The 144,179-nt window shown below is 39.5% G+C and overlaps 9 protein-coding genes and 1 pseudogene across 19 annotated transcripts in view; 4 read left to right on the top strand and 6 right to left on the bottom strand.

The window, feature by feature from the left end:
* LOC143856566 (cytochrome P450 71AU50-like) overlaps nucleotides 1-3,678 on the bottom strand; it is a 3,787-nt gene extending 109 nt beyond the window's left edge. Inside the window, exons 1-2 of the mRNA XM_077366822.1 lie at nucleotides 2,734-3,678; nucleotides 1-693 (exon numbers count right to left, since the gene is read on the bottom strand). The exon at nucleotides 1-693 is cut by the window's left edge and continues 109 nt beyond it. Coding sequence (XP_077222937.1) covers nucleotides 73-693; nucleotides 2,734-3,615 — 1,503 coding nt within the window. The 5' untranslated portion in view covers nucleotides 3,616-3,678 and the 3' untranslated portion in view covers nucleotides 1-72. The remainder of the gene's footprint in view (nucleotides 694-2,733) is intronic.
* Nucleotides 3,679-26,397: 22,719 nt separating this feature from the next.
* LOC143856154 (nonsense-mediated mRNA decay factor SMG7-like) lies at nucleotides 26,398-60,952 on the bottom strand. 5 transcript variants are annotated; one of them, XM_077366252.1, is made up of 10 exons: nucleotides 60,879-60,952; nucleotides 59,692-59,737; nucleotides 42,748-42,788; nucleotides 36,203-36,348; nucleotides 33,098-33,685; nucleotides 32,821-32,943; nucleotides 31,764-31,996; nucleotides 29,708-31,669; nucleotides 29,211-29,353; nucleotides 26,398-26,947 (listed from the first exon to the last, which is right to left on the bottom strand). In XM_077366252.1, the coding sequence occupies exons 4-8, from the start codon at nucleotides 36,272-36,274 to the stop codon at nucleotides 29,734-29,736; spliced, it is 2,952 nt and encodes a 983-aa protein (XP_077222367.1). In that variant the 5' UTR covers nucleotides 36,275-36,348; nucleotides 42,748-42,788; nucleotides 59,692-59,737; nucleotides 60,879-60,952; the 3' UTR covers nucleotides 26,398-26,947; nucleotides 29,211-29,353; nucleotides 29,708-29,733. The 5 variants fall into 5 exon arrangements, with proteins under 5 accessions (XP_077222367.1, XP_077222368.1, XP_077222365.1 ...); XM_077366253.1 differs by lacking the exons at nucleotides 59,692-59,737; nucleotides 60,879-60,952 and adding exons at nucleotides 42,440-42,520; nucleotides 43,458-43,681; XM_077366250.1 differs by lacking the exons at nucleotides 59,692-59,737; nucleotides 60,879-60,952 and adding an exon at nucleotides 43,458-43,681.
* LOC143855789 (E3 ubiquitin-protein ligase UPL3 pseudogene) lies at nucleotides 51,048-53,124 on the top strand (annotated as a pseudogene).
* Nucleotides 60,953-62,197: 1,245 nt separating the features above from the next.
* On the bottom strand, nucleotides 62,198-65,468 carry LOC143856156 (flowering time control protein FCA-like). Its single transcript, XM_077366255.1, has 8 exons — nucleotides 65,248-65,468; nucleotides 65,105-65,167; nucleotides 64,859-64,999; nucleotides 64,621-64,704; nucleotides 63,610-64,176; nucleotides 62,693-62,890; nucleotides 62,405-62,599; nucleotides 62,198-62,291 (listed from the first exon to the last, which is right to left on the bottom strand). Exons 4-7 carry the CDS (start codon nucleotides 64,651-64,653, stop codon nucleotides 62,492-62,494), a joined length of 906 nt encoding a protein of 301 aa, XP_077222370.1. The 5' UTR covers nucleotides 64,654-64,704; nucleotides 64,859-64,999; nucleotides 65,105-65,167; nucleotides 65,248-65,468; the 3' UTR covers nucleotides 62,198-62,291; nucleotides 62,405-62,491.
* Nucleotides 65,469-71,092: 5,624 nt separating this feature from the next.
* On the top strand, nucleotides 71,093-72,460 carry LOC143855787 (uncharacterized). The gene is made up of 2 exons (XM_077365853.1): nucleotides 71,093-71,385; nucleotides 72,070-72,460. The coding sequence occupies exons 1-2, from the start codon at nucleotides 71,093-71,095 to the stop codon at nucleotides 72,458-72,460; spliced, it is 684 nt and encodes a 227-aa protein (XP_077221968.1).
* Nucleotides 72,461-87,081: 14,621 nt separating this feature from the next.
* On the bottom strand, nucleotides 87,082-87,902 carry LOC143855786 (uncharacterized). The gene is made up of 2 exons (XM_077365852.1): nucleotides 87,448-87,902; nucleotides 87,082-87,232 (listed from the first exon to the last, which is right to left on the bottom strand). Exons 1-2 carry the CDS (start codon nucleotides 87,900-87,902, stop codon nucleotides 87,082-87,084), a joined length of 606 nt encoding a protein of 201 aa, XP_077221967.1.
* LOC143855785 (uncharacterized) lies at nucleotides 87,903-88,526 on the bottom strand. The gene has a single exon (XM_077365851.1). It carries the CDS (start codon nucleotides 88,524-88,526, stop codon nucleotides 87,903-87,905), a length of 624 nt encoding a protein of 207 aa, XP_077221966.1.
* A 14,852-nt stretch (nucleotides 88,527-103,378) lies between these two features.
* Nucleotides 103,379-104,606, top strand: LOC143855783 (uncharacterized). The gene is made up of 2 exons (XM_077365850.1): nucleotides 103,379-104,478; nucleotides 104,570-104,606. Exons 1-2 carry the CDS (start codon nucleotides 103,379-103,381, stop codon nucleotides 104,604-104,606), a joined length of 1,137 nt encoding a protein of 378 aa, XP_077221965.1.
* A 13,537-nt stretch (nucleotides 104,607-118,143) lies between these two features.
* On the top strand, nucleotides 118,144-141,484 carry LOC143856433 (nonsense-mediated mRNA decay factor SMG7-like). Of its 7 annotated transcripts, none has more exons than XM_077366646.1 (10): nucleotides 118,148-118,256; nucleotides 118,929-118,969; nucleotides 119,138-119,255; nucleotides 122,064-122,209; nucleotides 124,730-125,317; nucleotides 125,472-125,594; nucleotides 126,141-126,373; nucleotides 126,468-128,429; nucleotides 128,787-128,929; nucleotides 140,906-141,484. In XM_077366646.1, the coding sequence occupies exons 4-8, from the start codon at nucleotides 122,138-122,140 to the stop codon at nucleotides 128,401-128,403; spliced, it is 2,952 nt and encodes a 983-aa protein (XP_077222761.1). In that variant the 5' UTR covers nucleotides 118,148-118,256; nucleotides 118,929-118,969; nucleotides 119,138-119,255; nucleotides 122,064-122,137; the 3' UTR covers nucleotides 128,404-128,429; nucleotides 128,787-128,929; nucleotides 140,906-141,484. The 7 variants fall into 7 exon arrangements, with proteins under 7 accessions (XP_077222763.1, XP_077222757.1, XP_077222761.1 ...); XM_077366644.1 differs by having other exon boundaries at nucleotides 119,138-119,276; XM_077366647.1 differs by having other exon boundaries at nucleotides 118,153-118,256; nucleotides 119,196-119,255.
* LOC143855782 (uncharacterized) lies at nucleotides 134,579-135,592 on the bottom strand. Its single transcript, XM_077365849.1, has one exon. It carries the CDS (start codon nucleotides 135,590-135,592, stop codon nucleotides 134,579-134,581), a length of 1,014 nt encoding a protein of 337 aa, XP_077221964.1.
* Nucleotides 141,485-144,179: the final 2,695 nt, after the last annotated feature.

Below are 144,179 nucleotides of genomic sequence, written 5' to 3'. Positions count from 1 at the left end.
CCAGAGAAAGAGCAAACAGTAACAGAAAAAGGAGAACATCTATCACATTGTGGACACAAGGCTCTCCTTTTATCAAACATCCTTAAGTAGGCGATAAGAAGGAATTGCCTTAAGATGGTTCGCCCTGGGCACCACCAAACTGAACTTCTCGCTCATGTCAAGCTCATTTGGCTTCACCCCATCAGGAAGCTCCCAGCTAAAGCAATGCATCAGCTGTGACACAACCAGGCGCACCACCAACAGCCCGAGCGAGATGCCCGGGCAGCCCCGGCGGCCCGCCCCGAATGGCAGGAAAAGGCAATCACTCCCCCGCATGTCGGCATTGTTTCCGATGAACCTCTCGGGGTTAAATTCTTCAGGGTTAGGCCATGCGGTCGAGTCCCGGGAGATGGCCCACGCATTGATGATCACACGGCTCTTCTTCGGAATGTGGTAGCCCTCGATTGTGATGTTTTCCATGGATTCACGAGGCACGAGGAGTGGAGCAACGGGATGAAGTCTCATGCTTTCCTTGAGGGCCATGTCAAGGTAGTCTAGGTTTCCAAGGTCTGACTCTTCCACCATCCGGTCCATTCCCACCACTCTAGCTAACTCGTCCCGGACGTTCTTCATCACTCTTGGGTTACGGAGGAGCTCAGAAAGTACCCACTCGGTTGTCGCTGCGGCTGTATCTACAGCACCAATGAGCATGTCCTGCAAAGGAAGATAAAATTTATAAGTATCTTCTTCAATTTGCTTACCTAATTTCGGTAATTTTTTATTTGGAAATGATATATCCATCCCCTTTTCTTACATTTCATAGCATATGTTATGAGTAGGGGTGTAAATGGATTTTCGAAAATTCGATTACCGTCCGCATCCGAATCCGTTTAAAGCGAATATTATCCGGATCCGTTTCAAGCGAATATTATCCGAATCCGTTTATGAGATATCCGGCTCTTAGCGGATGCGAATCTGGTAAATAATATATCCGATCCGTTTAACATCCGAATCCGAGAAGTAAATCATTTTTATTTATTATTAATAATATCATTAATATTTATTTTAGTAATGACACACTATCTTTTTTTTCTAAAAGAAAAGTGAATTTTCTTTCTAGAAAAAAAACAAAAACAAAGTGTTTTGGGTAGAAAATGAAGTTATCTATCATTTTAAGGGCATTCTTGGAGTTTTACATGGCTTCTTTATGATTATGAAGCAACAAATGTGGGTTGTAGGATAAAAGAGACAAATGGAGAAAGAAGATGCCATAGTTTCTAGAGAATTCTAGAGCAAAAGGCCATAGTCATTTATGGTAAATGGATGGCTCCGATCAATTTTCCAACTTAGGGTTATATAAAAACCCAAAATGAAATTAAAAAGGGGATTTCTAACGTTTGCAAGGAGAAGCAAGAGAGAGGAGAAAAGAGGAGGCTGAGACACCATCTTCAGCATTCCTTGGTGCCTCCAACCCCACCAAAATCCGCCACCACCTCTCTCCACCTTCTCACAACCACCTCCATCACCGCCAATCACCTCCATCTCTAACCCAATCCCCATCTCCATCCCCATTTCTCTTCATGTTCCACAATCAGCACTGCCACTTCTCCTGTTGAAAATAGCCAAAACCCATTCCATCATATACATAAAAAAAAACCAAAGACCACTACCAGCACCATCATCCATCCCCACCACCTCTCTTTCTCTCTGCCTTCGTTTTAAAAGGAAGAAGAGAATCTCATATATTTTAGGGTTTGAGAGTTAATTTTGTGAAGAGAATGTAGAGGTCTGGTTTTAGGTTTTGGAAAATTTATTCGAGGAGTAAGAAGGAGAAGAAAGATAAAGTGATGCAATAAAATGTTCGAATTTACCGGATAAACGGATACGGATAATATCCGAATTCGAACAATATCCGACAGATTCGAATTCGATAATAGATATTAAATATCCGTCAAATTCGAATCCGAATCCAAATTCGGATAGTGTATACTGTAATCGAATTCGGATATAGCCATATCCGATTCAAATTCGATTTGTTTACACCCCTAGTTATGAGGAGCATGGGTTAAGACCCTATAGATTATTAGAGTAGGTTAGGATGGACCAGATAACTTATCTGGGATGTCTGCTAGAAACAGAGTGGGGCACATGTTGTTTGGGTGATGCAAACCATTCATTTGATGGGCCCTGGCATAGATAGAGCTTGCCCAAAAAATCAGCTCCATAAGATCACCCTAACCCCTCGATTTGTGAGGTTAAAATGGATGGGTATAAACCTCCACAAATCTGTAAGTTTTTAACTTCGAAAAATACAAATCTGTAAGTTTTTAACTTCCAAAAATCGAAGGGTTAGGATGATCCTATGGAGCTATTTTTTTGGGCTCACCCTATATCTATGCCAGGGCCTATCAAATGAACGGTTTGGATCACCCAAACAATGTGGGCCCATTGTGCTTCTTGCTGACGGACCAGATAACTTATCTGATCCGACGGACCAGATAAATACATCCCTATATATTATTTATTTAAAAATGGGTACATTTAGAGGAGAGGATGATTTAACACCTGTCCCGACCTTGGGTCGGTGGTACAGATGCATCTCAACCTGATCGAGGGCCGAAAAATTATTCATGATAATCGGATTTGATCGGATCCATCAGATTTCTTAACTCAAAGACCAAAGGCATTAGATCTGATGGTCCTCATGGTTGAATGAATCATACTAGAGATTTTGAGTTGAATGAGTTTCCTTACCAGAAGAATCCCTTTAATGCAGTTCCGATCAAATTGAAACTCCCTGTCCTTGGACTCCATGAAAGCCAACATAGCGTCAACAAAATCCCTTGGAGGGCCTTTCACCTTAGTTCTGAGGTGGTCATCTATGATCTTCTCGAAGAAATCATTATAAACCTTGCTAAGCTTCTTCATGCGCTTACCTAATCCTTGAAGATCTAATTGCCCCACAAATGGTATGTAATCTGCGACATTGAAAGCCCCTGCCAAGTTCATGGTTTCATCGACCACAGCTTTAAACCCCCTTTCATCCAAGCTCTCGTCCATATACTTCTGGCCAAATAGCATTCTGCATGACATATCTACTATCAGCTGTGCCACCTTCGCGCTAAGATCAGCGACATCGTGAGTCTCTTTAAGGGTTCTCACGAAGAGAGCCATCTCTTCTTTACGCATAGACTTAAAGGAGTCTATTTTGGTGTTGCTTAGGAGTTCGAATGTGCAGAACTTTCGAGCGTTGCGCCAGTAGGGTCCGTACTCGGAGAAACCGAGGCCCTTCCGGTCGTAAAAGAGGTATTTTCCAAACTCGGTAATGGGCCGAGTTGCGAAGACTGAGTCGTGCGTTCTGAGAAATTGTATCCCTGCTTGAGGGGTAGAGACAACAACGGTGGGGACTAAGCCGAGGTTCATGTACATGATGGGACCATATTTTTGGGCTAGTTTTTGAAGATTTCGGTGAGGGAGGTCACCCAACATGTGGAGATTGCCTAAGATGGGCAGTCCACGAGGGCCAGGAGGAAGAAGAGCCTTTCCTCGCCTTCTAAGGGCATTAAGGAGGAAGGTGAAGGAGAAGACTCCTAATGCTATGAGGAGAAGAGAGGGCCATTGGAGTAGAGACTCCATGGTTTCTGGTGCCCAGCAAAGGAATGCTACACAGGAAGGGTGGAAGTGGTATACTTAAAAGGGCAGTATTCACTCTCCCCAAATGATTTGCCAGATTGCAACAATGTAAAAAAGGAAAGGTGATTTGTCAGATTGCAAAGGAAGCGTGCCTTCATTTTTATTCCTTATTCGACAATGCTTTTAATGTTTGTAACCACCGTCAAATGAATCTGGCTGTGTTAAAAAGGCCAGAGTACAGGTGTGGCTCTTTGCCTCTTTGGCTTAAAGTCTTGGGTATGCTCCAAGAGACGAGAGTTCAAATCCCCCATGGGCTTACCCGATGCGCGTGGTTTATGGGTGATTGCGCACATCTCGAGGGAATTAGTCCCACTCTACAAAGTGGGGTGGGGACACCCTATGTCATAAAAAAAAAAAAAAAAAAAAAAAGAAGCAACCAGAGATTGAGATTTAGTGGCACGTGAAGCACTTGCTAAAGGGTACACAGGATTTCGGCTGAAATTTCAATTTCTGTGAGGCCAGATACACAGTGGGACCTCGTTGTTTGGTGATCCAAACCATACATTTGATGGGCCCTCACATAGATAGGGTGTGCCCAAAAAATAGGTCCATAGGATTATCTTAACCCTTCATTTGTGGAGGTTAAAAATAGACAGATTTGTGGAGGTTTATACCCGTCCATTTTAACCTCACAAATCGAAGGGTTACCGTGATCCTATGGAGCTAATTTTTTGGGCACGCTCTATCTATGCCAGAGCCCATCAAATGAATGGTTTGCATCACCTAAACAAGGTGGGCCACACTCTATATCTGGTAGATGGACCATATAAGTTATCTGGGCGATCCTAACCTACTCTAATACTCTACAAGCTACTGTAATACTCTATAGGGTCTTAACCTACGCTCCTCATTAGCCAAGTGACATGTTTATTGGTCTGGCTGTGACATGCTTCATTAGCCAAAGCATTTGCAACCTGATTGCCCTCTCGAAATACATGAGTGATAGTGAGAGTGAGCTCTTACAAAAGGCAGCAAGTAGTATTGGATGAACCAAGGAGATCTGGATTTATTTAGGACCATGTGTACTAGCACCTTGCTATCAGATTCAATCTGAAGTAGTTTTATATTCAGAGACTTACCAAGTCTTAAATCTTTAATCTCAACCTAAATTTGTGATGGAACACAAATACGGCGTCGTTCTTAAATATCGCCACGTGTCGCCCATGCACAAGGAGAACCTAGTCATCATGAAGAAAGATGTTGGAAAATGATAAAGACCATGCAAACATGACACGCGTCACCGTCCAGACCTCATCATCACTAACCATGGAAGAAGATGGCCGGCGAAGCCACGCGCGCCGGCAAGGCAGGGGACGGCCCAATCCTGCAAAGGAAGGCTTTCTCTCCATAATGATGAAAGGGGCCGCGCGCCTCCCTTTAAAAGGGAGGGAAAGGAAGAAGAGAAGGGACCACATATTTTTGAGAAAGGACTTCCCCCATTCTCAGCTTCACAGAAAAGCAACCGAAAAAAGAGGCGAGGCAACAACAGAGGAGACTAGGAACGCAGTCCTACTCTCCCTATTAGTCCCCTTCGACCTACTCATTTACACACCCAGAAAAGAGCCGGCGCGTTGGCCCTGGTAACCCTGACCAAAACCCCTTCCCCTTCTCGCTGTCCTTTATATTGATTGGTCGAAGGATCTGACTTGGGTGTCGAAGTGGTCGTCCGGGACCCACCCCGGACCCCCTGACCCCCTTTGTTTGTGATTGCAGACCCCGCGGAGGCCCTCTACCGACCGCGCGATCACCGACCCGGATTCAAACGCCATCAATTTGTGTACTACTAGGAACAAACTGTTATAGTTATTTTCTTCTATGCTTTGGTTTTTCACGGTGATTCGTCGTTCTTTATGACCTGGGATGATGTTGTGCAATTTCTTATTCAGCAGAGCAAAGCAAGATACTCACCTTGAGGTTAGTAGCCATTTGTGAAAAGCTGTGACAATGGAAGTTAAAATACTACTAGGCCAAGGTGTGGCAACACAAGAGGCGAGAGGGGGGGAGGGTTGAATTGGGTTTATAAAAATTTCGCCCTTATTAAAAATTAATTAACTAATTTAAGACCTAAGAACAAATTTTACAATAAAACCAAGAAAGATAAAAATTTAAGTGCAAATGAAAGGATAGAGAATGAGACAAAGATTGCACCAGAGATTTTTATAGTGGTTCGGTCTAAACCCGGACCTACATCCACTTCACCAAGAACCGTTGGTGGCTTTACTAAAACCGATCTTCTTAACCAGGTAAAGATAGAATCACTCTAAACTTGACAAAAACTTCTTCAGTTCTTCACTTCAAGTCTTCAATCTTCCACGTCCAACTCCATGGATCTTCTTCACATTTGGAATCTCCACTCTGATCCATTCTCCATGGTTTCAAGCTCTAAGCCTTAATGCTTTTAAGTTTTAACATCTTCAACTTCAATTTTCGTCCTTTGAAGAGCAATGAAAAGCATTCTTAAACAACAAACTCATATTAATAAATCACGTAACATAGAATGTCATATTATGTTTCAGTCATCAAAACATGACTAGGGAAGGGGTCCAAGGTTAATTTGAACCCTTGGGCTAAGAAAAACAATAGAGGGATTTGCTAGAGACTGTAGCATAAAAGCATTTCGCGGCTGGCTGTCGTATGTGAGAGGAGCACACAGGTTCACTTTTAGCAGATTTTGTCTTATTATTCATTTAATTCATTGAGGTGGCTGCTCTCACATGCAACAGCTAGCCGCGAAATGCCTTTACGTGATGGTCCCAAGCGAAAACCGACTGTTTATCTTTTCTTGGAGAAGGAACCTAAATGTGGTTTAATCAAAGATGGATGCATCAAGGCCTAGAAAATAAAGGTAGTCTCAACACCATTTGACTGGCCTAATTGTTGCTGTTCCTATCAACAGAAGTGATCACATATGTGAAGAAGAAGTTGGCTCAATAAACCTCTTCTAAGGAGCATAAAAGTGACTTTCTTTTTTAGCTTGTTTCATAGAAAAAACAAAAACAACACGGGGTGGAAAGTGGAATAGCACAAGCGAATCGTCGCTCTAGTGCGTACTATTGTACCCCTTAGCCGGTGCTATTAGCCAGATTCATTTGAGGTGCATGCAAACATTAAAAACAAGATGAAAAAGAAAAAAAATGAAGGGCCCTTTCCTTTTAAATATACCACTTCCACCCTTCCTTTGCTGGACAGAATAAACCATGGAGGCTCTATTCCAATGGCCTTCTCTTCTCCTCATAGCAGCAGGATTCTTATCCTTCATCAATCTCTTTCTTGGCATGAGAAGGAGAGGCAAGGCCCCTCTTCCTCTCGGCCCTCGTAGACTACCCATCTTAGGTAATCTCCACATGTTGGGTAACCTCCCTTATCTTCATAAGCGAGCCTAAAAACACGGACCCATCATGTATATGAACCTTGGCTTTGTCCCTACCGTCGTTATCTCAACCTCTAAAGCTAGCATCTAGTTCCTAAAACTCACAACCCAGTCTTTGCAACTCGACCCATAACCGAGTTTGGGAAAAATCCTCTTTTTCTAGAGCCCAACTTTCTCCGAATATGGACCCTATTGGCGCAGTGCTCGTAAATTCTGCGCAATCAAGCTCCTAAGTAACACCAAGATCGCCTCGTTCATGTCTATGAGGAAGGAAGAGATGGTTCTCTTGGTGCGATCACTGAAAGAGATGCGAAATGTCGTGGATCTAAGCGCCAAGGTGGTAGAGTCTACCCAATTGTAGGCCCCACCCATATTTTTCAAAATGAAGTATGTGGTCCACACTATAGGATGATCCAAGCCGTTCATTTGATGGGTAACTACGTAAATATCATTTGCCCATCCTAGCCCTCCGATCTAAAGAGAAACTGCATATTATGGAAACATCCGTAGATCGGACCATGGAAATGATTTTGTGGGCAAAACCTATTTACGTTGTCGCCCATCAAATGGACGGCTTGGATCATCCCATGGTGCGGCCCTTACAGTTCATGTTGAAAAACATGGGTGGGGCCTACCTTGCTCAAAGATTTAAACAAATTAATTATTGGGCCCACCAACTGTTCGTGTTTGGGAACGGGGAAGCATCCAGACAACTTTTTGGCATCTCCATAGAACTTCGAAAAGGTAGGGAACTGGTATCACCACTACCTTATTTTGATGATCACACTCCTCATTTTATTCAAAAGTACCGTATGGCCCGCACTATAAGATGATCCACACCATCCATTGGATGGGCCACAGCCTAAATAGGTTGTGCCCCAAAAATCATTTCCATAGGTTGATCCTAACCCTCCGATCTATAGAGGATACCTGTTAGGCTGTAGCCATCAAATGGACAGTTTGGATCATCCTATGGTGCGGGCGGGCCATACTGTACTTTTTAATAAAGTGGTGATATCATTTCCCAAAAGGGCAAAAGGTATAGCCATTTGTGATGAGAATAAAGAGCAACAGAAAGTGTTACTATGATACTAATACTATCCACGGTAACACAAGTGCGTCTTCATATTGTTATTATGATCGTCTGAATGGCCTGAGCACGAGAAGCACGAGTGGTGGCAGACTGGCAGCGCTGAAGACGAGATAATGATAAAGGTAACCAAATACCAGTTGGACCCACTGGAATTCTTAGGTAATTTAATTCATGATTATTTCTCTTTTGTAAGGGTAGTTGCTTGGGAATTTCGCCCCAAGGCATTTTCCCGGGTGAGTTTTGCATGAGTGAACAGCAACACAGCACCCTTTTCAGCAGATTTTGTCTTATTGATTTAATTCATGTGGCTATGTCTTGTTAGTAGGAGGGGTGCTGTCCGTCACTATCTCCTACGTGCAATCAGAGAGAAAGAGAAGGGGAGGTTTCCTCCGGGCCCTCCATGGCTCCCCATCGTGGGGAACGTCCATATGTTAGGGGACCTCTCCTATCGGACCCTCCATGGGTTAGCCAAGAAATATGGTCCCATCATGTCCATACGTCTCAACCATAGTAAATGTTAGTTAGAGACCAGCGTTTATTAACAATTTATAGTTCATCCCCCATTTTCCCACATTAGATGATGACTCTTTCATCTTTCTTTCTTTTTTAACGGCAGCAAGAGTTTATTAAGGAAAAGAAGGGCGACAAAGGGAGTCAACCCAAAGGATACAAAGAGAGGAAAAACAAAACCAACAAGGAAAAGGAGAAAATGCAGAGCATGCCCAAGTCAAGGTGGGAGATAATCAAACCACTCCAAGGCCAATCTATCTACTACATCCTTTGCCAAGCGATCGGCCACACTGTTAGCCGATCTCCTTACATGATTAAAAGTGATGGAGGACCCCTCAATCTTGTCAAAGATCTCATCAAAATATTGAGCAAACCTCCAAGAGGAAACCAAAGATCCCCTTAACCATCAAATGGTATTTAGGGAGTCACCTTCTGTTATTACCTTGTCAAGAGTTTCACTTGCCAACTGAAGGATTCCATGGTGAATAGCTCTTACCTCCGCTTCACTAGCGTCTGCTACTTTGATTGGCCCAGAAAACACCCAAAATTACTTCACCATTTTGGTTCTTTAGTACCCCTCCAATACCTCCTGGCCTGGATGCCCTATATTGGAACCGTCAAAATTGAGTTTCAACAACTCTCGAGGGTTTCTCGGTTTCTCCCTCCTTGGGGGGTTCTTTTCTTGTTTTGATTTTTTTTTTAATGGCTGAGAATTTTGTATAAGAAGAAACAGAGGGAGATCGAGTTGGTCCCAACTCCCAACCAATACAAACAGATCAAGGATCAACAAAAGCAGAAAAAGAGAAATGCACCGACATAAGAGGAATACAGAAAACAGAAAAGCTCAGGTAGGGGGGAAATCATAAAGTTCGAGCTCCTTCCTAGCCACCTCTTCTCTCGCTAACCAATTGGCTTCCCATTGGTAGACCTCCTGATATGTTCAAAGTGACTATTAGCTCTTCGGGTAAGATCAAGGTCTCATCGAAGAACAGTGCAAATCTCCAAGCAAAAGTGTTGGACCCTTTAAGCCATCTAATCACGTTCAAAGCATACCCTTCCACCAACACATTAGATAATGAGTCTCGATCAAGGAGTTTGATGCCTTGATGGACCGCCCACACCTTTGCCTCACTAGAATCGGATACTCCTATGGGGCAAGAGAAAGCCCAACAAACCGACCCCTTCTCATCCTTAAGCAGACCATCAATCCCAGCCGGCCCCGGGTTCCCCAAACTAGATCCATCAAAGTTCAACTTAACTTGACCGGGCAAAGGCGGAGACCAATCCTAATTAGGGATGCTTCGAGTTTCCGAACTAGAACAAACCTTCCCCAACCATGCCAAAGTTCGAAGGCAGATACGAACTTGAATGACGGAATAACCTTAACCTAAGAAATTGTTAGGGTGATTACTTTAAGGAGCACAAAAGAGGGGCTCTTCAAAAAACCTTTGAATTTACACGTATTTCTTTCTTTCCAGGCAACCCACATCAATGCTAGCAAAGAGACATTCCACAAGATCTTACATTGTTTTGATATCTTTTTGTGTTAATTATATCTATGTATTGACCATCTTAGTCGTGGGGGTTTTCCCCAATTTCATTCATCAATATAATCCATCATCATTCAAAAAAAAAACATAGATTTCAAAATTGGATACATCTTATTGCATTAAGTGAGTTGCCCTTGACAATGAAAGGGCCTATAAATAGTGACTTGAGCAGCTTGATAGCTTGATTCAATGCCATAACTTTCACCTTAATTTCATCCTTGGTCATCACTTGTCTATAAAAAGAAAAGCCTAACTAGCCTCTTATATTATCTAATAGTGTTCCTACCTAATGTCTAATGTGCCCCAAAAATTCCCATTACTTGAGCACCCAAAATTTAGTTTGATTCTCTTAAAAGATGTGTGTGTGCAGGCGGGCGGTGGTGGGGATGGGGGTCTTCCATTGCAATCCTTTGTAGAAATTCGGTTTTTATTTGAATTTCTTCTTTTGTATTCTTTTTAGATTACCCAATTTGTAGCTAATATACTCATGTTCCATAGACCTTCCTCACTAGACAATGAGAAGAGGCCTATTTCTTAACCAAAACATTGAATGTCTACCAAAGTCCAACTGCAATTGAACTGAGAAAGTATAAAATCCTTCAAGTGATAGGACCGTGCATAAGAAGGTGGTCAGCTATTTCTTCCGCATTTTTTTTTAATGGTCTTGTTGTTAACTATTTCCTCAGCATTGTAACACAATATGCATCTATTGGGATTCTCCACTAGTGAATTAAGTGATCAGCTTAAAATCTTATCAAATCCAGCTGTCAAACAAAAGGACCTTATTATGCTAAGCATTGAAGTGCCATTGTCCTATGCTAGATCAAATTGAAATAAAAGGAACGATAGAGAACTTACAGTTCGTGCTCCATTTTCAAATCCTATTTTTATCTTGCCTCCAGATGTATGTTCCCTCCAACAACATCATTGATGCCATTGGATCAGTCATGCCTTATGATGTTCCAGCGAAATGAAGGTATCCATGATACCTACTCGTCACATATATGAGTCGAAAGTTCTAAAGAGCATGGTGGGCATACCTTTGTGGGAAGGTAGTTACCTGCTCTTCATTTGAGAAACATATTGTGTGGCCTTCGGATAGTGGATCGATAACCTTGAGTGGGACCTCAAGAAGAGTGGAGTAGGTCTCTTTTGTGGACCAAACCACTATAAATCGTGGTGTTATTGTGGTGTTCCTTCTACTCTTTCTTGTCTTACATTCTTGCAATCACATTGGTAACACCTCTAACCCTATTTGCATTACAAATACTTGATTGGATAAGTGTTTCATTATTTACTAAGAACAAAGGTTTTAAAAACAAGGGTTTTCTAAACTATAATTTTTATAAACCTAATTCACCCCCCTTAGGTGGCCTAGCTCATTTTCATTTGGTATCAGAGCTTTGGACTCTTAAAATAGGATTTTGAACTTAAACAATGAAACAAATGACATATCCAATAAACTAGAATAAGTTCATTTTGAGAATGAAGAACAACTTGAAAAAGAAGATGATGATGAAGAAATCCTAAATAACAAAGGAAAATGAATCATAAAAATCACCCGGATTCACAAATCTTAGGCGATCCATCACAATGAATCAAAACTAGAGCACAATATAGAACCATTTGTGGAGAATTTGCCTTTATATTCTATATTGAACCTAAAAGCATCACCGAAGCCGAACAAGATAAATTTTGGATGATTGCTATGTAAGAGAAACTCACCCAATTCGAAAAAATAAGGTTTGGAAGTTGGTTCATAGGCCTAACAATCAATCCGTCATTGGCACTAGGTAGGTGTATAGAAATAAACTTGATGAACGTGGAAATATCTCAAGGAACAAAGCTAAACTTGTTGCTCAAAGCTACAACCAAGAAGAGGGCATCGATTATGATGAAACCTTTGCTCTGGTTGCTAGACTTGAAGCTATTAGAATGCTCCTAGCTTTTGCATGTCATAAAGGTTTTAAATTATATCAAATGGATGTTAAAAGTGCATTTTTTAATAGTTATATCATGGAAGAAGTTTATGTTGAACAACCCCCTGGTTTTGAAAACTTCAAATTTTCAGATCATGTTTACAAGTTGGATAAAGCTCTATATGGTTTAAAGCAAGCTCCTAGAGCTTGGTATGAAATATTGACATCCTCTTTTGTTGAACAATGATTTTGAAACCAGAGAAGTTGATAAAACCTTGTTTATCAAAAGAAAGAAAAATGATATCTTGATTATGCAAATTTATGTTGATGATACTATCTTTGGTGCTACAAATGAAAGCATGTGTGATGAATTTGCTCGATGCATGAAAAATAAATTTGAAATGAGTATGATGGGAGAGCTTAAGTTCTTTCTTGGTCTTCAAATTCATCAATTAACTAATGGTATCATCATTAACCAATAAAAATATACTCATGAGCTTTTGAAAAGGTTTGGCATGGACACATCACGGTTGAAGCCCACTCCTATGAGCACATCCTCAAAACTATCTAAAGAAGATAGTAGTTCCAAAGTCGACCAAAAGAAATACAGAGGTATGATTGGAAGTCTCTTATATTTAACTGCTAATAAACCTGACATCATGTTTAGTGTTTGCTTATGTGCACATTTTCAATCGGACCCAAGAGAGTTACATTTGTTTGCAGTTAAAAGATTTTTCAAATATTTGAGAGGTACTCCTTCATTTGGTCTATGGTATAGTAAATATGATTCATTTGGCCTAGAAGGCTACTCCTATGCCGACTTTGCCGGTTGTCGGGTAGATAGGAAGAGCACAAGTGGAACATGTCAGTTTCTTGGGAGATCACTTATCTCTTAGTTTAGTAAGAAACAGAATTCTGTTGCTCCATCTACTACTGAGGCCGAGTATATTGCGGCCGGTGCTTGTTGTGCTCAAATTCTATGGATGAAAAATACTTTATTGGATTTTGGTTTGAACTTGAAATGTGTACCCATTCATTGTGATAACACTAGTGCTATAAATCTCACCAAAAATCCTATCCAACATTCAAGAACCAAGCACATTGAGATTAGACATCATTTCTTAAGAGACCACTCTAAAAAAGGAGATATTTCAATTGATTATATTCATACCAATGATCAATTAGCGGACATTTTCACAAAACCTCTTAAAGAAGATCGCTTTTGTGATATCCGTAGTGGCTTGAACATTTGGAGTATGTCTCATGTTCTAGAACTTGATAATTGTCACTGAAAGATAGATTACTTGATGTGTGGGCAAGTCTCCTTAGCTATTATGTGTGTAAATTATATGATTTTTATGATTTAATGATTTCACACATTTTTTCTTATATTGGTACACTTAAAACACATAAAGATTCACTCAGAACTGAACAGTTGAGATCAAATCTTAAAAATTCAATTTTTCAGGGCGGACGGTCGACCGCCGTCACCCGGTCGTCCGGGCGACAGCTCTGAAGCGCAGACGTTTGGGTTAAAAACCCATTTCATCTTTTACTTTTCATCTTTCTATCTCTTCTCCTCGTTTCACTCTTTTTACTCTTTTCACTTCGTCCGTGTTTCTCCTTCTTCCGGCACCACCTCATCCGGGATTTCGCTTCCACCAGCGTAATCACTTCGTCCGGTGAGCATTTCTTCGCATATTTTATCTCTTTCCTTTCTCCATTCTCGTTCATCATGCCAAAATCTCGCACGACTCAAGATGAGGGTTCTTCACGAGGACGAAACAAGGGAAAGCGTGTTCGCGACCAAGATCGATCACCTTCGCCTCCACCGCCACCTCCTCAAACCTATTCGGAGCTTATGCTTCAGCAAATTCCAAAGAGGAAGATTCTAAGCAGAAGGCGCGTCGATACTGAGACCTACGAGCGATTTACCCTTATCAAAGACTTTACCGCTCTTGGTTGGGAAGGTATTCTCTCTTACAGTCCGTGGTCCATATATCCTACTCTCATTTATGAATTTTATACAAATCTTAAGATTTCGCTTGAAACCTTGACCCTCACAACCAAAGTTCGTCATAAAAAGGTAACACTTACCCTTGAGGAGTTTGCTAACGTGCTTGAACTTTCAAATGATGGCGCTCAAGTCTATTTTTGGCCCAATGACGACATTGATTCTACCGGTATCCCATCTCTCACCGTGTTCTCATGCATTTGTAAAACCTATGATCCATCCACTCAGGTAAAAACTCATGACCTTTCTGAGACTGCCCGTATTTACCATCTGATCATTTACAATAACATCACTCCACGGGCCGGGTGTAAGGCTGAGGTAAGCCCTCTAGAGGCATTTCTCACATTTGCTCTTCTTACGAACACCCATGTTAGTCTCGCCTATGTCATTTTTTGACATATGGCAAAGGTCCCTACCAAAGCACATACTCATCTTCGCTATGGTCTGTTGTTGAACCGGTTATTTCAATTCCTTGACATTCGTCTTGAAAATGTCAAATCATCTCCTCCCACTATAGACATTGACAAGACTACACTCCGTAGGATGCGCACTCCTCAGTTCTTAGAGAACATTCCTGCACATGGCGATTTTGATGTTCCTGAGGATAGTGCCGATGAAGCTGATGCTCTCGTTGTTCCACCTATTGTTCCCGCATCTTCTCAGTCATTCCCATACACTGGTAGTCCCGCTCCTCCTACCTTCACGGGCACAGCACGTGATTTTGATATCCTATATCATGGTCTCCAGGGCTTCTTCGTTCATCACTATGATAGGCTCCAACACTCCGTGGAGCAATCTCGTTTGGAGAACAAGACTCAGTACGAGGCCCTTGCCGGTGCTATCACATACCTGTCACTAGATGTGACACATCTTCACGAGGAATTCACCACCTTCTCGGAGCGCTACGATGTTTATTCGCCTGCTCCCTCACCACCTCAGGATTAGGACTTGGAGTCCTTTTTGCATACCTGCTTACTGTTTTTCACTTTCATAATTCTTGCATGTATTATTTAGGTTTCACAAACTACTTTAACACCTTCTGCACTGCACATGATACTACCTTTAGGGCTCTGTTGCTCCATGTTTTGGTTTGGTTTGTTGATTACTATGGGTTTGATGACACCATAACTTGAACTTGATATGCTCTGACACAGAGCTATTTTATGGTTGTCGATTTTGTGAATGCCATGATATCCTAAATTTTCACTAAGTGTTCACTTGGTTGCACAACCGTCATGTGTACTTTGACCATTGGTAGTTTCATTGTCGATTAAATGAGATGCTTAAATATCTCTAGTATTACAACTGGATGGATGATGTGCATTCTATACTGTAACTGGTATCCTTAAATGTCTAACTCATGATCTTTTACGCTTCTCTGTTTATACGGTGTCCCCTTTTTGCTTATGTCAAAGGGGGAGAAGATGTTGATATTGAGTTGATTGCTTTAATGATTGCTTGCACTTATAGTCATACAAATTGAATTGAAGTCTCCCAACTATTTAACTGTTGCTAATATTAAGGGGGTGCTTCTGTTGAGGGGGAGCAAGCTTTACATGTTACTTATCCTTAGCTCCTACCTCGCAATCAATCTGGATTTTTGCCATCAATAAAAAAGGGGAAGATTGTAAGCCGAATTGCTATCGATCACTCATGTTTGATTGAACCTAACCCATATTGATTGAGTATGTCAAGTTGCTTGTATATGAGATGAACAGGTTTGATTCACAGCAAGCAAGTAAGTCATCGCGACAAGACATCTTGGATATGACAAGCAATCTATAGAACTATAGTTAACACAAATTGAAGATCCAAGACTGATTGATTGAAGCCAACAAGAAGATTGAAGAATCAAGCAACCCATAGATTAGCCGCTCTCATGAAAGATTACGTTGTATGCTCTCTCTTGGTTGATTGTGTTTTTGGCACTTAAAGAGTCCTAAAATTAACATTAGGCATCTATAGGAATCACACTCCCTTTAGTCATTTCAAGTCCGTAGTAAATTTCCTCAGAAATCACAAGTTAAAGTATCCAAAGGAATTACGGACGTCCGGAATATTAGCGGACGTCCGTCTACACCTTAGAAAAATAACCGAGGAAAATACGGTCGTCCGGAAAACTGGCGGACGTCTGTCTGAACCTTGTGATTTCAAATGAAATAACCGAGGAAAATACCGTCGTCCGGAAAACTGGCGGATGTCCGTCTGAACCTTGTGATTTCAAATGAAATAACTGAGAAAAATGCAGTCGTCCAGGAATTTGGCGGACGTCCGTCTGCAACCTAAAAGGGTGAGTAAAAATAACCGAGAAAACAGCAGTCGTCCGGGATATTGTGGACGTCCTTTGGCTCGCGCCTAGAATTCAAACGGCCATATTTTGCGGTCGTCCGGGACTTCGTTCGTGATGCGTTTGAAAGCCAAAAATTAGGGTTTTCTTTATGTCTTGCTATTTAAACATCTTTTTGAGAAACCCTAACAGAAGCTCTTGCAATCAAGAACCCTGGGTACCTTCTTCCAAAGGCTTAACTCTCACCTACCAAAAATCCTCTACTTGAATGTGAGATCATTATACATTGATTTCTCTAGTGTGCTATACACTTAATCATCCAAGAGAGATATTTTTAGGGTTGTTATTATTGAGTGAAGAGCAAGAGGGTTATTGAGCTTATATCTTTGTATATGCCTATTGAAGAGGCTTGAGAGTTTTTATTTCTTTCATCTACCATTGTAAAGAGAGAGGGTTGTTACCCTTGGTGAGTTTAAAGACTAGTGAGTTTAAAGACTCGGTGAGTTTAAAGACTCGGATTTGTAAGGAGCCTTGAAGCTGGGCGTTGTGTGGCCTTCGGATAGTGGATAACCTTGAGTGCGACCTCAAGAAGAGTGGAGTAGGTCTCTTTTTTGGACTGAACCACTATAAATCGTGGTGTTTTTGTGGTGTGCCTTCTAATCTCTCTTGTCCTACATTCTTGCAATCACATTGGTAACACTCTAACCCTATTTGCATTATAAATACTTGATTAGATAAGTGTTTCATTATTTACTAAGAACAAGGTTTTAAAAACAAGGGTTTTCCAAACTATAATTTTTATAAACCTAATTCACCCCCCCCCCTCTTAGGTTGCCTAGCTCATTTTCAGTAGTGTTGTTATTGCTTATTGTAGCAAATTTGCTGTTAGTATGAGCGATGTTGAGGGTGAGGAGGCGAGCAGATTGCCTCCGGTCGGGTAGGTAGTATCATTTACTCCTAATGTGCAGGCATAGTTTTTGGTGACGTATTGTTGCACGATTGAAGGTATTAGTAGGAAGAGGGGGTGGGGAAGTAGTAGTAGAATCTGTACGGCTCCTTATAAGGTTACTGTTCCCACTTCTCTGTAGCGAGTAATCAGTAACGTTATAAGTAGCTGTACACTCTCTACTATTGCTTCCCCATCCCTTCTTCCGACTAATTCCTTCAACCGTTCAACTTTAGGTCAACCAAAAACTACGCTTGCACCGTAACAGTAAATGATACTACCTCCCCTCCCGGAGACAATCTCCTCGCCTCCTCACCCTCAACATCGCTCATACTAACATCAATACATTCGTGGGAATGTCAATGTAAATGTGTGGAAAATATCAGTGACAAATGAGATTGTATGACGTAATGCTTGATAATTTAGCCGACTGAATATATTATAATTTGCGTTCGTGCAAAATAGTGTACCGCGTACTCCTGTTTCCCCACCCCTTTCTTTTGACGAATTCATTTAAATCATATTATATGGTACAAATCCATAGACGGAAAAAGTCCCACAGTATAAGTGGGGTAATTTCCGAACAAATTACATTGATAGGTTGTTGGTGGATTTTTTCAAGGAGGTGATGGAAAATTACATTCCCCCTTTAGCTTGGTGCATGGCAATAGGGTAAAGAGCGAATGCAATCAGGATTACATACTGGTACGCCGTCGGTACAAACTGGTACGCCGCCGGTATTACATGAAAGCCACTACAAATTTTGGTACGCCGGAGTAAACGCCACATGAAACGCCACCGAAAACGACAACGCTCTTGCTTTTACCCAGCTAATGGGCAAAGAAACTTCATGCGGAGCTTAAACATGCGCTACCTAGAAGTTCAATGCGCCGCTGGACTCGTAGTGGTATGCCACCGGTATGCCTCCGGTACGCCGCCGATACGAACTGGTACGCCAAAAACCAATGCAAATTTTGGTACGCTGGAGTAAACGCCACATAAACGCCACCGGAAATGACAACGCTATTGCTTTTACCCAGTTGATGGGCAAAGAAACTTCATGCAGAGCTTAACCAGGTGCAACGTGGAAGTTCAATTGGCACATTAGAAGAAATATATTGGTTAAATATACGCTTTTTCCAGGTGGGAAACAATTAGCACATTAGTAGAAAGATATTGGTTAACAGAACCCATTGCCAATGAAACTAAAAACAGAGTCATTGGTTAACAAAATTAACTACCAACAACAATCACAAAATACCATTACAGGTCAAGAGTGTTCTCATGCTCGTACCGATGAAAGAAATTAAAAACTATTGTTAAAATACAACTTTAGTTCATAAAGAAGGTGATCAATTTAACATCCACCCTCTCACGGCCCACAATTAAAAGTTCCTCAGTGCCACAACCAAACCTCCTTCTGTTTTCAACGATGGCATACCTTCTGTTGGTTGCAATTGGTTAGATAATGTCCTTTGTAATGAGCTCATTCCCATAGTGCCTTCTAAGGTAAGGTATATCTTGCTGATAGGAAGGAAATATACTGTAAGATACATGATATAATAAATATAACCTCCTGCTGAAGAGATGGAAAAATATGGACAATAATTTTACCTGCCCGAAGTCCATACCCTTGAAAATTGAAAGACGGTCAATGTAGCGCATCACAAAAATACCGCAATCGGTCCTGCACCGATTGTTAAATCATAAACTAATCATCATATCATAAACTATACTCACAACTTTATTGAACAATGAGAGTGCTATGTAAACTTATTATCTTGTTGTGGACAGTCGGATACCTCTGTGATAGGCCAACGATCAGCTTCATGACCGCCCAAAACTATCAACCGTCTGACAACATCCAACTCCAGACATAACATAATAAAATCAAATTACATTACAACACATAAATAATTGTAGGCTATGACAGATACTTACAGTTTTACGAGCCGGTGCTTCTTCTGCCCACTGTCTATCTTTGTTATACAATGAGTTGTATATAGTGAACACCTTTCCATCGATATCGCCAAGCAAAAGTATGTAATCTCCTGAATGCAGAATTGGGATAAAAATTCTGCGAGCCAGTCGTATTTCTTCCAGCGGAATAGACGATTCCATGAACAAAGCAAAGTCTTTATCTGGATTCGTCACGGGCGGCACATAGCTTTCTTCTTACCCGCTTTGGGCGGGTTCGTCGGGACCTCAGGGTTGATCAATTGATGCATAGTCATACAATCAGAAGAGTGATGAGAGGTTCAATTTGTCAATGCCTATTGTGCATTAAAAGTATCTTGGTAGAACATGTGCTTACATGAAACGAGACAGGTAGGACATGAACCCTTCCCCCGGTTGAGCCACCAGGCTGCGATTCAATTTCCGAACATATGCATCGACTGCCAAGACAAGCAAACATATAGCACCACTTATACAAACGATTATTTAAGTAAACAGAAATCAGTAGTTTTGTCTCATTAACACTGGTAAGAACAAGATTTCTATTCACATCGTTGATAACCTCATCCCCCGTTTCGATGACGGTGCTAAGGTCGTGCTTCTTCTTGTCCCCAGAATGTTGTCTCTGGAACTCTTCAACGACCTTCTCATCGTGAGGCTCCAACATTTGAGAAAGCGGAGGGGGGGTTTCCACACATGGGACATGGACAGATTCTATGCTTTGTTTCTCAGTCACGTCCTTCTCCTTCCCATCTTCCACCGAGGTTGGAGGCTTCGACAACTGACTTGCCTTCTGCTTCTTTTTCCCTTTTTCCTTCCCCTCATGGGCAACAAATGTGCCTTGTTTGCTTGCCGCCTCCGACTCCTCCGCATCTTCCGACAACGTCGGAAGCTTCGGCATATCACATGTTTTCTGCTTCTTGACCCCTTTATCCTGCTTCCTCAAAACTTTCTCCTTATCCTGGGGAGGGAGCCGCTGTCTTTGGTTCTTCGGCTTCCGGCCGTGATCGTTTATTACTAAGCACCTCTCTCCTTCCAATAATAGAACCCTTGAAAGGGTATTCATTCTCAACTGTCTTTGGAGCCACATCCACATCCTCCCCCTTCTTTGCAGCCTTGCCATCTTTCAGCTGCCCTTTCTTCGATCTCTTCTTCTCCTCAACTAAGAAGCCTGAAGCATTCTGCTTCCGTAATTTCAAATTCAACGCAGATAATTCACTGCGGAGACGATTGTTTCCGGCCTGCAATTCCTCCACCCCCTTAAGGTTAGCCTCCAACTTCCTCAAGTTAGCTTCTTTTCTTTCGAATTCCTCGGCCTTCTAATTAAGAAGTGATTCTTTGCTACTTACTTCTCTCTCTCTCAGAGTCAAAGCAACATCCCTGTTCTGAAAATCAACCTCTCTAGAAGCTACCTCATGTGCAGGAGCTTTCGGCTACCTTGAGAAACAAAGCATGGCACAGAAGTGATTACATGTAAAAGAATATGGAAGCAACTAGTATTGAGAACATCTACTATACCTCATTAGTGGGTTCCTAGTGTTCAAAACCCTAGTTTCCATCTGCCTCTACATCCTTCTTGCACACCACCATGCCCTATCCCTTCTGCTACAGCCTAATTACAGAACATGTTCACGTACATAAAAAACAGTGTAACGTTAAACATTATGTGGTAATCTATATCACTCACTGCGGGTTGGATGGTTAACAACTCCTTATTTGACAATTGTAGCTCAACAATGAACTGCAAAATTTCAAACGACTCACATATATGTCAAAGCTCTATAAACAACTCCGTATCCACCAATTAACACTGCGTCCAACAATGATATTTTCTTACCTTCTGACCCTCTTCAAATCTAAAATACTTTTTTGTACAGTTCCCGGTCCGTCGACTTCCTGGCTTTGCATCCCTCCCATCTAAAATATCGTGGCACGGCATTCGGATTGGAGGGATATACGTAGCCGATGTGCTCATAAAACCAGACCTGTGATTTCACGAGCAAGAAGATTATACACTTAATCAAATGTAACATATTGATCATTGAAACTTCGGAGTGTGGAATACTAAGTATGCAATCCTAACCTGGTACGCAACTACCGAACCGTGGAAATATGTAGTCTTGCGCCTCCGACTTTCCCTTGTTATCCACTAGCATATCATACAACTTATTTCCCCCCGAATATTTAGAGATCTCTCCAACATCATCAAGATAATCACAAAAGAGAGAATCGACATTGTGCTTCGATGTAACGAATAAGAAAGTCGAAAACAAAAGCAAAATAAGTAGCCGTACACTCTCGTTCACTTTGAGAGGATCGAGTACACATTGTTTCAGTCTATCAAATATTATAGCACTATCAATGGAACTAAATGTGGCAAATGTCTGCCTAAATGGGGTACTTTCAGTCTTACCAGATTTACTTGGCTCCCCCTCTAAGGGCAACCCAAATATGGTACCAACATCAAGGGCAGTAAATGGTACCGACTGCCCACCAAGTTTATAGGACTTACCCCCTGTCTCCCAAGTAGGAATCAACTCTTCCAGAAGGGCTTTGTTTATAGGCATGTCATCTATTCTCCGTACTAACGTGGCGAATGGAGTCGTCCCCACAATGCTAGATGATCCTTCGTTAAGGTTAATTGTTTGTAGTAGTATTTAAATTTCTTAGCACTGCACCTCGAATCATACGGAACCTGCAAACAAGACGACCGAATTAAGTTATTCAACTACAATGATAATCAAACCTAACTTAACGACCCAACCCATCTCAAGTAATGGTAGAATTACTCTTTCTCACTGTCGGGTCAGTGGAAAAGAGTTAAATTTTTATGTGGGAACGAAAACAACTGTAACCGAAGCTTTGCCTGAAATTTTTACATGGGTACGCCACCGGAAACTTTTATAGCACTATCGCCATGTAAAAAAACCAAAGTAGATTTAAATAACGCCAATGGGAAACTAGTACGCCACCGGAAACGTCAGCGCTATCATTTTTACCCGGAAATTGATGGAAGGTGAGATCGACACCGCTACCGGAAATGCCACCGAAAACGCCAGCGCTCTTAATTGAACCCTGTTGTTGCAGAAGGGTAGAATCGATAGCGCTGAATGAAACGACAGCGCTATCAAATGAACCATCTGACTGCAGAAGGGTCGAATCGATAGCGCTGCAGGTAAAAGGTAACGTCACCTAAAAAGCCAGCGCTATAGGATGTACCCTAACACAGCGACAAGACCGAATCGATATCGATTCCAGAAATGCCAACTAAAACGCCAACGTTATGAAAATTTACCCATAAATTAGAAAAGGTCGAGTAGATAGCGGTAAGGGAAACGCCACCGGTTAGGTAAGTGTTTTTTCACATGACCATTTAACCTAGAAAAGGACGTTACTCCGGTGTGATCCACGCCGTCTCTTTTCAAATATCATGTTACTTATAGTTACAGTGTAACAAATGCAAGAAAAAAATCATTCATACCTCTCTCTCTTCATCCTTCCAGGCTTCACTGGTGCATCCACAAGAGGAACCTGCGCCGTTGGTGCAGTTGTTGCGGCTTTCTTGGATTTCTTCTGGCCCATTTTGCCTTTAGATTGGGGGGGGGGGGGGGATTTGATGAACGGAGGGAGTTTGATGAACGAATTCAAGGGTTTGCCGGTACAAACTGTTGAAAGGAAAGGGTTCAAATGAAGAAGATGATGAATACAGAGAGATGGAAACGGTTGAAATGGCAGGGATGCGCCAATTGTGGGACGGTTTTGGTTTAAATTTTTTACTAACGCCGGCAGTATTAATAAAGGACGCCACCGTTCCATGTACATGTCCACATGTGGTTGATCCGACCGTCTATGCATATCGGCGACAAGCAAGATTAAAACGAACCCAAGGGACTTTGGTTCAAACACAAATTTTGAAACCAAACCAAACCAGCTGTCAACAAAGGCGCCACCATTCGGAAAAGTTTATTTAGGACGTGTCAAACATCTTTCCATCTGCACTTATTTCCAACGGGCAGGATCGAAACGAACCCACGCTTCTATCGGTTCAAATACGCATTGAGACGAACCCAACGAAACCTCGTGTAGTGTGCCAAACATAAATGGGGGTGAGATGCATTAAATAACCGCCGGGGACCTACTGGCTGGAGACGTTGGACAGTAAAACACTCCCCCACGCCTGGAATTCTAAGAACCTCCGAAGGTTCTATCAGTAAACAAAAGGAAGAGGAAGTCGGTGTAATGACCCGGCTGGTTTTCCCTACGAAGAAACTAGTAAAATAATGAAAAAATGAATGATGAGGACCAACATACGAGGAGTCCTCTTGGTGTCGGAAGGGTATTAGGGTCTTTTTCCCACCCAATTTTGAAGCTTAGCCCTTTTTTGGTTCTTGTTTTAAAAGGTGCCCGTGATCCATACTTTCACTAAACATCGGCCCACATTCTATACTTTTCTCTTTTTCAATCGTTCCTTATCAATCGAAAAGAGTGCCCATATGTTTCCTAGGAGCAAATACAAAAATGTGTTTTTTCCGTTTTGAAGGAATGGAAAGACAGAAGGTTCCTCGATTTTATTCAATTATGTATTAATAACCACTTTGATGGAAAATTATAGCATCATTCAAGTAAATACAGATTGAAATCATATAAACATGAGCGTGTGATATATCTACACCTAATTCCGGACCAGTTAATGCAAGAACTATAACTAAAGGATATGATCTCCTATAAAATAAAAAAGATCATTCATACATAGCATAGACGCATAGTCCAAGCGGACTCACTTAAAATCTTTACTGAACTATGACCGGATTCGGAAACATGGTTTTATTCCAAAGAAAGAAGGGAAATAATTTGACTAGTACATTATTTCTTTGGCTCATTTTGTTCTGTGATTAATTGGGCCCATTTCTTTGGCACAGACATCAGCCTTTGTGTGCATGTTACAAAACGGGTCCGATTGGACTATTACAAGAGGACGACGCATTGAGTGAGAAAGAGGTACACCCAAAGAAGAAAACATGGTGCTACATAAAAGTCTTGCCATGAATGTTGCGACTACCACAACATATTCCATTGAAGAACGTTACCTACATGCATCATGTATTATCCAAAGTATGTACTCTGAACAATATTAATATTCACGTGTATGTAGTTTACTCTAAACAACATTTCCTACGAAGTTACTCTTTTAGGCCCTATTCGTTTTAGATTGCCACAGCCGATAGCAAACCCAAAACCGATTCTTGGGCTCAAAATTACAGTTAATTTTGTGTCCAATAATAGGTTAGGGCCTTAGCCTTTTATATCACTTGATTTTTGCAATAAGAATAAGAAAATAGAAAGGCAACTAATATTGGCACTACCATGTTTTAATAATTGCACAAACTCATCTCATGTTCTCCTTTCTAAGGGCTCTTTTGGAATTGCAACAGCTATTTAAATAATAAAAGACAAGCAGAGTCTTTGTAATTATGAAAATATGGTAGTGCCAATATCAGTAGCCAATATAAATTATCACCATAGGAACCAAGCTGGTTCCTGCTTTACACAATAAGAAATAAAAGATAATAAATTTATGAGGAAAGTGTTCCTTATCTGAGCTATAGCTCAAAACCACATGTGGCCCCACATTTTTGGGGGGATCCAAAGCCATCGTTTGGAAGGCCCTTGCATGGATAGGGTGTGTACCAAAATCAGCCACTAGGATCATCCTAACCCTGCCATTTGTGGAGGGAAAAAATGGGCAAAATAGAGACTTTACAAATAAAGCTCGAGGATTGGTACTCCATTGCTGTCATTTCATATGTATATGGTTACAATTATCTACGTTCGCAGTGTGCTTATGATGTAGTAGCGTCTATTTTCCCAGTGTGCTTATGATATGTAGCACCGGGCGGGTTGTTAGCTAGTGTGTATCATCTTACGAGAATTCAATATGGGGTGGATCAATCCGAAGAGGTTTGCATAAAAGTATTTGCCCCAAAGAGGTATGCATAAAAGTATTTGCCCCAAGAGGAATCCTAGAATCCGTCTGTTTTCTGGATTTGGAAAAGTGGTGATTTTCAAGAATGGGAATCTTATGATATGTTGGGAATCTCTTATGAAAATCATCCACGCCTGAAACATATCTTGATGCCTGAAAATTGGATAGGCTGGTCCCTACATAAGGATTATCTTATCATACATGGCTGATTTTTGGTACACATCCTATCCATGGAAGGGCCTTCCAAATGAATGCTTTGGATCTCCAAAAATGTGGGGCCACATGTGTGTATTTGGGGATATGATGATTAGATGAGTTCAATTGTGAACAGGTATAATCTGGATCAAAGGATTACACAAAATGCATTTCAACTGTCACAACTCAAAGAGGTGCAATCTGGACAGGATCACCAACAGGATGCGTAAGCCAGACCATAGGTTGACGATAGATCGCAACTCAACAATCAAAAGACGAGTAAATCGTATCAATTATCAGTTTATATATCAGTTGAGAAGAAATGGAAACATAACCATCTTAGACTGTCCCAAGTGAATTGCATACTAAACCATGGCCCTAGTTCTATTTCCACATATTGCCTCCAACACCACCACTTTGGCCAAAAACACTGGTAGCAGGCCTATCCGAATGTCCTAGAAATCATAAGCTGATGAAAATAATATAGCCAACTAAGCCAAACATCAAACAAGCAAAAATAAGATCAATCAAGTTGCAAGTAGTAATTTCAGCTGATATTCATATCAAGAAGCCATTTTTTTGGTTATGTAACACCTGAGAGCACACAGAAAGTAACATCGAGGACGCCACTTGGTAGGGAGTAACACCCAATGTACGACCTGGTAGCAAATCTACATCTCCGATCACCATACCATGTACAGTGCCAAAGATGGGTCCAAACTTTTTTGGACCAGTTAGTATATATCTAGCCATGAGGAGCATTTTTTCTGTAGGATGATAAAGAAACTGTTTGGGAATGAGCCTCTAGCTCAATGGTCAAGGTTTTGGTATTTAACCTGGCGGTCTGAGGTCCAACCCCAGCTTACCTATCAAAACAAAGAGGACGATAAAGAGACAGGAAGTATTCCAAACAAAAGATGTTTTTTAATGACATTCAAAGCCTGATGTCCGTGGCAGCAATTCAACAGCGAAAGAAAACCATCCGTAGTGTTGTAAACTTGTAATATCTTAGTTGTAAAACAAGGAAAGCATAACAATACCACCTACTAAGGACCAAATCCACAACTTTTAACAGATATAGAGCCAGAAATTATATATGTTCTCTTGAAACTATATATACTTCCTCCACGTCCAACTTCAAGCTCGCCTGAAAGTTTTGGCTGCTCACCGACTCTCTAAAGATATCAGTTGCTACTGGTTCTGATGATGATGTTGAAAGCGAATATATCTCCAACAGATATATATATATAGACCAGAGTCATAACCCTTCTCAGAGTAGTGTAGATAGGATGTGTTTCCTCTGCCCGACTCAGGTTCACGTGACGCTCCAAAGACAGTTCCAGATAATGCTACTCACCTCTCAACCATCCAATCAAACAGGGCAATTACTTACTCTTCTTTGAAACATCCCACCGCTATCCCTTTCTGCCAGTCCGGGAAGTTCTGCACATGCTGACAAAAGCAAAAGGGATTAGAATTCCTTGTGCTGCATATGAAACATTTAGGGGCCATTTGGATACATGGATTCTATAATCCAGGATTGTAAAATCCTGGATTTTATGAGCTAAAACCTAGATTTTACAATCCTGTAAATGTACAATCCAGGTCTTAGATTGTAATCCTGGATTATAAAAACCAGGCATCCAAACTGCCCTTTAATTTTTTTTATCAAAACACCAGTAACAGTTTTGAAAATGTTAAAAAGTGAGAGAAAACTACATGTTTCTCATGTTCCCTAATTCGCTATATGGTGAAATAATACTACTCTTTTAGCCAATGATCAGAATCATAGTGAGATAGCACCCCTCAATTTAAATCCTCCTAAAATGCATTACAAGGTAACCTTAACAGAGAATTAAAATTGAGTTTGCCAAGCCAGGGAGTCTAACAAGGACAGTCATGCCAAGTATGGTTGCAACATCTCAACAGAGCCAAACATAGCCACCCTCTCTCTCTCTCTCTCTCTCTCTCTCTCTCTCTCTCTCTCTCTCTCTGTGCCTGTACGGGACTGATATCCGCACTACCATATTTTGATAATGGTACTACTCAGGTGAATGAATGTTGATAGCATCTTGAGTATTGCAACACCCGTGAAAAGCTAACATAAAAAATTGTAAAATAAACTGGGTAGAGGAATTATCAAAATATGGTCGTGTGGATATCAGTTCCCTATATGAATTCTGAGCTCCGATTGGGTTGCTACAGGCTACAGTCCAGCTTGATTTGTAGATTAACCCAAATTAGATATCATAAGTCCTAACTAAAAGCTCATTCAAGCTTTAAAAAATTATGAAATGAAATCTATTTAAAGTTAACCTGATAAAAAGAACATAACTGTTGGTGAAAGATAAAATAAAGCTAGTGGTGGTTGGCTATGGTTGCTCTTGCAGGCAACCAAATCAGTGTTGAGCCAACCAACTCAGTGAGTCAGTGTTGAGCCCAGTTATACTCCTTGAACAATGATATCCTATTGTCCACAAATTGTTTCAATATCCACTGAGAATAGAAAACTTCCATAAATTGATAATATATCCTTATTAAGGGGGCGAGGTTTCTGAGGTAAATTTGGCTTAAAATTATTATTCAATAAAAGGTAAGTGTATGTTAAATTTATAGTCATAAAAAGGTAGCATTTTAAGGGTCAAACATTAAACATAAATAAGGACCAAGTTTTGCAAGGGAAATATTTCTGTCCCATGGTGGGTTACTCTCTGTATTTTGATATTTTCCATTGGTGGTAGTGATGAGACCTCCTGGCATGACACAGGGTGCCTTTCAGTCATAGGTTCCGCCAAATCCCACAAAGGCACCAGAGAATCCGAATTTGAACTCTCGCAGAGCACCATAACAGGCTTCATTTTATGAATGGTTGAGAATCTGAGATCGATACCCTGTCATATTGACTAGAGCATTAATCGTTCATTTTTATGAAGACTTCAGTACACAGAAACATGAGAGAACTTGATAGTTAATGTTGATAATTAGCTATGTTGAAAATTAATAGTTCTACATCTAAACAATAGGAATAATATTTTGAGAAAAGGGTTTAGCAAGAAAATTTAAATCTATTTTAGTTTTTATCAAGTGACCATTTTTCTATTTGTCAGCGTTCAAATTATTGTATAGGCACCATCGTGTTGATGCATTGAAAAGCCGGACAATATCAGCCTATACAATATAACTGATGGTTAACTAACAAATTTTATCCATTAAACACTTCTTAGTATTTTAAGTTAAGTGGAAGGCGGTGAAAGAGCGAGGGGGGATGATGTCTTATAAGATCAATTCCATATTCTATTTGATGATTATATAGAGTTATGAGATTTTAAGGAATTTGTTCCTAGGATAGAAGTTTCATTCAAGCATGAAAATGATTTATATCTTACGAAATAACACTATTATTATATGATTCAGGGGCGGTATCCCCAATCTTGACAGCAGCAGTAAAAGTGGGCCCTTCGGGCCCGTTAATTGTATTAGGGCTAAACATGCGATAGAATTCAAGAAATAAACATGATACATTATTTTCTTATATTTTAATTACTTAATTTGTTTTAATATTTTAATTTAAAAATTCAGAAAATTTGTCAGGCTTATGCCTCCTGCCTCAAGAAGAAAAATGCCTTGCCTTATACATCGGAGTCTAAAAACACTGGTCACAACTGACAACATTTTCTTGGATGTTAACTATAGAGAGCTACATAGAGCGACATACCTATTTTAGGGGCAGGTGCCTGCAATGCTCCCAAGACCATCCATGCTCCGACAGGAATTTAACATTTAAAGGTCTGCTACGGTGTACTGCTTACTCAATAGCAGCAGGTGGCAGGCCAATAACCACAACAGATTCTTGACAACCTCAAATGCAAAGATATAAGAATCAGTCAAACTTCCCAGAACAGAAACTTATCAAAATTTTGTTATAAGCATCGTTTTAAATTTCATCTGAATTCCGAAATTTCGGATTTCGGTTGGCACTGAAACCGAAATTTTGCGATTGGATTTCCCAAATTTCGGACGATTTTTCAAAAAATTGATTTTTTTTTAAAATATTATATTATTCCGAAATTTGGGAATCAATAAAATAATACTTTTTTTACTACCGGATTTCACCCGAAATTTCGGTTTCATACCGAAATTTAAATCCATGGTTATAAGAACCCAAAAGTGCATGGAAAAATAATGATTCGGGTGTAGAAGCATGCGACTTACCATCTATACTCTGATGCAAAAAGGTTTCACACAATAAACCGGCCTGACCACAGAGACTGTGCTTGATTGTGCTCCGGCAGTGGAGCAGACTGTTGATTTCCTCGTTGGAGCTGCTGTTGCTGCTCCTTATAAAACTTCAGATGCTCAAGAAGCTGATAATTTGCCCAACCATTCGGGGTTTCCACCTGGGCCTGAACAGTAGGAACTTGTTTTCCAGGAAAAGGGAAGCTCACGATACCATTAGCTGAGCTATTGCCATTACCAGTCAGATTGGGGTAAATGGGTCCCATGTGATTGAGGGAATTGTCTAGGTCTGTGCCTTTGCTTGACGTGAATTGATATCCATCCAGCCAGCTATAATCATCAACTGGTGGATGGTCATTGTTCAAAGCCAAACCAGGAACGGAGTCATTTAATTGTTTAGCAGGAATGGGACTAAATCCAGGTGGAGGTCCAAAGTGTCTAACGGGCCTGCTCACTGGATTTCTTCTTGAATTTGTTGCCACACCTGCTGGTTTCATGGTTGGACCATCGGCATTTGCTCCTGCCGGCATTATGGAATCAAGTTTGGATGGTATCACAACTTCTGAAACTCCCATCTGACTAGATAACAAATTGCCTGTAATGGGGTTGGTATTTAGTGAAAAGGGTAGTGAAAATGCAGGAGCCTGGGAAACACCCAACCCTGGTTTTAACCCAGCATTGTCTACAAACCCATTTCCAGTAATGCTCAAGTTCTTCAATCCATCAAGCAAAAAGGCTTGATGCTCTGAAACCCACTTCGAAGTGCTAGGATTAATGTGTTGAAGAGGCTCGGAGATACCATTAGTGAATGGAGCAAGTGCTCGTGAACTGGTATTTATGGTAGCTGCTTGCAGCTGAGTAGTATTCAGAGGGGTGGAAAGAGCCGGAGTAAAACTTTCCCAATTACCTGTAGAATAATTCTCAACAGGCTCAAGGAGATCATGAGAAAGTGACTTAGGAGCACTCAAATCAGCATGTTTTTCAACAATCGTAGGCTTGAAAACAATCACCTCATCCTCTTCCTCTTCTTCTGTAGCCAACAACTGTGCTTTAGGTTGCAAAACTCCCAAATTTCTTGGTTTCTCAACTGGCATACCTTGTATTACACCGTTTGATTGGGAGATATCTACAGAGGCAGTAATAATAGGCAAGTCATCCTCTGATGTGTGACGCTCAACGCCTACAGAATATCTCTTCAGTTTCTGGTCAAAATATATAAGCTGCTGATCAACCCGAACCACACTCATAAGAACCTTCCCAGCAGCTAGAATCCTTTGGACACGAGCTCTTTTCTCCTTGTTGCTGCCATCAATTCCGAATGAAGGCTTCCCCGAAAAGTCCAAAATTAGTTGTGCGGGGAGAAGAGGTGAAAATCCCCTCAACTCGAAGTCTTCCCATAATGCAAGGCGGCCAGTTTCCCCTTCGTCATACCTACTCATGTCTGAGAAGCAGGTTTCATCTTCATCACCTTCAATGGACACAAATCCAGTCGAAATGAGCTTGTTCAAAAAAATTACGCACTGGTTCCAAAAGAACGATCTAGCAGTGGCTTGTTTCCCCTCAATATCGCTGCCCGCTGCAATATCTGGACGACAAGCTAACCACTCGGTGAAAACCAGAATAGTGGGTAACAGAGAGCTTGACAAGACATCCCGTAATTGTAAGCATCTTTTGAGGATATGGCCCACAAACTCAAAGGCAGAAGTAAATGCATTCTGAAGAAGAACTGAACGCTGCAAGATCTCAGCATATGACTGGCCTTCAGATTCTCGGTTCACATTATGGACCGTGAAAATGAGAATGGTGATGAGCCTAACAGTGAAAAGTCCATTTTCGGCAGCATCTGAACCAAAATTCAACTCTTCTTCAGGCCCAGAAGAAAGAAGATCTTGCAGATCACTTATGACCAAGGAAAAAATTTCTCCAAAGGTTTCCAAGCTGTGTTAGGACACAAGTGAGACAGGGTGTTAATTCTTAAAGGTTATTTATGAATGAAAAGCTAAAAACACATTCTAATGCTAAAAAGAAATACCTTGTCCGTGTGAAAAGAATGCCATTTAGTCGAACAAATCGAATACAGAAAGCTCTGTGAGTCTCAGGGACTGTGGATGCTCTTTCTTTAATGGAAGTGGCTTCTGCTTTAACATCTTTAGCTAAAAGCTTTGTTTCCCCCCTTCCTCTTCCTCTACCAGTCTTTCGCACAGGCGGTGTCTTGACTGGAGCAATTTTGGCATCCACAGGTAGCTGGGTGTAACTCTGACGATTCTGTATGACAGAAACAAATAAATACAGTTGTATCAGAGAATAGAAGAATTCCGGAGCAGATGTACGAGTCAGATGTAAGCAAAATATGAAGAAAAATATAACTTGTCCTCACACTTCCATAACATATATAAACAGATCAAGGGATTAAAGAAAATGATAGCAAAAGAAAATAACAGGACCAACAGACATTTAAAATTTAGATCAACCAACAAAAGCAGCCTCTAAGTTCCAGAATCAAATTAAGGAAAGAAAGCATGAAGGTAAGAAGAATCATTCAAAAAAAACATGGAGGTAAGAAGAAGAAGAAGAAGGAGAGAGAGAGAGAGAGAGAGAGAGAGAGAGAGAGAGAGAGACAAATGCAAAACTGCAACCAAACATGACTTAACAATTGCATCAATTCTAGAGAATCTAAAAGAAAGCTCTGAAATAGAATACAAGACCATGCAGAATGATTTCTTCTTTTTTACTACGTCAGCGCAATAGTATCAAAATGGTGTCATGACTCACGAGAGGAATTAGCACTTACGACAGGAAGAGACCAAGAAAAGCTTCAAAATGGTAGCCCTTAATTAGAAGAGTTCTCACAAATTTCCCCAAATAAATAGAGAACATGTAGAATCAGTAATTTATATTGGCATGTACAGTTCAATAACTTCTTCCTAATATTTTATATTTCAAAAACTAACTCGTATACTGGAAACTGAAAAGGTTCGACCAAAGTGAGTCCCAGCAATGCTAGTAATCTCAAAGATCACACATCATTAAAGTATAAAACATGGGCATTAGGCTACTATCAGAATAGTTTGAGAGGCATAATAAAATACCTTCTCAAATGCAATAATCAAGTTGTCCCTTGCTGTTGAGAAGGGGCTCTCTACTGCCAAACTCCGAAAATACCGGTAAACAGCAATTAAATCATCTCCTGAATAAGACGCCAGTATTGCAAGCTGAACAAAAGAAACATTTGTACATGTCAAAGATTAGTTCAAGAATAAAATATTGGCAAATGGAAAGCTCAGAGGAGAAAAAACATTTGTCCAAGAGTTGCAAGATAAAAAATTAAAATGACATCAACCGTGACATAGAGAGAGCGAGAGAGACCTGATGATGGGGATTCCCACTTGAAGGCCAAAGAGAAGCAGCTTGTATGTAGTAACTCGATGCAGCGGCATAATCACGAGCAACAGAGTCCCCCTCCCCATATAATCCTTTGTAACGAGAAAGGTCACCCAAGTATATCAGGCAGCGATGACAGGACACCAAGCCTTTTCTCATCTCAACAGATTTCTTCCCATCTTTGGACAGAGTAATTTGATTCTCAGGACCATCAGAAAAGTAACCCAGAGGCAGCCCATACTTCGAGCGAATTTTCTGAATCAAATCGTGATAAAAGCCAGTTGCTTCTGAAAGGAATGCTTTAAAAACAGAACGGATTTTTTTTATTCTATCAGGATGTGCAGCACCTTTCCCACCAGTAGATGCCGGAGTAGCATTGATGTGCGCTCTAAACTCCTCAATTCGCCTATAGTGTAGCTGCCACAGAGCATACTCTATTTCATGTAATTCAGAAAAATGATGATCCTCAAGTATAATGGCTTCATAGTTCTCTCGCATTTGTAACCATGTATTGGGATCTGAAGGAATTTTAGACTGGGCTGCCTTCCTAAGTCCATTTTCCAACTCAATATTCTGTAGGAAAGGAAAATAGTATGCAAGAGTTAGTCATAAGTTACTATTCAGAAAAAAAGGTAGTCATAAGTAAACACGTGAAATGGAATTGTAAAGGCAAATGCCTCATAATAATCTACACAAAAGGAGCATTGACCAACTCAAACATGGAGTATATCGTTCTTTTTTTATGACTGGTATGAAGTACATCCTTCTTATTGCTGAGATATCAACAGCAATTATTTCGAGTCTCCACTCCGCAGTTTTAATAGTCCAGTATCTAAATAAACATGGTTTATTATTTATTGGCAACCCTTGACCTCAACCCCAACCCAACATGAAATTCGTAATTGCAGCAAACTTCCCTATAACAGTATATTATCAATCTGAATGGGACTTTGAGCTGGAAGGTTCAGTTCCACAGACACTTCTTTGATCGTGTGTTGGATATGTTGATTCTTTCATGACTCGATTGCGTTTTGTTTTCATTAAAAGGGATAAGGATAGAAACATGCGGATTTAGAAGTCTGAGGGGGTTATTCATGGTACCCCCACCCCACCCACCCAAAAAAAAAAAAAAAACCCACCCACCCACACATTCACCCACACAGGGCTAAGGATAGAAACATGTGGAGGATACCGGCCCCACAAAGTCATTGCCTTAAGCTGGTCGAATTGCTTCGATAAAATTTATTTGTCGGCTATTTACGGGGTCATGAGAGGATCATTATCGATCATTGGGCCATGTGCCTTGCCATGGGTGAGAATGTGGGTCATTTGCTTCTTCAATCTATCTTCATGCAGGACATCAAAACCTTCATCTTCAGGTTGTTTTGGGTGACTTAGGTTCTTCCCGGTACATTGCTGACCTTTTTTATTATTGGTCCTCCTTTGGGTCGGGGCCTACCAGAGGTAGAACTCACTGATGGTTGTTCCTCCTTGCCTCAATGTGGCTAGTTTGGAAGGAAAGAAACATGAGGGCTTCAAACAGTGCCTCGAGAGGTTTCCATTTTCTTTTCTTTTTCTTTTCTTTTTTTAGGAATGGCAACGGGTTTGCTTTATTCAACAACATATTTTCTCTACTATGGTTCAGTGGGTGGTTTTTTTTTTCCAATCTTCCGGAAAGCTTTCGAGAACTCAATCTGTTGCTACTGAGACTTAATTAGGGCGAGCAAGCTTACGGTGGATCACCTTCCGTCAGCTTATCTCCTCTCCCCACGCCCCGGATGTTGAGCTTAGGAAGTATCTGTCTAGTTCCAATAGGTGGCCTCCTTTTCAATGCAGCGTAAGATTCAGTTGAGCTTAATCTGGCCCGAAGGGTGAGGCATATTATTATGATCCAGAGATCATGGCTCTACTCTGTGATCAAACTCATGGATCAATCCTAGTTGAATTCACCTCCGGGGTATGCATGTTTGGGGCATCCTTGCCAATTGAACACATTCGTTGGCTCCAAGCCAAGGATCCTCGCCTCTAGCCAAAGCATTGCGCATTCCGGCTCCTCAGTATGTGTGTTTGGTTGGATAGCCTTCCTCGACAAAATTCTCACAGTTGATCACCAACGCAATCGTCACACAAGAGTCAGTTGACCATATGCTCCTGCTTTGTTGGTTGGCTAGGGAGGTATGGTGCAAAGTTATTAGCAGATTCGGCATAATATGGGTCTTCTCGTCCAGTCTCATCGATCTTTTAGAGTGTTGGCTCTTCGCCTCAGGGCAGAAGAAGGGTAAGATCCTATAAAAAAGCGGTCCTCTTAGCCACTATCTGGGCATGGTAGGAAAGAAACTCACGGGTATTCAAGGGCTTCATAAAAGGATCGCAATTCATCTATACAAAAATGATAGCCTTAACCATAACGTTGGCTAAGACTTAAGATTCTTCTGAGCTTTAGGTTTGTCTCAGGCTCTCAGCCTACAACCTATGGCATGGATGGAGATAGATTTGAAATAGCAGCGAGCAGGTGGAGACTCCTTCCCCGAGGAATCACCCGGCCTGGTGATGAAAAAACTCAACTCTGATGGGTCTGGCTTGGGCAATCCTGCCCTGCTGGAGTAGGTGGGTCTCCTTAGAGATGATCTTGGGTCCATGAGGTGGGCATTTTTGAGACCTATGGGGATTATGGATTCTAACGAGAAAAGGGTTAGGTTACAATAACAGCATAGTTTGTGAGTGGGTTTTCATAGAAAATTTTAAGAGTCGGAGTCTACTAGTTTCCTTGAGCTTATTTTTTGAAAGGTTCATAATTTTAATTGATTTTGACACCTCTGTATTCTTTTTCTTTTACTATTTTGGGTTCTTATCGTAAGAGGAAAATGGTGTTTTTTTAGGCTCTTGCGTGTCTTATAGGTGGTTTTCACATTTGGACAGGTGGGTCTCAAGGTGCTTTTCATTGTGAAATCCTTCTTTCCATCCTTCATGGGAGTAGGAGAGGGCGGTTTCTGGAGGAGGATGTGGAACTCTGTCATCCCCTTTACAATTTATTGCTTTGTTTGGACAAAGGTTTAAAGTTTCGGTTTCTGTATAAGCAACACTTCATACCTTATTGAAAAGGTGTTGGACACGCTCCCGTGCTGAAGGAGCAGATATGTTATCCATCTGAACAGTCATCATCCATCAAATGTGTCATCAATGCTTCGTGAGAAACACAACTTCCGTGTTAAGCTTTTCTATTTGCAACTTCAAACCTGCAAAAAAATCATATGCATTAGGAAAGAGGCACAGAATGAGGCCCATAAAAAAAAATTTGAATGATATGGCCCAGAAAAAATGAAAAACAAAATTACACAAAAAATGGAACATAAGATCATAAGACAATAAGTGCAATAAGTGCACAGCATTAAGCCCAAACATAACTAATGTTGCATGCACGGAGAAAATGCTATCAATAAATCATAACATGATTGGAAAAATCAGCTCATTACAAGGAACTGATCCTTTTACAGTTTACCATGATTCTACAATCAACCTGCACCAAATTCAACCAATAACTGGCAAAAACTGGATCAGGCACACTCGTAATCTGTGACCTGATAGATTTTTTTTCTTTTAAAAAATAACGGTGAAAAATAATTATTTAGCCAATTAAATACTTTAAAAAGGGACTGACACGCTCGGACACATCTAAGCAAAGACCTGAGAATGATTTCGCAACGAGAATTTTCCCTATGGTTTCTTGTCAATTATAAGGATTGTATCAGATTTTGCTTGAAATGCTACACCAACACTGGCAAAAGCTACGAGATTTAGGAAGGATAAATGTAGAAGTAATTGTATGATCCAAAGTGTCTACGAACGGTGGGATTCTTCAAAGAGAACATCAGGCCCAAAGCTGAAAATTGGTGCAGCTGTCTATCAAACTCAGATTAAATCCAATATTTTGACAACAAAGCTTCCCAGAATCTCATATCAAACCAGTCAGAAGTGTGTAACACTTTAATTTTGATAATTAACGATTATTAATAAACAAAGATGCAAAATTACTTCAAGGAAAAACGATTGCTCCCCGACATCCCCTTTTTTAATGCGTATTGACTATATCTCATTGGAGAAGCACACCAACCCTCCAGTTGTGTAAAAATTTTGGCAAATAAACATATTCGCTGATAAACATTTTGTGTGTCAACAAAAAACGCATGTTTACTGAATAGTATGCAGCATTTTGGCACATATACTAATATAAATTATATTTTATAATTTTTTTTCTTTTTTGAGTGGTTTGGCGGGTGGGGGTAGCAGAAGGCTGAAAATGCCTATCACAAAATCATTCCCCTTGGTTATCTCGGGCATCTGTAAACCAATGTAATAGGTTAAGAAAGTAATGAAAAGAGAAGGTGGAGTTTCTTTAGGTAAATCAACACATGGCGGAACTAATATGCCCAGGGACCATTTGAAAGCAAGCAGATCTTAACATTCTTGGCAAGCTAAGCGTAGGCGAACACTCGAAGTATGCAGGCAATGGGGAACTTCTGCAGATTGTCTGACTATGGGGAACTTCTACAGATTGTCTGGAAACAGTTCTACTAGCCCAACATGGGCGCATCTGGACAGGCTCACACCGTTGAAGTTGAGATTATGAGAAAGAAATAGCATCAGGGTCCTATTGATCTTTTTGCACACAAGGAGTTGGATCGAAGAAAAATTTTCATCATAAAAAAGATGGATATAGAAGGAATGCCCTCCTCCACTGCTACTAAATTGTCCACTTTCGAGAAATTGAACATACATACATCGGCTAGTCTGAGATCAGCAGAGCATCTCATCAAATACATCAGTAAAACGATGAAGTTGGCACAATATATGCAATAATTGAGCAAGAAATCAGACCAACTGCTCGAAACATCAAAAGCATGTGGCGTTGCTAATAGAAACTAATGGTGCACTTTTCCTGTCCTATGCATGGAGAAGGTAAACATCAAACCCTTGCCACTGCATAAAACACCAGGCATTTATGATTATGTGAGAGAACTTTCAAGTTTCAACTCCAAGAACCTTCCAACCAATTACCCTAACAAATAGCAACCTATGGACTCCCATCATTAGCGAGAAGAAAAGGCGCAAATAAAGTAAAACCAACACAGATAGATATTCACCAAACAAAATAAACTAGCCTAAGAAAAAAAATTAATATTTTAAGAATAAAAGGGATCATAATCAACACAAACTTAGTGAACCAATTACCCTAACAAATAGCCAACCAATTACCTTAACAAATATCACCCTATGGACTCTCACCCTTAGTGATAAGAAAAGACGACAAATAGAGTGCAACCCGCAAAGATGGATATTCACCAGACAAAATAAACTACCCTAACAAACTTCGTCGGGATTTTACGAATAAAGGGATCATAATGAACACAACCTATCCCAACAAAACCTAGAGATCTAAGAGAAGGAAGGGCGAGCGGCAAACCATGACCTAAAAATCAGCATCGTTCCATGTTACAAGAATCAAGACAGTAGCGATCGGAAAGAAGTACAAAAACCAGTCTTTGATAAACATCAAACCCTTGTCACTGCATACAATTTATTAAAACAAACACTTAACAACCTTCAACTCCAAGAAGCTGCTAACAAATTAAACCCTAACAAAGAGCACCCTATGGACTCTCATACTTAGCGAGAAGAAAAAAGCACCAAATAGAGTAGAACCAACGGAGATAGATATCCACCAAACAAAATAAACTAACCTAACAAAGTTCTTTAGAATTTTAAGATTAAAAGGGAAGATAATCAACAAAACCTATCCCAACAGAACCTTGAGATCTAAGAGAAGCAAGGGCAAGTCACAAACCATGACCTAAAAATCAACATCAATCCCTGTAACAAGGAACGAGACAACAACAATCGGATAAAAGTACAAAAACCAGTCTTCGACACGAATTAATTAGTGACCCTTTTACCCTAAATCCCAAATATGTCAAACAACCGATCTACGTAATCGTCCAAGACAAAATACTCCATAACAAGAGCAAAAGTCAACCATACCAAGGGTTCCTTCGTTAGAAACCATAAATCCTCCATGACAAGACCAGATATCAACCATACCAAGGGTTCCTTCCTTAGAAACCCTAAATCCCCCATGATGAGACCATAAATCAACCATACCAAGGGCTCCTTCCCTAGAAACCCTAGATCCACCATGACAAGACCAGATATCAACCATACCAAGGGTTCCTTCCCAGAGAACCTAAATCCCCCATGATGAAACCATAAATCAACCATAACAACGATTCCTTAGTTAGAAACCCTAAATCCTACTTGATAAGACCAAAAATTAACCATACCTAATAAGACCATAAATCAACCATACTAAAGATTCCTTTGTTAGAAACCCTAAATCCTCCATGATAATACCAGAAATCAACGATACCAAAGGTTCCTCATTAAAAACCCTAAATCCCCCATGATAATACCAGAAATCAACCATACCAAAGATTTCTTCGTTAGAAACCCTAAATCCTCCGTGATAAGACTAGGAATCAACCATACCAAAGATTCCTTCATTAGAAACCCTAAATCCAATAATCAGAAAATCATCACCTTCTTCACAATCGCTATCCTCATCATCATCAAAATCAAAAACAAAAAACGATTTGCGCAAATCAAAACCATGCAACTAGACCAAAACCCTATCAGATTTCAACAAAATAAAACCCTAAAATCATGAAATAAAACCTAATTTTTATGGATTAAGAAAAATAAAGAGAAAAGAAAGCGATTAAACGCTTCTTCTTCCCTTGGGCTTCGCTCGCCTGCCGTCAAACAAGAAGATGATATAAAAGAACAAAAAAAAAGGACCCCCCTCTCTTTATATATACACCCCAATATAAGAATGCCTCATCGTGTCAGTCTCCTCTTTATATACAAACACTTAAAAAAAGGATTAAGATAAAAATAAGAGAGAGACTCTCTTTACGCGGTTCTTTAACGGATCACCGTTTACGTTAGTTTTCCGTTGACGAACTCCGTTTCTTTGTCTGCTCCGTTTAAACGGGTTCCATTTGTTTGAACGGTCCGATCCGGGTCAAACCCGGTGACTAGGTTCCGGGTCGGGTGTTCGATTGCGATGTCCGGAGAAAATGACATGAAAACCGGGTCGACGGACCAGCCCTATGGTTGACTACCAATTTTAAGGGTTGTTTAGAGGTATGTAAAAAAATTTCTATGAAAATTGAATTTTCCACAAAATTGTTTTTGAGGAAAATTGTAAACCTAATAGACCCTGGAATTATTTTCCATATAATTTGTTTCCATTATTCTTTTCCTACGGCTTTGTTCTGTTGCCCAACTTAAGCGGGAAAGGAAAAAGAAAATACCCCATTTTCCATGGAAAGCCTGTAAAATGGCCGTTCTTTTGTCCAAATCGTGGAATTGTAATCCACGCTATCCAACGTGTTAAGTTAAAATATGCGCCGAACTTTCCTCTTCTTACCAACGGGAAATCGTAAAATCCCGTGGAATTTGGTTCATCAAGCTCTTCATCCCTCAACTATCGTTCCTGAATATAAAAAAATATGTATCTTGTGACAATTCCTCCATCCAAACAAAAACAACCTTGCATGCCTACGTCCCCCACATCATCCCTCTGATCCTTTCTCAGGCCACGATAACCCTACTAGGTAAGCCCTTATCTCCTTCCCCTTTTTTCTGTGTCTCTCTCCCCCTTTGAAACTTTTTTTTCATTTTTTTTCTCTGTTTGCAAAATGAGCATGGGGTGTCTCTCTCCCCCTCTGAAGCTTTTATTTTCGTTTTTTTCTCTATCTGCAAGATGAGCATGGGGTTTTCGTCTATTGGATCTGTTAAGAGACGAAATGGGTATTGCAGACAAAGGAGGAAATGGATTTCTATATATTGGATCTGTTAAGAAAGCCTAGAAGATGATATTTGAATATGAGAGGAACCAGCTGCTGCTCTTTTCGCCAAAACCCTAAGCATGGCGATTTAGAAGCTTGGAAAAGGAGACTCTCTCTCTCTCTCTCTCTCTCTCTCTCTCTCTCTCTCTCTCTCTCTCTCTCTCTCTCTCTCTCTCTCTCCGCCCAGATTTTCCTTTGCTCTAGGAAGAAGACAGAACGCCCTTATTCTATTTGTTTTCTTTTTCGTTTTATTTTCTTTTTCTATTTTACCACGTCATTTCCGAGGGATTCTTACCCAAGGAATGCAACAGAACACACCCTACATCCAAACACCTCCTTAAAGAGAGGATTTGCTAGGCAATTTTGGCTCACTTTTTAGCAAATTTTGTCTTATTTATATAACGTATATTAGGTGGTTGTTCTCTCGTGCAAAAGTTACACGAGACCGTGCAAAAGTTGTAAACCTACCAGACCGTGGAATTATGTTCCACGAGATATTATTTTCCATATGATTTGTTTCCATAATTCTTTTCAGATATTCAAACACCTCGTTGGGAATGGATTTGCTAGGCAAATTTCGCGGGAAGGCATTTCACAGCTCATTTTTGCAGGAGAGAACAGGCACATAAACTTTTCTTATTTATTTAAGACGTACGAGGTGGTTGTTCTCTTCTACAAAAGTGAGTTGTGGAATGGCGAAATTGCCTAGCAAATGTCCTTAGGGCCCGTTTGGATGCCGAGAAGATTTTGATTTGGAATTCTCACATTTGCAGCCCTCATTTGGATCCCGAACAAATCCTTGAATTTCCAATTCAGCGACTAAGAGTGAAAAAATCAGATTTTCAAATAAGCTACGGAAATAAGAAATTGGAAATCCACAGATCTGGCAGTTTCCTTCACCCTCTTGGTTCCTCAACCTCTCCCACTCTATCTTCCCTCAACATGAGCCGGCAGATCTATTCATTTTGTACTGAAAACTCAATTCCAAATCCAAATACAAAATCTGAGGTATCCAAACGGGCCCTTAAGAGACGTAGAATTATGCTTGAATTAGGTAAAATTAAAACCCAAAACGAACCTCTTAACCTAACTAAATCTTTCCCAAATCAATCGGGCCTTTGTCGTTCGGATCTCAGCACGGATTTAGCCCCAATACGGGCAAGAGAGCTGATATCGGCACTCCCTTTCTTTATGCTCTATTCTCTCGTCGGGAAAGGAAAGGGAAGGGCAGGGAAGTGAAGGAAACTGACGTGGCAGAAAAGAAGCCTGACAGAAAACCTGTCAGATGAGCATTTCGTTGCACAGAAACCTGACAGAAAGTAACAAAAACTACAGAAATATGTGTTTCGTTGCAGGGAAAGTCAATAGAAACCTGTTAAACAGAAACTGTGACAAACTAACATGCAGTAGTTGCTGCACTCACTATTGTCGCAACAGCACTCACAATCAACTTCGCCCGCTTTGTGGGACGACCATCCTCGGTTCTAAGTCTCCGATCGTCCATCTAACAACAAGTGGTTAGTACTCAACAAGAAGAAGAACAAGCTTCAAATTTGCACCAACTGCTGACCGTAACAAGAAACAAATAAAAGAAACCCCAAACAAGACATGGAATGGGGATTACAACACATAACAACGAACAGCACATAACAAATAAAAGAAGCCCTAAACACGACATGTAATGGGGCTTACAACACATTAAACGCAATATCACGTAAAGTAAGAACAAACCTCAAGAAGGTTAGGAAGGAAATCGACAGTAGGATGGTTACCTGCAAAAGAATAAATCAAACAAATCATCATGACTTAATAAATTCTAAGTAACTAATACATTAAACTCAAATTCTGTCTTAAAAAAATCAGAAATGTGAATCTCATCACCATAACCCACTTAACCCCCAAAAACACCGAGTTGCACTAAAAAAGTAAGAAAAAATCATATAAAATTCCGGTCAGGTTGAGCTTTTGCTGAAAATTCATATCAAATAAGCAAAAAAAAACAAAAAATATGTAAAAAGAAAAAACCAACACATGGAGAGAAAGATAGAGGGAGAGAGAGAAAGTTTGAATAAAAAAATCCATAAAAACAACCAAAACGCCCAATAAAAAAATCCCTAAATCTTAAAAAAACCAACAAACCTAGAGCTTGGATTATCGGTTCTTAGTGTCGGAAAAAAGGGAGAAATGAAACTTTATTTCAATTTTATGAAACCCGAAATAGGGTTTCTGTAAATATTCTCAAATAGGGTTTCTAAAAACACGAAATAGGATTTCTCAAATCAATTTTACAGAGCTATTTATAGAAACCTATTTCAGATTTGCTAAATCAGGTTTATAGAAACCCTATTTCAGATTGGAGAAGATGAGCACAAGGGTTTCAAAAAAATGAAAGAATGGGGAAGAGAGACAAGAAACAGAGAAGAGAGAGTGAGAGGACGTACCGATCGCCCGATCAGGGAAACTTGAGAGAAAGTAGGGTTTTCCGATTGTTTGTATCGGAAATGGAAATGGAAATGGGATGGGAGAAAAGTCGCGGAAAAGTCTCTTCAACGTCATTTATTTAATTTTCCACGTTTGATAAAAAAATAGTTTCAGAGAAATTAAAAGAACACTAAAAATATCAGTTTCTGCGGAAAAAAACAGGGGTTTCCCCGGAAACCCAACGTGAAAGAAAACAACTCTGCCTTTTTTATAGGGGTGAAGAACACGGTCAACCCTAACCCAACCCGTTTTCAAATTCGATTCGGGTTGAGTGGGCTTGGGTTCGCGTTCATATGGGCCAAACATAAAAATACAATAAAAAAAAGAGTTACCAATTGGCTTTTCCCAACCCAACTCGAAAAAATGCCAACCCAGCTCGAGCCAATATCGGGTTGAACCTGTTGGATTCTAGTTGAGCCGGACCCAAGTTGCACCCCGGTCTTTTATGCTCTGTATGGTTGCCAGGTTTTTTTTGTTCCCGGGAGTTATGTGGGAGAAAAAAATACCCTGGGAGATAGGTGGGAAAAAAAAAGTCCTGGAAGTATCCTGGTAAAATAAAAATCCCATGTTTGGTTATGTGGGAGAAAAAATACCCTGGGAGATATGGTGGGAAAAAAAAAAACCTTTGTTTGGTTGCTTGAACTGTTGGGTAGAAAAAAAAATTCTCTCAAGCTTATTTTTGGTTCCTGAGTTTATTTTTGTTCCTGGGGTTATCTCTGGGATGGGATGAAAAGGCAATCATTACAAAAGTGGGATTAAAAAATTCACCCCACAAGTAATCATTACAAGAGTGGGATTAAAATAAACCTAGTGCTAAAAGGCAACCAAACATGGGATGGGACCAAAATTTAACTTACTCTCCCACAAAACTCCCAGGAACAAAAAAAACCCGGCAACCAAACAGAGCAATTAGGAGTTAAATGTTTCTGGCCCCTTTTTTACAGCTCTTGCCCACCTTTACACATCACTCATATATAAATTTAAGCTATTGATATTGGCACTACCTTGTTTTAATAATAGCATGAACTCAGCTTTTTTGTTTTTAATTGGCTTCTTAAGAGTTTTTTTAGAAGGCAAATGATATCCCCCCCTCAAATCAGTCCAAACGACCAAGAGGTGATTTCTCTTCCGAGAAATCCTCTTCCTCCTCCCAAGAGCTCTCCAGTAGGGGATCCACCTCATATTCGAGCAACTGCTCGTTAAGAGCGTGGACCTTCCTTTGTAGCTCCTCGTTCCTCCGCTTCAAGTCTTCAATCTCCTTCTCTATCTTCAAGACGCAGTCACACAGTTCCATCCCCTGCCGGTAGGCCCTGGCTAAAAAAGACCGTTTCTTAGCAACATAAGAACAAGACGGCTTGTTCTTGCGAGGCGAGAGAGAGAGAGAGAGAGAGAGAGAGAGAGAGAGAGAGAGGAAGAAAGCCCGAAGGGGGGCCCAGATCCCTCCTAGCCTTCTTTTGATGGGCCCAGAGGTCTTCCTCCGAGTCAGAATACAAGTCAAGGTCACTCGAAGACTCCTGAGAGAAGGGGCCCTACCCTTGACCCGTGAGGAAGAACCGACCAAAAATTTGGGCATGTTGTCAAACAGGAGCGGCAAAACGGAAGAAAGCTCGTGCAGATTAAGGCGGAAAGACCTTCCTTTATAGACCCAAAGGAAAACCCTTGGGTCAGAAATCGAAGCGACTCTCCCTATGAGTGTCCCCTGCCAATTGGATGGCCAACCAGCGCCGCATAATTGCGCTACAACCCATCGAGAAGGAACCACCGAACGAAACAGCGCGTCCCCTCGAATTACATGGCTATCATAAATGCCCTCCCCACAATATTCTTTGACCAGACAATAGACTTACTCTCTCGGTCCATTCAATGGACCAAAGGAGTAGGGGGTATTATGATGGGACATAAATACGGCGGGACCCTTGAATCTCACCACGTGTCGCCCATGCGGCGGAGGAATCTAATCATGATTAGGAAAGACATTAATACGCTGTAAAACCACGTGATCTTGTCACGTGTCACCTCTCCGCCTCCAAAAAACTTCATCATCACGATTATGGGCACGATTACACAACAAAACTACACGTGCCGTCGAACAAGGGGGCACCCCAATCCAACGAAAGAAGATTTTCTCTCTGAAATGATGAAAAAGTCCACGTGGCGCTCCATGAAGAGGATTTACATATGAGATCAAAGTATAAATACACCATCAAGTCCCAAAAGAAAGGACGGATCACATCCACTCCTCCTCAAATCCGGCCGAAGGGAAGAAGCTACTCTAAAAAATGAGGCACAATCAAAGGAAGTTCTCGGTTTGTTACTAAGATTTTCTGACCCTAAGTAAGAGAGGGGAAAGAGGTGTTGGACGCCTTATTCCCTCCCCCTCCTTTTTTTTCTTCTTACGCGCCGTCTCCGACCCGCCCACCCAGATATCAGAGAAAGAACCCGCATATTGGTCTCGGTAAACCTGATTATACCTCAGCCATTTCTTGTTGTTCATTATATTGTTGGTCCATAATCTGACTTGAGTGTCGAAGTGGTCGTCCGGGACCCACCCCGGACCTCCCTGACCCCTCTGTTTGTGATTACAGACCCCGGCGGAGGCCCTCTACCCACCGCGCGATCGCAGACCCGGATTCCGGGGCCATCACACAACGTTCCAATCTTGCCTGAACGGCGCCGGTTTCGAGACTCCGGGTTTCGACAAGGACTTCCTCACATCTTTGCAAGAGCTTTGTTCAGACTCAATTGTTAATAACACTACATTAGCAGAGCTCGATTTGGTAACACCAGCCACATTCGACAGCCAATACTACATCAATCTCCTTTCCTGAGAGGGTCTACTCACATCTGACCAAGCACTCGTAGTCGGAGTTGGTAGGACCCGCGATCTTGTACAATCTTATGTTGAAGACCCACTGAAATTTTTCGAGGAGTTCAAGGCATTAATGGTGAAGATGGGTAGCTTGAAGCCACTGACTGGAAATGGTGGCGAGATCCGGCGGAACTGCCGTAGTTTGAACTAGTCATATGATCATGTTTGTGTTTGATTAAGTCTTTATATGGTTCTGTTTGTGGTGGTGTGCTTTTATTTTTGTTGGGTGTGGTATTGTATGTTAAGAGTGGTGAATTTTCTTAGGTTTTCGTGGACTTTGCAATATTATTTTGGATGTGGGCTTTGCTATGTTTATGGAAGCTTTAACTTGGCAGATTGGTAATTAGAATTAATTGTTTGTGACGAGTACATTCTTCACTATATGGTTATACAAAAAAATATAATAAACATTACAAAAAATAAGAGGAAAACATAATATTGAATAGTTAAATATAAGAAACCAATGAGAGAGAGAGAGAGAGAGATAGAGAGAGAGAGCTATGAATCATTTTAGCTTACTAGGCTTGCTGGGAGCCTAAGTTTGAATGATATTTTGCCTACCTGATCTAGCCAGCCGAAGTCTAAACTTATGGGCTTAGCCCCTTAAATAAAAAAAGGGGACCAGATTGAAATTCAAAGAATGAAGGTTATGCACTTTGAATCCCAAATTGGAATTCATAGACTAAGGTGGCGTTTGGATACAAGGATTCCATATCCAGGATTATGAAATCCTTGATTTCTAAATTTAAAACTTAGGGCCCATTTGAGTACGCAGACTTTAGATTCATGGTTTTTAGTTTGACAACATTGTAGAAGAGAGTTCATGATTAAGCTGTCGTTTGCTGTCCTGACAGCTTTTCTTCGATTTTAAGTAAGAAATCAAGGTCTTAAAAATCTCTCCAGCATCCTGAGATCTATGAAACCTGGAAACATGGGACGATTGCCTGCTCCCTTGCTATCGGAAAGAATGGCGAGAAAACAGAAAACGACGGCTGGTTTGCTTCTTCTATCGTCTCCCAACTACAATATTGAGGAAATCCAAGATTCTAAAATTCGTGTATCCAAACGGCCCCTTAGATTTTATGAGCTAAAATCTGAATTTTATAAGCTAAAATGTTGGTTTTACAATCCTGAAAATGTGCAATCCAGGTTCTAGCTTAAAAAATCCAGGTTTTAACTTATAAGATTCAAGTTTTAGCATGGAGAATCCAGGATTTTAAAATCCTAAATTATAAAGCCCTTTTATCCAAATTTTTTTGGATCTTCCAACCTTCCTTTATGGCAGGAATAGAAAAACACCAGTGATGTATGAACAGGCAAGAGACGGCTTTACAATGATGTATGAACCGGCAAGAGACGACTTTATTTTATTATACTTTTTCCCTTTTATGCAGGACTATTAAAGTAAAATTTCTCAACATGAAATGGTAGAATTAGGCAACATTTGTGTTATATTTCCTTTAGTATTACTACTTGGGAGCAAGGAGAGGGCTCCCACATCTTCTCTCCGCTTGATTTCTGCTTGAAATCATTCCTGGTCATGCGTCGGCTCAAGTACATTCTCGGCCCGAGTCTACCTTCAGTGCGCCTTTTTTGGCATCAAGTCCGTGGAGATTCACAATACGAAAGCCTGATAAATGCAGTGTCTAAAAAAACAGTCTTGTTGCCTTAGAAACAGGCAACATGTTAAGGAAGCTGTGGAGGTATACTGTAAGGCTGTAGACACGCCATTTTGACCGGACCCTAAAAATCCCAAAAATCAAATAAAGTTCTCGAAACCGAGTCTCGAAACCAAATTCAAAGTCTCCAAGAATCAAGTTCCAGGTTCCCGAACCGATTTTGAAACCGAGTCCCGAAGTGGGAAATAAACCCGAAAAATCTGAAAAAATATTGTTGTTGTTAAGCCCGTTGATCGTTGATCATAACCCAAGAACCTCTTGAATTGGAAGCCTTTATCCCCACTCTCATTGTCCCAAATTTTGCAAAAATTGTGAAATGCTCGTGTTCTTGTATCGGCACCCCTTCACCTATACTCCTAAGTTCCAAGCGCTTACATACAACCTTGCTTTAATGATTTCGTTAACCCATCTTGTTTGCGAGAAAAGGGCAAAATGAGTGTATCAATATCAAAAGAAAGTTGTGCCAATATCATTTTCCAAAGGTGTGTATATGTCATTTAATGAAGGACAACAGGGGGTGAATTATCAAGGCATGGATATGCCAATACCAACCTCAAGTTCAATAAAGAATAACCAAAATGCTATTCCCATGTTCTACCCAAGCCACCCCCTGTAGTACAAAGAGAATAGTCATCAAGTGCATGTCAAGGGGCTGTCCAAGGCAAGAGAGAAAGGGGGGCTGAATATATCAAGAGAAGTAGGAGGGAGGTGAATTAGAAAATGTGATGTACTTATCGTTTGCAAGATAGAGGAAAGAAATGGGGAAAGGACAGCAAGGTGAGTGTCATGATCAACACAAGGTTGTGCCCATATCATTTCCCACAGCAATAAAGGTGGAAGAAAAGACAAGTTAAGTTGGTGCTGTTATTAAAATAGGATTGTGTAAGCATCATCCCCATTGTATTTGTCAATCAAAAGGAGCACGAGCAAGGTCGGGTTATGCCAACGTCAAAGCATAGTGGAGCCAATTTCATTTCCCTTCTAACAAATAATACAATAACAAAACATCCACCCTCTTTTCTTATTTGACCCACTCCTTTAATGTATTAAATACACTAAAAGGGTGCTGTCCAGATGTATAAAGGTGGGTGCGAAAATTTCATTTTCTTCGTTTGGGGTTGTTTTACCTGAGCTACCTCTCGTAGTGCAAAAGAGTAGTTATAAATACACCATGGAAGGGCTGTCCAGAGAGTATAATGGGAAGAATATATGAAATATATTCTTGGACCACCCTCTTGTGCTTAAGAGAAGAATGAAATATACTAGATGGGGCTGCTCAAGAAGATGCAGGAGGTATGCTTATTTATCAAGGTCGTGGGTTAGAGCACTACTACAAAAAGGAAAGATTAAAAAACATTCAAAGAAATGAACGGCTCAGATTGATCAAGGATAAAAGCAGCAATATGAGATAGGCCAAGGCTTTGGAGATAATGAACATCCCATCCCTAGTAGTAAAAACAGTAGTTATAATTCATTGGTTGGGGGGGCTGTATAGAAGGAAAAGGGGAGTGCATTATCGAGTCAAGGATATGCTTGCACCAATAGTAATCACAAATAATTTAAGAGGAAAAGACAGCTGGGTGGGTGTGATGATCAAATTAGAAGGGTACTGATTTAACACAAACCCCTTTTCTCTATAAAATGCTATCGATTAGAGAGGGCTCTTATGTTTTTTCCCCGCCCAAACACTTTGAGAGGGAGAGCTTTAGACCAAACCCTAACCCTTTTGTTTTTTTTTACCGCGGTTACCTACTCCGGCGAACTCGCCAGATTCTGGCCAATACTCCGGCTAAATTTTCTTTTTCCTTTGCCAGCCTTGTTGCCTCTTTTTACCTTTCTTTAGATCTTAGATCAGCTTTATCCCCAAGCTAGAAACCCTAGATCAAACTGATTTTCTTGATTTACTTCGAAAATTTTAGATCGAGTTTTGTTAGAATCTTGTAATTCCAGAGCAAGAGAGGGAGAGAGAGCCGAGAGATTTCAGAGGAGAGCTGATTGTTATCTTCTCCGGAATCAAAGAGCTGCTGTCCAATTCATTCATAAATTCTACTGAAACTTAACTTCTCCATCTTGATCCGAAATTGAGTAGAAGAAAAGGATAAGCTCGGATCTACATTTGAGGCTGTTTATTCAACGAATTTGATCTTGTGAACAGCAAGAACTGGATTTTTTTTTAGAATTTCAATAAGAGAACCAGAAATCCAAAACTCATCAACTTCAGTGGGATTCAGGTAATCTGCTTTTAGTTTCATATGTGGATTGAAATGATCAGGCATGCTTGATGTGGAATTTAATATTGATTTCATTTGCTAAATGTCTGGATATTTTATTTTATTGCATTATAAGGTGTTAGATCTGTTTATGGTCTTGTTGTGAGTTAATGGACAAATAAGGTAGGTCAAAATCATTATCAAAACAGGTTAGTGCCTGTAGCTATGCATTTTCAAGTTAAGAGTGACACTATCATGCTTTAATAGTGAGAAGAGATTGGGAGCTGTAACTAAAGAAACATGGTATGTCAATGCCATTTTCTCAGGGTATAGGAAGCCGTTATTCATATGATGTGTTGGGTGGACCCTGTTTCGACGAGGGCTCCAAATTCGTCTCATGCTACCCTTGTTTGGATAAGTGTACCAAGCCCACTTATTTTCTGTTGGAGTATCCATGATCCATTTGCCTTGTTTTGGATTCCATATATATGATCCTCGCTCGAATATCAGTCAATGAATTTCAATTTCTAGTGTCCCAAGACTTGTCATCTTCATTTATACTAGACATCTCAATATGTTTGTAAATGTTTTGAAAATGATAAGAGCATGATAGTAGTAGTTTAAAACATCAATGGAGTATGTCTGTATGATCCAAAATTAGTTCATCATGCTCTTCATTAGTCTGACCTCTAAAATGGCAACTATTATGGGCAAAGAACCTAGAGCCAGTACCCCATTGTCATCTCTGGTGTTTCCACTCGTTCTTGACAGAATTCTGCCTCAGCAACTGCCATGGATTCTACCACAGATTCATTCGTGTCCGCCTCCCGCTGCCAATCTCATCGGAGTAAGAATCAGGGTTCTGATAGGGAGAAGGAATCTGATAAAGGGAAAGAGAAAGAGCCTGAAATTAGGGTTAGGGATAGGAATGCTGAAAAAGAATTTGGGGCCGAGTATTGATGGCGGGGTTGGATGATCTGATGCCATCTTTAGCAGCAGCAGCTACAGCATCATCACACCAGAATGGGCGTCTCAAGAAGATCTTATCAGAGTTGAGAGCTGATGGGGAGGAAGGGTGTCAAATTGAGGCCCTGACAGAGCTCTCTGAGATGCTTTCAATTGGGATAGAGGATTCGTTGAGCGCGTTCTCCATTGACTCAATTATGCCTGTTCTTGTTGGGTTACTCAATCATGAGAGCATTGCCAATATCATGCTGCTAGCTGCTAGAGCACTCACTCACCTTTGTGATGTACTGTCGTCGTCCTGCTCAGCCGTCGCGCATATTGGTGCTGTCTCATGCTTCTGCGCCCATCTGCTTACCATCAAATACATGGACTTGGCAGAACAGTCTCTCCAAGCTCTGAAGAAGATATCTGAAGAACACCCAACTGCCTGTTTGCGTGCTGGTGCACTTACAACGGTGCTATCCTATCTTGATTTTTTTAACCGGAGTTCAGAGAGTGGCATTGTCCACTGCTGCAAATATGTACCATGCTTCCGTTTGCTTGACTCGTATAGCAGAGGCGTTTGCATCATCTCCTGAAAAATTAGATGAACTATGTAATCATGGTTTGATTGTGCAAGCTACCAGCCTTATTACCATTAGCAATTCAAGAGGCCAGGCATCCCTCAGCACACCTACGTACATGAGTTTATTATTTCTTTTATCGACATGTGCAAGTGGATCTCCTCTAGGAGCCAAGACCCTCTTCCTCGTTGGAATCAGTGGCATTCTCAAAGACATTCTATCAGGCTCTGGTCTAGTTGCAAACATCTCTGTTTCACCTGCTTTAACCAGACCCGCAGAGTAGATTTTTGAGATTGTGAACCTTGAGGGTGAGCTTCTTCCTCCATTGCCACAAGGAATCATTTTGCTTCCGACCTGATCTAATTTTTCTAGTGAAAGGGTTAGCTGTAAAGAAATATCTTGCCAGCAGCTTCAGTAACCAAGAGGATACTGATGGAATTATAGCCGAAGTCTCAGTCCGGGAGAAATTATTGTACGATCAACTTGAAATTCTACAGCAATTTGGAATGGACCTTCTTCTTGTTCTCATACAGATTTATGGATCCAAGTGAACGGCCCAGTTCGCCTTAAATGCCTCTCTGTTATTGGCAAGTTGATGTACTTTAGCACTACTGATATAATCCAGTCTTTACTTGCTGTAACCAACATATTAAGTTTCTTAGCAGGTGTCTTAGCATGGAAGGGCCCACAAGTCTTGATTCCCGCTATTCAGATTACATAGATTCTTATGGAGAAACTTCCTGGATCTTTCTCAAAGAAGTTTGTAAGAGAAGGCGTGGTTCATGCAGTAGATACACTTATATTGCCAAATTCTTCTGATACTGTTCCGGCTCAAGCATTATCCATAGAAAATGATAAAAAAATCTTATCCTGGAAAACATACTGTTTATTCAAGCATAGAAGGCAATTCTTTGGATGAATAAAAAAGCTCTACCCCTGGAAGTATTGGGTCGCCCCTGACTCCACTGGAAGAGCCAGCTGTTAATTCTAGTCTTCATCTTGCAATCAGTGCACGTGCCAAAACTTTCAAAGATAAATATTTCCCAGTTGATCGTGACGTTGGAGTGACAGATGATATTCTACACTTGAAAGATCTTATCTTGAAGCTGAATTCCAGTGTTGAGGATCTCAAGACTAAAGTGAAGGCCAAGTCCAAAGCCTCTGGACTTCACCTGACTAGTTCTTCTGCTAACAACGAGGAGCACTTGGTCAGAATTTTATCTGAGATGCTATCAGAGCTAGGCAAGGGGGATGAAGGCGTTAGCCCAAGCCCATCCTTAGGGAACTTGCACGGTCCAAGTTGTGATCCCCTCTTTATTTTAGATTTGTCCACTCTTTAGAAGCTATTAGAATTTGTCCTCTCATTGCCAGGGCAATGAAAGAGATATCTAGAGCCCTTCTTAGGAGACATGCCGTGTCTCCTTTATCCTAGTGGTTATCGTCCTTTTGGAGGAGACATGCTTTGTCTCTTTTGCTCTACTCATCACATCTTTTACGGAGACATGCTTTGTTACACTTCCCAAAAAGAGATTAGAGCCATCGAAAAGAATAAAACATGGGAGCTTGTTACACTTCCCAAAAATCATGAAGCTATTGGTGTCAAGTGGGTATATAAAATCAAGAACAATGCAAGTGGTGAAATTGAGAAGTGTAAAGCAAGGTTGGTAGCTAAAGGCTACAAGCAAAAGGCAAGGATTGATTATGATGAATTGTTTGCTCCCGTTGTTCGAATGGAGACCGTTTGAATGATCATTTCTATAGCCGCACAAAATTCATGGAAGATTTGCCAAATGGATGTCAAGTCGGCATTCTTGAATGGGCATCTTGAAGAAGAGGTTTATATAGAACAACCCATGGGGTATGTCAAAGAAGAAGAACAAGACAAAGTCTTGCGCTTAAAGAAGGCCTTGTATGGATTGAAGCAAGCACCACGAGCTTGGAATTCCCGAATTGATTCCTACTTCAAAGCAAATGGATATGCACAATGTCCAAATGAGCCGTCACTCTATATGAAAAAAGTTAATGGTGATATCTTGCTTATTTGCTTGTACGTTGACGATTTGATTTTTACAGGAAATAATCCTCTTATGTTTGAAGAATTCAAGCAAGCAATGGTTCGAAAATTTGAGATGACTGACAATGGCCTAATGTCCTATTTTCTCGGCATTGAAGTGAAGCAATCCAAGAAAGGGATATTCATTTCACAAGAAGGATATGCTAGAACTGTTCTCCAAAAATTCAAGATGGAAGATTGCAATGCGGTCAATACACCGATGGAGTGCGGGCTCTATCTATCCAAAAATGATGAAGGTGCAATGGTGGATCCAACTATGTTCAAAATTTTGGTTGGAAGTTTAAGGTATTTGACCGTCACTAGACCGGATATTTTGCATGGAGTTGGACTAGTCAGCCGCTACATGGAGAATCCTAGGTCGACACATCTCAAAGCCGCTAAAAGGATTCTTCGCTACATCAAAGGTACCATTACTCATGGTTTGAATTATGTGCCATCAAATGATTTTCAGCTCATTGGTTATGTTGATAGTGAGTGGGGTGGAGATATGGATGAACAGAAGAGCACCCCTAGTTTTGTTTTCTTTTTGGGTGATACCTGTAGACACCCCATTTTGACCGGACCCAAGTTCACTGTATTTGCGCGAAACCCCGTCCAAAGAGTGAATGGGTACCCCAAATTCTACCCTAAGATAGCTTAAGGTCTCACTAAGATCCCCATAAAATTTCATCACGATCCGAGTGCGTTTGCCTGGCGAACGAGCCAAGACAGGGGGCGCAATGCTGACCAAAAGGGGAGTGAATCATCTACAAGGGGGTTGTCCAGGGGTAAAATAGATGGGTCAAAATTTATCATTTCCTTTTGATAAAGCCATCGGACGGAGGTTTGGAGAAGAGGGGAAATCGATTTTCGTTTCAAAAATCTGAGAGAAAACATAAATTAAATAGGGTTTTTCTTCATTTTTCGGAAGAGGAGCTGAGGGGAGGAGGCGATTTCTGGAAAAAGTAGAGGGAGAGAGAAGAAGAAGAAAACCCTTCCCGCCGGCCGATTCCCCACCTCCTCCGGCCAACATTCTTCCATCGCCATCATCCACCACCATCCAACCTCCCTTTCCCTCATTTTTTTTATCCCAGCCATCCATCTCCGATCCTATCCCCACCACCGGAATCCGGCAGACCCCATTCCACAGCCACCTCTCACCTTCATTCCCACCTCCATTACCTCCATCATATCTAGTGATTGCTTACAGATTTCACCTATACCTTTCCCATTTTCATCTCCATCAAAGCCTCAAATCCCATATTCCATTCAAACCCTAGCTTCAACCATTAGAAAGCCTAACTTCTCATCTTCTCCAGTGAGATTTCTCCCGGAATCCGGCTTAACTCTGGCCATGCTCCGGTCGTTCCTCCGATTCGATCCTCTTCATCAAAGATCCGGGCCAGTGAAGAAAGGAAGGAGAAGAAGGAGATTGGCTGAGAGGGTGTTATTGCTTGCCACCCTTGTTTGCATTTGTCTTGGTTATGGTCGTATCATGGCAACTCAGATTCAGTTTGAGAATTCTTGTGAAGTTGGTGTCTTCTCAAAATTGACGAATGCCTACTGTTTGGTAGCAATTGGAGGGTCTGAGAATTTCTATAGCACATTTGAATCTGAGTTCGCAGACGTTATCCCAGTGGTTAAGACCTCCATAGCAGGCACTAGAATAATTGGAAGCCTATGTGCTGGAAACAAGAACGGGCTTCTTGTGCCACACAATACCACTGACCAAGAGTTTCAAGATTTGAAGAACAGTTTACCAGATCAAGTGACCTTGACGAACTTTCAACGCTGCTTCAAGTTCCTCTTGTGGCCGGAACTGTAAACAGAGGCAGCGAAGTCATCGCTGCTGGTATAATTGTCAATGACTGGACGGCTTTCTGTGGTTCAGACACTACTGCAACTGAGCTCTCCGTCATTGAGAGCATTTTCAAATTGAGGGAAGCTTAACCAAGCGCAATTGTTGATGAGGTAAGGAAATCTTTGACAGACAGCTATATGTGAGTGCTTTCTGTTGGCTTAACTTATATCTAATGGAATGATCAACACTTATAATTCTCATCTCTGTTTTCATTTTTGCCAAATCTTTCATATTTGACTCTTGTTGAATGCATTAATGCATGATTAAAGGCACTGGTATGGTATATTTGAACTTTGTGAGATCACATTATATTATCTCATAAGTCACCCTAAAATCATTCTGAGATCTTGTGGGTGTGTCAAGATTAAGAATTTAATTTTCAGAGCTTCTCATAATATGAAAAGGTTCCGTTCGAAATTAATGGGTTTGAAATCTTATCATAATCCTTACTTTTCCCTTTCCCTTTCACCCTAAAATCATTCTGAGATCTGAGATCTTATCAATTTTCAGAGATTGATAATAGAGATTATGTCTCGGGGAATTCGATGCTTTCTAGTTATGTGTAAAATGGGCTTGCAAATGAAGCCCTTGATTTGTTTTGTGATAAGTAAGAGGCTGGTATTGAACCTGATACAATAACCTTAGTGAGCGTCTTTTCAGCTATTGCCTCTTTATCTACCATGAGAAAAGGAAAAACAAGTTCATGGATTCCTAATTAGGAAGGGTCTGGTCATGGATGGCTCTTGTGGTAGTTCACTTGTGGTTATATATGCAAGATGTGGAAATGTGGATAACTCATGTAGAGTATTTGATACAATTAAATGTAGTGATTTGATGCCGGACCATGTTGCCTTCCTCGCATTGCTCTATGCTTGCAGTCATTGTGGGTTTGGGCGATGAAGGCGCTAGCCCAAGCCTATCCTTAGGGAACTTGCTCAGTCCGAGTAGAGCTCCCCTCCTTTGTATAGAGGAGACTTGCACAGTCTCATCAGAACCCTTGTTTACGTAATTTGTGTCTCTATAGAGCAAGCTCATCCTTAGGGGACTTGCTCAGTCCCAGTAGGGTTTCCCTTCTTTTATTTAGAGGCTTTTTCCTAATCTTTTAGATGGTTGCTTCTCCTTTTCATTGCTTGGGCAATGAAGGAGTTATCTGGCGCCCCATTAGGAGACACCCTCGGTCTCATTAAGGTGATTCTCCTTCGGAGACATGCCTTGTCAGTTTAGAATCTATCCCTTAGGGAGCTTTTTTTTTTTTTGTTTTATAGAAAATTAACCCATAGGAGACACACACTGTCTCATTAGAATTTAGTTGCATCTTTGAGGAGACAAGCTCTGTCTCGCTGGAAAGTCGTACATTCTTAGGGGGACAGGCTTTGTCTCGATAGTGAGTTTCTCTTTTAGGAGGCTTATTCAGCCTCATGTTAAAGGTCCCCCTTCGTTTGGAGCGAGTCTTTGACTCGTTCATCCTTTTAGTAGTTTCATTAGAGAGTCTTTGACTCGTTCGTCCTTTGGATGGCATTGTTAGAGAGTCTTTGTTTCACTCGTCCTTTGACAGCGTTATTAGAGAGTCTTTGACTCATTCGTTCTTTTGTTAGTATTTTTAGAGTCTTTGACTCATTTATCCTCGCTTTTGATACTGTTATTAGTTGGGAGTTTCTCCTTAGTTCTGTCGCCATTCTTCTTTGTTAGAGACTAGCACAGTCTCATTAGAGCTTTTCTTATTTGTGATCTTAGATCATTCACTCGTCTTTGGCTTTATTTTACCTGGTGTAGGGGTTTCCCCTGTTAGCCCTAGGGTTTGGCCCTAGGGTTTTGCTTTGTATTTTATTTTAAAACTCAAAAAATATTAGAAATTTAAAACATAAAAAACATTTGAAAAAACCTTAAAAAAAGCCTAAAGTGTTGAGTGTTTTAGAATTAGCAATTAGGGGAGTTCGTTTCGAACTACGTTGGCTTGATCCTCTTCCACGAGGTACGTAGTGCAGCTTGGGATCTTCATCCCAAGTCCAGCCAAACTTTGTAAATAAATGCTTTAACATTTTTTCTTCAAAACCTTGTTTTCAACAAAATCTTCCTCTAGAGTTAGGAGTTTGTCCTAGATAGAGAGTTTTAGAGTTAGGAGTTCGTCTTTGATGTGTTGTGCGCTTGTTTGTGTTTGTTTTAGAGTTAGGGGTTTGTCCTAGAGTTATAGGAGCGCCTCCGTCCGGTCAGTGGGTGATTCACAACGCCGACTGATGACTAGAATAGGATGCGTTAGTCAACCCTTTGTTTTCCTTAGGAAATACAGCCTAGTTACACATAGGTTGTAGGAACCACCTGCATTAGCTTAGGGCTAACCTGCATTTAGTTAGGGCATATAGGGTGTCCTAAAATCTACAATTCACTGGAATTGAACTAATCGTACAAGAAACTTTAATAACTAGTCCGGTCTTTTAGATCGAGTCTAGGATAGAGGTCTAGGTGTCTTAGGCATCCTAGCTTAGAATAGGCGCGAAGAACTACGTTGCCTTGATTCTCGTGGAGGCGGGGATACGTAGGCTTCTTTGGATGAATATCAGATCATCCGAGGACTCGGGCTAATCATTTAGAGTCTTAGGATTTGTTGTGTAGTCATTATATGCTTTGATGTGTTTTCTTACTTTCTCGTACTGATCCTATACCTTTAGCTATAGCTTGCATGTGTTTGCACATCAGAACTTAGACACCCATTAGGCATGTCACTCATAACCTAGCTATGCTTAGGTGACACATCTTTCATTTTATTCTATGAGTGTTTATTATTTGTATTCTCTGGAAATGCATGCTTAGATAGACGATTCCTGAGGATTGTTCCCATTTCACATGATTTTTACCCAAACTTCTTTGGAGTTAATAAAAATGGCATAAGAGACCAAGTGCTTGCACTCGGACGAATTGGGGGTGCTCTCGGACCTTCCCCATTCGTAACTAGGCACGAACCCATATATATTTCTGGTTATCCATTGCACAGAGGATTTAATTTTAGGGTTCCATGGCATATCCATGGATGGCGACTCTGAGTTTATTTTAGGTATGTCTCGGTTTCGAACCTCGGTTCCGGATCAAGACATATCTCTTTCTTTTTACATCGCCACTCGTGCTATGCTATGAGGGTGGCATCCGTTTCGAGAGTTCCCTGGTAGAGCTCTCCTTCACATTGTGGAGATCCAGAGGGTGTTAGGGACCAGTTCCCTCACTCGTCCTCGGATCGGGGTCCACAATACCCCTTTCACATGGGTATCCAAGAAGCAACCTATTTTATCTCTCTCTACTTGTGAGGCTGAGTATGTGACGGCATCATCATGTGTTTCTCATGCTATTTGGCTAAGATGGTTGCTCAAAGAAATTCATTTTCATCAAGTTACGGCTACAAAGATTTGCATTGACAATAGATCGGCAATTGAGTTAGCAAAAAATCCGGTTTATCATGAAAGAAGTAAGCATATAGATGTTCGATTTCATTCAATTCGAGATCATGTGAAGAGAAAAGAGGTTGAATTGGTTCATGTCAAGTCCGGAGATCAAGTCGCGGATATTCTTACCAAGCCGTTGAAAGCCGAGCTGTTTTACAAGTTCAAAACTTCTCTTGGAATAATTGATGGAAGGAATTTGGTTTAAGGGGGAGTGTTGGAAATATAAACTAATTAAATAATATGTATTGGAATGTAGTGGGAGTTGGAAAGTCTTTTTGAAAGTCTAAGAGAGTTATTGCTTGATTTGACTAGTCTAGAAGTACTCAATAGCTAGAATGTTCTCATGTCTTTTATTTTATATATAGATCCATGTATGGCAATCAAAAAGCAACAAGAAAAAGAAATATAATTTTAGTCTCCTCATTTCCTTCCTCTCTAGAAAAGTTTATCTTTCTTCATTTTTATCTCTAACAGGTAGGACTTTACGACCGTTAGGTTTGCCTCTGAAAGGACGAAGCTCAATCCAAACGAGAAAGAAAATCAACAAGTGATTGGGGAAAACCTGCAGGTTTGTTCTTCCAAATCCACTCCTTTGCAGCCTGAATCCCCTGCAATAATCACATGCAAGAGCTGAAATCAGGATATTGTAGATCAAGCTTGGAACATCTGATCTGTGGACATGAATTCATAGGTGAGTGACGACATGTATACGAGGTGTCCAAGATGGAAATCCCTAAAAATTTAGAAATTTAGAAACTGGGACACGCCCGTACAAGAATATACATATAAAAGTGCCGATCACTAATCATAATTTGCAACAATATAAATGTAGTATTCACTTTAGAAGCAAATAAACCTTAAGATTAGAAAATGCAAGTCTAATACAAACATGAGACAATCACATAACAGTGTCTTCAGTCCCCAATATGCAGAGAGAGAGAGAGAGAGAGAGAGAGAGAGAGAGAGAGAGAGAGAGAGACTAAAATGATACAATGAATAATATATTATGAGTTCATTTAAGGTTTTAAATTCAGTGTCTCTGTGAGGAGAGAGGGCGGTTAACAACAAATATTAATTAAAAATTTGTTAAAAGAAGGGTGGGTTTAAAAAAAAACAAAAGAAAACAAAGATCCAGACACAGTATGCATTAAGTCAAATTGCAGGCATTTATGACAGCGTGATCATATTTGAATATTAAATTACAAATAAGAAATTCAACACAGTAGTAATTGGTTAAAAGAGTTAATACTAAAATATGAGTTAAAAATAAAAGAGGAGGTAAACACAATATTCAATAGTAATAAGACGCCAAGGTACAAAACTGTGTCGACACACGCCCACATTAAGTATGAAACTTCTAGTAGTACATTCAAAATCCTTGAAAGGAGTGGCGTATGTGTCATACAATAATTCAGTGTCAGAATAATTATAGCTTGAACTTTGTTAACTAACCAACTTCTCTAAAAGCTTAAGCTGTTGGAGATAGGCGTTATTTATCTTTTATACTTTAACACTCCCCCGCACGTGTGGCCCACTTGGCTAACACGTGGCACATGTGGTCCCACTTTGGGCCGACCATCGCATGTGGATTTTTGCTATCCGGGAGGTTTGAACTTGAGACCTTTGGCTTTGATACCATGCTAACTAACCAACTTGTCTAAAAGCTTAAGCTGTTGGAGAAAAGCGTTATTTATCTTTTATACTTTAACAAACTTAAAATGAACATACGAATGGATTTGCATTGGATACCTGTTGAACACGAGCAGGATCAATGCCTGAAATGTTGGCTGCCTGTAGTTGCGCATAACCAAGCTCCTGTAAGGCTACAGAATACCGAAAGATAAGCCACTAACACCAACTGCCAACCACAGACAACCTACTCTCTAGTCCACAGCTCAAATAATTACTTTTTAAATAATAAAAAACACTTTGTAGCTCAAATAAGTACTAGAATAAATGAAAAAAAATTCCTCGTGACATGAGTTATATTACTCTCAATCATTCATGTTTTAAACACTGAATGTCGAATCATATTTGGCATAACCTAGAAAAAAATTGTTCCGGTTTTTAACCCAACATAATTCAACTACAGACTATATTTAGTGGCCACTGAGCTTGAAACTAAAGTCCTACACATTCTGTTTACAATTATGAATGAAGAAGCTCTACATGTCGGATTGAGTAACGTGTCCGTGCAACAATCTTTAAGAGATTAAACTATTTCAATGCATTTTAGGAACTCTTTAAAGCAAAAATGAGCACAGCCATATAATAAGCTCTTGAAATTTCAGAATCCCCTCTTAAAATTTGCCAGAAATGATGTTCATGAACACCACATGCATGTCATCACACTAAAATATACAAGCATCAAAGCTAACTACTCTTCACATTATGGCCAGCATTCCTAATCTGATAAAAATCATATGCATGAAAACTTAAGCTGAATTTTTTTTTAATGACGAGAAAACTTGAGCTGATAAACATATTTTGATGGGCTTGTGCAGAAATTTAATTGTAAAAAATGTTGGCATTGTGCCCTTAAGGAGTTGATACCAAACTTTTCGGAATACAGGACAAGAGAAAACTATTAAAAAGAATTTTAACCAAATACTAGTGGAACTATGATCATTGATAGCCTACATTATTATGTATATTGATTTTCATAGAACAAGCCAAATACAAATAATACAAATAAGCAAACCAGATCAAACAATCCAAAGATTGATACGCTAAACCAACCACAGCAGACCATTGAAAACGATTACTTATCCTCGTTAAAACATGGCGTGAAACCATCACAACCTCCAAGAGTAGAAACAACCAATTTAGATGGAATGTTGAATCACCATAAAGCAAACACTGCAATGCCCCAATCTAAACACCGTAAAGCAAATCCTTCATAAGCAAGTTCGTACACCCGTTCGTACGTACATTGTTCATATGCAAGTTCGTACGAAGTTCATACACACATTCGTACGCACGAAGCCATAAAGCTAATCCTTCATGACCCCCAAGGACCACATTTTTAACAGAAACCTAATGAACACAGCTAAAAATAAATAAAAGATTATCACAAAATTTCACGCCAATTTAGATCATGATTAGTTGGATAAAAAAAGAGGAAGCTACCTGAATGTTATGTTGACCAGTTACACTGGAAGCCTGATATTGAAATGCAAAAATACGGGAGTTACGCAAATCGTTATAAAATAAAGTAACACAGAAGAACAATACTAACTACTGAAAATATGAAAACAAAGTATGAAACTACTGACCTTCAAAGATAAGGACGGTTGCTGGAATTGCATTTGCTGCTGTCTCAGCTGAGTTTGAAGATGTACTTGTTGCACTTGAGCCAGTTGTTAGGCAGGCTGAATCTGTGTATGCAATTGGGTTTGAAGCTGTGGAACTAACTGCTTCTGGGAAAGCTTTTGCTGCTCAAAGAGGGTCAACTCGTCGGGCTTCTCCCACTACAAATCCATATTGAAGGCCAAATGTCATATATAGTAATGGAAGAAAGTTCAATCATAAATGCAAATAGGGGAAAACAATAAAATTCTTGCCTTGCTTTCACTCGTTACATTGTTATAGTAATATTTATATCCTTCTGGAGAGGTGTGCTCTATCCAATTACAAGTTAAAGGAGCTGCTGCTGGTGTACTGATAGGAACAACAGGAGCAGAAGATATCGTTGCAGGTCCAACGGAAGTTGGTACAGTCGCAGAAGTGCTGACGTCAATCTGGGGTATGTTCCATTGAGACTGCTCAAATGTATTTCAACATATATGGTCAGCAGAGTCACAATAAAAAATTACATCACAGAAATGAACATATACAAGCCGGGCATAATTAAACATAAAAGAAGAAAAATACCAGAAACAAAGCCTGTCAAAACAATGTATTGATGATAGAAAATCATGACACGTGCAGATAATTGAGGGGGCTCAGGATAAATGCACAATAGGCCATAGTTGTCAACCTGTGACTCGATTTCTTAATTTTATGACTTGTGACTTTACTCGACTCGTGACTCATAAGAGTTTTGACAAGAGCAGAAATTTAGTTGAAAAAAATATAATTATATATCAAAAGATGGAACATGTTAAAAAAAAACCAAATAGCACATAGATAAAGCACTAAGCAAAAAATATAAAAAAACTAAATGCTTGTAACTTGCATGCACAAAAATAATTAAGTTCTAAGTTCCAACTTCCAAGTTTTCAACCATCAAAACAAGAAAGCCCAGGCCCAACGACTCGACTCAACTCGTAAGAGTCTTACTTTTTCAAGTCGACTTGCAATGACTCATTCAAGAGTTGACTCTACTCGTGAGAGTCTTCATCAGAGGCGAGTCACCTCGAGAGCCCATCGACTCAACTCGACTCGGGAGTGGACTCGTACAAGTCATAAGAGTTGGACAACTATGCAATCGGCTTACAAAGATACGGGTCTTAATTACAGTGATGTAAAATTGCAATACCTGTGGCTTAGTAGTCTGAGAATTCGGCTGCTGACTTAGGCTTTGAGTAGATGGTTGCATTAGATTTAACTGATGTTGCAGCTGAGAGAATGCATGTTGTGATGATTGAAAGCTTGATTGTAAAGCCGGTGTCTGATGTTGCGGCAGCACCTGTGGTAGCTGAGATGGTAATTGTTCGTTAGGTAAAAGCATTTGTTGCTGGATAGAAGAGGTGGACAACTGTTGTTGGTTTGCGGTAGCACCCAAGCCTTGTAGGTTTGAAGGATTTTGTTGAGCGGCACCAGGGGAGCCATTCTGAAGCATAGACTGAGAGACAGACAAGGGACCACCCAAACCAAATAACTGTTTGGATGGTAGAGCTTGACTGAAGGAATTTTGATTCATGAGAAGAGGGATTTGCAGCTGAACCAGTTGCTGGATTGATGACTGAGAAGTTGGTGTCTGTGACAAGGATGCTGGAGTTTGATGCCGGTGAAGTTGCAGGGAAGACGGCAGGTGCTGGTGCGATTGGAGTGGCTTCTGCAATGGCGAGATTTTATGACCCATTGACGTAAATGGGTTGAAGCTCTACAAAATGAAAATATTGGGATGTAAGAATTGTTGAACCCGTGATTCTTAAACCAAACTCTGTCTCCACCGGATGCCGAATCACTAGATAGCTAAGTCACAAATATCATTCTTGGGAATTTCCCAGCAAGGGAAAATCTCGGGATATATTAATTTTTATTTTATTTTGTTGGGTTTATATCGGAAAAAAACAGATAAAAATAAAATTATTTAAAAATATATAAAAGTATATAAATTAAGAAAAAAATGTAAAATAGAACATATCGTGGCAATATCGCGGTAAATGAAAATATCACTGTAAATTTTAAATTCTAGGGATTATTTCGAAATTGTCATTTTTTTCAAAATAACGCGATAAAATCACTTTATTTTCAAAATTTTGGAAATATTTGTGACATAGCTAGATAAGACTATAGGGACAAACAAAATTGAATTTGTACTGACCTGTTGTGATGTTGGGCATGGTGTAGCTGCCATGCCCTGAAGAGAACCATTTGAAGGTCCACCAACGACTCCCAAAGAACCAGCCTAAGATGTCCACAAGAAGGCACAAGATCTCAGATAAATTATCAAACAATTTATAACGACTCCATGCTATATGCCATTCACAGGAAGGAAAAAAACCCATCTCTACACTGTATAACGGAAAATTATGCAGCAGAAAAATCAGATAGATTCATACCGCAGTTGAAGACACTGCCCCAAGACCACCTCTAGGAGAATATTAACTTGGGAAGATGGTCCTACATTCCGTGGACTTATAGGATGCCAAGCATTAGGAGGAATACGCCCTCCTACATCTTCATCAGGATTGGGTGTTGGCCTGTAACAAGAAAATATTAGCACAATGGTAGGGCATGCCACAATAAGGATCAAAAGGTAAAAAGAGAATTGAGACAAGAGTTACACTACAATTAGTAAAACAAACCTGATTCCTGGTGGTGCCTGAGATCGGGGGCCAACACCAGGGCCCCCTAATGCAGCACCAGACCTGAAAAGGTATTATCAAATACTAAGCATATGGTAAGATTGTATTGAAAAATAGAAACCAAAACAAGCAAGACAGTAAACCTCGATTCTCCAGCCCTTGGCCTCTTTGGATCCGCAAACCGAACAGTTAAAGGCTGATCACAACCCTAGATAGAATAAAATATAAAATGACTTATTAAGGGAAAATTTGAAAATGGGAAGAAACAATCTATAAGTATTTGTAAGGAGAAAATATCTGCACATAGAAAATATTGATGAGAACTTTGACAAAGCTATGTTTTTTTTTTTTTTTTTTTTTTGTGAAATTGTCTGATAGAGTGGCACTACAGGACAGCAAAAATGATTTTGAGATGGAGAAAAGCATAGGAACAAAAGAAATGTTTAGGATGGGTCCCTTTCTTAATAAATTCTTTTTACCATTCAAAAAAAAAAAATCTACTCAGGAATGATCGAATGTGAAATGGCAATTCCAAATTAGCTATGATCACATCCTTGTCAGCCGATAAGACCACCACCCTGACTTCCTCTCTGTAACAGCTTTCATACTCACTGTTGCATGATTCCCATCAATCTTATCTAAACACACGGGTCCCACGTACATCAACATCAACACTTCATGGTATTCTTAATTTTTTGTTAAACAAACCAAGGAGAGTTAATGGGATTAGTTTTTGCCAATTAGGTTAGTAGATCACCCGTTTTCTCGATTAGAATACTCAAAATATAAAATAGAATGGGGTTAAGGAAAAAAAAACAAGGGTCTAGAAGATCAAAAGAGAAAATAAATCTAACCAAGAAACCAAACATTCTTGATAAAAAATCATCAAACATCAATTTTTCCGGCTTATTTTTTCTTGAACAATTAAATCAATCATTAACGTTACTTGCTTCCCAATGTAATAATAAAAAGTATTTACACTATCCATGTGTAATGGCACAAACAAGACTCATCTCTCATAGGAAAGCTACAGCGCACAATGTACATGAAACTTACCTCCTCAACTTCCTTTGCTGTAGCTTGTTTGTTAAGTGAACCATTAAATAATTTGAACTCAACTGCACCTAACAAAAAAAGACAACATCAGAATGAAAAGAATTTCAAAAAAGCAGGATTAAATGAACAGTAATTTCAATTGCTGATAGCTAGATGTGAACATACGTGCATACATATAATTTTAGTTGCCATGAATTTTTCTTTTCACAATACAAGCTTACTTATTAGCCATTGGCATGCATGCGACGGCAAAAGCACGCGCGAGGGCGCGCACACACACACACATAAGATATTATATGATGAATGGGCGTCCATGCAAGTGTAAGGGGCAGCAGCCATTGATATTTGATCCAACAGCAGTTCCATCAAAAGATGAAAAAGTCGTCTGATGTTGGATCAAATATGAAGGGCGGCACGACCTGCAGTGACTGCTATTGGATCAAATATCAAGGGCTTCATGACCTGCAGTGCTGTGCCCGTGCGCTCATCATATAAAATCTCTCTCTCTCTCTCTCTCTCTCTCTCTCTCTCTCTCTCTCTCTCTCTCTCTCGCGCACGCACGCACACACACATATTAGTGTTGGAATTTTTCACCCACAAGAGCCCCCCCCCAAAAAAAACAAAAAAAACCCCATTTATTAAAAAATAATTATATTTATATGAATTTACATGTGAAGTGGGGTGTATGTCTCACTATTCAAAAAAAAAATGTCTTGCTATTTAAACATCTTTTTGAGAAACCCTAATACAAGCTCTTGCAATCAAGAACCCTAGCTACCTTCTTCCAAAGCCTTAACTCTCACCTACCAAAAATTCTCTACTTGAATGTGAGATCATTATACTTTGATTTCTCTAGCCATTCATTTAATCATCCAAGAGAGATCTTTTTTGGGCTGAAAGTTATTGAGCTTCTATCTTTGTATATGCCTATTGAAGAGGCTTGAAAGTTTTTATCTCTTTCATCTACCATTGTAAAGAGAGAGGGTTGTTACCCTTGGTGAGTTTAAAGACTCGGTAAGTTTAAAGACTCTGATTTGTAAGGAGCCTTAAAGCCGGGCGTTGTGTGGCTTTCGGATATTGGATAACCTTGAGTGCGACCTCAAGAAGAATGGAGTAGGTCTCTTTTGTGGACTGAACCACTATAAATCGTGGTGTTATTGTGGTGTGCCTTCTACTCTCTCTTGTCTTACATTCTTGCTATCACATTGGTAACACTCTAACCCTATTTGCATTATAAATACTTGATTAGATAAGTGTTTCATTATTTACTAAGAACAAGGGTTTTAAAAACTATAATTTTTATAAACCTAATTCACCCCCCTCTTAGGTTGTCTAGCTCATTTTCACTAGGTATCAGAGCTTTGGACTCTTAAAATAGGATTTTGAACTTTCAAAATCTTACAAGAGTAAAAGATCATGGCAACCTCTTCCGGAAATGTCAAAGGACAATCCGTGACTAGACCACCCTATTTTAATGGAACTAACTATGGTTATTGAAAAACTAGAATGACCTTCTTTCTTCAATCACATGATTATGATATGTGGGAACTTGTTGAAGATGGATATATTCCACCCACAACCGAAAGAAGTGAGTGGACGGTTGCTCAAAAGAAGAGAGCCGCCTTAAACTCCAAAGGAGTAAATACACTTTTTTGTGCATTGTCTCCCTAGGAATTTAACCGAGTCTCTACTTGTAAAACGGCAAAAGATATTTGAACCACCCTCAAAACTACTCATGAAGGAACCACTCAATTTAAAAAGACTAAAATAAATCTTTTGGTTATGGACTTTGAAGCTTTCAAAATGAAAAGTGATGAATCTATTTTCGATATGTATACTCGATTCACTAACATTTTAAATGAGATGGAAGGACTACGGAAGACCTACACAAATGAAGAAATTGCGAAAAAATTGCTTTGATCACTCCCTACCTATTGGGATCTGAAGATCACCGCTATTGAAGAATCCAAGAACCTCGATACAATTCTCTTGGAAGAGCTCGTTGGGTCTCTTATTACCCACGAGATGAAGAAGAAAAAGAGAGCGGATCAACAAAGTCACAAAGATGATCCTAAGAAGAAAGGAATGGCCTTCAAGGCAAGCATAGAGAGTGATAGCGAAAGTGACGGAGAAAAACTTCAAAACCTAGAAGAAGGACTAGCTCTCCTCACAAAGAACTTTCGCCATTTCTCAAGGAGAAAGAAAGTAGGCTTCAAGAAAGAGAAGCCCACTTGGAGAGAAAAAGACGCCAAGGAAGATGATCCTCAAAGATGTTATCGGTGCAAGAAAGTCGAACACATCCAACCCAATTGTCCCTTGAACAAGCAAGAAGGCAATTCAAGAAGAAAGAAGAAAGAAAAGAACAAAAGCTTTGGTGCAACTTGGGAGGGACTTAGTTGCTCATCAGCAAGCGAGTCAAGCGGAGAAGAAGAGGCCAACATATGCTTCATGACTCTCGAATCCCACGAAGATGAGGTATATGTCAAAACCCCTAACTCGAAAATGAATCAATTCAAAACGGAAATGATAGTGACAATCCTTTCACATATGATGAATTATTTGAGATGTGTGAAAAGTTTCAAGATGGACGGACTACTTCTTGAAGTTTCAAAAATCATGAGTCTAAAAGGCCCACTTGAAAAAATTACCAAGGAGTTTGGAACTTTAACAAGGGAACAAGATCTTCTCGTCTATGAAAACAACTCTTTAAATCAAAGGATTGACAATCTTGTTTTGAAAAATAATGAATTGAAGGAAGAAAATGAAAAGCTTTATGAAGACATTAAAAAACTCTATCATGAAAACAAAGAATTGAAACAAGATAATGACAAGCTTCAATTAAAATTTTCATGTGGAAAATCGAAGCTTGATGAGATTCTTGAGAGAAATGTTTCTAATGGAATGGCTGGTTTGGGATACCTACCATTTGAAAAGAAAGAATCTTACAAGAACAAGTTTGTCCAACCGTACAAACAAAAGAGAGTCTCAAGGTTAAATACAAAGACTAACTCTTTTGTTCGTATGTGTCATTACTGTGAAAAATTTGGACATAATAGCTTTGCTTGCAAAGTAAAAAGGCAAGTAAATGTAAAATATGTTTGGGTAAGAAAAGATGAGTTGTATGATACTAACGAAGAAGGACCCAAAAGAACTTGGGTACCTAAGTATAGAAAATAAACCTTGTCATTGTAGATTAGTGCTGAAGGAAGTATCACAACCGATAAATGGTACTTGGATAGCGGGTGCTCAAGACACATGACCGGAGACCCATCCAAGTTTTCATTAATTACAATGGGGAATCAAGGTAAGATCACCTTCTGCGACGACAAGAAAGGTAAAATCATTGGAGAAGGTACAATTACTTTTAAAGACATCACTATATCTAATATTTTGCTTGTTGATGGTTTGGCTATGAAATTACTTAGCATTAGTCAACTTTATGATGTTGGAAATGAGGTCACATTTAGAAATGATAAATGCATTGTGAAAAGCACACACCGTGACACAGTTAGCTTCATTGCAATTCGAAATGATGATATGTACACTCTTGTATTAGAGGAACTCACATCACAAAATGTAAAATGTCTTTCTTCTATTGATAATAACTCTTGAACTTGGCATAGAAGATTAGGGCATGCACATAAGGAATTATTATCAAAACTTTGTCATAAAGAAATTGTCAATGGCTTGCCTAAACTCAAGTTTTCAAACGATCATGTTTGTAGAGCTTGTCAAAAAGGAAAACAAGTCAAGGACTCTTTTAAACCCAAAAGTGCCACTTCCACCACTAGACCTCTACAACTTCTTCATATGGATCTATTCGGTCCTATGAAAACTTGTAGCATTGATGGGAAGAGATATGTGTATGTTGTTGTTGATGATTTTTCTAGATACACATGGGTTATGTTTTGAGTAGTAAAGATGAAACATTTCAAATGTTTTTCAAATTATGCAGTAAGGTTCAAAATGAAAAAGGAATGTCTATAACATCCATAAGAAGTGACAATGGAACTGAATTTGAAAACATTGATTTTGAAAACTATTGCTCTAAATATGGAATTGATCATAATTTCTCTACACCTAGAACACCTCAACAAAACGGTGTAGTAGAAAGGAAAAATCGAGTACTTTAAGAGATGGCAAGAACTATGTTAATTGATTATAGCACCTCTAGAAACTTTTGGGCCGAAGCCGTTAACACAGCATGCTATGTCCTTAACAAAGTTCTCATAAAGCCAAAGACTCTTAAGATTCCATATGAGCTTTGGAAAGGAAGAAAACCTAACATAAGTCACTTTAAAGTTTTGGTTGTAAAAGCTATATTCTAAATATTAAGGAGAATCTTCGTAAATTTGATCCAAAGTCGGATGATGGGATCTTCCTTGGATATTCTAACCGAAGTAAAGCATATAGAGTTTACAACAAAAGAACCTTGATTGTAGAAGAAGCTATCCATGTAAAATTTGATGAATCTCAAGACTCTAGAACTAAAAATGTTGATGAGGAAGATTTTCAAAAGTCTCAAGAAAACAATGAAACAAATGACATATCCAATAAACTAGAAGAAGTTAATCTTGAGAATGAAGAACAAATTGAAGAAGAAGAAGATGAAGAGGAAATCCTAAATAACAAAGGAAAAAGAATCATGAAAAATCACCCGGATTCACAAATCTTAGGTGATCCATCACAAGGAATCAAAACTAGAGCACAATATAGAACCATTTGTGGAGAATTTGCCTTTATATCCCATATTGAACCTAAATGCATCACCGAAGCCGACTAGATGAATTTTGGATGATTGCTATGCAAGAGGAACTCAACCAATTTGAAAGAAATAAGGTTTGGAAGTTGGTTCCTAGGCCTAACAATCAATCCGTCATTGGCACTAGGTGGGTGGTTAGAAATAAACTTGATGAACATGGAAATATCTCAATGAACAAAGCAAGACTTGTTGCTCAAGGCTACAACCAAGAAGAGGGCATCGATTATGATGAAACCTTTGCTCCGGTTGCTAGACTTGAAGCTATTAGAATGCTCTTTGCTTTTGCATGTCATAAAGGTTTTAAATTATATCAAATGGATGTTAAAAGTGCATTTTTGAATGATTATATCATGGAAAAAGTTTATGTTGAACAGCCCCCTGGTTTTGAAAACTTCAAATTTTCGGATCATGTTTACAAATTGGATAAAGCTCTATACGGTTTAAAGCAAGCTCCTAGAGCTTGGTATGAAAGATTGACATCCTTTTTGTTGAACAATGATTTTGAAACCGGAAAAGTTGATAAAACCTTGTTTATTAAAAGAAAGAAAAATGATATCTTGATTGTGCAAATTTATGTTGATGATACCGATGCTACAAATGAAAGCATGTGTGATGAATTTGCTCAATGCATGAAAAATGAATTTGAAATGAGTATGACGGGCGAGGTTAAGTTCTTTCTTGGTTTTCAAACACATCAATTAACTAATGGTATCTTCATTAACCAAGAAAAATATACTCATGACCTTTTGAAAAGGTTTAGCATGGACACATCACCAGTGAAGCCCAGTCCTATGCGCACATCCTCAAAACTATCTAAAGAAGATAGTAGTTCCAAAGTCGACCAAAAGAAATACAGAGGTATGATTGGAAGTCTGTTATATTTAACTGCTAGTAGACCTGACATCATATTTAGTGTTTGCTTATGTGCACGTTTTCAATCGGACCCAAGAGAGTCCCATTTGTTTGCAGTTAAAAGAATTTTCAAATATTTGAGAGGTACTCCTTCATTTGGTCTATGGTATAGTTAATATGATTCATTTGACCTAGAAGGCTACTTCGATGCTGACTTTTCCGGTTGTCGGGTAGATAGGAAGAGCACAAGTGGAACATGTCAGTTTCTTGGGTGATCACTTATCTCTTGGTTTAGTAAGAAACAGAATTCTGTTGCTCTATCTACTACTGAGGCCGAGTATATTGCGGCTGGTGCTTATTGTGCTCAAATTCTATGGATGAAAAATACTTTATTGGATTTTGGTTTGAACTTGAATTGTGTACCCATTCATTGTGATAACACTAGTACTATAAATCTCACCAAAAATCCTATCCAACATTCAAGAACCAAGCACATTGAGATTAGACATCATTTCTTGAGAGACCTTTCTAAAAAAGGAGATATTTCAATTGATTATATTCATACAAATGATCAATTAGCGGACATTTTCACAAAACCTCTTAACGAAGATCGCTTTTGTGATATCTGTATTGGCTTGAACATTTGGAGTATGTCTCATGTTCTAGAACTTGATAATTGTCACTGAAAGATTAATTGGTTGATGTGTGCAAATTGTTTGATTTTTATGATTTAATGATTTCACAAATTTTTCTTATATTGGCATACTTAAAACACATAAAGATTCACTCAGAACTGAACGGTTGAGATCAAATCTTAAAATTTTGATTTTTCTGGGGGGACGGTCGACCACCGTCTCCCGGTCGTCCGGCCGACAGCGCTGAAGCGCGGACGTTTGGGTTAAAAACCGATTTCATCTTTTACTTTTCATCTTTCTATCTCCTCTCCTCTTTTCACTCTTTTTTCTCTTTTCACTTCGTCAGTGTTTCTTCTTCTTCCGAGCATTTCTTCGCATATTTTATCTCTTTCCTTGCTCCATTCTCGTTCATCATGCCTAAATCTCGCACGACTCAAGGTGAGGGTTCTTCATGAGGACAAAACAAGGGAAAGTGTGTTCGCGGCCAAGATCTATCACCTTCGCCTCCACCGCCGCCTCCTCAAACTTATTCGGAGCTTATGCTTCAGCAAATTCCAAAGTGGAAGATTCTAAGCGGAAGGCGCGTCGATACTGAGGCCTACGAGCAATTTCCCCTTATCAAAGACTTTACCGCTCTTGGCTGGGAAGATATTCTCTCTTACAGTCCGTGGTACATATATCCTACTCTCATTTATGAATTTTATACAAATCTTAAGATTTCGCTTGAAACCTTGACCCTCACAACCAAAGTTCGTCATAAAAAGGTAGCACTTACCCTTGAGCAGTTTTCTAATGTGCTTGAACATTCAAATGATGGAGCTCAAGTCTATTTTTGGCTCAATGAAGACATTGATTCTACCGGTATCCCATCTCTCATCGTGTTCTCAGGCATTTGTGAAGCCTATGATCCATCCACTCAGGTAAAAACTCATGACCTTTCTGAGACTGCCTGTATTTACCATCTGATCATTTACAATAACATCACTCCACGGGCCGGGTGAGGCATTTCTCACATTTGCTCTCCTTACGAACCCCCCTGTTAGTCTCTCCTATGTCATTTTTTGACATATGGCAAAGGTCCCTACCAAAGCACATACTCGTCTTCCCTATGGTAGGGCACACCACAATAAGGATCAAAAGGTAAAAAGAGAATTGAGACAAGAGTTACACTACAATTAGTAAAACAAACCTGATTCCTGGTGGTGCCTGAGATCGGAGGCCAAACCAGGGCCCCCAAATGCAGCACCAGACCTGAAAAGGTATTATCAAATACTAAGCATATGGTAAGATTGTATTGAAAAATAGAAACCAAAACAAGCAAGACAGTAAACCTCGATTCTCCAGCCCTTGGCCTCTTTGGATCCGCAAACCGAACAGTTAAAAGCTGATCACAACCCTAGATAGAATAAAATATAAAATGACTTATTAAGGGAAAGTTTGAAAATGGGAAGAAACAATCTATAAATATTTGTAAATAAAGCAATCTTACTCTCATCATATATGTTCCGTTAAGACCGTTTATAGCAGCTGCTGCCATATCGCGATGAGAAAATTTAGCAAATCCACATCCTTCAGAAATTATTTAAACAAACATATTAGATAACTAAAAGAATATAAAAGTAGTCAAAAGATAGTGCACTGCTAAAAAGGTAATTGGATGGAAAATTGAATAACAAAACAAGCGAAGAGCTATAATATGCAATAGGACACACCACGACTGTGCTTTAGTTCATCTCTCATGAGGTAGACATCTTCAACATGACCGTAAGGAGAAAATATCTGCACCTAGAAAATATTGATGAGAACTTTGACAAAGTTTTTTTTTTTTGTGAAATTGTCTGATAGAGTGGCACTACAGGACATCAAAAATGATTTGGAGATGGAGAAAAGCATAGGAACAAAAGAAATGTTTAGCATGGGTCCATGAGAAAATAAATCTAACCAAGAAACCAAACATTCTTGATAAAAAATCATCAAACATCAATTTTTTCGGCTTATTTTTTCTTGAACAATTAAATCAATCATTAACGTTACTTGCTTCCCAATGTAATAATAAAAAGTATTTACACTATCCATGTGTAATGGCACAAACAAGACTCATCTCTCATAGGAAAGCTACAGCGCACAATGTACATGAAACTTACCTCCTCAACTTCCTTTTCTGTAGCTTGTTTGTTAAGTGAACCAATAAATAATTTGAACTCAACTGCACCTAACAAAAAAAGACAACATCAGAATGAAAAGAATTTCAAAAAAGCAGGATTAAATGAACAGAAATTTCAATTGCCGATAGCTAGATGTGAACATACATGCATACATATAATTTTAGTAGCCATGAAATTTTCTTTTCACAATACAAGCTTACTTATTAGCCATTGGCATGCATGCGAAGGCAAAAGCGCGCGCGCGCACACACACACACAAGATATTATATGATGAATGGGCGTCCATGCAAGTGTAAGGGGCAGCAGCCATTGACATTTGATCCAACAGCAGTCCCATCAAAAGATGAAAAAGTAGTCTGATGTTGGATCAAATATGAAGGGCGGCACGACCTACAGTGACTGCTATTGGATCAAATATCAAGGGCGTCATGACCTGCACTGCTATGCCCGTGCACTCATCATATAAAATCTCTCTCTCTCTCTCTCTCGCATGCACGCACACAAAAAAAAAAAACCCCCCATTTATTAAAAAATAATTATATTTATATGAATTTATATGTGAAGTGGGGTGTATGTATGTCTCACTATTCAAAAAAAAAATGATGTGTATACAGTATGAATAAATATTTTTATGAATGACATACAAAACGCGGTATGTATTGAATTATGTTGGAAATTTGTATAGAGAATGGATCTGATCTATGGTTTATTCGAACCCAAAAAATCTGCAACTTAAAATGAAAAATTCTTTCTGTTTGGAAATCAGAAATAAAATAGAACTTATCTGTTTGGTTGAAAACCCTTTGGAAATCGGATTGAAAAGAATAAGGCTGAGTCGTGCCACTGGTCACTCTCCTTAAGAATCGTATCCGCCCCCTACCGGTGCAACCGGGATTTGCGAACTTACGCTCCAAGATAAAACAGCCGAAATTGGCCCCAGTCCACGTGCACTCGCTGACTGGTCCACCCAGAATCACCAATAGAACTGTGCTCAGAAAGAACGGAATGAAGGAGGAAGCAGAATAGGCAGAACAGAAAACCTTGAGTGCAAAAACGTCTGGGTATTTTTCTGTTTCTAAAACAATCTGTCTCGTCCCCTTTTATAGACCTGAAAGTGTCTGTTGGGGAGAGCCACCATTAAGACACACCCTTAAAGGCCAGTAACGTTTCCTCCTATATCAAAACCAAAGGGTAAAAATCAAAACGGGTTTTTGCAATAAAAATAACCTTTTCATTTAAACCCAAACCCAAACCCGGACCTCGGGCCACGGCCCGGCTCGGCGAGGCGCGCGCGCGCCGTGTGTGTTTTTTACTCATGGGCTTGTGCTCTTCTAAAAGCCCAAGACCCAACAAATTCTAAAGCCCCTTGAAGGCTCAAGCCTTTCTCCAAATCTCCATCTTATATGGATGAGAAAATTTCTCTCAAGCTCCCATGTGGGACTATTTATTTTGCCTTGGTTTAGAGAGCACAATGTTCACACACACATCGAGGTCTTGGGTTCAAGTCCCCATTCAAGCAAAAGACTTTTGCCTACTAAATAAGAGAGGGAAACTTTAATTTGAATCTTCCCTCTAAATTTTAAATACAAAGGAAAAGTATCTTTGACTTTTCAACTCTAACTTTGTATTTAAAAATACTAACAAATTATCAGATATGTGCAACAATTATGTCACAAAGTGTTCGATGTCGTTGAACGATTATGTGTTATTTTTTTACTTCTATGATGCTTTTTTTTTGGTTTATGGATGTTGTTAAACTAGTATGGATGATATCATTGGAAAAATAAAACTATTATGGGTGATTATTTAGTGAATTGTCAGACATGTGCAAGGTGCAACAATGCATGTCACTAGTGTTTGATATTGTTAAACAATTACCGGTGATGTTTTTTCACTTATAATGTGTAGTTGTGCTTATTCCAGCACTCCTTGAAGTTCCAACTTAAACGTACATCATTTGCATATGTTTCCATGATTTACAGGATTTCCTCCGAAATTTCAATATGAAACCAACATATTTCTATTTCCGTCACATCCAAAATGCATATCTCTTTGCTAGCATTGATGTATCCTAATTCCATCAGGTTACTGGTACACCTCGAAAAACGGTAGACCTCTGCACAATTTTCACAAGAGAAGCTTATACCAAAATCTATAACCACTACAGTCAACCAATTTGCTCTGCCAGTTACAGAGATAGATACATGAATGCAAGGGCACATATACACATGTCAACATAGTATCAATATAAAGTAGGCCCAATGTATGATTGTCAAAACAAATAAATATTATTTGAAACAAAATATCTATTGATACAGTAACAGAAAGTTCCAAAGTCCTCTTGAAACAGTAGAATTGGATAATATATGAAAAAACCATACAGATTGCACACTTGATAATGAGCTTGCTTACGGACATCCTATTAACGTGTTTGTGTAGCTAGTAGATTAACTTGGGTAAACACAACCCAAAACAAACATGGTAGCAAATATCCACAAAAACACAAAAGGGCGAAAACCACATAAGTCTCTCTCTCTCTCTCTCTCTCTCTCTAATGTCCTGTGAGCCGAATGGCTATCGATCACTCATGTTTTGATTGAACCTAAACCCATATTGATTGAGTATGTCAAGTTGCTTGTATATGAGATGAACATGTTTGATTCGCAGCAAGCAAGTAAGTCATCGCGACAAGACATCTTAGATATGACAAGTAATCTATGGAATTACAGTTAACACAAATTGAAGATCCAAGACTGATTGATTGAAGCCAACAAGAAGATTGAAGAATCAAGCAACCCAAAGAGTAGCCGCTCTCATGAAAGATTACGTTGTATGCTCTCTCTTGGTTGATTGTGTTTTTGGCACTTAGGGAGTCCTAAAATTAACATTAGAATCTATAGGAATCACACTCCCTTTAGTCATTTCAAGTCCGTAGCAAATTTCCTCAGAAATCGCAAGTTAAAGTATCCAGAGAAATTACGGACGTCTGGGATATTGGCGGATGTCCGTCTGCACCTTAGAAAAATAACCGAGGAAAATACGGTCGTTCGGGAAACTGGCGGACGTCTGTCTGAACCTTGTGAGTTCAAATGAAATAACCGAGGAAAAAAAGGTCGTCCGGGAAACTGGCGAACGTCTGTCTGAACCTTGTGATTTCAAATGAAATAACTGAGGAAAATGTGGTCATCCGGGAATATGGCGGACGTCCGTCTGCACCCTGAAAAGGCGAGTAAAAATAACCGAGGAACGGCGGTAGTCCGGGATATTGCGGACGTCCGTGGACAGACTTTGGCGCGCGTCTAGAATTCAAACAGCCATATTGTCAGGGACTTCATCCGTGACGCGTTTGAAAGCAAAAAATTAGGGTTTTCTTCATGTCTTGCTATTTAAACATCTTTTTGAGAAACCCTAATACAAGCTCTTGCAATCAAGAACCCTAGCTACCTTTTTCCAAAGCCTTAACTCTCACCTACCAAAAATTCTCTACTTGAATGTGAGATCATTATACTTTGATTTCTCTAGCTATTCATTTAATCATCCAAGAGAGATCTTTTTTGGGTTGTCATTATCAAGTGAAGAGCAAGAGTGGTTATTGAGCTTCTATCTTTGTATATGCCTATTGAAGAGGCTTGAAAGTTTTTATTTCTTTCATCTACCATTGTAAAGAGAGAGGGTTGTTACCCTTGGTGAGTTTAAAGACTCGGTAAGTTTAAAGACTCGGATTTGTAAGGAGCCTTAAAGCCGGGCGTTGTGTAGCTTTCGGATATTGGATAACCTTGAGTGCGACCTCAAGAAGAATGGAGTAGGTCTTTTTTGTGGTCCGAACCACTATAAATCGTGGTGTTATTGTGGTGTGCCTTCTACTCTCTCTTGTCTTACATTCTTGCAATCACATTGGTAACACTCTAACCCTATTTGCATTATAAATACTTGATTAGATAAGTGTTTCATTATTTACTAAGAACAAGGGTTTTAAAAACAAGGGTTTTCTAAACTATAATTTTTATAAACCTAATTCACCCCCCTCTTAGGTTGTCTAGCTCATTTTCACTAGGTATCAGAGCTTTGGACTCTTAAAATAGGATTTTGAACTTTCAAAATCTTACAAGAGTAAAAGATCATGGCAACCTCTTCATAAAATGTCAAAGGACAATCCGTGACTAGACCACCCTATTTTAATGGAACTAACTATGGTTATTGGAAAACTAGAATGACCTTCTTTCTTCAATCACATGATTATGATATGTGGGAACTTGTTGAAGATGGATATATTCCACCCACAACCGAAAGAAGTGAGTGGACGGATGCTCAAAAGAAGAGAGCCGCCTTAAACTCCAAAGGAGTAAATACACTTTTTTGTGCATTGTTTCCTGAGGAATTTAACCGAGTCTTTGCTTGTAAAACGGCCAAAGATATTTGGACCACCCTTGAAACTACTCATGAGGGAACCACTCAATTTAAAAAGACTAAAATAAATCTTTTGGTTATGGACTTTGAAGCTTTCAAAATGAAAAGTGATGAATCTATTTTCAATATGTATACTCGATTCACTAACATTTTAAATGAGATGGAAGGACTAGGGAAGACCTACACAAATGAAGAAATTGTGAACAAATTGCTTTGATCACTCCCTGCCTATTGGGATCTGAAGATCACCGCTATTGAAGAATCCAAGAACCTCGATACAATTCTCTTGGAAGAGCTCGTTGGGTCTCTTATTACCCACGAGATGAAGAAGAAAAATAGAGCGGATCAACAAAGTCACAAAGATGATCCTAAGAAGAAAGGAATGGCCTTCATGGCAAGCATCGAGAGTGATAGCGAAAGTGACGGAGAAAAACTTCAAAACCTAGAAGAAGGACTAGCTCTCCTCACAAAGAACTTTCGCCATTTCTCAAGGAGAAAGAAAGTAGGCTTCAAGAAAGAGAAGCCCACTTGGAGAGAAAAAGACGCCAAGGAAGATGATCCTCAAAGATGTTATCGGTGCAAGAAAGTCGAACACATCCGACCCAATTGTCTCTTGAACAAGCAAGAGGGCAATTCAAGAAGAAGAAAGAAAAGAACAAAAGCTTTGGTGCAACTTTGGAGGGCCTTAGTTGCTCATCAGCAAGCGAGTCAAGCAGAGAAGAAGAGGCCAACATATGCTTCATGACTCTTGAATCCCATGAAGACGAGGTATATGTCAAAACCCCTAACTCGAAAAATGAATCAATTCAAAACGGAAATGATAGTGACAATCCTTTCACATATGATGAATTATTTGAGATGTGTGAAAAGTTTCAAGATGGACGGACTACTTCTTGAAGTTTCAAAAACCATGAGTCTAAAAGGCCCACTTGAAAAAATTACCAAGGAGTTTGGAACTTTAATAAGGGAACAAGATCTTCTCGTCTATGAAAACAACTCTTTAAATCAAAGGATTGACAATCTTGCTTTGAAAAATAATGAATTGAAGGAAGAAAATGAAAAGCTTTATGAAGACATTGAAAAACTCTATCATGAAAACAAAGAATTGAAACAAGATAATGACAAGCTTCAATTAAAATTTTCATGTGGAAAATCTAAGCTTGATGAGATTCTTGAGAGCAATTTTTCTAATGGAATGGCTGGTTTGGGATACCTACCATTTCAAAAGAAAGAATCTTACAAGAGCAAGTTTGTCCAACCGTACAAACAAAAGAGAGTCTCAAGGTTAAATACAAAGACTAACTCTTTTGTTCGTACGTGTCATTACTGTGGAAAATTTGGACATAATAGCTTTGCTTGCAAAGTAAAAAGGCAAGTAAATGTAAAATATGTTTGGGTAAGAAAAGATGAGTTGTATGATACTAACGAAGAATGACCCAAAAGAACTTGGGTACCTAAGTATAGAAAATAAACCTTGTCATTGTAGATTTGTGCTAAAGGAAGTATCACAACCGATAAATGGTACTTGGATAGCGGGTGCTCAAGACACATGACCGGAGACCCATCCAAGTTTTCATCAATTACCATGGGGAATCAAGGTAAGATCACCTTCGGCGACGACAAGAAAGGTAAAATCATTGGCGAATGTACAATTACTTTTAAAGACATCATTATATCTAATATTTTGCTTGTTGATGGTTTGGCTATGAAATTACTTAGCATTAGTCAACTTTATGATGTTGGAAATGAGGTCACATTTAGAAATGATAAATGCATTGTGAAAAGCACACACAGTGACACAGTTAGCTTCATTGCAATTTGAAATGATAATGTGTACACTCTTGTATTAGAGGAACTCACATCACAAAATGTAAAATGTCTTTCTTCTATTGATAATAACTCTTGGACTTGGCATAGAAGATTAGGGCATGCACATACGGAATTATTATCAAAACTTTGTCATAAAGAAATTGTCAATGGCTTGCCTAAACTCAAGTTTTCAAACGATCATGTTTGTAGAGCTTGTCAAAAAGGAAAACAAGTCAAGGACTCTTTTAAACCCAAAAGTGCCACGTCCACCACTAGACCTCCACAACTTCTTCATATGGATCTATTCGGTCCTATGAAAACTTGTAGCATTGATGGGAAGAGATATGTGTATGTTGTTGTTGATGATTTTTCTAGATACACATGGGTTATGTTTTTGAGTAGTAAAGATGAAACATTTCAAATGTTTTTCAAATTATGCAGTAAGGTTCAAAATGAAAAAGGAATGTCTATAACATCCATAAGAAGTGACAATGGAACTGAATTTGAAAACATTGATTTTGAAAACTATTGCTCTAAATATGGAACTGATCATAATTTCTCTACACCTAGAACTCCTCAACAAAACGGTGTAGTAGAAAGGAAAAATCGAGTACTTTAAGAGATGGCAAGAACTATGTTAAATGATTATGGCACCCCTAGAAACTTTTGGGCCGAAGCCGTTAACACAGCATGCTATGTCCTTAACAAAGTTCTCATAAAGCCAAATACTCTTAAGACTCCATATGAGCTTTGGAAAGGAAGAAAACCTAACATAAGTCACTTTAAAGTTTTGGTTGTAAATGCTATATTCTAAATATCAAGGAGAATCTTCATAAATTCGATCTAAAGTTGGATGATGGGATCTTCCTTGGATATTCTAATTGAAGTAAAGCATATAGAGTTTACAATAAAAGAACCTTGATTGTAGAAGAAGCTATCCATGTAAAATTTGATGAATCTCAAGACTCTAGAACTAAAAATGTTGATGAGGAAGATTTTCAAAAGTCTCAAAAAAACAATGAAACAAATGACATATCCAATAAACTAGAAGAAGTTAATCTTGAGAATGAAGAACAAATTGAACCAGAAGAAGATGAAGAGGAAATCCTAAATAACAAAGGAAAAAGAATCATGAAAAATCACCCGGATTCACAAATCTTAGGTGATCCATCACAAGGAATCAAAACTAGAGCACAATATAGAACCATTTGTGGAGAATTTGCCTTTATATCCCATATTGAACCTAAACGCATCACCGAAGCCGAACAAGATGAATTTTGGATGATTGCTATCCGAGAGGAACTCAACCAATTCGAAAGAAATAAGGTTTGGAAGTTGGTTCCTAGGCCTAACAATCAATCCGTCATTGGTACTAGGGGGTGTATAGAAATAAACTTAATGAACATGGAAATATCTCAATGAACAAAGCAAGACTTGTTGCTCAAGGCTACAACCAAGAAGAGGGCATCGATTATGATGAAACATTTGCTCCTGTTGCTAGACTTGAAGCTATTAGAATGCTCCTTGCTTTTGCATGTCATAAAGGTTTTAAATTATATCAAATGGATGTTAAAAGTGCATTTTTGAATGGTTATATCATGGAAAAAGTTTATGTTGAACAACCCCTTGGTTTTGAAAACTTCAAATTTCTGGATCATGTTTACAAATTGGATAAAGTTCTATATGGTTTAAAGCAAGCTGCTAGAGCTTGGTATGAAAGATTGACATCCTTTTTGTTGAACAATGATTTTGAAACCGGAAAAGTTGATAAAACCTTGTTTATTAAAAGAAAGAAAAATGATATCTTGATTGTGCAAATTTATGTTAATGATACCGGTGCTACAAACGAAAGCATGTGTGATGAATTTGCTCAATGCATGAAAAATGAATTTGAAATGAGTATGACGGGCGAGGTTAAGTTCTTTCTTAGTTTTCAAACACATCAATTAACTAATGGTATCTTCATTAACCAAGAAAAATATACTCATGAGCTTTTGAAAAGGTTTAGCATGGACACATCACCAGTGAAGCCCACTCCTATGCGCACATCCTCAAAACTATCTAAAGAAGATAGTAGTTCCAAACTCGACCAAAAGAAATACAGAGGTATGATTGGAAGTCTCTTATATTTAACTACTAGTAGACCTGACATCATGTTTAGTGTTTGCTTATGTGCACATTTTCAATCGGACCCAAGAGAGTCCCATTTGCTTGCAGTTAAAAGAATTTTCAAATATTTGAGAGGTACTCCTTCATTTGGTCTATGGTATAGTTAATATGATTCATTTGACCTAGAAGGCTACTTCGATGCCGACTTTTCGGTTGTCGGGTAGAAAGAAGAGCACAAGTGGAACAAGTCAGTTTCTTGGGTGATCACTTATCTCTTGGTTTAGTAAGAAACAGAATTCTATTGCTCTATCTACTACTGAGGCCGAGTATATTGCGACCGGTGCTTATTGTGCTCAAATTCTATGGATGAAAAATACTTTATTGGATTTTGGTTTGAACTTGAATTGTGTACCATTCATTGTGATAACACTAGTACTATAAATCTCACCAAAAATTCGGTCCAACATTCAAGAACCAAGCACATTGAGATTAGACATCATTTCTTGAGAGACCTTTCTAAAAAAGGAGATATTTCAATTGATTATATTCAGACCAATGATCAATTAGCAGACATTTTCACAAAACCTCTTAACGAAGATCGCTTTTGTGATATCTGTATTGGCTTGAACATTTGGAGTATGTCTCATGTTCTAGAACTTGATAATTGTCACTGAAAGATTAATTGGTTGATGTGTGGGCAAGTCTCATTGGCTATTATGTGTGCAAATTGTATGATTTTTATGATTTAATGATTTCACACATTTTTCTTATATTGGCATACTTAAAACACATAAAGATTCACTCAGAACTGAACGGTTGAGATCAAATCTTAAAAATTTGATTTTTCTGGGCAGACGGTCGACCCCCATCTCCCGGTCGTCCGGCCGACAGTGCTGAAGCGCGGACGTTTGGGTTAAAAACCGATTTCATCTTTTACTTTTCATCTTTCTATCTCCTCTCCTCTTTTAACTCTTTTTTCTCTTTTCACTTCGTCAGTGTTTCTTCTTCTTCTGAGCATTTCTTCGCATATTTTATCTCTTTCCTTGCTCCATTCTCGTTCATCATGCCTAAATCTCGCACGACTCAAGGTGAGGGTTCTTCACGAGGACGAAACAAGGGAAAGTGTGTTCGCGGCCAAGATCTATCACCTTCGCCTCCACCGTCGCCTCCTCAAACTTATTCGGAGCTTATGCTTCAGCAAATTCCAAAGTGGAAGATTCTAAGCGGAAGGCGCATCGATACTGAGGCCTACGAGCAATTTCCCCTTATCAAAGACTTTACCGCTCTTGGCTGGGAAGGTATTCTCTCTTACAGTCTGTGGTGCATATATCCTACTCTCATTTATGAATTTTATACAAATCTTAAGATTTCGCTTGAAACCTTGACCCTCACAACCAAAGTTCGTCATAAAAAGGTAGCACTTACCCTTGAGCAGTTTTCTAACGTGCTTGAACTTTCAAATGATGGAGCTCAAGTCTATTTTTGGCTCAATGAAGACATTGATTCTACCGGTATCCCATCTCTCATCGTGTTCTCAGGCATTTGTGAAGCCTATGATCCATCCACTTAGGTAAAAACTCATGACCTTTCTGAGACTGCCTATATTTACCATCTGATCATTTAGAATAACATCACTCCACGGGCGGGGTGAGGCATTTCTCACATTTGCTCTCCTTATGAACCCCCCTGTTAGTCTCGCCTATGCCATTTTTTGACATATGGCAAAGGTCCCTACCAAAGCACATACTCGTCTTCCCTATGGTCTGTTGTTGAACCGGTTATTTCAATTCCTTGACATTCGTCTTGAAAATGTCAAATCATCTCCTGCCACTATAGACATCGACAAGACTACACTCCATAGGATGCGCATTCCTCAGTTCTTAGAGAACATTCTTGCACATGGTGATTCTGATGTTCCTGAGGATAGTGCCGATGAGGCTGATGCTCCCATTGTTCCACCTGTTGCTCCGCATCTTCTCAGTCATTCCCATACACTGGTGGTCCTGCTCCTCCTACCTTCACGGGCACACCACGTGATTTTGATATCCTCTATCGTAGTCTCCAGGGCTCCTTCGTTCTTCACTATGATAGGCTCCAACACTCCGTGGAGCATTCTCGTTTGGAGAACAAGACTCAGTACAAGGCCTTTGTTGGTGCTATCATAGACCTATCACTAGATGTGACACATCTTCACGAGGAGTTCACCGCCTTCTCAGAGCGCTACGATGCTGATTCGCCTGCTCCCTCACCAACTCAGGATTAGGACTTGGAGTCCTTTTTGCATACCTGCTTACTGTTTTTCTCTTTCATATTTCTGGCATGTATTATTCAGGTTTCACAAACTACTTTAACACCTTCTACACTGCACATGATACTACCTTTGGGGCTTTGTTGGTCCATGTTTTGGTTTGGTTTGTTGGTTACTATGGGTTTGATGACACCATAACTTTAACTTGATATGCTCTGACACAGAGCTATTTTATGGTTGTCTATTTTGTGAATGCCATGATATCCTAAATTTTCACTAAATGTTCACTTGACTGCACAACCGTCATGTGTACTTTGACCATTGCTAGTTTCACTGTCGATTAAATGAGATGCTTAAATATCTTTAGTATTACAACTGGATGGTTGATGTGCGTTCTAGACTGTAACTGGTATCCTTAAATGTCTAACCCATGATCTTTTACGCTTCTTTGTTTATACGGTGTCCCCTTTTTGCTTATGTCAAAGGGGGAGAAGATATTGATATTTAGTTGATTGCTTTAATGATTGCTTGCACTTACAGTCATACAAATTGAATTGAAGTCTCCCAACTATTTAACTGTTGCTAATATTAAGGGGGAGCTTCTGTTGAGGGGGAGCAAGCTTTACATGTTACTTATCCTTAGCTCCTACCTCGTAATCAATACTGGGTTTTTGCCATCAATCAAAAAGGGGGAGATTGTTAGCCGAATGGCTATCGATCACTCATGTTTTGATTGAACCTAAACCCATATTGATTGAGTATGCCAAGTTGCTTGTATATGAGACGAATAGGTTTGATTCGCAGCAAGTAAGTAAGTAATCGCGACAAGACATCTTGGATATGACAAGTAATCTATGGAACTACAGTTAACACAAATTGAAGATCCAAGACTGATTGATTGAAGCCAACAAGAAGATTGAAGAATCAATCAACCCAAAGAGTACCCGCTCTCATGAAAGATTACGTTGTATGCTCTCTCTTGGTTGATTGTGTTTTTGGCACTTAGGGAGTCCTAAAATTAACATTAGACATCTATAGGAATTACACTCCCTTTAGTCATTTTAAGTCCGTAGTAAATTTCCTCAGAAATCGCAAGTTAAAGTATCCAGAGGAATTACGGACGTCCGGGATATTGGCGGACGTCCGTCTACACCTTAGAAAAATGACCGAGGAAAATACGGTCGTCCGGGAAACTGGCGGACGTCTGTCTGAACCTTGTGATTTCAAATGAAAAAACCGAGGAAAATACGGTGGTCCGGAAAACTGGCGAACGTCCTTCTGAACCTTGTGATTTCAAATGAAATAACTGAGGAAAATACGGTCTTCCGGGAATATGGCGGACGTCCGTCTGCACCCTGAAAGGGCGAGTAAAAATAAACGAGAAAGCGGTGGTCGTCCAGGATATTGCGGACGTCTGTGGACGGACTTTGGCACGCGTCTAGAATTCAAACGGCCATATTTTGCGGTCGTCCGGGACTTCGTCCGCGACGTGTTTGAAAGCCAAAAATTAGGGTTTTCTTTATGTCTTGCTATTTAAACATCTTTTTGAGAAACCCTAATACAAGCTCTTGCAATCAAGAACCCTACCTACCTTCTTCCAAAGCCTTAACTCTCACCTACCAAAAATCCTCTACTTTAATGTGAGATCATTATCCTTTGATTTCTCTAGTGTGCCATACATTTAATCATCCAAGAGAGATCTTTTTAGGGTTGTCATTATTGAGTGAAGAGCAAGAGTGGTTATTGAGCTTCTATCTTTGTATATGCCCATTGAAGAGGCTTGAGAGTTTTTATTTCTTTCATCTACCATTGTAAAGAGAGAGGGTTGTTACCCTTGGTGAGTTTAAAGACTCGGTGAGTTTAAAGACTCGGATTTGTAAGGAGCCTTGAAGCCGGGGCTTGTGTGGCCTTCGGATAGTACCTTGAGTGCGACCTCAAGAAGAGTGGAATAGGTCCTCCAGTTCTTGCAGTTGCTTCTTTAGTTCCTCCAATTCTATTGGCGCCATTCGATACGTTCTTTTGGATAATGGAGTTGCTCCTGGTACTAGCTTGATAGAGAACTCCAATTGTTGATCGGTGGGGGTCCTGGTAGATCATCAGGGAATACATCCACGTACTTTTACACAATAGGCACATCCTCCAATTTCATCTTCTTTTTACTCGTGTCTACAACTTGAGCGAGGTATCCTTCACAACCCTGTTTTAATATTCGTCTTGCCTACAATGATTATATTAATGCTGGGGTTTTGTTTCTTTCAAGGCTTTTATATACGAGTTGGGGTTGATCAGGAATAGTAAACCTGACTTCTTTCTTATAATAGTCTATGTTTGCATGATTTAAAGTTAACCAATCCATTCCCAATATAACATCGAAATCTAAAATAGGTAAGGAGATAAGATCTACCGATAAATTTCTACCACAAATATCAACAGAGCATGCTCGATAAACTCCTGACGTAATTAGAGAATTTCCACCAGGTATTTTAACAGAAAGTTCAAGATCTAACTTTTGAAGTGGTATGTTCAAATGCTTGGCAAACTTGGGTGAAACGAAAGAATGCGTAGAGCCAGAATCAAATAATGTATGTGCATTCTTTGAACTTATAGACAAAGTACCTATCACCACATCATTCGTTGCCTCCACTTCATCAATTGTGATAGCAAAAGTACGGGCTTGTCTCGTTGGCTGCTGTTGTTGTCGTCGACCTCCTCCTACTGCTCTAGGCTTGGTGCACTGATTTGAATAGTGCCCCATCTAGTTACAATTGAAACACTTGATGTCTGGGGGAGTATTCACGGTCTGCTTGAGGGTTGGCTGACTGTTCCGAGTCAAAGTTGGATTTTGTTCCTGTTTTGGGACCGTCTTGCAGTCCTTTGCCACATGTACTTTCATTCCACATTGGAAGCATTTTCGTGTCCCCACGTAACTGACACCTCCATGTCTCTTTCCACATTTTGACCAGTGTTGGTGGTTTCCTGCTTCCTTGACATCAGGTCTCTTTGTTCCAGATCCTCCTGGTTGGCTTTCATTCTTTCTCTTTACGCCGATCAATTTGTTTTTGGACTGCTGAAAGTCCAAATATTCAATTTCTACTTTCAAAGCACATCTCACCATGGCTTCGTAGCTTTGAAAACCTAAAGCTGCTAATGCTCGCCTAACACTTGGCTTTAATCCGTATTGAAATTTGTCCACCTTACTTTGAACGTCAGTCACTAGGTGGGTTGCATATCGAGCCAGTCTTGTGAATTTTGCTTCATATTGGGAGACTATCTCTCCTTCTTCTTTCTTTAATGAAATAAATTCTCTCACCAGCTGAGCTTTTAGTGGTTGTGGGAAGTATTTTTCGAGGAAGATTCTTTTGAATTCATTCAAACACATAGCGTTCATTTCTTCTTCGGTTTTTGTATTTTGGATTAAATTCCACCATTTATCCGCGTCACTGCCCAATCTATACGTCACCAATTTTACACGTTGTTGGCTGGTGCAGTCGATCACCGACAAGATCTTTCCGATGGAGTGAATCTATCTTTTAGCTTCTAAGGGGTCTGTAGTTCCCGGGAAGGCAGCAGGATGTTGCCTCATAAATTGTTCCAGTATAGCTCCTTCGTTTTGAAGTGGTTCTAATCCTATCTTTTTGAATCATAATTTTCAAAACCGACTAAACTTCGCTTTGATACACAATGTTACGACCCAGATTTTTTTTTAGAAATACCAAACTCGGTGCGTAGAAGAATATTACATCATCTTTCTAAAAAACTTTCATTATTCCCAAGATCTCAAATACAACAACATTGTCTAGAGGGTTTACAGAAATTAGGTCTAACTTATTACATCTTAATTGAAGGCATATTTAAAACATATTTGTCCTTTGGAACATTTCTGGATTCAACTCTAGTGTTTCTCATCTTTCATCTTTACTTCACCTGGGGGTTGGAACCATAAAACAAGGAAAAAGAGTGAGCTCAAATAGCCCAGTAGGGTATAAACAGCAACTGATGTAGAATTTTCAAGCTCATAAGAACATGATATTTTGTAGATAAAACATCTTACATTATAAACATGGAAAGAAAGAATAAAGACAACATAGTTTCCAAACATATAGAGAAAACTTACAGAACATGACATCAAGAAATATATATATATATATATATATATATATATATAGAGAGAGAGAGAGAGAGAGAGAGGAATATGTTCGTGCGCTTGAGCTCTAACATCAAATGGTGCGCTTGAGTGCACCAATCACATGGGTCCCACAATTTCTGTGAGGATCCAAACCATTCATTTGCAAGGCTCTATCATAGATAGGGTGTGTACCAAAAATCAGCTCCATTGAATCATCCTAACCCCTCCAAAAGCGGAGGGCAAAAATGGGCAGATTTGTGGTTTGTCCATTTTGACCTCCACAAATGGATGGGTTAGGATGATCCTATGGAGCTGATTTTTTGTACACACCCTATCTATGTAAGGCCCTTTCTAGTGAATGTTTTGGATCCTCCTAACAATGTGGGCCTCATTGGTTTGAGAGCTCAAGCGCACCATAAGGATCCAATGCTCAAGCTCACAATCCTTTTCCTCATATATATATATATATATATTTACATATATATATATATATATATATATGTATGGACTTCATTAACCATATATGCTTTCATTCATAGCCATATCTCGGCCAATTTATAGCCATACATCGGCTCATAATCCTCTAGATTTACACTCTCTAGAGTCGTCATTACTCACGTGCACATGGAGGACTATAACGCGTCCACCCGTCATCATATCATAACTCAGTCCATATTCACAATTAGAGTACCATAAGATAAACCCTAAACATAAACATATCTCACGAAAATAAGTTTCGAGGATACAAATAGAATTATAGCTTTATCAGTAAAATCAATTATCTGAAAGGAATGGGGTCTGAAAGAAAGGACCCCCCTTGGATTCTCATCAGTTGTGATCTCACAAGGATAAAAACTCTTATGACAATTGCGAATAAAGAGAATCAAAGAATAGAAAATACTTAATCTATTATAGCAAAAGTGAATCAAAGGAAAGAAAACCCTTACATCAAGTTTAGCAAAAAGAGAATCAAAAGATAGGGAACCCTTACATCAAATTTAACAAAAAAGGAATTAGAAGATAGGGAACCTTACATTAAATATAGCAAAAAGAGAATCAAAGGAAAGGAAAACACTACTTAATTCTCCGGTCACATATTTTTTGAGCTTACACCTTGGAGTGAATTGAACTGCAAATAACCTGTAAAAGTATATTCTAATTTTAATATATTCTAACCCCAAAACAGTGTCCTTGTTGTCCATATAGTGTCCTTTCTGTCCAATTTATGCTTCAAGTTAGTGTCCTTTCTGTCCAATTTATTTTATGGTTACTATGCTCAGCAGTTCACCATTCTTTGATTTACTTTATTTCTTGGCTACTATGCTCAGCAGTTCGCCTTTCCTTAATTAAAGTTTATTTCACGGCTACTATGCTTAGCAGTTCACCTTTTCTTAATTAAAGTTTATTTCCCACCTACTATGCTAAGCAGTTCACCTTTCTTAATTAAAGTTTATTTTACGGCTACTATGCTAGCAGTTTACCGTTCAAATATTTTTAATATTTGCATCGTGAGGCGTATTATTAATCCACATAGCTAAGTCAATTTTATAAATAAAACCTTCATTGTGAATAAAAACTTCTCATGGGAGTTTCTAAAATATAGTGATAAAACTTGCATAATTTATAGCGAGTTATCGCCTCTTATGCATGCTTCATCCTAATATTTTGAAAACAAAATCTAACATAGGTGGTAGAATCGACCCATATTAGTAAAACCCATGTTAAATAACTATAAAACTATCTATTAGGATGCATATTAAAGACTCACTTTGGTGGTGATGAACATGGAAAAGTGATTTTTCCAAGTATTTTTCTTTCTTCTTTCTCCTTCTCTTTGTTTTTCTCTTTTCCTCTCTCTCTACTTTTCCTTAACACTCATTCTCTTCTCTATTTCTTTTTTCTCTCTCTCTCTTACTTTTTGTTTTTCTTCTTCTCTTAAACAGGGAAAGCTAGAGTGAATAGTGATGTGAATAGTGATTGAATAGTAACTGAATAGTGAATGGATAGTGACACTGAATAGGGAATGATAGTTTTCGTCAACTCTCTTAAATTTATTTTTTAAAATATATGAATAGTAAATGTTCAAATAAATGAATAGTAAAGGCTGCTTGAATAGTAACCGAATGATTAATAATATTTTATTATTATTTTCGTCGATTTTCGTCGATAATGCGCAACCACTCATTCGGTGGAATAATGATAGTGGTTGTGGAGTTCACTCGCTTAGTCGGTGAGTTAATGAAAATAGTTGCGGTGTGTCCTTCTGGAAGTAGTTCCCACTAATGATGGGTCTCGCTGGCGGTGGGTCCGGCTTGTGGTGGGTCCCACTGGTGGTAAGACCTGCTTGTTGTGGGGCCCGCTGATGAATAGTACTTGGTGGGTCCTACTGTGAATAGTAAATATGAATGGTGATGTAAATAGTGTCAATGCATAGTAATTTTGAATAGTGACTATTGGTAATATTCAATATATGTAAGTATATCTACTCATTTTTTTGTTGACATCTGAGGCGGTGGCTTAGTGGTAGGAAGCCGTTCAATCCACACTCAGCGTCGGGTTCGAATCGCGTAAGCCCCATTATGCCAGTTGTCCTCATACCTTGATTAACTCTGGAAAAATGAGTAATGGCCGATGATTACCCACCTATGAGATCATTTTTTTTACCGGTTATTACAAACAGCATATTTCTTGCGAAAGTGATAAATGTTAATAATTGATCACTGTGCTATGTGCCTCGAGGCTGGAGAGTCTGTCGATCACTTGCTCTTGCATTGTAGAGTGACAAAGGAGTTGTGGTGCAGGCTCCTAAGGAGATTTGGCTTGTGATGGGTATTTCCATCCAATCTTATTGCCCTTCTGGATAGTTAGTCGATTGTCCCTTGGAGGAAGAAAGGAAATATTTTGGTCTACGACAATACAAGGTCTATGAACCCTAAGTTAATAGTATCACAAAGGTTTGAGATCTTCTCAATTATGTTAGCAGAACCGAAAGGTAATTCTCACCCTTCCCATTCCATTTGATAACATTAAGGAAGTATCCCTCCATTTTGATTGGTACAGAAAAAACAGGATGCTTTGAGTGTCAACACCTCTACTTCATTAGAGCCCTCAATCCCCAATGGCTCAAAAAGCACAGGTCTAACATCTCTTTGTGATCTCTCATTACCCCAAAAGTCCATTTTGGAGCCACATTACCTAAAGAAGACCGATCAAAGTTATGTTTGAGATGGATCCCCGGTGTGGCTTCCCACACCTCTACAACCTTCGTTTGGCTTCCTCTACTAACAACAACTTTCAGTTACTTAGATTATGTGACCTTTTACTTATCAGCAACAAGAAAAGTGTTATGGAAAAGGCATAAGCATAAATAGCCAATGGAAAATCAGACATTAATCGCCGACGACAATCCAAGGTCTATAAACCCTCTCGCTGGCAAGCAAATTAGTTAATGAATTTGTCTACCAATGAATGTGGAAAAGTGAATTGTACCAGAAAAGGTCTGAATTCTTCTCAGTTATGTTAGCAAGCCCCAAAGGTAATTCTTGCCCTTCCCATTCCATCTGATAACACCAAGGAAGTATCCCTCCATTTTGATTGGTACAGAAAAAACAAGATGAACAAGCATTGATCCTCAAGGAATCAAAATCACAAGTCTAACATCTCGTGATCTCTAACTACCCCACAAATCTATCTTGGAGGCAGATTACCTAAAGAACACCAATCAAAGTTAGGCTTCATATGAACCCTCGGTGTCGCTGCCCACCTATCTATTACCTTCAATTGTCATCCTCTACTAACAACAATTTTACTTTTACACCATATAGCCACGTATAGATTGTTCGTCAGTACCTAACATACACATGTCTGTCCTAACCTCAAGAAGTCATGGATTTGAAGTCGGGATCTATTTTACATAAGACACAACTCAGGAATTCAATAAAAACTGCATGTAACTGAATCCATCCATTCAATTTGAGTATTTCAATAAAACCCAAAACCATCAATAAACACTCAGTAATACAACGAAGCAATTCCTAAAGCCTAGATATGGGATTACATAATAGAGCTCTCACTATAAAGAAACCAATCAACAAAACCCCAAATAGCAGAGTGAATTGGTTCAGGGTTTGCTCTAATGTCATCATGTTATTCCTCCAACACTGCCACACAATCCCGCCTATAAAATTCCTACTAACAAAAACCCATTAACCCTAAATCAACAAATTCAAAAAAAATAAATAAAGACAAATTGATAAAATATAATTCAGAGAAGTACAAAATGAAGCAGAGAAATTGGAATTTTAACATTAAATAATAGAGCTCAATATATTGAAATCAATCGACAAAATCCCAAATAGCAGAGTTAATTATTTTAGGGTTTGCTCAGATGCCATCATGTTATTAATAAAAAATACCACGCATCCCGCCTATAAAATTCCTACTAACAAAAACCCCATTAACTCTAAATCAGCAAATTCAATAAAAATAATAAAAAAGACAAATTGATAAAATATAAGTCGGAGAACTAAATGAAGAGCTCTCAATAATACAGCTCTCAATATATTGAAACCAATCCACAAAACTCTACATAGCAGAGTTGATTATTTTAGGGTTTGCTCAAATGCCAACATGTTATTCCCCCAAAACAACCACGCAATCCTGCCTATAAAATTCCTACTAACAAAAACCCTATTGACCCTAAATCAGCAAATTAAAAAAAAAAGACAAATTGATAAAATATAAGTCGAAGAACTAAATGAAGAGCTCTCAATAATACAGCTCTCAATAGATTAATACAGCTCTCAATAGATTGAAACCAATCCACAAAACCCTAAATAACAGAATTAATTATTTTAGGGTTTGCACAAATGCAATCATATTATTTCTCCAAAACTACCACGCAATCCCGCCTATAAAACTCCTACTAACAAAAACCCCACTAACCCTAAATCATCAAAATTCAAAAATAAAACAAAGACAAATCAATAAAATAGAATCCAAACAGGCCCTAAATAAAGCGTAGAAATTCTACTTTTAACTTACCAGGAGAAAACCCTCGGCCATAATCGAAAAATCCACCGCTGCTACGTTTTTGGCTGGCCATCTATTATGGGCATTTAAGTGGTTTTAGTTATGTGGTTATGTGTTATGTGTTTTAGGTTGTGGATGTAGTTATCTCCCATGTGTTGTGTAAGTGGGTTAGTGGGGTGTTTATCTAAAACTACCTTTATGATTGGATTTAAGTTTTGTATTTCAATGAATTGGGAAGAAGAAGATAATTTGACAGCACAAAGGAGACTTTGTTCTAGGAGAGTCATGGTTCCTCTCAAATCGAGCCATTAGGAGGTCCGGTTGCCTCGAATCAACCTCTCTCCCCCTCATTTCTATTTTCTATTTTGTTTATTTGTGTTACGGCCAATTAGGCACGTAACAAATTGGTATCAGAGCAGCAGGATCCGACGCTATGGAGAAGAAAATCGAAGGAGCAATGGATCCGTGGGATGAGATGATAAGAGAAATCAAAAGACACCTAACTTCCATGAATGCTACGTTCAACATGATGGCACTCTCACTTGGTGTGAAGATAGAAGAGCCCCTATGTTTGAAGAAGTTGAATTAAGAATTCAATAAGAGTATTGTTGAGAATGTTGTGTGACGAAAAAGAAAAGAAGAAACAGAAAGAGGGGAGGAAGGAAGAAGTGAGAAATAAAGCAGATAAAAGAAATGGCGAAGAAGACACAAAAGAGAGGTCATTGCCAAAGAGTCCACCGTTCATCTTCCCCTCAATATGTCCAACGTAATCGAAAAGATTCTCACCCACGGCCATTCGTGCATTATCATCTAAATCATTCCAAGAAAATGCACCGAAAGATCTTTAATGAGCGATACGTTGAGATCTGTTGGATGATTGAGTTATTTCAACCATTGATGATGCCCACTAAGATTTGGGACCCACGTAGAATAACATATTTTCTCCATCAAGTCAACCTCGTGGACAAGGTTGTTTCTAAGGGGGGTGGAATGTTATGGGCATTTAAGTGGTTTTAGTTATGTGGTTATGTGTTATGTGTTTTAGGTTGTGGATGTAGTTATCTCCTATGTGTTGTGTAAGTGGGTTAGTGGGGTGTTTATCTAAAACTACCTTTATGATTGTATTTCAATGAATTGGGAAGAAGAAGATAATTTGACAGCACAAAGGAGACTTTGTGCTAGGAGAGTCATGGTTCCTCTCGAATCGAGCCATTAGGTGGTCCGGTTGCCTCGAATCAACCTCTCTCCCCCTCATTTCTATTTTGTTTATTTATGTTACGGCCAATTAGGCATGTAACACCATCGGCATCATCTGGGCCCCACCAGACATACGGCGAAACCCGGGCCCACTAGGTGGGAAATTCTGAGAACTATTGAAGGGGTTATTAGTACCGTCCGAGAAACCACTTCGAGGATTATTAGGGTTTCTGTGGTGCAAATTAAAGGGAGGGTTATCGAATGAACGAGAATGGGAATTTGGATTCCCAAAGCGATCTCCTCTATGTCTACCATCTTTGCAAGTTTTTTTTTGTTCAGATCGAAACCCTAGAAAATGGAGGGATTTGTTGGGGGAGGGTAATGTATGTGTGAAGTGGTCGCGTTGCGTGTGGGGTAGGAGATATTAGGAACATAGGACGTGGTGGGTCCGTAATGGATAACCGTTGATTAAGAGGCTGTTTGGATACGTGGATTTTAGAATCAAGGTTTTAGTTTGAAAGAAAAGCAATCCAAATTTGGACGGCCGGATTTTACAATGGAAATAGGTTGCGGATGAAGGATTTAGGTAATAAATCCAGGTTTTAAAAATCCCTTCGCCATCTTGAGATTTCTAAAACCTGGAAACATGGGACCATCTTCTACTTTCTCGCTTAGGGCTATCAATGGACCCAGACTGTCCGATGGACAGTTCGAAGCTGAACCTTAATAAACGGGATCTAGGCACATGAGAAGGGTGCATAGAGATCCTCTTCATAGAGTCCGAGAAATTTTGGATCGCGATCAAGACATGGCAAAAAGATCCGATGGATAGTCACAATCCGAAATCCATCTACTAAAATACCCTCAAAATATTTCTATATATTAATACTTAAAGGAGGGGTTGTTTCATACAAATGAACTAAATATTACTTACCTTACAACCTTCCACTTCCCCCCTTTTGCAGGCATCGTTTTCCCTTACTATCCCCAGTCGGTTTTTCTTCCTGTAAACTTGCCACTCGCCTTCGATAAGGATTAATTACTCAAAAGTTTTATCATAGCACACCCTTGAACATTGGAGTTATTTTCAACAATAAATCCTATTCTTCATCAAAATCATGGGTTATTATTAGATATAATGACTAATTCTTTTCTGAATGGAGGAAGTTGTGGAGTTCATTTCAAATGAAGTAGGCTGAGATTTTTTGTTGTTTTGTAAGGAGGACCTACTAGGACACTCCGATGGATGATCTGATTTGAAACGGATCGTGACCGGGACACAAGAAGTAGGATCCGAAGAACACTCTGAATCCGATCCAACCGATAAGGATTTGAATGGATCGTGACTAAGACATAGGTGGATCCGATCCGAAGTGGATCCGTTAACACCCCTACTCTCGCTCGACGGAAAGAAGGCGAGAAATCAAAAAACGACAGACGGTCTCCTTCTCTCTCTCATCCAGGATTTTGAGGAAATCCAAGATTCTAAAATCCACGCATCCAAACGGCGCATGAATATTGTGTTAAAAATGCCACAAATTTATTATATTAATTGGATGATCAGTTTTCGCCTATAGAATGGTTGTTTTTACCCCCTTTTTTGCTTTAAACTTTAATTGATCAATGGATTTTTGGGTATATAAGTGATTTATATACCAAGGATTGAAAACCTTGCTTTGTAAGGATCCAAGATTTTGTATGTCAATTTGCATCTTACTCTGAGCTTGGTCCCTTTCCACCCAATTTTGACGAACACATTCTTCCCACCAAATCATGAGGGTTATTGTTATTCCATAACGATTCAGCTCCCGAACCTGCAAGCTTCTACACTGAAAAGACAGGTCGATGCTAATTCATGGAGTCAATAGGGAAGGTAAAAAGGCAAGATTTGTTAAAGGCCAGATAGGTTGTATGGGGTTGGACGAGCTTCCGGAGAAAGAGCAAGGAGCTTACTTACCTAAGAGCTAAAGGGGCAAGGTTGGTAACGAAGAATATACAACTTGAGCTTGTCTTCTTGACAAGCCTACTTTCCTTTGTTCAATCAGGCTTGTTCGCTTTTCAGGGCCTGGTTACTGCTAATTATCACAACGAGGCTTGTATAATAAGTTTCAAATGCTCTTCTTCCAATTTTTTATTCCTCCTCCTTTGTTGCTCTTTCCAAACGCTACAGTCAGGGGATGAAAATGACAATAACTAGTACCGATTGATGGGAGATTGGTACGATAGAAGGTATGGCCATATTCAAGATTCAAAGGGTACACGACTAGTCTGGTTTTTCAATCGTTCCTTATCAATCGAATAGACTACCCATATGTTTCCTAGGAGCAACTACAAAAATGTGTTTTTTTCCATTTCGAAGGAATGGAAAGACAGATGGTTCCTCGCTTTTATTCAATTATGTATTAATAACCACTTTGATGGAGAAGTATAGCATCATTCAAGTAAATACAGATTGAAATCATATAAACATGAGCTTGTGATATATCTACACCGAATTCCGGACCAGTTAATGCAAGAACTATAACTAAAGGATATGATCTCCTATAACATAAAAAAGATCATTCATACATAGCATAGTCCAAGCGGACCCACTTAAAATCTTTACTGAACTATGACCGGATTTAGAAACATGGTTTTATTCCAAAGAAAGAAGGGGACTAATTTGACTAGTACATTATTTCTTTGGCTAATTTTGCTGTGTGATTAATTGGGCCCATTTCTTTGGCTCAGACATCAGCCTTTGTGTGCATGTTACAAAAGCGGGTCCGATTGGACTATTACAAGAGGACAAGAATGACAAGGAAGACGCAGTGAGTGAGAAAGAGGTACACCCAAAGAAGAAAACACGGTGCTACATTGCCACTTTTATGCCAGAGTCCATGAATGCTGTGACTACTACAACGTATTCCACTGAAGAACGTTACCTACATGCATCATGTACTTATGCAGAGTATGTACTCTGAACAATATCAATATTCATGTGTATGTACTTTACTCTAAACAACATTTCTTATGAAGTTACTCTCTTAGGCCCTATTCGTTTTAGATTGCCACAACCGATAGCAAACCCAAAACCGATTCCTCGGGTCAAAATTACAGTTAATTTTGGGTCCAATAATAGGTTTAGGGCCTTAGCCTTTTATATCACTTGATTTTTGCATTAAGAATAAGAAAATAGAAAGGCAACTAATATTGGCACTACCATGTTTTATTAATTGCACAAACTCATCTCATGTTCTCCTTTCTAAGGACTTTTTTGGAATTGCAACAACTATTTAATTAATAAAAGACAAGCAGAGTATGTGCAATTATGAAAATATGGTAGTGCCAATATCAGTAGCCAATATAAATTATCAGCATAGGAACCAAGCTAGTTCCTGCTTTACATAATAAGAAATAAAAGATAATAAATTTATGAGGAAAGTGTTCCTTATTTGAGCAATAGCTCAAAACCGCATGTGGCCCCACATTTTTGGGGGGATCCAATGCCTTCGTTTGGAAGGCCCTTCCATGGATAGGGTGTGTACCAAAATCAGCCCTCCAGGATCATCCTAACCCTGCCATTTGTGGAGGGAAAAAATGGGCAGAATAGAGACTTTACAAATAAAGCTCGAGGATTGGTACTCTATTGCTGTCATTTCATATGATATGGTTACAATTATCTACGTTCGCAGTGTGCTTAGGATGTAGCACCGTCTATGTTCCCAGTGTGCTTATGATATCTAGCACCGGGCGGGTTGTTAGCTAGTGTGTATCATCTTACGAGAATACAGTATGGGGTGGATCAACCCGAAGAGGTTTGCATAAAAGTATTTGCCCCAAAGATGTATGAATAAAAGTATTTGCCCCAAGAGGAATGCTAGAATCCGTCTGTTTTCTGGATTTGGAAAAGTGCTGATTTTCAAGAATGGGAATCTTCTGATATGTTGGGAATCTCTTATGAAAGTCATCCATGCTTGAAATGTATCTTGATGCCTGAAAGTTGGATAGGCTGGTCCCTACATAAGGATTATCTGATCATACATGGCTGATTTTTGGTACACACCCTATCCATGGAAGGGCCTTCCAAATGAATGCTTTGGATCTCCAAAAATGTGGGGCCTCATGTGTGTATTTGGGGATGTGATGATTAGATGAGTTCAATTGTGAATAGGTATAATCTGGATCAAAGGATTACGCAAAATGCATTTCAACCGTCACAACTCAAAGAGGTGCAATCTGGACAAGTTCACCACCAGGATGCGTAAGCCAGACCATAGGTTGACGATAGATCGCAACTCAACAATCATTAGACGAGTTAATCGTATCAATTATCAGTGCATCATATATCAGTTAAGAAGAAATGGAAACATAACCATCTTAGACTATCCCAAGTGAATTGCATACTAAACCATGGCCCTAGTTCTATTTCCACAGACTGCCTCCAACACCACCAATTTGGCCGAAAACACTGGTAGCAGGCTTATCCGAATGTCCTAGATATCATATGCTAATGAAAATAATATAGCCAACTAAGTCAAACATCAAACACGCAAAAATAAGATCAATAAGGTTGCAAGTAGTAATTTCAACTGATAATCATACCAGGAGAAAAGTACGGAATGCGGGCCGATGTTTTGTGAAAATACGGATCACGGGCACCTTTTGAAACAAGTACCAAAAAAGGGCTAAGCTTCAAAATCGGGTGGGAAAAAGACACCAATACCCTTTTGACACCAAGATGACTCCTCTTAATTTGCGCTCCGTGGTGCACCTCAATCATTCTCTTTGAATGTAGCTTTTTCAGTAAAAAAGTACACTTCTTCAGGGGAAAATGGCGCTGCATTTAATGCACATCTCGTCCGCATTAATGCATGGCGCGGTGATGTGCTGCACAATCCACGTCGAAGAAGGTAGAATGGAAAACGCTGGCGTACAGATTTAGACGCCGGCGTCCATAACTAAACGCCTGCATCTATATGTAAGTCGCCGGCGTTTTTAGTAAAAAAAGGTGGCATTTTCGACGTAGACGCCGGCGTATTTTTCAGTAAAAAAGTACACTTCTTCGGGAAAAAATGGCGCTGCAATTAATGCACATCTCGTCCTTATTAATGCATGGCGTGGCGACGTGCTGCACAATCCACGTCGTACAAAGTAGAAGGGAAAACACCGGCGTACAGATGTAGACGCTGGCGTCCATAACTAAACGCCGGCGTGTATATGTAAGTCGCTGGCGTTTTTAGTAAAAATGCCGGTGTTTTCGACGTAGATGTCGGCGTACCTATACAAGACGCCGACGTCTATGTAGGGACACTGGCGGTAGTATGACAGAAAACATGTCCAGAAAAGGTACAAGAGTGCCAAATTTGAAAACTTTTACACTGATGTGAAGCATGGGAAACAAAAGCACATCTCCTTAGACTTACAAGTCTTTCACAAGAAGATATTTGCAATGTAGTGATGGATAAAACTAGGTAAGAGGGGTAGTTGAAGAAGCTCTCCTTGAAGTTTGTCTGCGATCAAGGATGATCTCCATCCCAGTGAGTTAGAAGGTATTTGAACTAAGTTCTCTTTCAAAGTCTGTAGAATGTCTGTTTGAAGCTCTCTTTTATGTATCAACAGTAACATTAAGGGTTTAAGTCACACAGTTCTTTACACATCACTGGCATATTTGTTGTTGTTAGTTATTCCTGTGTTTTCTCCCAACCTGGGTTAAGAAGATGTGGATCCGTATAAGTACATTCTTTACGATATCCATGACGATCAGGACCTCTCTGCGGTTATGAGAATGTTTGACATGCAAGGGTTGAATGCTGTCATTATATATATATATATATATATATATATATATATATATATAGAGAGAGAGAGAGAGAGAGAGAGAGAGAGAGAAACTGTTGGTGAGCTTAAGCTCACCAAACTTATGGTGAGCTAGCTTGCCCAATCACATGGGGGCCCACTTTTTTAGGATGATCCAAACCATTAATTTGAAAGTCCCTTACATAGATGGGGGGTGTACCAAAAATCAGCTCCATAGGATCATCCTAACCCCTCCATTTGTGGAGGACAAAAATGGACAGACACAAATCTGCCCCATTTTTGTCCTCCACAAATGGAGGGGTTAGGATGATCCTATGGAGCTGATTTTTGGTACACCCCCTATCTATGATAAGGCCTTGCAAATGAATGGTTTGGATCACTCCCCAAAATGTGGGACCCATGTGATTGGGCAAGCTAGCTCATCATAAGTTTGGTGAGCTTAAGCTCACCAACAGTTTCCTCATATATAAACTGGCGTGGCTGCAAGCCATGCAGACACCCCTATATGTGTGAAGGAGAAGACTCATCAGGCAGTGTATCATATACGCAACAATAATGTGAGAGAGGAGACCTATAAGCTATTGCATCCTGTACGCAGCAATAATGTGACAGATGAGACCTATAAGCCATCACATCCTGTACGCATCTATAATGTGCAAGAGGAGACTTATAAGCCAGCGTATCCTGTATGCAACAATAATCTACAAGAGGAGACTTACTGGCCAGATCATCCGGTGGAAGAGGATACTTATACCGTACGCAGCAATAATATACAAGAGGAGACTTATCGGCCAGGTTATCCTGTGGAAAAAGATACTTATACTGTGCGCTGCACCAATGTCTATCATGTGCACTGCAGCTGCTCCAATGTGCAAGACGATACTTCTCCTACAGTCTGTAATGTAAGCTGCAGCTATTTGAAATGAAGTCGTAATCTTCCAGAGGATAGTAATCCGCTGCCCGATGCCTCTCTCCCCGATTCAAGCAGTCCCATTCTCCCAATTTTTTATGCATGTGATGATGCTGCAAGGTGAAATATCACTATTCATTGTAATTTCTATTTTTGTAGGTATCATCTTAGGAATGGAATCTCTCTCTCTCTCATCACGATGTTTTATAGGTTTTTACTATAGGTTTGATTTGAATGAAGATGTCGAGGAGGAGGTTCCTCCTATGGTTCCCGGTGCTAATTATAATCCAAACGGGGGTTGCAATTGACCTCGGTGATGACGACATGAACTACTTGTATGATATGGATTTTGAGGCGACCGACGGAGAGGACAATGGGACTGGGAATGAGGCCGGGAAAATGCTCAGTTATGTTACTCACCTCTACCCAATGATGACGGTTCCAACCCGAACGCATATGATGACAATGACATGGTTAACTACGAGCTTGGTGATGCATTTGGAAGTGAGGAACATGAATTGAAGGTTGGAGCCTTATTTCAAAGTCTCGCGACATTAAAAAAAGCAGTCACCCAGTATGCACTACGCTGGCACTTCTCATTCAGTGCTGTTGATAGCAACACGAAGAAGTATGCAGTTGTGTGCAAAACAAAAGAGTGCCACTGGAGAATAAGAGTAACATTGTGGAACGGTAATGCGAAGGTCAAAACATTCATGGACAAACATACTTGTACTCCTCAACTACTCGGACATGATCATCCCAAAGCCACATCGAATTGGGTAGCTAAGACTTGCATAGGTAAATTTGGTCGACCGATAGAAGCCAAAATTATTATTGACTACTTGAAGGCCGAATGGGGTATCACGCTGAGTTACCGAAAGGCACATGTTGAGAAGGAATTGATTGCTCAACATTTCTTTGGAAGTCATGAGGACTCTTACCGCCTACTACCGGCATATGCATTAGAGTTTTGCCGTGCAAACCCTGGCAGTGTGATGGAAGTTTACAGGTTATCTGAGCTATCTGGCGGAGATGATTCATTCGGCCGACTATTTTGGGCACTCAGTCTTTGTATTTGGGCTTGGAATAAATCACTCGACCAGTTATCACCGTCGATGGTACTCACCTACGGGGGAAGTATCCCGGTGTACTGTTGATTGCATGCGGGATGGATGGAAATAATGGGATAGTTCCCTTCACGTATGCTGTTGTTGAGAAAGAGGATATCGAGATGTGGGATTGGTTTCTGTGCCAGCTTCGTGTGAGAGTCTGTGAACCGCATCGGAGAAGGGGCATCACTTTTGTCTCCGACCGGCAGAAAGGGATAATACAAGCAGTCAATGATGTGTTCCCAGAATCATATCACTCCTACTGCCTTAGGCACATCCAAGCGAACATTAAGGAGCACTTTAAGGACGAATATGTGGAGGATCAATTCTGGAAGGCAGGAACTACCTTGAGAGAGGATATTTTTCGGACGACCATGGCCAATATAGAAGCAGCCAATAAAAATGCATATGAGTGGATATGCAAGATTGATAAGAAAAATTGGGCTGCTCTCTTCTTGAAGGGGAGGAGATTTAATATTTATACATCAAAAGCATGTGAGGCCTCAAATGCTGTCCTAAGGAATGCCAGAGAATATCCTATTGCCACACTAGTGGAGCACACGAGGCAAAAGGCGTCGGAATCATTTGCAAAATGTAGAGAAGCCAATAATCGTTGGAAAGGTCCTCTGACTTCGTACGCCGTTAAGTTCATCCAATCGGTTAGTGATGCGGGAAGGAGGATGAATGTTAGTGCTCTCGATTCGCTTCTCTTTCAGGTGTCCTCGAAGTTTCACCAAGACAGAGTTGACTTAGGAGAGAAAACCTGTTCATGTCATGCGTTCCAAACTTTCGGGATACCATGTGCTCATGCTATGGGAGCCATTGGTTTTAGAAAAGCTGATGCGTTCGACTTCACTGAGGAATGGTACTGGTCGGAAACTCTGTGTGATACGTATAGAGAAGTGATTGACACAACACTAGACAGGTTCCAGTGGCAACAACCTGGATCTAGATTGCTGCCCATCGATCGGCCAAAATTTGTAAGACTTCCTGGAAGGCTGAACAAAAAGAGAAAAGAATCAGCGTTTAGTTCTGGAGTATATAACAGATGTGGTAATTGCAATCAACTTGGCCACAACAAACGAAGGTGCGCTAATGATCTGATCAGGAGACTCGCAGTTGATGTTGACCGCCTCCTACATTCATGGCCTTTAGCTAGGTAAAATCTACACCAAGATTTTTTAAAAACAGTATAACTTAGTGTCGCTTGTAATCCAATAATGTGATACCCTTTGTCTGGTTGATTGCAGGTCAGAAATAGTTGGGCAACCGCCTTTCTATTCGTGAGTATGTACATAGAATACCCATTACATTGTTAGTTGTCTTCCTCCTAACTCATCCAAGAAACGCAATGAATTCTATCCACTTGGTAACTTCAGGATTCCCCACTTCGTAACTGGGTAAGTTTTAGTCAGAATTCCGGTGCCGTTCCCAGGTTCATCATGTGGTTCATCCTCGATGAAAATGGCTAACAGACACATGCGTAACGATGGCGTAACAATGGCGTAATGGGTTGATTTATTTCTTGGTCTTTGTTGCTGAAGTTTGTCTCTACTTAATGTGTCGGTGACTTATCCTATATATATATATATATATATATATATATATATATATATATATATATATATATATATATATATATAGAAAGCAGAATCCTATAACCGTAGTGATGCCACGTGGCACCCCCTCTATAACTGCCATCCTATATATGCCACGTGGCACCCCCTCTATAACAGCTTTCCAAGCGCCCCTTCTCAGTATTCGTTTTCCCATCCCTTCTCCGTATTTATTATTTTCCTCAATCGATTGGGTTTGCACCCCTAAATATCAGGCACTTTATTTTCTAAATCGATGGCTTTGAATCCCTACAAATCAGGCCAAAAAACACACCCCTTCGTCTCTCTCTCTCTCTCTCTCTCTCTCTCTCTCTCTCTCTCTCTCCAACAACCTCCCCTAAAAAAATATTCGAAAAACTGAACCGGTTTGCATTTATTTCCAAGTGACAAATATTCGAAAGGTCATACTGCACTTCCCTTAATTGAAACAGAATTCGTGTAACTGTTCCACACAACGTTTCCTCTACTACCGGATGTTTCTTCCTTTCATCTATATAACAAACACCCAATCAAATCAACCCATTTAGTGCAAACCGTCGCGCTCTCTCTCTCTCTCTCCACGGTCTCCGATTGGGGCAATCAATGATTGCAACAGTAACATGGGAGAATGTCAGCGGTGGAGTGGGGGGGTTTAAGACCGGAAGGTTGGGGTCTCTCTCTCTCTCTCTCTCTCTCTCTCTCTCTCCTGTGGATTTTTTTTGTCATTTTTCCTTAAATATTCCCTGTGGTCATCCTTAATTATTCTTTATTTATTTTTTCTACCAGACATTATGTTTGATCTAAGCCATGAACCATATGTCATAAACCACAAGACAATATATATTTCAAGACACTTTTCAGTAATATTATGTCTCACTTATCAGGTAGATTCTTGATCTCTACTTTCAATTTTCTCTTTTGGTGTTTAGATTTTTAGACACAAGAATGGTTGCAAAAATTAAAAGGCCTACGTGGAAAGTATGTAACTGATATGTAGCTTCTTCCAACATGGATAATTTTACATATGTAATCCTTTGTTCATATCATATGCATATGGGTTTTTCTATTGCTCATGCTTTTGTTTCTTGGTTAACCAATAAAATGAAATACATTCGCTTGGTTTTTTTTAGTCATGTAGATCCCTGATTTTATTCTCTTTCTTTTGTTTGCTCTAATATACTTATTTTTTTATTATGTCATTAGACATACGCCACTTTTCTGCCATCTTTCTTTTTCTATTTTGCTTTCTTCCATCATTTCTTTCCAAGTTTCTTGTGAAGCATTTGATTATTTAGGATATGCAGCATAATTTTTCTTTTGTAATTTTTATCACTAAAATGATGCAGAAAATAGAAAGCTTTGATCTTTTCCTATAGAAAAGTCAACTTTATCCATTTATACCTTTTTAGAGAATTTATATGATGGGTGTCCGTGAAAACACGTGAAGTCTAAAAAAGTAGGTACGGCCCACTTTTTTTGATGCTCCAAACCGTTCATCTGTTTGGGCCCAACGGAAATATGTTGTGCCCCAAAAATCATATCCATAGGATGATCCTAACCCTCCGATTTGAACTGATCTAAATATGAAGATTTTCAAAAATCATTTATGGAATCTTCTACAGATCGGAGTGTTAGGATCATCCTATGGAAATGATTTTTGGGGCACAACCCTACGTGGAAAGTATGTAACTGATATGTAGCTTCTTCCAACATGGATAATTTTACATATGTAATCCTTTGTTCATATCATATGCATATGGGTTTTTCTATTTCTCATGCTTTTTTTCTTGGTTAACCAATAAAATGAAATACATTCGCTTGGTTTTTTTTAGTCATGTAGATCCCTGATTTTATTCTCTTTCTTTTGTTTGCTCTAATATACTTTTTTTTTATTATGTCATTAGACATACGCCACTTTTCTGCCATCTTTCTTTTTCTATTTTGCTTTGTTCCATCATTTCTTTCCAAGTTTCTTGTGAAGCATTTGATTATCTAGGATATGCAACATAATTTTTCTATTGTAATTTTTATCACTAAAATGATGCAGAAAATAGAAACCTTTGATCTTTTCCTATAGAAAAGTCAACTTTATCAATTTATACTTTTTTAGAGAATTTATATGATGGGTGGCCGTGAAAACACGTGAAGTCTAAAAAAGTAGGTACGACCCACTTTTTTGATGCTCCAAACAGTTCATCTGTTTGGGCCCAACGGAAATATGTTGGGCCCCAAAAATCATTTCCATAGGATGATCCTAACTATCCGATCTGAACTGATCTGAATATGGAGATTTCCAAAAATCATTTATGGAATCTTCTACAGATCGGAGTGTTAGGATCATCCTATGGAAATGATTTTTGGGGCACAATCCTACGTGGAAAGTATGTAACTGATATGTAGCTTCTTCCAACATGGATAATTTTACGTTTGTAATCCTTTGTTCATATCATATGCATATGGGTTTTTCTATTGCTCATGCTTTTGTTTCTTGGTTAACCAATAAAATGAAATACGTTCGCTTGGTTTTTTTTAGTCATGTAGATCCCTGATTTTATTCTCTTTCTTTTGTTTGCTCTAATATACTTTTTTTTATTATGTCATTAGACATACGGCACTTTTCTGCCATCTTTCTTTTTCTATTTTGCTTTGTTCCATCATTTCTTTCCAAGTTTCTTGTGAAGCATTTGATTATTTAGGATATGCAGCATAATTTTTCTTTTGTAATTTTTATCACTAAAATGATGCAGAAAATAGAAAGCTTTGATCTTTTCCTATGGAAAAGTCAACTTTATCAATTTATACCTTTTTAGAGAATTTATATGATAGGTGGCCGTGAAAACACGTGAAGTCTAAAAAAGTAGGTACGGCCCACTTTTTTTTATGATCCAAACCGTTCATCTGTTTGGGCCTAAGGGAAATATGGTGTGCCCCAAAAATCATTTCCATAGGATGATCTTAACCCTCTGATATGAACTGATCTGAATATGGAGATTTCCAAAAATCATTTATGGAATCTTCTACAGATCGGAGGGTTAGGATCATCCTATGGAAATGATTTTTGAGGCACAACCTATTTACGTTGTGCCCAAACAGATGAACGGTTTGGATCATAAAAAAAGTGGGCCGTACGTACTTTTTTAGACTTCACGTGTTTTCACGGCCACCCATCATATAAATTCTTACCTTTTTATATGTTCTTGTTAAATATCATCTTTTTTCTACTCTCCCTTTCTCGATACATCTCTTCAACTTTCCAACATTTCTAATATGAATGTGGTACGATTTCCTAATTTTAAATATGAAACGATTTCTTATTCTTATTCTCTCTTCCTAAAATCTCTCTATTATTCTCCCCCTAAAATCTCTCTATGTGCTATCTTTCAATTGATTTTTATTCCCAAAGGCAAAAAAATAAGAAGCCCCAACATTCAATTATCAAGTTTTGACACAATTTACTCCAGAAAATATGTGATAAAATCGCAACCCAAATCCTTTCCCTAATGTGTCTCTCTCCGGTTGTTAGGATTGCCGGATTAGTTTTGTTGCTCCAGTGCATCGCACGGGTTAGCTCACTAGTTATAGAAACGACGACGTTAATATGTATTGAACATCTAACCCTAACCCTAAATCGTTTCGTTTTCTCTCTTTCTATATATATATATATAATATATATAAGGACTGTAAGGAAACCCTACAGCAGAATTGCTGCCGCAGCTCTAAGGGTTTCTTCGATTCTCCTCCTGCACAGATACATTTTCACCAAATACCTTGGAAAATTATGGGTGGGAAGAAGTACTATGTAGTTTTTAGGGGACGCCAACATGGAATCTTCACTTCATGGCCTGAGTGCAAGTGCCATGTAAGATGCTACAGTGGTGTCGTCCATTATTCTTATACCACGCTGGAGGAGGCAGAACAACAACTAAGGGAGTAGAGGCTTCGGCAAGTGCCATTATTAGGATGAGGGGAAGTAGAGGATCTTGTGCACGTCCAGCCTACACCTACATCGGGCATTACTCTTCTTGCACTGCTTCTTGTAGTTGTAAGCCGAATGGGTATCGATCACTCATGTTTTGATTGAACCTAAACCCATATTGATTGCGTATGTCAAGTTGCTTGTATATGAGATGAACATGTTTGATTCGCAGCAAGCAAGTAAGTCATCGCGACAAGACATCTTGGATATGACAAGTAATTTATGGAACTACAGTTAACACAAATTGAAGATCCAAGACTAATTGATTGAAGCCAACAAAAAGATTGAAGAATCAAGCAACCCAAAGAGTAGCCGCTCTCATGAAAGATTACGTTGTATGCTCTCTCTTGGTTGATTGTGTTTTTGGCACTTAGGGAGTCCTAAAATTAACATCAGACATCTATAGTAATCACACCCCCTTTAGTCATTTTAAGTCCATAGTAAATTTCCTCAGAAATCACAAGTTAAAGAATCCAGAGGAATTACGGACGTCCGGGATATTGGGGGACGTCCGTAAGCACCTTAGAAAAATAACCGAGGAAAATACGGTCTTTCGGAAAACTGGCGGACGTCCGTCTAAACCTTGTGATTTCAAATGAAATAACTGAGGAAAATACAGTCGTCTGAAAAACTGGCAGACGTCCATCTGAACCTTGTGATTTCAAATGAATTAACTGAGGAAAAGAGGTCGTCTGGGAATTTTGCGGACGTCAGTCTGCACCCTGAAAGGGTGAGTAAAAATAACCGAGAAAACGGCGGTCGTCCGGGATATTGCGGACGTGAAATTTCAAAGGTAGGCCCGAGTACTACTCTAATAGCAACTTATGAGGAGGAAAAATTTAGGTTACTAACAAGTTTTAAGCTTTTGAAAACTCTAACCCAAATTTGAAGATTAAGAGATCAAAGATGAAAATTAAGCACACAAGTTAAATCCTAAGTGCAATGCAAATATAAAGCAAGAGATAAGAGAGAATGCACCCGAGATTTAAAGTGGTTCGGTCCTCCAATGCGAGGCCTACTCCACTCCATCAACCAAACCCGTTGATGGCTTCACTATTTGATCTTCTTAACTTCGGCGAAGATCGGTGCCGATTACAATTCCAATTGCCTTTAACCTTTGTGGCAATCCTCACCACGGAGAGTGGGCTCCGCTTCTCCGAACACTCGCCCGAATACAATCTATTGAATAAGAAAGAAAGAACAAAAAATCCCTCACAAGGGTTTACAAGGTTTGTAGAAGATGTACAAATTTGAGCCTAATGATCCAAATCCTAATTCTAGAGGATGAGAGGCATAAACAAGCTTGATTCACTCTTGGGATATTCCAATAGGTTTTTAGAGTCTTAGGATTGATCGTTTGGAAGTTTAGAATACCCATATATATAGAAAACCAAATATGACCGTTTAAGGGGCATAGTGGTAAATCTGGCAAAATCCCCAACGGCTATAATTTGTTCCCGAAATAGTGGTCTCGGAGTTCCGAGTGATTTTCTCGGAGTTCCGGGAATACAAATAGAAGTTGGAAAAATGCTACTGGACCATTTCTCGGAGCTCCGAGGAATCTCTCGGAGTTCCAAGCTCGGAGCTCCGAGAAGCCTATGTCAAGCAGATTTTCAATTCTTGTTTCTTATTTGTTTGGGCTTCAAACTCTACACCAAGTTGGGATTGTTATGAGGGTTCCAAAGTGTTGGAACACCACAAGGACAATCTCTTTAAACATTTAGGGTGTGTGAGATTATTTTATTTATGCCTCTAAACACCTAAACTAGGATTGGATCTTTACATTCTAAAACGACTTCGATCTTCAATTGCTATGCTTCAAGTCTTCATGCGTCTTGGATCTTCGATGTCTTTGGCCTTCCTAATGCGGTCCAATGGGAGCTTTTTGGCCTTAATCCAAGTAATCTTGTCTTTATACAATCATGATCTACAACTTAGACATTCAAACACATTAGTGATATAAAATTACTTTTGTATTGGAATCATTAAAAGAAGATGGGAATGCCAAGGTGGGAACCATTGGGCTTACAATCTCTCCCTTTTTTTATGTTGACAAGCACAAGAGATTTTCCAATAAAAGCATACATATATTTCCTTAAACTAGATTTTTCTCCCCCTTTGGCATCAATAAAAAAGATGGGGTAAAAGAAAATCAAAGGGATAAAATTTTCAATTTTAAGCTCCCCCTTTTTCAAGGAAAAAGACAAACATAGAACTCCCCCTATTTAGAGTTTTTATTCAACACAAGAGGGGATATTTAAATAACCTTAAAAAGATATTTAAATTTAAGTGCAAGCCTCTAATCTAAAAACACATATGAAGAGAATCATATGGGGGCTTTGGGAACCCAAGCTTTCTTGGTTCCACCACAATCCCTAATCTTAGATGCACATTGGAATTGGTAATGACCATTGATTCCACAATAATGACATCTAACATGAGGGTTAGATAGACTAGTCCTATCATAAAATACATGATTAGGTCTATGACTAGCCTTTTGCAAGATTATGTCAATAATTTTATCACCATTTAGGAATCCATGGAAATATAATTTTAACCTTTCATTTTCATTATGAAGATGTGTTATTTGATTTAAAAAATCATTAGTGTCATCTTCAAAAGATTTGGAAGAGCTTGCCATATTATAGAGTTTAGCAATTTGGCAAGATTTCTCATCTAAACAACCCTTAAGGGTTTTAATCTCAAGTTTAGAATTTTCAATTTGTGCTTGAGATATAGATATGGAAGAAGATGACTCATTTTTCAAAACATCAAGTTCATTTTCTAATTTTGAAATAGATTTTTTAAGAACTTTATTTTTTGAAATTTGAGAATGCAAGGTAATGCACAATTCATCATAAGATATGTTTCCACTATCACTACTTGATGAATTACATGAGGGGTTAGAATTTACCTCATCTTCATGGGTGAGTGCCATGAAGCAAAGATCATCCTTATTAGCTTCCCCTTCACTTGAGCTTTTTTCCGAGGTGCTAGACGCATCCCAAGCGGCTACAAGACCCTTGTTCTTCTTCCAATCCTTCTTCTTTCCCTTGTACTTCGAGGAAGATGAGTTGAGAAGAGGACACTCCGGTCTTTTGTGTCCCGCCTTCTTACAATTATAGCATCTTATTCCTCCTTCTACTTCACTTTCTTCTTTCTTCTTCTTTTTGTCCTTTTGTGCTTCTTTCTCCATAAGCTTTTGAATTTTCTCAAAGCCTCTTCTTCATCACTATCCGCCTCATTTGAGGAAGATGAGTCCGCTTTCACCTTGAGTGCTAGGGATCTACTATTTTTTTCTTTCTCTTTTGGCTTCTTCTCCTCTTGTCGGCTAGTGAGGAGCATCTCATGAGTGATAAGAGATCCTACAAGCTCCTCCATAGTTAGCGTCTTGAGATCCTTTGATTTTTGTATGGCGGTGATCTTTGGATCCCAATGTGGAGGAAGTGACCTAAGAAACTTACCCACAAGCTCATCAGTAGGATAAGATTTACCAAGATTAGCTAATTCATTTGATATTTTAGAAAATCGGGTATACATTTCGGAAATACTTTCATTTTGACCCATTCTAAACATTTCATATTTGCTCTTTAACAAGTTTATTTTGGAATCCTTGACTTGTGATGTTTCCTCATGGGTAACAGCAAGAGTATCCCAAATAACCTTGGCGGAATAAAAAAGAGCTATTCTATTAAACTCCTCCGTAGATCAGGCACAAAACAAAGAGTTTATAGCTTTGTAATTTAAATTTGCATGCATTTTCTCTACAACATTCCATTCTTCAAATGGCTTGGAAGGCAAAGTGTATCCATTTTCAACAATATGCCAAAGCTCCACACCTATCGAAAGAAGATGGATGCGCATCCTTGTCTTCCAATGTCCATAGTTGGACCCATCAAAGAAAGGAGGTCTAGTTGTGGAATGGCCCTCCGGAAGTCCGGTTCCATTTATGTTTGCCATTTCACAATTAGAAAGTTGCCAATGATCTTATGATCTTTCCCTTGTTAAAATTTAAAATTTTTTTACCAAAGACTTTAAGAAAAATAAAATCTTTTAAGAGCCAAGGCTCTGATACCAAGTGAAATTCCAAGGGTAGGCCTGAGTACTACTCTAATAGCAACTTATGAGGAGAAAAAATTTAGGTTACTAACAAGTTTTAAGCTTTTGAAAACTCTAACCCAAATTTGAAGATTAAGAGATCAAAGATGAAAATTAAGCACACAAGTTAAATCCTAAGTGCAATGCAAATATAAAGCAAGAGATAAGAGAGAATGCACCCGAGATTTAAAGTGGTTCGGTCCTCCAACGCGAGGCCTACTCCACTCCACCAACAAAACCCGTTCATGGCTTCACTATTTGATCTTCTTAACTTCGGCGAAGATCGGTGCCGATTACAATTCCAATTGCCTTTAACCTTTGTGGCAATCCTCACCACGGAGAGTGGGCTCCGCTTCTCCGAACACTCGCCCGAATACAATCTTTTGAATAAAAAGAAAGAACAAAAAATCCCTCACAAGGGTTTACAAGGTTTGTAGAAGATGTACAAATTTGAGCCTAATGATCCAAATCCTAATTCTAGAGGATGAGAGGCATAAACAAGCTTGATTCACTCTTGGGATATTCCAATAGGTTTTTAGAGTCTTAGGATTGATCGTTTGGAAGTTTAAAATACCCATATATATAAAAAAACCAATATGACCGTTTGAGGGGCATAGTGATAAATCTGGCAAAATCCCCAACGGCTACAATTTATTCCCGAAATAGTGGTCTCAGAGTTCCGAGAGATTTTCTCGGAGTTCCGAGAATTTCTCTTGGAGTTCCGGGAATACAAACAGAAGTTGAAAAAATGCTACTTGACCATTTCTCGGAGCTCCGAGAAGCCTATGTCAAGCAGATTTTCAATTCTTGTTTCTTATTTGTTTGGGCTTCTAACTCTACACCAAGTTGGGATTGTTATGAGGGTTTCAAATTGTTAGAACACCACAAGGACAATCTCTTTAAACATTTAGGGACTGTGAGATTACTTTATTTATGCCTTTAAACACCTAAACTAGGATTGGATCTTTACATTCTAAAACGACTTCGATCTTCAATTGCGATGCTTCAAGTCTTCATGCGTCTTGGATCTCCGATGTCTTTGGCCTTCCTAATGTGGTCTAATGAGAGCTTTTTGGCCTTAATCCAAGCAATCTTGTCTTTATACAATCATGATCTACAACTTAGACATTCAAATACATTAGTGATATAAAATCACTTGTGTATTGGAATCATCAAAAGAAGATGGGAATGCCAAGGTGGGAACCATTGGGCTTACAGGACGTCTGTGGAAGGACTTTGGTGTGCTTCTAGAATTCAAGCGGCCATATTTTGCGGTCATCCGGGACTTTGTCCGCGACACGTTTGAAAGCCAAAAATTAGGGTTTTCTTTATATCTTGCTATTTAAACAACTTTTTGAGAAACCCTAACACAAGCTCTTACAATCAAGAACCCTAGCTACCTTCTTCTAAAGGCTTAACTCTCACCTACCAAAAATCATCTACTTGAATGTGAGATCATTATACATTGATTTCTCTAGTGTGCCATACATTTAATCATCCAAGAGAGATCTTTTTAGGGTTGTTAAGAGCAAGAGTGGTTATTGAGCTTCTATCTTTGTATATGCCTATTGAAGAGGCTTGAGAGTTTTTATTTCTTTCATCTACCATTGTAAAGAGAGAGGGTTGTTACCCTTGGTGAGTTTAAAGACTCAGTGAGTTTAAAGACTCGGATTTGTAAGGAGCCTTGAAGCTGGGCGTTGTGTGGCTTTCGGATAGTGGGTAACCTTGAGTGCGGCCTCAAGAAGAGTGGAGTAGGTCTCATTTGTGGACCGAACCACTATAAATCGTGATGTTATTGTGGTGCGCCTTCTACTCTCTCTTATCTTACATTCTTGCAATCACATTGGTAACACTCTAACCCTATTTGCATTATAAATATTTGATTAGATAAGTGTTTCATTATTTACTAAGAACAAGGGTTTTAAAAACAAGGGTTTTCTAAACTATAATATTTATAAACCTAATTCACCCCCCTCTTAGGTTGCCTAGCTCATTTTCATGTTCTTCATTAGATTGGTTTCTATCTAGTTCATATTTTATTATTGGATTGGATTTCATCTGCTTAGTAGTGGTTCATAATGTTTGAATAGTATTTCGTAGTTCTAAAGTGGTGGTTTAAAGTGGCTTTTCATCCCGCAGGGACTGCGCAAATAGTAGGGGTAAAGGCTTTCTTTATCTACTTGAAGGATGCTGTGTCATTCGAATATGTTGGGGGGACGGAGATGTGTTTAATTGTGAATCGCGAAATAAATTTTTTAGAATTTCAGTCTCTAATACACAAAAAAATTAAGACCAAAGCAGCCGAGTTTTCGTTATCTTTAAAATCTCGATATGTCATAAATCCATATCAGATTCAATACGACCTTTCGGTCGACTTTAAACCTACTGTTTAACTTAGAGTCGACTCCTGATATGTCATAAATTCATATCAGATTCAATACGACCTTTCGGTCGACTTTAAACCTACTGTTTAACTTAGAGTCGACTCAGGAGTCGACTCTCAACCTACTGTTTACATACGAGTCGACTTTGACTCTACTGTTTCAAAAAAATAAATTACGCTTTAAATTGTGTCCGGATTACATTATATAAAGTGATTCGTTTACAAGGTTGTTTACAATTAGTTACAAAATTTCAAGCCTATTTCCAACAATAAGTACATAGTACAGTTTTCAACTACTATTTCAACCAATTTCAACCACTAATTCATCAAATTTCAACCACTAATTCAACCAATTTCAACCACTAAAACAGATTTCAACCACTATTTAAACCAATTTCAACCAGTAAAACAAAATTCAACCACTATTTCAACACATCTCAACCTCTACAACAGATTTCAAACACTAATTCCTCACTGCAAACCACTAATTGAACTCAATCTCCACAGAGAAAAACTTTAACAAAGCTTTTGCAAAACCCTAACAAAACCATAAATGAATGGTATTCGAAATTGGATTTTAAAAACCCTAAGTACTCGAAATTGATTTTGCAAAACCCTAACAAAAGCCTAAAATAGTGGTGAAAATTACTTTAGCAAAACCCTAACAGAATAGTGGTTGAAATGGGTTTAGCAAAACCATTGGTTTAGCAAAACCCTAACAAAATCCCATGAAAATAGATTTCCAAAAGCAATGGAAGATGAGAAAAGATGAGAAGAAAACCTACTTCAAGTAACATAAACTACGGCGGCCGATCTTCAACGGGATTCACTGGCTTGCAAAAGCGGTTTAACAGCGTGAATAAAGATTTTGCAGAGTGAAGGATTCATCGGCGTGCAAATAACGGGGGATTCACTGGCGTGCATAAATGGGGTTTTCTTCTCCGTCGAAGGGGATTCACCGACGTGGTGAAATGGGAATTTTTTCTCCGTCGAATAGGATATAATTTCCATAGGCTGATCCTAGCCCTCCGATCTAAATAGAAACTACATATTATACAACCTCTATAGATTAGAGGGTTGCGATCATCCTACGGAAATGATTTTTGGCGCACGACCTATTTACATTGCGGCCCATCAAATGGATGGTTTGGATCATCCTCTGGAGTTGGTCGTACAGTAACATTATGGCCCAATCGTAGGCCCCACCCATATTTTTCGAAATAAAGTGTACAGCCCACACCATGGGATGATCCAACCTCTATAGATTGCAGGGTTGCGATCATTCTATGGAAATGATATTTTAGGGCGCAACCTATTTACATTGTGGCCCATCAAATGGATGGTTTGGATCATCCTATGGTGAGGGTCATACAGTAACATTAAGGCCCGATTGTAGGCCCCACCAGTAGAAATGATATTTTGGGTGCAACCCGTCGCAACCCTCTATTCTATAGAGGTTGCATAATATGTAGTTTCTATTTAGATTGAAGGGCTAGGATCAGCCTATAGAAATGATATTTTGGGATGCAACCTTTGTGGCCCATCAAATGGATGGTTTGGATCATCCTATGGTGTTGTGTTCATTTTAAAAAGTATGTGTAGGGTTCAAATGATGGGCCCACCAACGGTTGTAGTTGGGAGAGAGGTAAAAAGTTGGGAAATGTGTTATATTCGTTACACTTAAGGTTTACAGGCTCCAAGGGGGGGAAAATGCTTTTTATTAGGTGAAAAGATGTCTGTCAGAGGGAATGGGCAGGAGGGGCAATTTGGTCTTCCAAAAATTGTGAACAGTGAAAAGCACTTCACATTGGTCGTTTTCAACTCTCCACTGCTTTTTGAATAATAGTCCAAAGAGGGCTTTTTTTTGTCATTTTCCCAAACATCTATTACGGTTTCTAAAAAGCAGAATGATATTCCTCCCCCCTCTGATGGATAATACCCCCCTTTAACATTATTAGTTAAGTTTTAAAGGCAAAGAAAAACGATAAAAAGGGGTGAATTTATCCTTAAGCGGTGAACCATTCTCACATAAACCATTAAGTGGGGGATTTTATTCGTTTCGGAGGGGGGGGGGGGGAGATAATTTGGTAGGGGTATTTTTGTGATTATAAACAAAAAAAGAGACGTTACGTTTTTTTGGAAAGTACTCATCTCTTGAGAAATGAGATCTCCCCCGGATTACGAGAAGCAGCCCGAGGGAAAAGTGAGCCGAAGTTAGGGCTAGGAAAGAGAGACGAAGTTAGGGTTAGAGTTACAAAAACGTAATTATGTTTAGTATTTCCAATTAAAAACAAAAAAGTTGAGTTCATCCTATTATTAAAACAAGGTAGTGCCAATATCAATAGGCTAAATTTATATATGAGTATGTGTAAAGCTGGGCGAGAGCTGTAAAAAAGGGGCCGGAAACATTTAACTCCTAAAAGGCCGGGGTGCAACTTGGGTCCGGCTCAACCCTAACCCGACGGGTTGAACCCGATATTGGCTCGAGTTGGGTTGGCATTTTTTCGGGTTGGGTTGGGAAAAGCCAATTAGTAACCGTTTTTTTATTGTATTTTTATGCTGGCCCAGATGAACCCGAACCCAACCCCACTCAACCCGAATCGAATTTGGAACCGGTTGGGTTAGGGTTGACCGTGTTCTTCACGCCTATAAAAAAAGGCAGAAGACCCGAAACAAAAAAGTTTCGGATTGTTTTCTTTCCCGTCTGTTTTTTTTCCGCGGAAACTGATAGTTTAGTGTTCTTTTAATTTTCTCGGAAACTATTTTATCAAACGTGGAAAATGAAATAAATGAGGTTGAAAAGACTTTTCCGCGACTTTTCTCCCATCCCATTTCCGATACAAACAATCGGAAAACCCTACTTTTCTCTCAAGTTTCCCCGATCGGTACGTCCTCTAACTCTCTCTTCTCTGTTTTTTGTCTCTCTTCCCCATTCTTTCATTTTTTTTTTTTAAACCCTTGTGCTCATCTTCTCCAATCTGAAATAGGTTTCTATAAACCTGATTTAGCAAATCTGAAATAGGTTTCTATAAATACCTCTGTAAAATTGATTTGAGAAATCCTATTTCGTGTTTTTGAGAAACCCTATTTGAGAATATTTACAGAAACCCTATTTCAGGTTTCATAAAATTGAAATAAAGTTTCATTTCTCCCGCTTTTCCGAGACTAAGAACCGATAATCCAAGCTCTAGGTTTGTTGGTTTTTTTTAGATTTAGGGATTTTTTTTATTGGGGGTTTTGGTTGTTTTTATGGATTTTTTATTCAAACTTTCTCTCTCTCCCTCTATCTTTCTCTCCATGTGTTGGTTTTTTCTTTTTACATATTTTTTGTTTATTTTTGCTTATTTGATATGATTTTTCAGCAAAAGCTCAACCTGACCGGAATTTGATATGATTTTTGCTTACTTTTTTAGTGCAACTCGGTGTTTTTGGGGGTTTAGTGGGTTATGGTGATGAGATTCACAATTCTGATTTTTTTAAGACAGAATTTGTCTTTATGTATTAGTTACTCAGAATTTATTAAGTCATGATGATTTGTTTGATTTATTCTTTTGCAGGTAACCATCCTACTGTCGATTTCCTTCCTAACCTTCTTGAGGTTTGTTCTTACTTTACGTGATATTGCGTTTAATGTGTTGTAAGCCCCATTCCATGTCGTGTTTGGGGCTTCTTTATTTGTTATGTGCTGTTCGTTGTTATGTGTTGTAATCCCCATTCCATGTCTTGTTTGGGGTTTCTTTTATTTGTTTCTTGTTATTTTCAGCAGTTGGTGCAAATTTGAGGCTTGTTCTTCTTCTTGTTGAGTAGTAACCACTTGTTGTTAGATGGACGATCGGAGACTTAGAACCGAGGATGGTCGCCCCACAAAGCGGGCAAAGTTGATTGTGAGTGCTGTTGCGACAATAGTGAGTGCAGCAACCATTGCATGTTAGTTTGTCACAGTTTCTGTTTAACAGGTTTTTATACATCAAAAGGAGTATATTAAGATTCTATCAAACAATCTTTGAAATTGGCCATTCAACTTCTTTGTTTATAGGGTGGTTGTTGTTATGTGCTAATTGGCTGTAACACAAAGAAACAAAGAAAAGAGAGAGAGAAAGATGGGAAAATAGGTTGATTCATAAACAAAGAAAAAAGAGAAAAAGATGGGAAAAGCGGTTGTTGATTTGAGGCGGTTCAATTCGAGAGGAATCATTACTCTCCTAAACAAAGTTTTCTTAGGCACGTAACTGTTGTAATGTAGTTATTATGTGTTTACGGCTTATGTATTTTAGGCCCTGATCATTTCAGATTATGACGGCCGATAGTAAGTCAGATTATGACAAGGGTTTGATGTTTATCAAAGACTGGTTTTTGTACTTTTTTCCGATCACGACTGTCTTGATTCTTGTTACAGGGAACGATGCTGATTTTTAGGTCATGGTTTGCCACTCGCCCTTACTTCTCTTATATCCCTAGGTTTTGTTGGGATAGGTTGTGTTCATTTTGATCCCTTTATTCGTAAAATCCCGAAGAAAGTTGTTAGGATAGTTTATTTTGTCTGGTGAATATTCATCTTTGCGGGTTGTACTCTATTTGGCGTCTTTTCTTATCGCTAAAGGTGAGAGTCCATAGGGTGATATTTGTTAGGGTAATTGGTTGGCTATTTGTTAGGGTAATTGGTTCACTAAGTTTGTGTTGATTATGATCCCTTTTATTCTTAAAATATGAAATTTTTTTCTTAGGCTAGTTTATTTTGTTTGGTGAATATCCATCTGTGTGGGTTTTACTTTATTTGGCGCCTTTTCTTCTCGCTAATGATGGGAGTCCATAGGTTGCTATTTGTTAGGGTAATTGGTTGGCAGCTTCTTGGAGTTGAAACTTGAAAGTTCTCTCACATAATCGTAAATGCCCGATGTTTTATGCAGTGGCAAGGGTTTGATGATTACCTTCTCCATGCATAGGACAGGAAAAGTGCACCATTAGTTTCTATTAGCAACGTCACATGCTTTTGATGTTTCGAGCAGTTGGTCTGATTTCTTGCTCAATCATTGCATATATTGTGCCAACTTCATCGTTTTACTGATGTATTTGATTAGATGCTCTGCTAATCTCAGACTAGCTGATGTACGTATGTTCAATTTCTCAAAAGTGGACAATTTAGTAGCAGTGGAGGAGGGCATTCCTTCTATATCCATCTTTTTTATGATGAAAAATTTTCTTCGATCCAACTCCTTGAGTGCAAAAAGATCAATAGGACCCTGATGCTATTTCTTTCTCATAACCTCAACTTCAAAGGTGTGAGCTTGTCCAGATGCGCCCATGTTGGGCTAGTAGAACTGTTTCCAGACAATCTGCAGAAGTTCCCTATAGTCAGACAATCTGCAGAAGTTCCCTATAGTCAGACAATCTGCAGAAGTTCCCCATTGCCAGCATACTTCTAGTGTTCGCCTACGCTTAGCTTGCCAAGAATGTTAAGATCTGCTTGCTTTCAAATGGTCCCTGGGCATATTAGTCCAGCCATGTGTTGATTTACCTAAAGAAACTCCACCTTCTCTTTTAATTACTTTCTTAACCTATTACATTGGTATTTGAAAAAATTTCAAGTATTTGATTCTTTCCAGATGCCCGAGATAACCAAGGGGAATGATTTTGTGATAGGCATTTTCAGCCTTCTGCTACCCTCACCCGCCAAACCACTCAAAAAAGAAAAAAAAATTATAAAATATAATTTATATTAGTTTATGTGCCAAAATGCTGCATACTATTAAGTAAACATGCGTTTTTTGTTGACGCACACAAAATGTTTATCAGGGAATTTGTTTATTTGCCAAAATTTTTACACAACTGGAGGGTTAGTGTGCTTCTCCAATGAGATATAGTCAATACCCATTAAAAAAGGGGATGTCGGGGAGCAATCTTTTTTCCTTGAAGTAATTTTGCATCTTTTTTTATTAATAATCGTTGATTATCAAAATTAAAGTGTTACACACTTCTGACTGGTTTGATATGAGATTCTGGGAAGCTTTGTTGTCAAAATATTGGATTTAATCTGAGTTTGATATACAGCTGCACCAATTTTCAGCTTTGGGCCTGATGTTCTCTTTGAAGAATCCCACTGTTCGTAGACACTTTGGATCGTACAATTACTTCTACATTTATCCTTCCTAAATCTCGTAGCTTTTGCCAGTGTTGGTGTAGCATTTCAAGCAAAATCTGATACAATCCTTATAATTGACAAGAAACCCTAGGGAAAATTCTCGTTGCGAAATCATTCTCAGGTCTTTGCTTAGGTGTGTACGAGCGTGTCAGTCCCTTTTTAAAGTATTTAATTGGCTAAATAATTATTTTTCACCGTTATTTTTTAAAAGAAAAATAATCTATCAGGTCACAGATTACGAGTGTGCTGGATCCAGTTTTTGCCAGTTATTGGTTGAATTTGGTGCAGGTTGATTGTAGAATCATGGTAAAAGGATCAGTTCCTTGTAATGAGCTGATTTTTCCAACCATGTTATGATTTATTGATAGCCTTTTCTCCTTGCATGCAACATTAGTTATGTTTGGGCTTAATGCTGTGCACTTATTGTCTAATGATCTTATGTTCCATTTTTTTTGTAATTTTGTTTTTCATTTTTTCTGGGCCATATCATTCAAATTTTTTTTTATGGGCCTCATTCTGTGTCTCTTTCCTAATGCATATGATTTTTTTGCAGGTTTGAAGTTGCAAATAGAAAAGCTTAACACGGAAGCTGTGTTTCTCACGAAGCATTGGTGACACATTTGATGGATGATGACTGTTCAGATGGATAACATATCTGCTCCTTCAGCACGGGAGCGTGTCCAACACCTTTTCAATAAGGTATGAAGTGTTGCTTATACAGAAACCAAAACCTTAAACCTTGGTCCAAACAAAGCAATAAATTGTAAAGGGGATGACAGAGTTCCACATCCTCCTCCAGAAACCGCCCTTTCCTACTCCCATGAAGGATGGAAAGAAGGATTTCACAATGAAAAGCACCTTGAGACCCACCTGTCCAAATGTGAAAACCACCTATAAGACACGCAAGAGCCTAAAAAAACACCATTTTCCTCTTACGATAAGAACCCAAAATAGTAAAAGGAAAAGAATACAGAGGTGTCAAAATCAATTAAAATTATGAACCTTTCAAAAAATAAGCTCAAGGAAACTAGTAGACTCCGACTCTTAAAATTTTCTATGAAAACCCACTCACAAACTACACTGTTATTGTAACCTAACCCCTTTCTCGTTAGAATCCATGATCCCCATAGGTCTCAAAAATGCCCACCTCATGGACCCAAGGTCATCTCTAAGGAGACCCACCTACTCCAGCAGGGCAGGATTGCCCAAGCTAGAACCATCAGAGTTGAGTTTTTTCATCCCCAGGCCGGGTGATTCCTGCCTCGGGGAAGGAGTCTCCAGCTGCTCGCTGCTATTTCAAATCTATCTCCATCCATGCCGTAGGTTGTAGGCTGAGAGCCTGAGACAAACCTAAAGCTCAGAAGAATCTCAAGTCTTAGCCAACGTTATGGTTAAGGCTATCATTTTCGTATAGATGAATTGTGATCCTTTTATGAAGCCCTTGAATACCCGTGAGTTTCTTTCCTCCATGCCCAGATAGTGGCTAAGAGGACCACTTTTTTATAGGATCTTACCCTTCTTCTGCCCTGAGGCGAAGAGCCAACACTCTAAAAGATCGATGAGACTGAACGAGAAAACTCATATTATGCCGAATCTGCTGATAACTTTGCACCATACCTCCCTAGCCAACCAACAAAGCAGGAACATATGGTCAACTGACTCTTGTGTGACGATTGCGTTGGTGATCAACTGTGAGAATTTTGTCGAGGAAGGCTATCCAACCAAACACACATACCGAGGAGCCGGATTGCGCAATGCTTTGGCTAGAGGCGAGGATCCTTGGCTTGGAGCCAACGAATGTATTCAATTGGCAAGGATGCCCCAAACATGCATACCCAGGAGGTGAATTCAACTAGGATTGATCCATGAGTTTGATCACAGAGTAGAGCCATGATCTCTGGATCATAATAATCTGCCTCACCCTTCGGGCCAGATTAAGCTCAACTGAATCTTACTCTGCATTGAAAAGGAGGCCACCTATTCGAACTAGACAGATACTTCCTAAGCTCAACATCCGGGGTGTGGGGAGAGGATATAAGCTGACGGAAGGTGATCCACCGTAAGCTTGCTCGCCCTAATTAAGTCCCAGTAGCAACAGATTGAGTTCTCGAAAGCTTTCCGGAAGAGTGGAAAAAAAAACCGCCCACTGAACCATAGTAGAGAAAATATGTTCTTGAATAAAGCAAACCCGTTGCCATTCCTAAAAAAAGAAAAGAAAAAGAAAAGAAAATGCAAACCTCTCGAGGCACTGTTTGAAGCCCTCATGTTTCTTTCGTTCCAAACTAGCCACATCGAGGCAAGGAGGAACAACCATCAGTGAGTTCTACCTCTGGTAGGCCCCGACCCAAAGGAGGACCAATAATGAAAAAGGTCAGCAATGTACCGGGGAGAACCTAAGTCACCCAAAACAACCTGAAGATGAAGGTTTTGATGTCCTGCATGAAGATAGATTGAAGAAGCAAATGACCAACATTCTCACCCATGGCAAGGCACATGGCCCAATGGTCGATAATGATCCTCTCATGACCGCGTAAATAGCCGACAATTAAATTTTATCGAAGCAATTCGACCAGCTTAAGGCAATGACTTTGTGGGGCCGGTATCCTCCACATGCTTCTATCCTTAGCCCTGTGTGGGTGAAGGTGTGGGTGGGTGGGTTTTTTTTTTTTTGAGTGGGTGGGGTGGGGGGTACCATGAATAACCCCTCAGACTTCTAAATCCGCATGTTTCTATCCTTATCTCTTTTAATGAAAACAAAACGCAATCGAGTCATGAAAGAATCAACATATCCAACACACGATCAAAGAAGTGTCTGTGGAACTGAACCTTCCAGCTCAAAGTCCCATTCAGATTGATAATATACTGTTATAGGGAAGTTTGCTGCAATTACGAATTTCATGTTGGGTTGGGGTTGAGGTCAAGGGTTGCCAATAAATAATAAACCATGTTTATTTAGATACTGGACTGTTAAAACTGCGGAGTGGAGACTCGAAATAATTGCTGTTGATATCTCAGCAATAAGAAGGATGTACTTCATACCATTCATAAAAAAAGAAGGATATACTTCATGTTTGAGTTGGTCAATGCTCCTTTTCTGTAGATTATTATGAGGCATTTGCCTTTACAATTCCATTTCACGTGTTTACTAATGACTACCTTTTTTTTTTTCTGAATAGTAACTTATGACTAACTCTTGCATACTATTTCCCTTTCCTACAGAATATTGAGTTGGAAAGTGGACTTAGGAAGGCAGCCCAGTCTAAAATTCCTTCAGATCCCAATGCATGGTTACAAATGCGAGAGAACTATGAAGCCATTATACTTGAGGATCATCATTTTTCTGAATTACATGAAATAGAGTATGCTCTGTGGCAGCTACACTACAGGCGAATTGAGGAGTTTAGAGCGCACATCAATGCTACTCCGGCATCTACTGGCGGGAAAGTTGCTGCACATCTTGATAGAATAAAAAAAATCCGTTCTGTTTTAAAAGCATTCCTTTCAGAAGCAACTGGCTTTTATCACGATTTGATTCAGAAAATCCGCTCGAAGTATGGGCTCCCTCTGGGTTACTTTTCTGATGGTCCTGAGAATCAAATTACTCTGTCCAACGATGGGAAGAAATCTGTTGAGATGAGAAAAGGCTTGGTGTCCTGTCATCGCTGCCTGATATACTTGGGTGACCTTTCTCGTTACAAAGGATTATATGGGGAGGGGGACTCTGTCACTCGTGATTATGCTGCTGCATCGAGTTACTACATACAAGCTGCTTCTCTTTGGCCTTCAAGTGGGAATCCCCATCATCAGGTCTCTCTCCCTCTCTCTATGTCACGGTTGATGTCATTTTAATTTTTTATCTTGGAACTCTTGGACAAATGTTTTTTCTCCTCTGAGCTTTCTATTTGCCAATATTTTATTCTTGAACTAATCTTTGACATGGACAAATGTTTCTTTTCTTCAGCTTGCAATACTGGCGTCTTATTCAGGAGATGATTTAATTGCTGTTTACCGGTATTTTCGGAGTTTGGCAGTAGATAGCCCCTTCTCAACAGCAAGGGACAACTTGATTATTGCATTTGAGAAGGTATTTTATTATGCCTCTCAAACTATTCTGATAGTAGCCTAAGGCCCATGGTTTATGCTTTAATGATGTGTGATCTTTGAGATTACTAGCATTGCTGGGACTCACTTTGGTCGAACCTTTTCAGTTTCCAGTATACGAGTTAGTTTTTGAAATATAAAATATTAGGAAAAAGTTATTGAACTGTACATGCCAATATAAATTACTGATTCTACATGTTCTCTATTTATTTGAGGAAATTTGTGAGAACTCTTCTAACTAAGGGCTACCATTTTGAAGCTTTTCTTGGTCTCTGCCTGTTGTAAGTGCTAGTTCCTCATGAGTCATGACACCATTTTGATACTATTGCGCTGACGTAGTAAAAAAGAAGAAATCATTCTGCATTGTCTTGTATTCTATTTCAGAGATTTCTTTTAGATTCTCTAGAATTGATGCAGTTGTTAAGTCATGTTTGGCTGTAGTTTTGCATTTGTCTCTCTCTCTCGTACATCTGCTCCGGAATTCTTCTATTTTCTGATACAACTGTATTTATTTGTTTCTGTCATACAGAATCGTCAGAGTTACACCCAGCTACCTGTGGATGCCAAAATTGCTCCAGTCAAGACACCGCCTGTGCGAAAGACTGGTAGAGGAAGAGGAAGAGGGGAAACAAAGCTTCTAGCTAAAGATATTAAAGCAGAAGCCACTTCCATTAAAGAAAGAGCATCCACAGTCCCTGAGACTCACAGAGCTTTCTGTATTCGATTTATTCGACTAAATGGCATTCTTTTCACACGGACAAGGTATTTCTTTTTAGCATTAGAATGTGTTTTTAGCTTTTCATTCATAAATAACGTTTAAGAATTAACACCCTGTCTCACTTGTGTCCTAACACAGCTTGGAAACCTTTGGCGAAATTTTTTCCTTGGTCATAAGTGATCTACAAGATCTTCTTTCTTCTGGGCCTGAAGAAGAGTTGAATTTTGGTTCAGATGCCGCCGAAAATGGACTTTTCACTGTTAGGCTCATCACCATTCTCATATTCACAGTCCATAATGTGAACCGAGAATCTGAAGGCCAGTCATATGCTGAGATCTTGCAGCGTTCAGTTCTTCTTCAGAATGCATTTACTTCCGCCTTTGAGTTTGTGGGCCATATCCTCAAAAGATGCTTACAATTACGGGATGTCTTGTCAAGCTCTCTGTTACCCACTATTCTGGTTTTTACCGAGTGGTTAGCTTGTCGTCCAGATATTGCAGCGGGCAGCGATATTGAGGGGAAACAAGCCACTGCTAGATCGTTCTTTTGGAACCAGTGCGTAAGTTTTTTGAACAAGCTCATTTCGACTGGATTTGTGTCCATTGAAGGTGATGAAGACGAAACCTGCTTCTCAGACATGAGTAGGTATGACGAAGGGGAAACTGGCCGCCTTGCATTATGGGAAGACTTTGAGTTGAGGGGATTTTCACCTCTTCTGCCCGCACAACTAATTTTGGACTTTTCGGGGAAGCCTTCATTACGAATTGATGGCAGCAACAAGGAGAAAAGAGCTCGTGTCCAAAGGATTCTAGCTGCTGGGAAGGTTCTTATGAATGTGGTTCGGGTTGATCAGCAGGTTATATATTTTGACCAGAAACTGAAGAGATATTCTGTAGGCGTTGAGCGTCACACATCAGAGGATGACTTGCCTATTATTACTGCTTCTGTAGATATCTCCCAATCAAATGGTGTAATACAAGGTATGCCAGTTGAGAAACCAAGAAATTTGGGAGTTTTGCAACCTAAAGCACGGTTGTTGTCTACAGAAGAAGAGGAAGAGGATGAGGTGATTGTTTTCAAGCCTACAATTGTTGAAAAACATGCCGATTTGAGTGCTCCTAAGTCACTTTCTCATGATCTCCTTGAGCCTGTTGAGAATTATTCTACAGGTAATTGGGAAAGTTTTACTCGTGCTCTTTCCACACCGCTGAATACTACTCAGCTGCAAGCAGCTACCATAAATACCAGTTCACGAGCACTTGCTCCATTCACTAATGGTATCTCCGAGCCTCTTCAACAAATTAATCCTAGCACTTCGAAGTGGGTTTCAGAGCATCAAGCCTTTTTGCTTGATGGATTGAAGAACTTGAGCATTACTGGAAATGGGTTTGTGGACAATGCTGGGTTAAAAGCAGGGTTGGGTGTTTCCCAGGCTCCTGCATTTTCACTACCCTTTTCACTAAATACCAACCCCATTACAGGCAATTTGTTATCTAGTCAGATGGGAGTTTCAGAAGCTGTGATACCATCCAAACTTGATTCCATAATGCCGGCAGGAGCAAATGCTGATGGTCCAACCATGAAACCAGCAGGTGTGCCAACAAATTCAAGAAGAAATCCAGTGAGAAGGCCCGTTAGACACTTTGGACCTCCACCTGGATTTAGTCCCATTCCTTCTAAACAATTAAATGACTTCGTTCCTGGTTTGGCTTTGAACAATGACCATCCACCAGTTGATGATTATAGCTGGCTGGATGGATATCAATTCACGTCAAGCAAAGGCACAGACCTAGACAATTCCCTCAATCACTTGGGACCCATTTACCCCAATCTGGCTGGTAATGGCAATAGCTCAGCTAATGGTATCGTGAGCTTCCCTTTTCCTGGAAAACAAGTTCCTACTGTTCAGGCCCAGGTGGAAACCCCGAATAGTTGGGCAAATTATCAGCTTCTTGAGCATCTGAAGTTTTATAAGGAGCAGCAACAGCAGCTCCAACGAGGAAATCAACAGTCTGCTCCACTGCCGGAGCACAATCAAACAGAGTCTCTGTGGTCGGGCCGGTTTATCGTGTGAAACCTTTTTGCATCAGAGTATAGATGGTAAGTCGCATGCTTCTACACCCGAATCATTATTTTTCCATGCACTTTTGGGTTCTTATAACCATGGATTTAAATTTCGGTACGAAACCGAAATTTTGGTCGAAATCCGGTAGTAAAAAAAGTATTATTTTATTGATTCCGAAATTTCGGAATAATACAATATTTTTTTTTCAAAAAATCAATTTTTTGAAAAATCGTCCGAAATTTGGGAAATCCAATCGCGAAATTTTGGTTTCAGTGCCAACCGAAATCTGAAATTTCGGAATTCAGATGAAATATAAAACGATGCTTATAAGAAAATTTTGATAAGTTTCTGTTCTGGGAAGTTTGACTGATTCTTATATCTTTGCATTTGAGGTTGTCAAGAATCTGTTGTGGTGATTGGCCTGCCACCTGCTGCTATTGAGTAGGCCCTACACCGTGGCAGACCTTTAAATGTTAAATTCCTGTCGGAGCATGGATGGTCTTGGGAGCATTGCAGGCACCTGCCCCTGAAATAGGTATGTCTCTCTATGTAGCTCTCTATAGTTGACATCCAGGAAAATGTTCAGTTGTGACCAGTGTTTTTAGTCTCCGAGGTATAAGGCAAGGCATTTTTCTTCTTGAGGCAAGAGGCATAAGCCTCCCAAATTTTCTGAATTTTTAAATTAAAATATTAAAACAAATTAAGTAATAAAAAATAAGAAAATAATGTATCATGTTTATTTCTTGAATTCTATCTCATGTTTATTCCTAATACAATTAACTGGCCCGAAGGGCCCACTTTTACTGCTGCTGTCAAGATTGGGGATAGCGCCCCTGAAGCATATAATAATAGTGTTATTTCGTAAGATATAAATCATTTTCATGCTTGAATGAAACTTCTATCCTAGGAACAAATTCCTTAAAATCTCAAAACTCTATAAAATCATCAAATAGAATATGGAATTGATCTTATAAGACATCATCCCCCCTCGCTCTTTCACCGCCTTCCACTTAACTTAAAACACTAAGAAGTGTTTAATGGATAAAATTTGTTTGTTAACCATCAGTTATATCGTATAGGCTGATATTGTCCGGCTTTTCAATGCATCAACACGATGGTGCCTATACAATAATTTGAATGCTGACAAATAGAAAAATGGTCACTTGATAAAAACTAAAATAGATTTAAATTTTCTTGCTAAACCGTTTTCTCAAAATATTATTCCTATTGTTTAGGTGTAGAACTATTAATTTTCAACATAGCTAATTATCAACATTAACCATCAAGTTCTCTCATGTTTCTGTGTGCTGAAGTCTTCATAAAATGAACGATTAATGCTCTAGTCAATATGACAGGGTATCAATCTCAGATTCTCAACCATTCATAAAATGAAGCCTGTTATGGTGCTCTGCGAGAGTTCAAATTCGGATTCTCTGGTCACTCCCTTTGTGGGATTTGGCGGAACCTATGACTGAAAGGCTCCCTTTATCATGCCAGGAGGTCTCATCACTACCACCAATGGAAAATATCAAATTACAGAGAGTAACCACCCACCATGGGACAGAAATATTTCCCTTGCAAAACTTGGTCCTTATTTATGTTTAATGTTTGACCCTTAAAATGGTACCTTTTTATGACTACAAATTTAACATTCACTTACCTTTTATTGACTAATAATTTTAAGCCAAATTTACCTCAGAAACCTCGCCCCCTTAATAAGGATATATTATCAATTTATGGAAGTTTTCTATTCTCAGTGGATATTGAAACAATTTATGAACAATAGGATATCATTGTTCAAGGAGTGTAACTGGGCTCAACACTGACTCACTGAGTTGGTTGGCTCAACACTGATTTGGTTGCCTGCAAGAGCAACCATAGCCAACCACCACTAGCTTGAATTTTATCTTTCACCAACATTTATGTTCTTTTTATCAGGTTAACTTTAAATAGATTTCATTTCATAATTTTTTAAAGCTTGAATGAGCTTTTAGTTAGGACTTATGATATCTAATTTTTGTTAATCTACAAATCAAGCTGGACTGTAGCCTGTAGCAACCCAATCGGAGCTCAGAATTCATATAGGGAACTGATATCCACACGACCATATTTTGATAATTCCTCTACCCAGTTTTTTTTACACTTTTTTATATTAGCTTTTCACGGGTGTTGCAATACTCAAGATGCTATCAACATTCATTCACCTGAGTAGTACCATTGTCAAAATATGGTAGTGCGGATATCAGTCCCATACAGTCGCGCGCGCACGCACACACACACAGAGAGAGAGAGAGAGAGAGAGAGAGAGAGAGAGAGAGAGAGAGAGAGAGAGAGAGAGAGAGAGAGAGGGTGGCTATGTTTGGCTCTGTTGAGATGTTGCAACCATACTTGGCATGACTGTCCTTGTTAGACTCCCTGGCTTGGTAAACTCTATTTTAATTCTCCGTTAAGGTTACATGTAATGCATTTTAGAAGGATTTAAATTGAGGGGTGCAATCTCACTATGATTCTGATCATTGGCTGAAAGAGTAGTATTATTTCACCATATAGCGAATTAGGGAACATGAGAAACATGTAGTTTTCTCACGTTTTAACATTTTCAAAACATTTAGTTTTGATAAAAAATTTAAAGCGCAGTTTGGATGCCTGGTTTTTATAATCCAGGATTACAATCTAAGACATGGATTGTTTTTTTTTTGAAATGGCAAGATGAATTCATTAAAAAGGAAGGGGACCGAGGTGGGCCTCAACCAAAATTACAAGAAAATAAAACAACAATAACAAGAAAGACAAATCTCAGGGAGGAAGGAAGTCAAACCACTCCAACTCCAACCTCCTAACCCCACTTCTAGCCAAGGAGTCCGCCTCCCCATTTGCGAGCAGATCGCCGAACATGATTGAAAACAATAGATGAGCCCGCAATTAAATCATCTATTTCATCAAAAATAGAAGAAAATCTCCAAGGAGGCGACACCAACCCCTTCAACCATTTAATCACATTCAAAGAATCTCCCTCCACAATAGTGATATCCATGCTATCTCTCTCAAGTCTTTTTATGCCATGATAAACCGCCCTCACCTCGGCCTCCGAGGCATCACAAACTCCAAGAGGGCCGGCAAAAGCCCATATAACTTCACCACAAGCATCCCGACACAACCCACCAACACCGGCCGGGCCCGGGTTCCCAATACTCGACCCATCAAAGTTAATTTTGAACATTTCAATAGGCGGAGCCTCCCATCTCTGAACAATCGGATGCCGGATCTTCCTACTAAAGCAAACAATCCTCCAACCCTCCCATAAGTCAAAGGCCGATACAAAACGGAAAGCCGGTAAACTTCTCGCCCATGAAATAGTGAGCGCAATAATTTTCATATATATCCAATACGGAGATTTTGCAACCCCTTCAAAGACACGGGAGTTTCTCTCTTTCCATATCACCCACCATGTTGCAAGAAGACACAAATTCCACAATACTTTGCCCTTCTTCTTCCATGGCACAAAGGTCCAAAGAAGAATCAACTCTGGAATAGAAAATGGAAAAATCCAACATATGCCAAATCTCAGAAATATCAAACTCCATACCTGACGCGTAAAGAGGCAATGCATGAAGAGACGATCCACAGATTCACCATCTTTCAAGCAGAGGGGGCAATGGTCAACAAGCATCATACCACGCTTCCGGAGGAAGTTAATCGTTTGAATCCGATCACGACATACCGCCCATCCGAAGAAACCAACTCTAGGCGGGCAATGAAATTTCCATACCTCCGCTGAAATGGAGGATACACTGCAAGGCAACAAGCTGAAATAGAAAGATTTGACAGAGAAAAAACCAGACGATTCCGCAGTCCATACTCTTTTATCCATACCGCTTCTCTTAATGTAGCAACCATCTAAAAGCTTAAGAAATTGGGCAACCGACTCTAGCTCCCGATCAAAGAAGTTCCTTCTAAACCTAGGGGACCAAACTAAACTACCCCTTTCTCGAGCAAAGCATTCAGAAACAAAACTCTCTTTCTCAGCGGCTACACGATATAAATTTGGGAATAAACTCATAAGAGGCTCATCAGCACACCACACATCCCTCCAAAATTTTATTCGATCCCCCGAATACACTTTAAATCTAACCCTCAAAAGAAAAGCAAATGACATTTTCAAAATGTCACGCCAAACAGTCAAACCTTGTTTCTTGAAATGGTTTTTAGATTCTCACTTTCCCGGCTTGCACCCATATTTACTCCCAATTACCCTAACCCACAACTGAGAATTTTCCTCCCCGAACCTCCATAACCATTTTCCTAACAAGGCATGATTAAATTCTTTCACTCTCCTAATACCCAAACCACCATTCTTAACAGGTAAGCACACACTCTTCCAACTGACCAAAGAAATACCCTTTTTCCTTTCATTGCCTCCCCATAAAAATCTACGTTGGATTTGTTCAATACGCAATACAACACTGACCGGGCATTTAAACAAAGACAAAAAATATATGGGAATATTGGCCAACACCGCCTTAACCAATACAAGCCTTCCCCCTCTAGAAACAAGATTTCTTTTCCATGATTCCAACCTCCTTTCAATTCTCTCTACAACAGGATCCCACAAAGATTTTTTTGGTCTCCCCACCCCCAATGGGAGTCCCAGGTATGAGCATGGTTTTAAATTTCGGTTTCGGTGGAAACCGAAACGAAATTCACTGTGAGTCGGAAAAGTACCAAACTTCGCCGAAACGTTTCGTTTCGGTAAAATTTCGGTGAAATTTCGGAAATTTTGGTGAAACGTTTCGGAAATTTCGGTGAAACGTTTCGGTGAAGTACAAAATTTCGGTGAAACGTTTCGGAAATTTCCAATGAAATTTTTACAAGATTTCGTTCGAAATTTCGTACCGAAACCGAAACGTTTCGGTGTCGGTGATGACCGAAACCGAAACCGAGATTTAAAACCTTGGGTATGAGGAAGGCAATTGATCAAGCTGACAACCCAGAGTCTTAGCCAATTCAAGCGCCTCATCCTGCGGGATGTTTAGGGTATATAATCTAGATTTATGAAAATTGGATCTCTACCCCGTAATCAACTCATAACATCTAAGGGAAGATTTTAAATTCATCGCTTGGATCATGTTTGGTTCACAAAACAGGAGCGTATCATCAGCAAATTGAAGATGAGACACTTCTACCTGCTGGCTTCCAATCTTAAAACCATTGAATAAGCCCAACCCACTCCCTTTATTCATCAATCTGCTAAGAGTCTCCGCCACGATGACAAAAAGAAAAGGGCATAAGGGGTCACCCTGCCTAAGACCTCGAGATGACTTAAAAAATCCTTTAGGGGACCCATTAATCAGAATGGAAAACCAAGCCGAAGAGACACAACCCCTCATCCATTTTCTCCATTTACTTCCAAACCCCATTCTTCCAAGCAAGTAATCTAAGCAATCCCATTCCACCCTATCATAAGCCTTCTCCATATCCAATTTGCACATAAAACCTCCCATGCCATTTCTAAGATAAAAGTCAATGGCCTCATTCGCAACTAATGAGCAGTCAAGAATCTGCCTATTAGCCACAAAAGCACTTTGGCAATCTGAGATAATGGATGGAAGCACCATCTTTAACCGATCCGCTAGAACCTTTGCCAAAACTTTGTATTAACATCCCACTAAGCTTATTGGACGGTACTCCGAAATTTTAGAGGCAACAGGAACCTTAGGGATAAGGGCAATGAAAGTAGCCCCAGTGCCTTTATCCAATGCCAACCCATGATAGAACTCCTCAAAAAATTTCAGGATATCCCCTTTTACATACGACCAACAGGATTGGAAGAAAGCTAAACAAAAACCATCAGGACCAGGGGCCTTATCCTTACTAATAGAGAAAACACCTTTTTCAACCTCCTCTTCTTCAAAAAGACTCTCTAATGCAACCCTCTGAGCCATACTCAGCCCACTAAACTCCAGATCTTCTGGAAGAGGTCTCATGATACCCTCAGACGAGTACAGGGGCGTATAAAAATCCAAGATCACTCTAGTAACCTCATCCTTCCCTGACACTCTGATTCCATTGTCAACCAAAGACTCGATCCTATTTCTCCGTCTTCTGGCACTGGCCATAGCATGAAAATAAGCCGTATTTTTGTCCCCCTCCTTTAACCATCTCACTCTCGACTTCAGCCTCCACGTTATCTCCTCATGAAGCAGCAGTCCTTAATGCTCTTCTTTAACCCTACCAATTCCTCCCTCGAAATTACGGACCCTAACCCAGATTCTTCCAACACATTTAAATCACCAATTCTATTTTCTAGCCAAACTTTTTTACTCGAATCAGCTTGACCTCTTTCAGCTACCCATTCCTTTAACTTTTTCTTTACATACCTAAGCTTCTGCCCAATAACCACATCTGCTGGACCCTCACACTTATGCGCTACCCACCAAACACCCAATCTTTCCTCCATGAGGGGAATTTGAAGCCACGAAATCTCAAACCTAAAAGGAGGAGGTCCCCAAGACTCTATTCTAGGATCCAAGAGAAGAGGACAATGATCGGATACCGAGTGAACGAGAGTCTTTTGGAGAACCTCAGGAGCCAAATTCAGCCAACCAGGACAAATAAGAAATCGATCAATCCTACTAAGACTTTCACCTCTGCTCCAAGTAAACCTAGCTCCAGATAATGGAAGGTCAATAATATTATGCTTTGAAATGAAAGTTGCAAAAGCAGCCATGTTTTGATTTGCTCTCCGACATCCTAACCTTTCACAAACAAACCTAATTTCATTAAAATCACCCCCTATACACCAAGGATAGGACCACCTATCCCTAACTCCGTTTAGCTCTTCCCAAAACAACCTCTTATCCGCCCAAAGAGAAGGACCATACACCCTAGAAAACAAGCACACAGCCGCATCTTCCACCCTACGAGATATTGAAAACCTACCCTTCCATTCCTCGGACCTAACCCAATTAGATTCGTCCCAAGCTATGAAAATGCCCCCCGAAGCACCAATAGCTTCAACAAAAGAGAAACCCCAATGCGAACCAACACCAAGACTTTTTACCATACTCCTATCAATAACCTCCAATTTGGTTTCTTGTATACAGATAAGATCCGGTTTTGACTTTTTAACTAACCCTTTAACTTGAGTCCTCTTTGCTAGAGATCCCAATCCATTAACATTCCAAGATAGTATCTTCATAAGGAAACTAATTTAACTGATTTCCTCCCCTTCCTCGCACTCTTTTTCCTTCCAGAAAGACAAATGCTTGACTCTTCCTCAACTGAAATCCCACCATAATTCACCTCGGATTTCAATCTAGCCAACTCCTTGAATTTTCTCTTTGATGATTCATCAGAATAACTCACCGAATTACCAGACACCATAGTATCCCTCATCTCTGAAGCTCTAATCATGTCTCTAAACTCGGGCATAGGACCAGGGTAAATCAAGCCAAGCTTGTGACTAACATTAACCGTATGATTCACCGACTCCTCTACAGCTTCCAACCCAGAACTCCCCCCCTCCAAACTCATGGTCCCCTGCTCCAAGATAGGATCCACGGAATCAGAGAAACCAGAATCAATATCATCCAAAGACATTCGCCTTATATCATATGCTACATCATGGACTGGCGATGTATGGACATAAGAGTATGTACCAGGACCATTGGTCCTTTTACAGCCAAGAGAACTAATAGCAGCTTTATTGCACATGGATGTATCCTGCATTTCAACACCAGAATAAAAACAATCATTACCCATAACATAATTAGAAGAGTTCATACCTTCGATGGGCCGGACGCAGGGCTGCCAACCCCCAACTCCAGATGCGGTAAATGGCGAAAATCCATTAATGGATATTCCCCCACTGCAAAAGATGATAAATTGTGTTTCAAACCCCCCGTGGACATTACTCCCCAACGAGCAGAAATAGAAGCCATATATCGATTCAACCCTCCAAAAGAATCAATTGAATCCATACAGAAACCAAAATTTCCCAAGCATATTTTGGCCAAATTAGCAAAAGCGTAATCCTCTTTAGGGTATCCATCAACCACCTCCAAACAGAAAGAATCACACACTCTATAGGAAAGCCCAATCGAATTAGAATGATAAAGGATGCGAAAGAACGTCTGATTATCATTCAAACTACCGCGGCCACATGGACCAATAACCACAACTCCTTCCTTAAGGGCCATCCTAATGTCGTCATCTATCATCACTTCTTCGGCTTCATCATTCCACTCCTCTGCATTATCAAAGTCGAAATGGGCAGCCACTTCCGACAACCTCAATCTGTAGAGATGATTCTCCGTGCTGCAATCTCTAGACAGAGAGCCAACAAATCGGCTCTCCTCCAAAGGTGAGATCAAGGAGAAAGAAGGACTTAACATATCTCCACCATCCCCGTCCTTTAGGATACAACTATAATCCGATTCTGGAGATAAGAGATTATCATTTGAGGAAAAGGAAGGGGATTTTGTTAAGGTCCACTCGTTTAAACACCCACCAAAAACCTCACATATGGATCGAGGCCCAAGACCAGCTACACTATCAATGTGGGCCAGGGCCCTATATCCATTGCCTGTCATAGGAGACTTGGGAGTCAAGGCTCCAGAATAGCTGTTTTCCTCGCTACTATAGGTTCTTGGGGAAAGCGCTGCCAAAATATCGTTGTAGCAATTAATAGATGCAGAGGGGTTGACAACTTCTGATGCTGTATTATTTACACCACACAAGCTGCGCCACCTGTACTCCACAGGCGAAACCTCATTCTAAAATTCAAATATTTCACCAACTGGATTAGAGCTATCATGCGCCACATGCAACTCGCTTAAACAGGGCACTCTATCATGCGCCACCTCCCTCGCCTCTACCATACCCGGAATAGGAAAAACCTCTCCCTCCTCCGCCCCTGCTTGGAATAAATTACCAGGCCAAACCTGTACAGGAGGCCGATGAACATCGTGGGAAGAAATAGCCTCCTCCAAATCTCCTCCCTCACAGCCACCCATATGCTCCTCCACCATCAAAAGACCAGGTTCCTCTTGCAAAAGATCCTCAGCAGGAGGCAGGCTCCTAGATCCAAGCTCGCTACCAGATTCATTTGATGCTTCAGAGTCACGATTCGAACTGAGTTCTCCTTCATCCACAACCTTTTGAACATGCACCCATCTAACAGTCCCATCCATTGAAACCTGGATGGATAACTCCTTACCCACTACCCCTTCAGAAGATATCTGAAACCTAGCTTTGGAGTACCCGCTACCAGCTAGGCATGATGAATCAAGCTTTACAACTCTCCCAATTTTTTCCCCAATTCTCCTAAAGTTTTCTTCGCTCCACGCCTCAGGCGGAACTCCTTCAACACTCCACCAGTTACAATTCCCCTCGTTTGGAAATTTCTTATTCCACAGAAGAAGTTCTAAGAAAGGAGAATCCATATCACCTTTCCATGAAGCCATAAGGTGTGATCGGTCAAAACCTAGTGCAGGCGTAATCTGCACCTCAAGCTCACCAATTCTATATACCACCACCTCACAAGTATAGCTAATTTTACGAATAAGCCAACTCTCCAGAGCCTTCAGATTACCAGACCAACCCGGTTTAATCTTCCCCCAGATACCAAGATCCGCGTTGCTTATAGATTGCAGAGGAACCACCTCCAAATTGAACACCGCTCTATCAGAGACAGCTGGGTTAATCTTCCCAGATAACACACCCACCGGATATTCCACCACACTATTAGGAGCAACAATACCATCTCTTGCCTGGTAAGGGAAATTGAAGTCTAGGTTAGACCAAGGTTTGTGACAACTAGGGCTGCAACTCGGGTCGGGTTTTGGAGAACCCAACCCTACCCGAGAAATATCTCGGGTCGGGTCGGGTCGGGTTTTTTTTTCGGAAAACCCACGATTCCCAAACCCGGCCCTACCCATGATAAATCTCTGGTCGGTTCGGGTCGGGTCGGGTTTTTTCACGTTGACGCAAATTTTTAAGGAAAATTCTTGTTTGGCAAGGCAACTCAACTCATAGAAGCATAAATTACACTCACATTACACTTGAATCAAACAATGATGTAATTACACTCACATCACACTTGAATCAAACAATGTTGTAATCAAACAATGTTGTAATTACAATCAAACAATGTTGAATCAAACACTTGAATCAACTCAACTCATAGAAGCAGAAATTACACTCACATACAGTAACAGTGGGTGCGTGGGTTTTCACTTTTAACTTTGGGATAATTACATTTACACCCCCTCTAGTTTATGACATATCCACTTCCACCCCTATAGTTTAAAACGTGACAAATACACCCCTGTAGTTTCAATTTGTTTAAGATTTGCCCCCTCAGCTGAAGGTTCGTCCATAGATTGAAGGGTTAGGATGATCCGATGGAGCTGATTTTTTGGGCACACCATATCTATGTCAAGACCCATCAAATGAACGCTTTGGATCATCCAAATAATGTGGGCCCCTACCCGAATCCAAACACTACCAAAAAATCATCCAAATAATGTGGGCCCACATTGTTTGGATGATCCAAAGCGTTCATTTGATGGGTCCTGACATAGATAGGGTGTGCCCAAAAAATCAGCTCCATCGGATCATCCTAACCCTTCAATCTATGGATGAACCTTCAGCTGAGGGGGCCTACCTTAAACAAATTGAAACTACAAGGGTGTATTTGTCACGTTTTAAACTATAGGGGTGGAAGTGGATGTGTCAGAAACTAGAGGGGGTGTAAATGTAATTATCCCTTTAACTTTTAACTAACAATAGAAAAAAATGTACATACTATAACTTATGTAACTCGGGTCGGGCCCCTTCAAACCTGGCTCGACCCGAGATTCATGCGGGCTTTTGAATGGTGAACCCGGCTCGACCCGAAACCCATGAAACCTGAACCCGACCCAGGCTATTTTCGGGTCGGGTCGATGCGGGTCGGGTAAAACCCGGCTCAAGTTGCAGCCCTAGTGACAACCCCAGCAAACCACTCTTTTCTTGAAGTTCTTAAACCCACACCGACAACATCTCCAGTCACCCAAACCCCTCTCTATAGGCCTCCGCTTCACCCTATCAATTCTCCTAGCCCTCTTTCCTCTTGAGATAAGCCACCCAGAATCATTCTCCAAATTCCTAGCATCAGGAACTTCTTCAGAGAACCCAACATGCTTGCCACAATAACCACCTTAAGGAATCAGATTAGCTCCAGAGGCAAAACCCAAATCATCACCAAGAACGGAGTTTTCATCCAAGATTCTTCTACCCGAGACCCCACCACCACCAAGCGGAACCAGATTAGCACCCGTAACCACCCGTGGAGGCGCCATCTGTCTATATTGGACCACAATTAGCTGTTGAGCTATCTTGAAAACGAGAAACCCGAGTCTCTAATTCCCAGAGAGAGAGAGAGTTTCTTTAGGGCAAAAAAACAAACAGATGGTGGGCAAGAGAAGGTAATGTGAGAGATAACGAGGAGAGTGTTGTGATCGATGAGACTCTCGCCCACCGGAAGATGAGAGAGATTGAATAGGGTTTTGTGTTTTATCAAGTGACAAACCTCAATAAAAAGAGAGATTGAAATGGGTTTTGTATATTGTTTTCGGTTAGAGGAGAAGATCGACTTACCAACCTTTCAATCGATTTAAGAAGATCTGAGGAGGAGGAAGAAGAGAGTCGCAGGCTCAACTAAGCGACCAGGAACTCTGTATTCTATTCTATCAAAGGAGAAAAACTGCTGGCGAATCAACATCTGAAGATGACTGCTTGCGTGCTATAAGCAAGTTAAAGGTAGCATTAACCCCACTTTCAACACTGCAAAAAACCCTATTCCGGAAAAAGCCCTTTTATCCTGATTCCACCGAAAAATCAACAAACCCTAGTTTTCTCCACAAACTTTCGAGTCATTGGACAGTTCAATCGAGGCACACAATACCAGCTAACTTTTATGCTATACATTTCCAGGCATAGCTAATTTCAGACCTCGTCCCTCTCTATTATCATTAGAATCCATTCCAAACAGAGAATAAAAAAACCCAAATAGATGCAACTTCAAAACAGCAGAAATCTAGATATCCTCTGAATCACAAAACAAAACATATAGTCCCTCCACCACTTCTACGAGCCATGATGAAGGAGATAAAGACCTCAATCTATTCTACTATATTGTACAGAAGTTCAATGGCAAGGTTATTGAAGTGTTAATTTTTGTTTCTGTTCTATCTCAACTTCTTGGTAGGTTTTGGGAAGTCATTTTATTTCTATGTTTTTTTTGTATACATGGTTCTATTTCTCTTTCCTGTGTTCCTAGAAGTGCCAATGATTTGGCTGACCTTCTTTCTAAGACCTGGATTGTACATTTACGGGATTGTAAAATCTAGGTTTTAGCTCATAAAATCCAGGATTTTACAATCCTGGATTATAGAATCCATGTATCCAAATGGCCCCTAGATGTTTCATATGCCGCACAAGGAATTCTAATCCCTTTTGCCTTTGTCAGCATGTGCAGAACTTCCCGGACTCTGGCAGAAAGGTATAGCGGTGGGATGTTTCAAAGAAGAGTAAGTAATGCCCTGTTTGATTGGACGGTTGAGAGGTGAGTAGCATTATCTGGAACTGTCTTTGGAGCGTCACGTGAACCTGAGTCGAGCAGAGGAAACACATCCTATCTACGCTACTCTGAGAAGGGTTATGACTCTGGTCTATATATATCTGTTGGAGATATATTCTCTTTCAACATCATCATCAGAACCAGTAGCAATTGATATCTTTAGAGAGTCAGTGAGCAGCCAAAACTTTCAGGCGAGCTTGAAGTTGGACGTTACTGGATGGTTTGCTAATAAAAATGGAACCGTGGAGAAAGTATATATAGTTTCAAGAGAACATATATAGTTTATGGCTCTATATCTGTTAAAAGTTGTGGATTTGGTCCTTAGTAGGTGGTATTGTTATGCTTTCCATGTTTTACAACTTAGATATTACAAGTTTACAACACTATGGATGGTTTTCTTTCGCTGTGAATAGCTGCCACGGACATCAGGCTTTGAATGTCATTAAAAAACATCTTTTGTTTGGAATACTTCCTGTCTCTTTATCGTCCTTTTTGTTTTGATAGGTAAGCTGGGGTTGGACCTCAGACCGCCAGGTTAAAGACCAGAACCTTGACCATTAAGCTAGAGGCTCATTCCCAAACAGTTTCTTTATCCTCCTACAGAAAAAATGCTCCTCATGGCTAGAAATATACTAACTGGTCCAAAAACCTTTGGACCCATCTTTGGCACTGTACATTGTATGGTGATCGGAGATGTAGATTTGCTAATCATCTACCAGGTCATACATTGGGTGTTACTCCCTACCAAGTGGCGTCCTCGATGTTACTTTCGTGTGCTCTCAGGTGTTACATAACAAAAAAAAATGGCTTCTTGATATGATTATCAGCTGAAATTACTACTTGCAACCTGATTGATCTTATTTTTGCTTGTTTGATGTTTGGCTAAGTTGGGTATATTATTTTCATCAGCTTATGATTTCTAGGACATTCGGATAGGCCTGCTACCAGTGGTTTTGGCCAAAGGGCCAAAGTGGTGGTGGTGGAGGCAATCTGTGGAAATAGAACTAGGGCCATGGTTTAGTATGCAATTCACTTGGGACAGTCTAAGATGGTTATGTTTCCATTTTTTCTTAACTGATATATAAACTGATAATTGATACGATTTACTCGTCTTTTGATTGTTGAGTTGCGATCTATCGTCAACCTATGGTCCGGCTTACGCATCCTGGTGGTGATTCTGTCCAGATTGCACCTCTTTGAGTTGTGACGGTTGAAATGCATTTTGCGTAATCCTTTGATCCAGATTATACCTATTAACAATTGAACTCATCTAATCATCATATCCCCAAATACACACATGTGGCCCCACATTTTTGGAGATCCAAAGCATTCATTTGGAAGGCCCTTCCATGGATAGGATGTGTACAAAAAATCAGCCATGTATGATAAGATAATCCTTATGTAGGGAACCAGCCTATCCAACTTTCAGGCATCAAGATACGTTTCCAACTTTCAGGCATCAAGATACGTTTCAGGCGTGGATGATTTTCATAAGAGATTCCCAACATATCATAAGATTCCCATTCTTGAAAATCAACACTTTTCCAAATCAAGAAAACAGACAGATCCTCTTGGGGCAAATACTTTTATGCAAACCTCATCGGCTTGATCCACCCCATACTGTATTCTTGTAAGATGATACACACTAGCTAACAACCCACCCGGTGCTACATATCATAAGCTCACTGGGAACATAGACGGTGCTACATCATAAGCACACTGCGAACGTAGATAAGTGTAACCATATACATATGAAATGACAACAATGGAGTACCAATCCTCGAGCTTTATTTGTAAAGTCTCTATTCTGCCCATTTTTTCCCTCCACAAATGGCAGGGTTAGGATGACCCTAGAGGCTGATTTTGGTACACACCCTATCCATGGAAGGGCCTTCCAAACGAAGGCTTTGGATCCCCCAAAAAATGTGGGGCCACATGTGGTTTTGAGCTATTGCTCAGATAAGGAACACTTTCCTCATAAATTTATTATCTTTTATTTCTTATTGTGTAAAGCAGGAACCACCTTGGTTCCTATGCTGATAATTTATATTGGCTACTGATATTGGCACTACCATATTTTCATAATTGCATAGACTCTGCTTGTCTTTTATTATTTAAATAGCTGTTCAATTCCAAAAAAGCCTTCGAAAGGAGAACATGAGATGAGTTTGTGCAATTATTAAAACATGGTAGTGCCAAGATTAGTTGCCTTTCTATTTTCTTATTCTTAATGCAAAAATCAAGTGATATAAAAGGTTAAGGCCCTAAACCTATTATTGGACACAAAATTAACTGTAATTTTGAGCCCAAGAATCGGTTTTGGGTTTGCTATCGGCTGTGGCAATCTAAAACGAATTGGGCCTAAGAGAGTAACTTCGTAGGAAACGTTGTTTAGAGTAAACTACATACACGTGAATATTAATATTGTTCAGAGTACATACTCTGGATAAGTACATGATGCATGTAGGTAACGTTCTTCAATGGAATACATTGTGGTAGTGACAGCATTCCTGGACTCTGGCATAAAAGTGGCAATGTAGCACCATGTTTTCTTCTTTGGGTGTACCTCTTTCTCACTCAATGCGTCTTCCTTGTCATTCTTGTCCTCTTGTAATAGTCCAATCAGACCCGCTTTTGTAACATGCACACAAAGGCTGATGTCTGAGCCAAAGAAATGGGCCCAATTCATCACACTGCAAAATAAGCCAAAGAAATAATGTACTAGTCAAATTATTTCCCTTCTTTCTTTGGAATAAAACCATGTTTCCGAATCCGGTCATAGTTCAGTAAAGATTTTAAGTGGGTCCGCTTGGACTTTTTTATTTTATAGGAGATCATATCCTTTAGTTATAGTTCTTGCATTAACTGGTCCGGAATTAGGTGTAGATATATCACAAGCTCATGTTTATATGATTTCAATCTGTATTTACTTGAATGATGCTATAATTCTCCATCAAAGTGGTTATTAATACATAATTGAATAAAAGCGAGAAACCTTCTGTCTTTCCATTCCTTTGTCTTTCCATTCCTTCGAAACGGGAAAAAACATATTTTTGTATTTGCTCCTAGGAGACATATGGGCACTCTATTTGATCGATAAGGAACGATTGAAAAAGAGAAAAGTACGGAATGTGGGCCGATGTTTAGTGAAAGTACGGATCAC

This window comes from Tasmannia lanceolata, unplaced genomic scaffold (genome assembly GCF_043159265.1).
Source record: "Tasmannia lanceolata isolate RefF3 unplaced genomic scaffold, GAP_Taslan_0.1 ptg000023l, whole genome shotgun sequence".
Lineage (NCBI taxonomy): Eukaryota > Viridiplantae > Streptophyta > Magnoliopsida > Canellales > Winteraceae > Tasmannia > Tasmannia lanceolata.
The sequence above is the reverse complement of the archived record's forward strand: the minus strand, read 5'-3'. Positions and strand labels throughout refer to the sequence as shown.

Coding starts and splice junctions, on each gene's coding strand:
- LOC143856154 (XM_077366252.1), bottom strand. CDS start 36,274: ATGATGACTGTTCAGATGGATAACATATCTGCTCCTTCAGCACGGGAG. Junction 33,686..36,202: donor TCCAACACCTTTTCAATAAG/GTATGAAGTGTT, acceptor CCTTTCCTACAG/AATATTGAGTTGGAAAATGG. Junction 31,997..32,820: donor TGATTATTGCATTTGAGAAG/GTATTTTATTAT, acceptor TCTGTCATACAG/AATCGTCAGAGTTACACCCA.
- LOC143855786 (XM_077365852.1), bottom strand. CDS start 87,902: ATGGGGCACTATTCAAATCAGTGCACCAAGCCTAGAGCAGTAGGAGGA. Junction 87,233..87,447: donor TATTATAAGAAAGAAGTCAG/GTTTACTATTCC, acceptor ATGATCTACCAG/GACCCCCACCGATCAACAAT.
- LOC143856156 (XM_077366255.1), bottom strand. CDS start 64,653: ATGGCAGCTACACCATGCCCAACATCACAACAG. Junction 64,177..64,620: donor CATGCCCAACATCACAACAG/GTCAGTACAAAT, acceptor TTCATTTTGTAG/AGCTTCAACCCATTTACGTC. Junction 62,891..63,609: donor CTCAGACTACTAAGCCACAG/GTATTGCAATTT, acceptor ACATTTGAGCAG/TCTCAATGGAACATACCCCA.
- LOC143855787 (XM_077365853.1), top strand. CDS start 71,093: ATGAACAAAGCAAGACTTGTTGCTCAAGGCTACAACCAAGAAGAGGGC. Junction 71,386..72,069: donor AAGCAAGCTCCTAGAGCTTG/GTATGAAAGATT, acceptor CTCTTGGTTTAG/TAAGAAACAGAATTCTGTTG.
- LOC143855782 (XM_077365849.1), bottom strand. CDS start 135,592: ATGAAGATACTATCTTGGAATGTTAATGGATTGGGATCTCTAGCAAAG.
- LOC143856433 (XM_077366648.1), top strand. CDS start 122,138: ATGATGACTGTTCAGATGGATAACATATCTGCTCCTTCAGCACGGGAG. Junction 125,595..126,140: donor TGATTATTGCATTTGAGAAG/GTATTTTATTAT, acceptor TCTGTCATACAG/AATCGTCAGAGTTACACCCA. Junction 126,374..126,467: donor ATTCTTTTCACACGGACAAG/GTATTTCTTTTT, acceptor GTCCTAACACAG/CTTGGAAACCTTTGGCGAAA.
- LOC143855785 (XM_077365851.1), bottom strand. CDS start 88,526: ATGTGTTTGAATGAATTCAAAAGAATCTTCCTCGAAAAATACTTCCCA.
- LOC143855783 (XM_077365850.1), top strand. CDS start 103,379: ATGGATGGAAATAATGGGATAGTTCCCTTCACGTATGCTGTTGTTGAG. Junction 104,479..104,569: donor CATTCATGGCCTTTAGCTAG/GTAAAATCTACA, acceptor GGTTGATTGCAG/GTCAGAAATAGTTGGGCAAC.